Source organism: Ranitomeya variabilis, chromosome 4 (assembly GCF_051348905.1).
Source record: "Ranitomeya variabilis isolate aRanVar5 chromosome 4, aRanVar5.hap1, whole genome shotgun sequence".
Classification (NCBI taxonomy): Eukaryota; Metazoa; Chordata; class Amphibia; order Anura; family Dendrobatidae; genus Ranitomeya; species Ranitomeya variabilis.
Genome location: NC_135235.1, coordinates 576,121,951 through 576,266,129, shown reverse-complemented (window position 1 = coordinate 576,266,129; position 144,179 = coordinate 576,121,951). Strand labels below are relative to the sequence as shown.

The 144,179-nt window shown below is 44.1% G+C and overlaps 3 protein-coding genes across 4 annotated transcripts; 1 reads left to right on the top strand and 2 right to left on the bottom strand.

Annotated features, from left to right (window-relative positions):
- Positions 1-30,330: 30,330 nt before the first annotated feature.
- On the top strand, positions 30,331-36,093 carry TCFL5 (transcription factor like 5). The gene is made up of 6 exons (XM_077252900.1): positions 30,331-31,661; positions 32,128-32,299; positions 32,372-32,549; positions 32,904-33,123; positions 33,438-33,579; positions 34,363-36,093. The coding sequence occupies exons 1-6, from the start codon at positions 31,012-31,014 to the stop codon at positions 34,492-34,494; spliced, it is 1,494 nt and encodes a 497-aa protein (XP_077109015.1). The 5' UTR covers positions 30,331-31,011; the 3' UTR covers positions 34,495-36,093.
- Positions 35,761-104,080, bottom strand: COL9A3 (collagen type IX alpha 3 chain). 2 transcript variants are annotated; one of them, XR_013213470.1, is made up of 33 exons: positions 103,520-103,703; positions 100,074-100,142; positions 68,712-68,747; positions 66,618-66,689; positions 66,063-66,116; positions 62,415-62,450; positions 61,589-61,612; positions 61,412-61,465; positions 59,392-59,445; positions 58,313-58,354; positions 53,775-53,831; positions 48,995-49,048; positions 48,166-48,219; positions 48,008-48,061; positions 47,820-47,873; positions 47,506-47,559; positions 45,552-45,605; positions 45,293-45,346; positions 44,904-44,957; positions 44,450-44,494; positions 44,301-44,354; positions 43,985-44,038; positions 42,991-43,044; positions 42,663-42,734; positions 42,344-42,379; positions 41,330-41,374; positions 41,040-41,072; positions 40,105-40,251; positions 38,863-38,917; positions 37,710-37,892; positions 37,483-37,560; positions 36,723-36,992; positions 35,761-35,882 (listed from the first exon to the last, which is right to left on the bottom strand). XR_013213470.1 is itself a non-coding variant. In XM_077252899.1 (33 exons), exons 2-33 carry the CDS (start codon positions 103,580-103,582, stop codon positions 36,811-36,813), a joined length of 2,031 nt encoding a protein of 676 aa, XP_077109014.1. In that variant the 5' UTR covers positions 103,583-103,827; positions 103,929-104,080; the 3' UTR covers positions 36,276-36,810. The 2 variants fall into 2 exon arrangements, 1 of the variants encoding a protein (XP_077109014.1); XM_077252899.1 differs by lacking the exon at positions 35,761-35,882 and adding an exon at positions 103,929-104,080 and having other exon boundaries at positions 36,276-36,992; positions 103,520-103,827.
- Positions 104,081-112,673: 8,593 nt separating this feature from the next.
- LOC143765826 (uncharacterized) lies at positions 112,674-123,731 on the bottom strand. The gene is made up of 7 exons (XM_077252898.1): positions 123,430-123,731; positions 121,808-121,912; positions 121,434-121,500; positions 119,890-119,968; positions 117,300-117,366; positions 117,059-117,207; positions 112,674-116,119 (listed from the first exon to the last, which is right to left on the bottom strand). The coding sequence occupies exons 1-7, from the start codon at positions 123,550-123,552 to the stop codon at positions 115,021-115,023; spliced, it is 1,689 nt and encodes a 562-aa protein (XP_077109013.1). The 5' UTR covers positions 123,553-123,731; the 3' UTR covers positions 112,674-115,020.
- Positions 123,732-144,179: the final 20,448 nt, after the last annotated feature.

The window sequence follows — 144,179 nt, the reverse complement described above, 5'->3', positions numbered from 1 at the left end:
GGACAACGGATTGCGACGGATGTCCACACGTCGCATCCGTCGTGCGACGGATGCGTCGTGTTTTAGAGGTCCGTCGTGACAAAAAAATGTTCAATGTAACTTTTTTTGTCCGTCGAATCTGCCATTTCCGACCACGCATGCGCGGCCAGAACTCCGCCCCCTCCTCCCCGCTCATCACAATGTAAAACTGCATCCGCTGCCCACGTTGTGCTAAATTTAGCACAACGTCCGTCAGTACGTCGGGCCGACGGTTTGCGACGGCCCCGTACCGACGGATGTGTGAAAGTAGCCTTAGGAATAGACATAGTCCTTTAAAGCCTGATCCCTTGGTTCTCATGGGAGATACGCCACTGCTTGAGGTGTCTACTGGCTGGTTTAAAAACGCTCGTTTCCTGATTATCTTGCTGTGTAAGGCCTGTCCCACACGTCCAGATAATTCCGGTACCGGAGTTATCCGTGTCCGTGTGTCTGTGAGCTCACGTGGCACATCAGTGTGGCACACGTGCAGCAGCCGTGTGCCGACTGGGTACCACACGGACCGTGCAGGAGACAGCGCTAGAGATAAGCGCTGTCCCCTGCTCCTGGTGCTGAAGCCGGAATTCATTCCTTCTTCCCAGCAGCGTTCGCTGGGGAGAATGAATGAAAAATCATAATTTTTTTTTTTTGTGTTTTAAATAAAGATCCTTGTCACCACCCCCCTGCCACCACCTGTGCGCCCGCCCGCTGGAATTAAAATACTCACCCGGCTCCCTCGATGCTTCCTCTCAGCGCCGCAGCTTCTTCCTATGGGAGGTGGAGCTGCATCTTCATCACTGTAATAAGCGGCACCACGTGACCGCTCATACAGGAAGAAGCTGGGGTGGTGACAAGGGTCTTTATTTAAAACACAAAAAAAAAAAAAAAAAACAATGATTTTTCATTCATTCTCTCCAGCGAACGCGGCTGGAGAGAAGAAATGAATGGCGGCTTCAGCACCACGCTGGGGGGACAGCGCTTACTGTAGCGCTGTCTCCTGCACGGCACACTGACTGCACACGGACAGCATCCGTGTGCGGTACGTGTTTTACACGGACCCATTGACTTTAATGGGTCCGTGTGATCCGTGCGCTCCCACGAACACTGACATATCTCCATGTTTTGCACACGGACACAAGGTCCGCAAAAAATCAATGACATGTGCAGAGACACATTGATTTTAATGTGTCTACGTGTGTCAGTGTCTCCGGTACGTGAGAAAACTGACACCTCACGTACCGGAGCCACTAACGTGTGAAACTGGCCTAAACAGGCTGAGGATCACCCGATGAACAAGCAAAATGATCCTTCATTGGGTGAAATTTTGTGTTTTTGTTTTTTGCAGCAGAAAAGACAATTCTTGTTGCTGAACTTCCCTATGTAAATAGGACTCACACTGACAAGAACTATGGTAGCCTATGCGCACTGCGCGGTCTAGTATAGATTGCTCAGTATCGTTTAATTTGATCTATTTGTGTAAACAGGCAGTAAAGCTACTACCAACCAATAAATGTTTACCTATTATCGGTTGTTCAAGAAATCCCATCCCCACTATGCGTCCGGAGATGCCCGTTGCTCACCTGTGGAGACAGACGTGCGGCACGTCTTTTCAGACTGCAGCATGTCTATTTATGTTTCGGAGACGCAAGCCTCTGCAAGATAAATTTCACCTGTACAATGTATTGTACGCAGTTAATCTGCGCTGTTCAATGAAAGAACACGTGGATTCACTTGCGGCAGTGATTCAAAGCATTGCCAATTACTGAAAGCTTGTCTGCACATATCCTTAAAAACCTCCACTGTATTTATAGCTGATATGCACAATAAAACTGCTCACTCAAAAAAAATTTCCTCCTACAACTTCATTGACAGAAAAAATAAAAAGTTATGGCTCTCAGAAGAGGGTGACTGGAGCCACTTTTTTTTTTTTTTTTTAAAGTGAACCTGTCAGTAGGTTTGGCCGAGATGCGGCCACCGCATTTCAGGTCTGATATACAGCATTCTATAATGCTATATACCTGACCCCAACCCGACCTGAAAGATAAAACGAGCTTGTGCTATATTCTGGTACGAGGGGTGCCACTGGTCTTGGTCTGGCACCTCCCTTCTTCTTACGATCACCGTCCTCCTTCTTGCTTCGTGTGGATGATGCATCCCTACGTCATCCGCACAGTCTCCCTGGCATCACGCTTTTGTCCAGGCGTACTTCTCTGCCCTGATTATGGCAAGTAAAGTACTGCAGTGCACATGGGCTGGGACCCTTTGACATTTCCCAGCGCCTGCGCGCTGCAGTACTAGAAGTATGCTTGTGCAGCAGCGATGCCAGAGAGATTGTGTGGATGAGGTTTTTTTTTTCCAAAACCATAATTCTATGCAGTATGTAAAATAGGGCGCCGATCAATGAGGAATCAGTGACCTGTCATATGCAGATGAATACATAATCAGAGCACCACAATGCCCCCCACAGGCCACCCCGGAGCACGAGAACAAGGCCAGACTGGCCATCTGTCAATTCTGGCAAATGCCAGAAGGGCCTGTCTGGTTGTGGGCTGCCTTCACTGCTACATTGTTAACAGAATCAGTGTTCTCAAGACACCCACACTGTTAAGATTTGTGATGGAGCACAAAGTCGCTGACTCCGTCACTTACCCCAGCAGGCCATGGGTATTATTAGAAATGTTGGTCTTGTAGTAAATCTTCCTTTCCTCCATCCAGGGTAATGTTAGTGATATATCCCATCTGGTTCTTGTGGATGGGAACAACATGGCCTGTGTGATCTCAAATGCCATGGCTGAATTTCATCCCCAGTCCGTACCTGCACGAGAATCTCATTAACCGAAAACTACAGATACAGATGAAACAACAACCACAAGATGGATGTCATCACCCAGGTTACATAGTTTTTAAGGTTGAAGGAAGACTTTAAGTCCATCCCATAGCCTAACCTAACATGCCCTAACTTCATTGTTATCAGTATAACGTCGCCGACCTGACACTGTAGGTTACTGTGCACAATCCTGCTGACAGGTTCCTTTTAAATACATTATATGGTGAAATGAAGTGTTGATCAAAACTACAACTTATCCTGGCAAACAACACACCCTCATAATGCTATGTCAATGGAAATATATACACTGCTCAATCAAAAAAAGGGAACACTTACACAACAGAATATAACTCCAAGTAAATCAAACTTCTGTGAAATCAACTGTCCATTTAGGAAGCAACACTGACAATCAATTTCACATGCTGTTGTTTAAATGGAATAGACAGATGGAAATTATTGGCAATTATCAAGACACACAATAAAGGAGTGGTTCTGCAGGTGGGGACCACAGACCACATCTCAGTACCAATGCTTTCTGGCTGATGGTTTGATCACTTTTGAATGTTGGTTGTGCTTTCACACTCGTGGTAGCATGAGACGGACTCTACAACCCACACAAGTGGCTCAGGTAGTGCAGCTCATCCAGGATGGCACATCAATGCGAGCTGTGGCAAGAAGGTTTGCAGTGTCTGTCAGCGTAGTGTCCAGAGGCTGGAGGCGCTACCAGGAGACAGGCCAGTACACCAGGAGACATGGAGAGGGCCGTAGGAGGGCAACAACCCAGCAGCATGACCGTTACCTCAGCCTGTGTGCAAGGAGAAACAAAAGGAGCACCATCAGAGGCCTGCAAAATGACCTCCAGCAGGCCACAAATGTGCATGGGTCTACATAAACAGTTGGAAACCGACTCCATGAGCATGGTCTGAGTGCCCAATGTCCACAGATGGGGGTTGTGCTCACAGCCCAACACCGTGCAGGACGCTTGGCATTTGCCACAGATCACCAGGATTGGCAAATTCGCCACTGGCACCCTGTGCTCTTCACAGATGAAAGCAGGTTCACACTGAGTACATGTGACAGACGTGACAGAGTCTGGAGATGCCGTGGAGCGTGATCTGCCTGCAACATCCTTCAGCATGACTGGTTTGGCAGTGGGTCAGTAATGGTGCGGGGTGGCATTTCCTTGGAGGGCCGCACAGCCCTCCATGTGCTCGCCAGAGGTAGCCTGACTGCCATTAAGTACCGAGATGAGATCCTCAGACCCCTTGTGAGACCATATGCTGGTACGGTTGGCCCTGGGTTCCTCCTAATGCAGGACAATGCCAGACCTCATGTGGCTGGAGTGTGTCAGCAGTTACTGTAAGATGAAGACATTGAAGCTATGGACTGGCCTGCCAGTTCCCCAGACCTGAATCAGATTGAACACATCTGGGAAATCATGTCTCACACATCCACTAACGTCACGTTGCACCACAGACTGTCCAGGAGTTGGCGGATGCTTTAGTCCAAGTCTGAAAGATCTCCCAGGAGACCTTCCGCCGCCTCATCAGGAGCATTCCCAGGGAAGTCATTCTGTCACGTGGAGGCCACACACACTACTGAGCATCATTTCCTTGTCTTCAGGCATTTCCACTGAAGTTGGATCAGCCTGTAACTTCATTTTCCACTTTGATTTTGAGCATAATTCCAACTCCAGACCTCCGTGGGATATTAGTTGTGATTTACGTTGATCATTTTTAGTTTTATTGTTCTCAACACATTCCACTATGTAATGAATAAAGATTTACAACCGGAATATTTCATTCAGTGATATCTAAGATGTGGGATTTTAGTGTTCCCTTTATTTTTATGAGCAGTGTATATTAAAAAAAATCTGCATTTTGGAAAGCGAAGACACAAAAGAGCATAGTAAAACCAAAAACACTCAGTTTCAGTTTTGTGCAGATAGCCCACTCCTTGTGGGCTATCTGCACAAAAGCTGTTCCACTCAGCGTGTCCACATGGACATTTCCTCTCTGAAACCTGTTCACACAGGTAATATTCAGATGATCAGGTTTTTTAAATACATCAGATAGGGATTGCATACATCAGTTAGGACTGCTCTATATGGGTATACCTTGAGGTTTGGTGGAGCAGTTTCGTATACATTTTTTGCAAAAACTTTTCAACCAAATACCCTGTTTTTTACATCTTTTTACTAACACTTGCAGATTATGGTGATTTTTTTTGAAACTGAGTGTTTTTGGTTTTACTATGCTCTTTTGTGTCTTCAACTTTCTTGGTGGTGTGTGAACATGTTCCTACAGACTTGTTCACTGCGCAAGTAGCCCATGTGTTCCTGCTTCCATTTTGGAAAGCGAGCAGCAAAAAAAATGCATAAAAAAACGAATGAGTGTTCAGCCGACAAATATTGAGAGAGAAATCAAAACCTATTGAGAAAGCACAATATTTGTCAGGTTTAGGCTATGTTCACATGCAGCGGGGTTTTTCTTCTGCAGCCAAAAATGTTTTGGCAGTAAAAATGTTCCATTCAAAACACAGGTTTTGTGGCATTTCTGCCACTCTTCTTTGGAATGCAGATTGTGTGCTTTGTGTACAGTACATGTTTAATAAATTTAGTTTTATTCAACAATTCCAAAGCAAAAAATGCAGAAAACATGTTTGTTGCAGAGTTTTTTCTTAGGGCTTGTTCAGACTAGTGCACAACATTGGTCCGATTCATGGACCAGTCTAATGCATGGCACTAAATGGCAGCTCCTGCACGCAAACAATATTCGGATGAGCACTCGGAGTCAGTCTACATTTTGCATACGTCACTGGCTAGAGTTTCGCACGGTTGTCTTAACCCAGCCTTAGGGCTGTCCCACACGTCCAGATAATTCCGGTACCGGAATAAATCGGTACCGGAGTTATCCGTGTCCGTGTGCCTGTGAACTCACGTAGGCCATACGTGCGGCACACGTGTGCCGCCCGTATGGCGAGTGGGTACCACACGGAGCGTGTGGTACCCACGCGTGTGGTACCCTGCATCGTGCTGAAGCCGCGATTCATATGTTCCCTGCAGCAGCGTTTGCTGCAGAGAAAATATGAATAATAGTGTTTAAAATAAAGATCTATGTGTCCCCCGCCCTCCCACCCCCTGTGCGCCCCCCCTCCCACCCCCTGTGCGCCCCCCCACCCCCTGTGCGCCCCCCCGCTGTTCAGAATATACTCACCAGCTCCCACGTTGGCTGTCGCGGCTTCCTGGTCTGGCCCCATCTTCTCCTGTATGCGGTCACGTGGGGCCGATCATTTACAGTCATGAATAGGCGGCTCCACCTCCCATAGGGGCAGAGCTGACTATTCATGATTGTAAATGAGCGGCCCCACGTGACCGCATACAGTAGAAGGCGCGGGGCAGAGAGGAAGGAGTGACAGCCAACGTGGGAGCGGGTGAGTATTTTCTGAACAGCAGAGGGGCACACAGGGGGTGGGGGGGCGCACAGGGGGTGGGAGGGCGGGGGACACATAGATCTTTATTTTAAACACTATTATTCATATTTTCTCTGCAGCAAACGCTGCTGCAGGGAACATATGAATCGCGGCTTCAGCACCAGTGGGGGGGACAGCGCTTACTGTAGCGCTGTCCCCTGCACGGCACACGGACTGCAAACGGAGACCGTCCGTTTGTGGTCCGTGTTTTACACGGACCCATTGACTTTAATGGGTCCGTGTAATACGTGCGCTCCCACGAACACTGACATGTCTCCGTGTTTGGCACACGGAGACACGGTCCGCAAAAAATCAATGACATGTGCAGAGACACATTGATTTTTATGGGTCTACGTGTGTCAGTGTCTCCGGTACGTGAGAAAACTGACACCTCACGTACCGGAGCCACTAACGTGTGAAACCGGCCTAAACAGGCTGAGGATCACCCGATGAACAAGCAAAATGATCCTTCATTGGGTGAAATTTTGTGTTTTTGTTTTTTTGCAGCAGAAAAGACAATTCTTGTTGCTGAACTTCCCTATGTAAATAGGACTCACACTGACAAGAACTATGGTAGCCTATGCGCACTGCGCGGTCTAGTATAGATTGCTCAGTATGCATCGTTTAATTTGATCTGTTTGTGTAAACAGGCAGTAAAGCTACTACCAACCAATAAATGTTTACCTATTATCGGTTGTTCAAGAAATCCCATCCCCACTATGCGTCCGGAGATGCCCGTTGCTCACCTGTGGAGACAGACGTGCGGCACGTCTTTTCAGACTGCAGCATGTCTATTTATGTTTCGGAGACGCAAGCCTCTGCAAGATAAATTTCACCTGTACAATGTATTGTACGCAGTTAATCTGCGCTGTTCAATGAAAGAACACGTGGATTCACTTGCGGCAGTGATTCAAAGCATTGCCAATTACTGAAAGCTTGTCTGCACATATCCTTAAAAACCTCCACTGTATTTATAGCTGATATGCACAATAAAACTGCTCACTCAAAAAAAATTTCCTCCTACAACTTCATTGACAGAAAAAATAAAAAGTTATGGCTCTCAGAAGAGGGTGACTGGAGCCACTTTTTTTTTTTTTTCTTTTTTAAGTGAACCTGTCAGTAGGTTTGGCCGAGATGCGGCCACCGCATTTCAGGTCTGATATACAGCATTCTATAATGCTATATACCTGACCCCAACCCGACCTGAAAGATAAAACGAGCTTGTGTTATATTCTGGTACGAGGGGTGCCACTGGTCTTGGTCTGGCACCTCCCTTCTTCTTACGATCACCGTCCTCCTTCTTGCTTCGTGTGGATGATGCATCCCTACGTCATCCGCACAGTCTCCCTGGCATCACGCTTTTGTCCAGGCGTACTTCTCTGCCCTGATTATGGCAAGTAAAGTACTGCAGTGCACATGGGCTGGGACCCTTTGACATTTCCCAGCGCCTGCGCGCTGCAGTACTAGAAGTATGCTTGTGCAGCAGCGATGCCAGAGAGATTGTGTGGATGAGGTTTTTTTTTTCCAAAACCATAATTCTATGCAGTATGTAAAATAGGGCGCCGATCAATGAGGAATCAGTGACCTGTCATATGCAGATGAATACATAATCAGAGCACCACAATGCCCCCCACAGGCCACCCCGGAGCACGAGAACAAGGCCGGACTGGCCATCTGTCAATTCTGGCAAATGCCAGAAGGGCCTGTCTGGTTGTGGGCTGCCTTCACTGCTACATTGTTAACAGAATCAGTGTTCTCAAGACACCCACACTGTTAAGATTTGTGATGGAGCACAAAGTCGCTGACTCCGTCACTTACCCCAGCAGGCCATGGGTATTATTAGAAATGTTGGTCTTGTAGTAAATCTTCCTTTCCTCCATCCAGGGTAATGTTAGTGATATATCCCATCTGGTTCTTGTGGATGGGAACAACATGGCCTGTGTGATCTCAAATGCCATGGCTGAATTTCATCCCCAGTCCGTACCTGCACGAGAATCTCATTAACCGAAAACTACAGATACAGATGAAACAACAACCACAAGATGGATGTCATCACCCAGGTTACATAGTTTTTAAGGTTGAAGGAAGACTTTAAGTCCATCCCATAGCCTAACCTAACATGCCCTAACTTCATTGTTATCAGTATAACGTCGCCGACCTGACACTGTAGGTTACTGTGCACAATCCTGCTGACAGGTTCCTTTTAAATACATTATATGGTGAAATGAAGTGTTGATCAAAACTACAACTTATCCTGGCAAACAACACACCCTCATAATGCTATGTCAATGGAAATATATACACTGCTCAATCAAAAAAAGGGAACACTTACACAACAGAATATAACTCCAAGTAAATCAAACTTCTGTGAAATCAACTGTCCATTTAGGAAGCAACACTGACAATCAATTTCACATGCTGTTGTTTAAATGGAATAGACAGATGGAAATCATTGGCAATTATCAAGACACACAATAAAGGAGTGGTTCTGCAGGTGGGGACCACAGACCACATCTCAGTACCAATGCTTTCTGGCTGATGGTTTGATCACTTTTGAATGTTGGTTGTGCTTTCACACTCGTGGTAGCATGAGACGGACTCTACAACCCACACAAGTGGCTCAGGTAGTGCAGCTCATCCAGGATGGCACATCAATGCGAGCTGTGGCAAGAAGGTTTGCAGTGTCTGTCAGCGTAGTGTCCAGAGGCTGGAGGCGCTACCAGGAGACAGGCCAGTACACCAGGAGACATGGAGAGGGCCGTAGGAGGACAACAACCCAGCAGCATGACCGTTACCTCAGCCTGTGTGCAAGGAGAAACAAAAGGAGCACCATCAGAGGCCTGCAAAATGACCTCCAGCAGGCCACAAATGTGCATGTGTCTACATAAACAGTTGGAAACCGACTCCATGAGCATGGTCTGAGTGCCCAATGTCCACAGATGGGGGTTGTGCTCACAGCCCAACACCGTGCAGGATGCTTGGCATTTGCCACAGATCACCAGGATTGGCAAATTCGCCACTGGCACCCTGTGCTCTTCACAGATGAAAGCAGGTTCACACTGAGTACATGTGACAGACGTGACAGAGTCTGGAGATGCCGTGGAGCGTGATCTGCCTGCAACATCCTTCAGCATGACTGGTTTGGCAGTGGGTCAGTAATGGTGCGGGGTGGCATTTCCTTGGAGGGCCGCACAGCCCTCCATGTGCTCGCCAGAGGTAGCCTGACTGCCATTAAGTACCGAGATGAGATCCTCAGACCCCTTGTGAGACCATATGCTGGTACGGTTGGCCCTGGGTTCCTCCTAATGCAGGACAATGCCAGACCTCATGTGGCTGGAGTGTGTCAGCAGTTACTGTAAGATGAAGACATTGAAGCTATGGACTGGCCTGCCAGTTCCCCAGACCTGAATCAGATTGAACACATCTGGGAAATCATGTCTCACACATCCACTAACGTCACGTTGCACCACAGACTGTCCAGGAGTTGGCGGATGCTTTAGTCCAAGTCTGAAAGATCTCCCAGGAGACCTTCCGCCGCCTCATCAGGAGCATTCCCAGGGAAGTCATTCTGTCACGTGGAGGCCACACACACTACTGAGCATAATTTCCTTGTCTTCAGGCATTTCCACTGAAGTTGGATCAGCCTGTAACTTCATTTTCCACTTTGATTTTGAGCATAATTCCAACTCCAGACCTCCGTGGGATATTAGTTGTGATTTACGTTGATCATTTTTAGTTTTATTGTTCTCAACACATTCCACTATGTAATGAATAAAGATTTACAACTGGAATATTTCATTCAGTGATATCTAAGATGTGGGATTTTAGTGTTCCCTTTATTTTTATGAGCAGTGTATATTAAAAAAAATCTGCATTTTGGAAAGCGAAGACACAAAAGAGCATAGTAAAACCAAAAACACTCAGTTTCAGATTTGTGCAGATAGCCCACTCCTTGTGGGCTATCTGCACAAAAGCTGTTCCACTCAGCGTGTCCACATGGACATTTCCTCTCTGAAACCTGTTCACACAGGTAATATTCAGATGATCAGGTTTTTTAAATACATCAGATAGGGATTGCATACATCAGTTAGGACTGCTCTATATGGGTATACCTTGAGGTTTGGTGGAGCAGTTTCGTATACATTTTTTGCAAAAACTTTTCAACCAAATACCCTGTTTTTTACATCTTTTTACTAACACTTGCAGATTATGGTGATTTTTTTTGAAACTGAGTGTTTTTGGTTTTACTATGCTCTTTTGTGTCTTCAACTTTCTTGGTGGTGTGTGAACATGTTCCTACAGACTTGTTCACTGCGCAAGTAGCCCATGTGTTCCTGCTTCCATTTTGGAAAGCGAGCAGCAAAAAAAATGCATAAAAAAACGAATGAGTGTTCAGCCGACAAATATTGAGAGAGAAATCAAAACCTATTGAGAAAGCACAATATTTGTCAGGTTTAGGCTATGTTCACATGCAGCGGGGTTTTTCTTCTGCAGCCAAAAATGTTTTGGCAGTAAAAACGTTCCATTCAAAACACAGGTTTTGTGGCATTTCTGCCACTCTTCTTTGGAATGCAGATTGTGTGCTTTGTGTACAGTACATGTTTAATAAATTTAGTTTTATTCAACAATTCCAAAGCAAAAAATGCAGAAAACATGTTTGTTGCAGAGTTTTTTCTTAGGGCTTGTTCAGACTAGTGCACAACATTGGTCCGATTCATGGACCAGTCTAATGCATGGCACTAAATGGCAGCTCCTGCACGCAAACAATATTCGGATGAGCACTCGGAGTCAGTCTACATTTTGCATACGTCACTGGCTAGAGTTTCGCACGGTTGTCTTAACCCAGCCTTAGGGCTGTCCCACACGTCCAGATAATTCCGGTACCGGAATAAATCGGTACCGGAGTTATCCGTGTCCGTGTGCCTGTGAACTCACGTAGGCCATACGTGCGGCACACGTGTGCCGCCCGTATGGCGAGTGGGTACCACACGGAGCGTGTGGTACCCACGCGTGTGGTACCCTGCATCGTGCTGAAGCCGCGATTCATATGTTCCCTGCAGCAGCGTTTGCTGCAGAGAAAATATGAATAATAGTGTTTAAAATAAAGATCTATGTGTCCCCCGCCCTCCCACCCCCTGTGTGCCCCCCCTCCCACCCCCTGTGCGCCCCCCCCCTCCCACCCCCTGTGCGCCCCCCCACCCCCTGTGCGCCCCCCCACTGTTCAGAATATACTCACCAGCTCCCACGTTGGCTGTCGCGGCTTCCTGGTCTGGCCCCATCTTCTCCTGTATGCGGTCACGTGGGGCCGATCATTTACAGTCATGAATAGGCGGCTCCACCTCCCATAGGGGCGGAGCCGACTATTCATGATTGTAAATGAGCGGCCCCACGTGACCGCATACAGTAGAAGGCGCGGGGCAGAGAGGAAGGAGTGACAGCCAACGTGGGAGCGGGTGAGTATTTTCTGAACAGCGGAGGGGCGCACAGGGGGTGGGGGGGCGCACAGGGGGTGGGAGGGCGGGGGACACATAGATCTTTATTTTAAACACTATTATTCATATTTTCTCTGCAGCAAACGCTGCTGCAGGGAACATATGAATCGCGGCTTCAGCACCAGTGGGGGGGACAGCGCTTACTGTAGCGCTGTCCCCTGCACGGCACACGGACTGCAAACGGAGACCGTCCGTTTGTGGTCCGTGTTTTACACGGACCCATTGACTTTAATGGGTCCATGTAATACGTGTGCTCCCACGAACACTGACATGTCTCCGTGTTTGGCACACGGAGACACGGTCCGCAAAAAATCAATGACATCTGCACAGATGCATTGATTTTTATGGGTCTACGTGTGTCAGTGGCTCCGGTACGTGAGGAAACTGTCACCTCACGTACCGGAGCAAATGACGTGTGAAACCGGCCTTAGGGTGGGACTACACGGAGACTTTGGGCTCATCACCTGTCGTGTGGCCTAACTTTGCTAGGTATACAAGTGACTGGAGTAGCATTGCAATCGTCAGGGTAATGCGACAAGCCAGTCACAAAAAATATGAGGCGGTTGGATTCCTTACGACTTGCAATGTGACCCCTTTCACTTGTATTGTGCTGTGGTGTAGCAGTGACAGCCAGCAAACGCTGGCTGCGCGACAGGTATCCTAAGGCCATGTTCACGCATTCAGTATTTAGTCCAGTATCTGTAAGCCAAATCCAGGAGTGGGTGATAAATGCAGAAGTGGTGATGTGTTTCTATTAGGCTATGTGCACACGTTGCAGACTTGACTGGGGAATTTTCTGTGCAGATTCTGCATTTTTTGGCAGAAAACGCAGGTCAGAATCTGCGCCTTTTTTTGGTATGTGCACACATTGCAGATTTTTGTGCAGATTTCTTCCTTTTTTTACCCCTGCGGATTTCTATTATAGAATGGGTGCAGAAATGCAGCAGATCTGCAAAAAGTCTTGATATGGTCCTTTTTTGAATCTGCTGCGTTTTCTGTGCAGATTTTTCTGCACCATTAGCACAGCATTTTTTTCTTTTTGCCATTGATTTACATTGTACTGTAAATCACTTGTGGATCTGCAGCGTTTCTGCGCAAAAAAAAAAAAGCTGCAAATCCGCAGGAAATCTGCAACGTGTGCACATACCCTTACACTTTTCCTCTGATTGTTCGGGTATGTGCACATGTTGCAGGTTTGCCTGTGGAATTTTCTGTGCAGATTCTGCATCTCTTGGCAGAAAATGCAGGTAAAAATCTGCGCGGATTTGATGCGGATTTTCATGTGGATTTGTATGCGTTTTTGAAAGCTAAACAAGAATCTATTATTTAACAAAAAAAATGTGTGATGTCATTTCTTGTCCAACCTCTTCATTTACATACCCCATTGAAGAATAAGGGTATGTTTCCACGTTCAGGATTGCATCAGGATTTGACGCAGGTAAAATCTGCACCAAATCTGCACCTGAGGTCACTGGCAGGTCACCTGTGTTTTTCATGCGTTTTTCATGCGGATTTGTGTGTGTTTTTGTAAGCACAATAAATATATACAAAAAAAATGGTGATGTCATTTCTTGGCCAACCTCTTCATTTACATACTTCATTGAAGAATAATGTTTACACACACAGACAGATTGATGATAGATAGATAGATAGATAGATAGATAGATAGATAGATAGATAGATAGATAGATAGATAGATAGATAGATAGATAGATAGATAGATACAGTTGTGGCCAAAAGTATTGACACCCCTGCAATTCTGTCAGATAATACTCAGTTTCTTCCTGAAAATGATTGCAAACACAAATTCTTTGGTATTATTATCTTCATTTAATTTGTCTTAAATGAAAAAACACAAAAAGAATTGTCCTAAAGCCAAATTGGATATAATTCCACACCAAATATAAAAAAGGGGGTGGACAAAAGTATTGGCACTGTTCGAAAAATCATGTGATGCTTCTCTAATTTGTGTAATTAACAGCACCTGTAACTTACCTGTGGCACCTAACAGGTGTTGGCAATAACTAAATCACACTTGCAGCCAGTTGACATGGATTAAAGTTGACTCAACCTCTGTCCTGTGTCCTTGTGTGTACCACATTGAGCATGGAGAAAAGAAAGAAGACCAAAGAACTGTTTGATGACTTGAGAAACCAAATTGTGAGGAAGCATGAGCAATCTCAAGGCTACAAGTCCATCTCCAAAGACCTGAATGTTCCTGTGTCTACCGTGCGCAGTGTCATCAAGAAGTTTAAAGCCCATGGCACTGTGGCTAACCTCCCTAGATGTGGACGGAAAAGAAATATTTACAAGAGATTTCAACGCAAGATTGTGCGGATGTTGGATAAAGAACCTCAACTAACATCCAAACAAGTTCAAGCTGCCCTGCAGTCCGAGGGTACAACAGTGTCAACCCGTACTATCCGTCGGCGTCTGAATGAAAAGGGACTGTATGGTAGGAGACCCAGGAAGACCCCACTTCTTACCCCGAGACATAAAAAAGCCAGGCTGGAGTTTGCCAAAACTTACCTGAAAAAGCCTAAAACGTTTTGGAAGAATGTTCTCTGGTCAGATGAGACAAAAGTAGAGCTTTTTGGGCAAAGGCATCAACATAGAGTTTACAGGAGTTTTTTCTCCTGTAAACATTCAAAGAAAAGAACACGGTCCCTACAGTCAAACATGGCGGAGGTTCCCTGATGTTTTGGGGTTGCTTTGCTGCCTCTGGCACTGGACTGCTTGACCGTGTGCATGGCATTATGAAGTCTGAAGACTACCAACAAATTTTGCAGCATAATGTAGGGCCCAGTGTGAGAAAGCTGGGTCTCCCTCAGAGGTCATGGGTCTTCCAGCAGGACAATGACCCAAAACACACTTCAAAAAGCACTAGAAAATGGTTTGAGAGAAAGCACTGGAGACTTCTAAGGTGGCCAGCAATGAGTCCAGACCTGAATCCCATAGAACTCCTGTGGAGAGATCTAAAAATGGCAGTTTGGAGAAGGCACCCTTCAAATATCAGGGACCTGGAGCAGTTTGCCAAAGAAGGATGGTCTAAAATTCCAGCAGAGCATTGTAAGAAACTCATTGATGGTTACCGGAAGCGGTTGGTCGCAGTTATTTTGGCTAAAGGTTGTGCAACCAAGTATTAGGCTGAGGGTGCCAATACTTTTGTCTGGCCCATTTTTGGAGTTTTGTGTGAAATGCTCAATGTTTTGCTTTTTTCTTCATTTTCTTTTGTGTTTTTTCATTTAAGACAAATTAAATGAAGATAATAATACCCAAGAATTTGTGTTTGCAATCATTTTCAGGAAGAAACTGAGTATTATCTGACAGAATTGCATGGGTGTCACTGTCAATACTTTTGGCCACAACTGTAGATAAGGGATAGATAGATAGATAGATAATAGATAGATCTATTGTATCTATCATATCTATCTATCGTATCTATCTATAGCATCTATCATCTATCTATAAATATATCTATCTATAGTTATATCTATAGATAGCTAGATAGATATATCGATAGATAGATTATACCAAGCCCGATGTTTAGTATATCTATGTATCTATAGATATATCTATCCATAAATATATCTATAGATAGATTATCCATATATATAATCGTCTAAGGGTCTGTTTGTCTGTAACGTAAATCCTGCATCGCTGATTGGTCGCAGGTGACTGGCGCGACCAATCAGCGACAGGTGCAGTCCGGCCGCAAATTGGCGCGGGATTTAAACCACGCTTCTTAAATAAACTACATACATATTCTAGAATACTCGATGCGTTAGAATCGGGCCAACATCTAGTAGATATGAAATAGCAAGGCTGATGTTTATTAATCAACGTTTAATTTAAAAAAAACGGAAAAAGGTTACGCAGACAGCTGCAGGCTGATATTCATAGCCTAGAGAGGGGCAATGGATATTGCCCCCCCCCCCCCCCGGCTACAAATACCAGCCCGCAGCTGCCCCTGAAATGGCGCATGTTAGATGCGCCAATTCCGGAACTTAGCCCCTCTCTTCCCACTCCCCTGTAGCGGCGGGATATGGGGTAATAAGGGGTTAATGTCACCTTGCTATTGTAAGGTGACATTATGCCCGGTTAAAAATGGAGAGGCGTCAATAAGACGCCTATCCATTATTAATCCTAGAGTAGTGAAAGGGATAAAAATAAAAATACACAGCCAGAAAAAGTATTTTAATATTCTTAATTTCACCATACTTACCATACTCGATCACCTGCAAAAAATTAAAAATAATAAACCAACCGTACTACCTTTCCGCCATAGTCCAATTAATAACGAGTGTCCCACGACAATCTCCCCTATAGAACAGTGACATCCGGTGATGTCACTGCTCTATAGGCCCTCTAGTGACACACTGACAGGAGACAATGGCTCCTGCTGGGCATCACTGAAGAGGTTACCTGAGTTCAGGGTCTCACTTTTATGGCAAAGCTGCGTGGGAATTTTCCCACACAGCAGTGCCACAAGTGAGAGTAGGGACTATTTCTCACAGAGGCCGAGTAATACATTGCTGAAGTACACCTTCCTTCATTGTATTCCTGGAGCCCCTGGAGAGCGGTCGCATCAGCTGATGTGGCTGCTCTCCACGGGAGATCGTCGTGGGACACTTGTTTTAATTGGATTTCTGTGGATCAGGGAGTATATTGTTTGTTTATTATTTTAATATTTTTTACAGGTGACAATGGCTTCGGAGATCAAGGTGACAAGGTGATGGTATGTACTCTATGTTATATGCACTGTATGTCTATATGTATGTTGTATGCAGTGTATGTGTGTTGTATGCTGTATGTTGTATGTCGCATGTTGTATGTCGCATGGTACATGTTGTGTGTCGCATGGTACATGTTGTATGGTGCATGTTGTATGTCGCATGGTATATGTTGTATGTCGTATGTGCATGTTGTATGTTGTATGTCGCATGGTACATGTCGTATGTCGCATGGTGCATGTTGTATGTCGCATGTTGTATGTCGCATGGTACATGTCGTATGTCGCATGGTGCATGTTGTATGTCGCATGTTGTATGTCGCATGGTACATGTCGTATGTCGCATGGTGCATGTTGTATGTCGCATGTTGTATTTCGCATGGTGCATGTCGTATGTTGCATGTTCAATGTTGTATGTTGTATGTGCACACAGTCTAGACGAGTCCAGCTCTGGTGCATGTCGCATGTTGTTGCATGTTGTATGTCGTCGCATGTTGCCGCATGTTGTATGGTGTTTGTTGTGTGTTACGTGGTGTATGTGCACACAGTGTAGACGAGTCCAGCTCTGCTACATCTGGATGCTAGACATCCAGATGTAGCAGAGCCTGTAGATGATCGCCAGAGATAACTCTCCAGCGATCACCTACACTGCAGCGTTCTCACAATAAGCTGATCAGCTGTTTGTGAGAACGAGACTAGTGACCGGAGATAACCCCCGGTCATGTGCACGGTAGTTCTCGCGATTAGTGCAGAACTGCAGTGGACGAGGGACTTCCGGCGGCGGGACAGGTGAGCCGGCATGGACATATGTAGTAAGCTGCGTTTATGCAGTTACTATGCATGTGACTAATCATTAGATGCGGTAAAACCGCATCTAATGATAGTCTATGGTAAATTTACGGTGCGGCGATGGAGCGTCATCACATTGTAAACAGACATGCTGCATTCTGAAAAGATGCGCCGCATGTCCGTTTACGCGGGTCTGCCGCCTGCGTGTTTTACCTCATAGTGGAGACAGGATTTCATGAAAACCCCTCCACTATGCTGTAACATCTGGACGCTGCGGCTCTACGCTGCGTCAAACACACAGCGTTTCCTGAATGTGGAAACATACCCTACTGTTTACACACACTGAAAGATAGATAATAGACAGGTAGATAGATCTATAGATAGACAGACAGATAGATAGGTATGGGATAGATAGATAGATAGATAGATAGATAGATAGATAGATAGATAGATAGATGATAGATATAGATAATACACTGCTCAAAAAAATAAAGGGAACACTAAATCCCACATCCTAGATATCACTGAATGAAATATTTCAGTCGCAAATCTTTATTCATTACATAGTGGAATGTGTTGAGAACAATAAAACATAAAAATGATCAATGTAAATCAAAATGAATATCCCACGGAGGTCTGGATTTGGAATGATACTCAAAATCACAGTGGAAAATCAAATTATAGGCTGATCCAACTTCAGTGGAAATGCCTCAAGACAAGGAAATTATGCTCAGTAGTGTGTGTGGCCTCCACCTGCCGGTATGACCTCCCTACAACGCCTGGGCATGCTCCTGGTGAGACGGTGGATGGTCTCCTGAGGGATCTCCTCCCAGACCTGGACTAAAGCATCCGTCAACTCCTGGACAGTCTGTGGTACAACGTAACGTTGGTGGATGTTGTGAGACATGATGTCCTAGATGTGTTCAATCGGATTCAGGTCTGGGGAATGGGCGGTCCAGTCCATAGCTTCAGTGCCTTCATCTTGCAGGAACTGCTGACACACTCCAGCCAGATGAGGTCTGGCATTGTCCTGCATTAGGAGGAACCCAGGGCCAACCGAACCAGCATTTGATCTCACAAGGGGTCTGAGGATCTCATCTCGGTACCTAATGGCAGTCAGGCTACCTCTGGCGAGCATATGGAGGGCTGTGCACCCCTCCAAAGAAATGCCACCCCACACCATTACTGACCCACTGCTAAACCGGTCATGCTGAAGGATGTTGCAGGAAGCAGATCGCTCTCGATGGCCTCTCCAAACTCTGTCACATGTGCTCAGTGTCAGGGCCGTTTCTTCAACAGGGCGGGCAGGGCGGCCACACGGGGCGCCGTGGGGCCGGGGGGCGCAGGAGAGGCCTCGGGCCCCGGTGGTCCCCTGCCCGCTGCTGCTGCTGTTTAAGGGCTGTCAGGGGCGCGGATGCCGCGCTCAGTGCTGAGCGCGGGCGCGCCCTGCCCGAACTCAGCTGCAAATCTGACAGCTGAGCGGTCAGATCATCGCCTCGCGTCGCCGCGCCCCCCCCCCCGCACCGCACATAATGGTTGCGGCCACCTCGGCGCCGCCACTCACCCATACCTCCCAACCGTCCCGATTTCAGCGGGACAGTCCCGCTTTGGCACCGGGGTCCCGCTGTCCCGCTTCGGGCATTTAAAATCCCGAATTTGCGGCCGCCGGTGAAGCCCCGCCCACTTCCGGGACGTAGAGAGAGCCTGTTTTTTTTTTTTTTTATATAAAAGCTGCCTCCTGACCGCCCGCGCAACACCCCCCCCCCTCCCGCCCCCTGTGCGGCGCTGCCACGCTGAAGGAGAGAGCCTGCAGCAATCAAGAAGAAAGGTCAGCGATTCACTACCTCTGGCTGTGTGTGCACGGAGCTCCGGCTTCTGCTCTTAGCTGCTATCCCGGCAGAGAAGGAGAGACGGGGGAGGTGCCGGGATAGTGCAGAGCTGTGAGCAGGAGACTGAAGACTTCAGCAGAGAGCTGCACATGGACATCAGCCGCCCCTGCATCACAGAGGAGATTGTGTGTGTGTGATGTGTGTGATGGCTGCGTGTGTGTGTGTGTGATGGCTGGGTGTGTGTGTGTGATGGCTGTGTGTGTGTGATGGCTGCGTGTGTGTGTGTGTGATGGCTGCGTGTGTGTGATGGCTGCGTGTGTGTGTGTGATGGCTGTGTGTGTGTGATGGCTGCGTGTGTGTGTGTGTGATGGCTGCGTGTGTGTGTGTGTGATGGCTGCGTGTGTGTGTGTGATGGCTGCGTGTGTGTGTGATGGCTGCGTGTGTGTGTGTGATGGCTGCGTGTGTGTGTGTGATGGCTGCGTGTGTGTGTGATGGCTGCATGTGTGATGGCTGCGCGTGTGTGTGTGTGTGTGATGGCTGCGTGTGTGTGTGTGATGGCTGTGTGTGTGATGGCTGCGTGTGTGTGTGATGGCTGCGTGTGTGTGTGTGATGGCTGCGTGTGTGTGATGGCTGCGTGTGTGTGATGGCTGCGTGTGTGTGATGGCTGCGTGTGTGTGATGGCTGCGTGTGTGTGTGATGGCTGTGTGTGTGTGATGGCTGCGTGTGTGTGATGGCTGTGTGTGTGTGATGGCTGTGTGTGTGTGATGGCTGTGTGTGTGTGATGGCTGTGTGTGTGTGATGGCTGTGTGTGTGTGATGGCTGCGTGTGTGTGATGGCTGCGTGTGTGTGTGTGTGATGGCTGCGTGTGTGTGTGATGGCTGCGTGTGTGATGCATTTGTGTCAAAGCTGCATGTGTTTGTGAGCTGCGTGCGTGTGAGCTGCGTGCCTGTGTGTGAGCTGCGTGCCTGTATGTCATTATACAGTATGGAGCATCATGTGTGGTCATTATACAATATGGAGCATCATGTGCGGTCATTATACAGTATGGAGCATCATGTGCGGTCATTATACAGTATGGAGCATTATGTGTGGCCATTATACAGTATGGAGCATCATGTGCGGTCATTATACAGTATGGAGCATCATGTGCGGTCATTATACAATATGGAGCATCATGTGCGCTCATTGTACAGTATGGAGCATCATGTGCGGTCATTATACAGTATGGAGCATCATGTGCGGTCATTATACAGTATGGAGCATCATGTGTGGCCATTATACAGTATGGAGCATCATGTGCGGCCATTATACAGTATGGAGCATCATGTGTGGCCATTATACAGTATGGAGCATCATGTGCGGCCATTATACAGTATGGAGCATCATGTGCGGTCATTATACAGTCTGGAGCATCATGTGCGGTCATTATACAGTCTGGAGCATCATGTGCGGTCATTATACAGTCTGGAGCATCATGTGCGGTCATTATACAGTCTGGAGCATCATGTGCGGTCATTATACAGTCTGGAGCATCATGTGCGGTCATTATACAGTCTGGAGCATCATGTGCGGTCATTATACAGTATGGAGCATCATTTGCGGTCATACAGTATGGAGCATCATGTGCGGTCATTATACAGTATGGAGCATCATGTGCGGTCATTATACAGTATGGAGCATCATGTGGGGTCATTATACAGTATGGAGCATCATGTGCGGTCATTATACAGTCTGGAGCATCATGTGCGGTCATTATACAGTATGGAGCATCATTTGCGGTCATACAGTATGGAGCATCATGTGTGTTCATTATACAGTATGGAGCATCATGTGCGGCCATTATACAGTATGGAGCATCATGTGGGGTCATTATACAGTATGGAGCATCATGTGCGGTCATTATACAGTATGGAGCATCATGTGCGGTCATACAGTATGGAGCATCATGTGTGTTCATTATACAGTATGGAGCATCATGTGTGGCCATTATACAGTATGGAGCGTCATGTGTGTTCATTATACAGTATGGAGCATCATGTGTGGCCATTATACAGTATGGGGCACTGTGTGGCCATATTTTTTTGTTTATAATTATTGTATATGAAACAGTGTGATCGGCAGTGCTAAATGGGTGTGGTTGGGATGTGGATATGGGTGTGACTAATTATGAATGGGTGTGGTCAGAGGCGTGGCCTAAAATTTGCCGCGGCGCGCAAAGCGCGCCGCAAACTTTGTCCCTCTTTCCCATCTTCAAAAGTTGGGAGGTATGACTCACCTCCGCTCCGCGCTGGATGAACAGCGAGAATGAACAGCCAGGATGAGGCAGCTCGGCCACTCCCACACTGATAGCAGGGGCGCCGCGCTCTCGGCTGAGCACGGGCGCTCCCTGAGACAGTGATCAAAGAGCTAAGCACACACACTATCACTGTCAGACTAGGCTGCCTGGCTGTTGCCAATTTCAATGCTGGACAGGACAGGCTGCAGTCTAGTCTGACAGTGGTAGCAGTATAGCAAAAATGCCCACCCCCTGCCTATGGATTAGTCCTTCCCTTCCCAGCAGCCCCATTTAGCAGTCTGAGCGCGCTCAGACTCAGAGGGCAGAGGGCACTGACACACTGAACAGGTGAGGGGGTCTGAGGGATGGGATGGGTTGGGCTAGCCTTTTTTTTTGGATGGGGACCCCCACACCTGCCCCCCCCCCAACCACCCTTGGGGCATGCTGATTTGGCATGCCCCACAGCATGAAACCCGGGAGGGGGCCCAGCTGACTTACCTCATCTTTGGCAGTCTGGTGGCATCCTCACCCAGGCGAGAAGTGTTGGAAAGAGTTATGGCAGTAACTGTATACCTGGCAACCAATAATTTAGCTTTTCGAGGATCGTCAAATACATTGTTTACACCAAATAATGGACATTTCCTTGGGCTTATAGAGCTTCTTGGAAAATTTGAACCAGTAATGAGAGATCATTTAAAACGAATTACTTCCCAGGAAATCCATACACATTACTGTGGAAATTTAATTCAAAATGAAATTATCTGCTTGATGGCCTCTCAGGTGAAGAAATGTATTCTAGAAAAAGCCAAAAGATCTAAGTATTTTTCAATAATGTTGGACTGCACACAAGATGCAGGTCACACTGAACAGTTGTCATACACCTTAAGATTTGTTGATATAGATGATGATCACGTAGCAATAAAGGAACATTTTATTGGCTATCGTCCTGCTACTGATACATCTGGGGAAAGTCTCGCCAATCTCCTTTTAGAAGAGATTAGTAAATGTGACCTGGAATTAGAAAATGAACTGGCAGAAAAGCTGAATTATTCGGAAGCTATTAATGCTTTTGCAGCGGCTAAATCTAGAAGAGTCAGTTTCTCATAAATCTGCAACCTACAATTTTTAGGATCTGTTTCCAAAATAATTAATAGATATTATTTACCTACAACTTTGTTCTCACCGTTAATAATTAGCATACTTGTCCCTTTTCCCCAAGTTCTATATAAGTTAAAGGCAAATTATAATTTATTAAAAAAAGGGAAGATACAAGCCTGCTCTCTATTTATTACTCAAGCCCACAAAAATAATGTTTATTATTTTCGGTGCCGGGGGGGGGGGGGGGGGGGGGGAGAAATTTCCTACTCTCGCCCTGTGTCATTTTTGGGCTAGAAACTGCCCTGCTCAGTGTGAACCTGCTTTCATCTGTGAAGTGGCGAATTTGCCAATCCTGGTGTTCTGTGGCAAATGCCAATCGTCCTGCACGGTGTTGGGCTGTGAGCACAACCCCCATCTGTGGATGTCGGCACTCAGACCATCCTCGTGGAGTCGGTTTCCAACCGTTTGTGCAGACACATGCACATTTGTGGCCTGCTGGAGGTCATTTTGCAGTGCTCATGCAGTGCTCCTCCTATTCCTCCTTGCACAAAGGCTGAGGTCACGGTCATGCTGCTGGGTTGTTTCCTGTTATGATCCTGGTGGTAGGATCTCAAACTGACCTGACAAATATACCCTGAGTATATAGGACAAGTTCTGGGGATGTGGAAGCTATACTGACCGCAATCCTGATCCTATCCAAACACACTAAAGGCAGCTGTGGAACGTTACCTGAAAACCTAGACGTCTCGTCACAGCCTGAGAAACTGACTACCCCTAGAGAGAAAGCAAAGACCTCACTTGCCTCAGAGAAATGTACCCCAAAGTTTTAGATAGAACCCCACAAATAATAACGGTGAGTCAAGGGGAAAACACAAACGTAGAGATGAAACAGATTTAGCAAATGAGGCCCGCTAATACTAGATAGGCAGAAAATAGATAGGTGTCTGTGCGGTCAGTACAAAAACTATCAAAAGTAAACCACGCAGAAGAATACAAGAACCCCCACACCGACTCACGATGTGAGGGGCGCACTCTGCACCCCAGAACTAACCAGCAAGCAAAAAAATCACATAAAAGCAAGCTGGGCTGAACTCATTATATAATGAGAAACGTTTTCAAGGAAATAATGAGAAACTGAACAAGCAAACTTAGCTTCTCATAGCAGGAGACTGGTCACAAGGAATATTCAGGAGAGCACAGGATCAGGACTGACTACACCGACAGCAGGCGACAAATAAAGGTCCAGGTGAGTTAAATAGGCCCAGCCTAGCAGGAGATGAAACAGCTGAGCCCAGCCAAGACCAGCCATATCGCTAAAGGCCACCAGAGGGAGCCCAAGAACAAACTCACACAGTACCACTCATGACCACAGGAGGGAGCCCGAGAACGGAATTCACAACAGTACCCCCCCCTTGAGGAGGGGTCACCGAACCCTCAACAGAGCTCCCAGGCCGATCAGGACGAGCCAAATGAAAGGCACGAACCAAATCGGATTTCCAAAATCTTATAAGGACCGATGAATCGAGGCTTGAACTTAGGAGAGGAAACCTTCATCGGGACATAACGAGAAGACAACCATACCAAATCCCCCACACGAAGTCGGGGACCCACACAGCGACGGCGGTTAGCAAAGCGCTGAGCCTTCTCTTGGGACAAAGTCAAATTATCCACCACATGGTTCCAAATCTGCGGCAACCTATCCACCACAGAATCCACCCCAGGACAGTCAGAAGACTCAACCTGACCCGAGGAGAAACGAGGATGAAAACCAGAATTGCAAAAGAAAGGTGAAACCAAAGTAGCAGAACTAGCCCGATTATTGAGGGCGAACTCAGCCAATGGCAAAAAGGTCACCCAATCATCCTGGTCAGCAGAAACAAAACATCTCAAATAAGTTTCCAAGGTCTGATTAGTTCGTTCGGTTTGACCATTCGTCTGAGGATGGAAGGCTGACGAAAAAGACAATTCAATGCCCATCTTAGCACAAAAGGATCGCCAAAATCTGGACACAAACTGGGATCCTCTGTCGGACACAATGTTCTCCGGAATACCATGTAAACGAACCACATTCTGAAAAAACAATGGCACCAAATCGGAGGAGGAAGGCAACTTAGGCAAGGGTACCAAATGGACCATTTTGGAAAAACGATCACAAACCACCCAGATGACAGACATCTTCTGAGAGACAGGAAGATCCGAAATAAAATCCATGGAAATATGCGTCCAAGGCCTCTTCGGGACAGGCAAAGGGAGAAGCAATCCACTGGCACGAGAACACGAAGGCTTGGCCCGAGCACAAATCCCACAGGACTGCACAAAGGAACGCACATCCCGCGACAAGGAAGGCCACCAAAAGGATCTCGCCACCAAATCCCTGGTACCAAAAATCCCAGGATGACCCGCCAACACCGAAGAATGAACCTCGGAAATAACTCTACTGGTCCATCTGTCTGGGAAAAACAGTTTCTCCGGTGGACAACGGTCAGGTCTATTGGCCTGAAACTCCTGCAACACCCGTCGCAGATCAGGAGAGATAGCAGACAAAATCACCCCCTCTTTGAGAACACCAGTCGGTTCAGAAACTTCCGGGGAGTCAGGTACAAAACTCCTAGAAAGGGCATCAGCCTTCACGTTTTTCAAACCCGGAAGATATGAAACCACGAAATTGAAACGAGAGAAAAACAGTGACCATCGAGCCTGTCTCGGATTCAACCATTTGGCAGACTCGAGATAAGTCAAATTCTTGTGATCCGTCAAGACCACCACACGATGCTTGGCTCCCTCAAGCCAATGTCGCCACTCCTCAAATGCCCACTTCATTGCCAACAACTCTCGATTACCAACATCATAATTCCTCTCGGCAGGCGAAAACTTTCTTGAAAAGAAAGCACATGGTCTCATCACAGAGCCATCAGAGCTTCTCTGCGACAAAACAGCCCCTGCTCCAATCTCTGAAGCATCAACCTCGACCTGAAAGGGAAGAGAGACATCGGGTTGGCGCAAGACAGGAGCCGAAGAAAACCGACGTTTCAACTCCTGAAAGGCCTCCACGGCCGCAGGAGACCAATTCGTCACATCAGAACCCTTCTTGGTCAAATCCGTCAAAGGCTTCACCACACTAGAAAAATTAGTGATGAAACGACGGTAAAAATTAGCAAAACCCAAGAACTTCTGAAGACTCTTCACAGATGTAGGTTGAGTCCAGTCATGAATAGCGTGAACCTTGACTGGATCCATCTCGATAGTAGAAGGAGAAAAAATAAAGCCCAAAAAGGAAACCTTCTGGACTCCGAAGAGACATTTAGAGCCTATCACAAACAAGGCATTGGCACGCAGGACCTGAAATACCATCCTGACCTGCTTCACATGAGACTCCCAATCATCAGAAAAGACCAAAATATCATCCAGGTACACAATCATAAATCTATCCTGGTACTCTCGGAAGATATCGTGCATGAAGGACTGAAACACAGAGGGGACATTAGAAAGCCCAAAAGGCATCACCAAGTACTCAAAATGGCCTTCGGGCGTATTAAATGCTGTGTTCCATTCATCGCCCTGCTTTATGCGCACAAGATTATACGCTCCACGAAGATCTATCTTGGTGAACCAACTGGCCCCCCTAATCCGGGCAAACAGATCGGACAACAGTGGCAAGGGATACTGAAATTTGACCGTGATGTTATTTAGAAGGCGATAATCTATGCAGGGTCTCAGAGAACCATCCTTCTTGGCCACAAAAAAGAACCCCGCACCCAAAGGGGACGAGGACGGGCGAATATGTCCCTTCTCCAAGGACTCCTTTATATAACTCCGCATAGCGGTATGTTCTGGTACAGACAAATTAAAAAGTCGTCCCTTAGGGAACTTACTACCAGGAATCAGATTTATGGCACAATCACAATCCCTATGAGGAGGTAGGGCACTGGATTTGGGCTCATCAAATACATCCTGGTAGTCCGACAAAAATTCAGGGACTTCAGAAGGAGTAGAAGAAGCAATTGACACCAAAGGAGCATCGCCATGAATCCCCTGGCACCCCCAACTTGACACAGACATTGCTTTCCAATCCAGGACTGGATTATGAGCCTGCAGCCATGGCAGACCCAACACGACAACATCATGCAAATTATGTAGCACCAGAAAGCGAATTACCTCCTGATGTACAGGAGCCATGCACATGGTCAATTGAGTCCAGTACTGAGGTTTATTCTTGGCCAATGGTGTAGCATCAATTCCCTTTAGCGGAATAGGGAATTGTAAGGGCTCCAAGATAAAACCACAGCGCCTGGCAAATGACAAATCCATCAAATTCAGGGCAGCACCTGAATCCACACTAGAAGACAGACTCTGAATGTCCATATTCGTAGCTGCATACAGAACCACCCAGAGATTAAGGGGAGGAGAGAGGTAAAACACAGTGCAGAGGAAAAAAAAAAAAAAAAAGACCTTAAGATTTATCTTCTTCCTCTTTAGCTGCATTAACACTTTCGGGCCTGCTGTACTGTTATGATCCTGGTGGTAGGATCTCAAACTGACCTGACAAATATACCCTGAGTATATAGGACAAGTTCTGGGGATGTGGAAGCTATACTGACCGCAATCCTGATCCTATCCAAACACACTAAAGGCAGCTGTGGAACGTTACCTGAAAACCTAGATGTCTCGTCACAGCCTGAGAAACTGACTACCCTTAGAGAGAAAGCAAAGACCTCACTTGCCTCAGAGAAATGTACCCCAAAGTTTTAGATAGCCCCCCACAAATAATAACAGTGAGCCAAGGGGAAAACACAAACGTAGAGATGAAACAGATTTAGCAAATGAGGCCCGCTAATACTAGATAGGCAGAAAATAGATAGGTGTCTGTGCGGTCAGTACAAAAACTATCGAAAGTAAACCACGCAGAGAATACAAGAACCCCCACACCGACTCACGATGTGAGAGGCGAACTCTGCACCCCAGAACTAACCAGCAAGCAAAAAATCACATAAAAGCAAGCTGGGCTGAACTCATTATATAATGAGAAACGTTTTCAAGGAAATAATGAGAAACTGAACAAGCAAACTTAGCTTCTCATAGCAGGAGACTGGTCACAAGGAATATTCAGGAGAGCACAGGATCAGGACTGAATACACCGACAGCAGGCGACAAATAAAGGTCCAGGTGAGTTAAATAGGCCCAGCCTAGCAGGAGATGAAACAGCTGAGCCCAGCCAAGACCAGCCATATAACTAAAGGCCACCAGAGGGAGCCCAAGAACAAACTCACACAGTACCACTCATGACCACAGGAGGGAGCCCGAGAACGGAATTCACAACAGTTTCCCTCCTACAGCCCCCCTCCACATCTCCTGGTGTACTGGCCTGTCTCCTGGTAGTGCCTCCAGTATCTGGACACTACGCTGACAGACACAGAAAACCTTCTTTCCACAGCTTACATTGATGTGCCATCCTGGATGGGCTACACTGAGCCACTTGTGTGGATTGTAGAGTCCGTCTCATGCTACCACGAGTGTGAAAGCACAACCAACATTCAAAAGTGACCAAAACATCAGCCAGAAAGCATTGGTACTGAGATGTGGTCTGTGGTCCCCACCTGCAGAACCACTCCTTTATTGAGTGTGTCTTGATAATTGCCAATGATTTCCATCTGTTGTCTATTCCATTTGGTACTTACCCACACGCAAGCTTTGATCCTCTCATGATGTCCTTCTCTATTTCCCTCTTATCTCTTCTTCCCACAACGGCATGCAAGACTTCTTCTGCGCTTCCCCCATACTCTGGAACTCTCTACCCCAACACATCAGACTCTCGTCTACCATGGAAACCTTAAAAAAAAAACCTGAAGACTCACCTCTTCCGACAAGTCTACAGCCTGCAGTGATCCTCAATATACTGAACCACCTCACAACCAGTTCTACCCTCTCCTAGTGTATCCTCATCCATCCCCTGTAGACTGTGAGCCCTCGCGGGCAGGGTCCTCTCTCCTTCTGTACTTGTGTGTGCCTTGTTTTGCTCATGTCTATTGTACTTGTCTATATTTGCCCCTTTCACGTGTAAGGCGCCATGGAACAAATGTTGCTGTAAAAATGTATAATAATAATAAATGATAATAAAACACCACACAGTTTTGCCATCTTTATTTTTCTGCCAATCCATGCGGCGCCCTCGATCTCCTGGAAAAAAAGAAAAAATAATAAACCAACACAAATACTCCCTGTCCAACATAGTCCATTTAATAAGAGTGTCCCACGACGATCTCCCCTATAGAGCTGCACCACATCAGGAGATGTGACAGCTCTATAGGCCTCCAGTGACACACTGACAGGAGACAATGGCTCCTGCAGTGTTATCACTGAGGGTTCAATGGCCTCTCACTTTAAAGGCACTGCTGCGTGAGAATTTTGCCATGCAGCGGTACCGCAAGTGATAGTATGAACTGTACTGTACTCACAGCGGCAGAGGGATACAGTGCAGAAGGATACCTTCCGTCATTGTATCCTGGAGCCCCTGGAGAGCAGTCGCATCTGCCAATGTGACAGCTCTCCATGGGAGATCGTCATGGGACACTTGTTATTAAATGGATTACATCGGATCAGGGAGTATATGGTGGTTTATTATTTTTACAGGTGATCGAGGGTTTCAGGGTTAGCTGTATGGTATGTACTGTATGTCTATATGTATGTACTGTATATGTGTTGTTTTTTTTTTACACTTGAACACAGTAGCCAGATGATGGGCCTACCGTACTACTGTCCCATCATCCGGCTACCTGTCACTGTAGCAGGCATAGCCGAATGGGACTAACAGTCCCATCACACGATGCCTGCCTACACACAGCCCCGCACACAAACACCCGCACAGTCTCACACATCTTATCTGCACACACACAGTCTCCGGCCACACTCTTCCCCCTCCTGATCTGTAGCGTTTCTCGCAGGCACATCCGCAGATCTTTTTTAAACCTGCGGTTTTGCTGCGGATTGGCCTGACACGCTGGAAGTCAATGGGTGCAGAAACGCTGCAGATCCGCAAAAAGAATTGACATGCTGTGGAAAAAAAAAGCTGCAATTCTGCGCGTTTTTTTCCGCAGCATGTGCACACCAAATCTCAATTTCACATTGACTAACATTGCTTGTGCACTACACTGCGGATTTGATGCAATTCCGCACATCCAAAAACGCAGCGGATCCGCATCACCGTCCGCAAAGTGTGCACATAGCCTCCCTCTCCTGGATTTGTCTAATACTGAGGTAAACTACTGACCAAATACTGAACGTGTGACCATGGCCTAAAGGGTTTTCAGAATAGAACAACCACACGGCTGCTTCCTTCCTACAACAGCGCTGCACACGCCTACAGGCTGGCTGTGGTATTGCAGCTTGGCACTCCAGTGAAAATTGCTCAGGTGCAGTACCTGACACGACCTATGTACAGGGGTGGTGCCGTTTTTAAAATAACATTAAGGGAAAAGAACACCTCAGGAGGAAATTTCCAACTAGGGAACTTCATCGCTGTCTTTTGTCTTTAACTAGTCTAGAATCTGGTTTTTATTGAAAACAAAACTTGATCGAGCCCCCTGCAGCCTCGGAGAAGAAACTGCAGCCTCTTCTATCCACCACGTCAGAGAGAGAGAAAGGTATGAGACGGTCCTAGTCATGGAGACAGTAAGCCGCACATACACACATCAGTGGAGCCTAGTCTACCAACAAGATGGCGCCCTTCTTCTCGTGGAGCGACGTGCGTAAATGAGTCACGTCGGCTGACGCCAATACGTCAGGTGAGTCTGTGGGCGGACGTCGGCTTCCCCCTCCCCGCTCCTGCTCCGTTATTGTGTGCGCCTCACGCACGCCCGGGAGCGGTGAAGTGCGAGATACCGGCTTCATCTCCCGCTACTTGCACACCGAGTGCCAGAGTATTTCAGACGGGCGGGCCGACTGCGGTCAGCTGTGGGCGGTGTTTGCGCAGGGTTTCCGCCTTTTATGCGATGACGTCACTGGCGGCGGTTAAGAGCAGTTGCTCCTGTCCTGCCCCCGCGGATTCCTCCTGCGCCTGCTTGTGGTTGGCAGCGGCTCCGCACCTCTTCTAATGCTCTGATGTAATGTGGTAGTGATACCCAGCCTTGAGCCCTTGTGGTTTTGGACTTGCCATAGCGTCTTCTCAGGTTTTTATATGGTTGGTTTCTACTATTATTTACTAATAGGGCGTTATAGAGTTAAGTGGCATTGTCTGTTCTTCCTCCTCTGCATGTATTAGTTGCTTGTGAGTTTTTCTATTTGGTTGCTGTCTTGAAGACGATTTATACTTTGTCACTTTTTTGTCACAGTTTCCTGTTCCTATAGCTATCTCCCTTTATGCTGTTGGAGACATTATTTATTTTAACTCTTAATTTTCCCTTTCTAGTTATTGATTTGGGTGTTTACTGATTTCAGGTCAATAATAGTTTGGTGTTTTACGGCTTTTTTTTTGCCTCTCTGATGTTATTATGTTTGGGCCGACACAAGCACATACTGCAACTTCTACCTGCCCCGTCGCATCTTCCGGCTCTTTCTCCAGTGTTGGTGAGGACGTGGTTAATGTACAAGCCCCAAATATTGCTGACAGTGATTTAGACATCGTTGAATTGTCTGAAACTGAATATACCCAACTGCATCAGCTCCTCTGTTCACATGTAGAGTCTGAGAGCAATGAGGGGGATGTAGGGACAAGGTTGAGCACCCCTTTCGTTCCATCCAGTAATATGTCCAATGCTTCTCAATATCCATCCACTAGCGGCTCTGATGGACAAAGTGGCCTCCCGGTGGTATATCAGCCCACTGATAATAATAAAGTGCATACTAACCCAGCCTTAGTACACGTAGACTTTCGGGAACTGAGGATGATGATGCTTAGTGATGACATGACTGAAAAACACCCCAATAACGCTAGTGATGACTCCTTGGGGGCGGTTCCAAAGCGAGTAAAGCTAATTAGTGACATTATTGAGCTTAATAAGGAAAATGAGAATTTAGGATTCTTGTCGGAAGCCAGAATGAAGTCAACAGTTCGTGTTCGTTTAGAGGACATATTTAACCGTTTACCGACAGATGTAGCCAGGCGCACGGAGGCGCCGGAATCCAGTGTAAACGCAAACAAGTGTGTATTTTAGTATATATATTTTATTTACCTTTTTGTGACTCATTGTTATTTTTTGTGGCTTACTTTTGCTCATTTTTGGGTTGGATCTAACTGGCTTCTTTGGGAAACATTCCCTAATGTCATACTAGTCACCAGAAAGCTGAGACTTGATATGCTGTGTAGTACTTATGTGTAGAACAAGCTTAGTTAGGCCTCAATGAACTACTTTGCCACAAAGAGACCACTATATTGTTAGAAAATAAAATTCACAGGGGTCCAACTGAACATCTGCTTCTTTAATGTGTAGGTACAAACACGCCAGATGGATCGGTACACGGAGACCTCATTCCATTATAGGTCTCTTGGGACTTCTGGGGATTGTGTAGCACATAGAGTAGATGCCTTGACAAACTACAGATTTTACTTCCATGACAGCTAAGACGGCAACTACACTACCCTGTGCCTCTCCATTTTTACATTGCAGTTTGGTGACCTTTTTTCGCAACCCTTCACCGGTCATAGGAACCCAACAGCCGGGCACATGGACCCCTCTAGTGAAAAATAAAGCCGCCTTGTCGACACTTAAGTTGGTAAATCCAAATCTCAACTTACAGGACACAACTCCTTTAAGAAACGCTGATCCCCACCTTACACAGGTGATTCTCAGTCCCCTTCAGGAAGTGCCAGGGGAAGCACGAGCTTCGCACTGACTACATTTTCTTTTCCAGCCGAGTTCCTCTCTAAACTGGGGGGCATCCTGTCCCCTACTGGAAGCTGCAAAGAACCAGGAGATCTCCCTGTGCCAAGACTTTTCCTTCTGTTACCAGCAGGACATTGAATCAGCAAAGCAAAACTTGAAATCTGAAAATAATCTGTTTCCCAAGAAGGTCTTAATTAAAGTGGAAGGTGAGATTTCTGAGCAGTCTACCACCAATACTGGGTGCAACGAGAAAAGCCTTTGTGTGGCTTCCCAAGTTGCACATGATAGCAGAGTTGGGTGGCCATGACCAGCAGGCTTCATCTGAGGTCTGGATGTGGAACGTGAACCCCGTTCAGATCGGCCCTCATTATTGTGCTGGGTTTTGCCATCTAGGACAGATGGGGCACAGTCTGTGTCTTGTATGCGCTTAGTTAAAAGCATATAACTCCATAATTGCAGCCAAAAACTAATATTTCAGTATTTGCCCAGAGTTACCTTTTCACGTTGTGATAATTTTGGCAATAACTGACCCTTTATTTGACTCTGGGCTTCTCTTACAGATACGTTGTGTAAGCAATCAATAAAGAAGAGAAGCCGTAGCCGCATGCAACAATTGGGCAACGATATGGAGCGGAGAGTCCTGAGTGACATTAAAAACACTTCCCAAGGGACGCCCTGGATAGCTACCCAGGGAAATACTGCAGAGAAGGTGTCTGATAGCAAGCTGATTGGCTTGTTCCAACGCAAAGAAAGACACAATCGTATGGAGAGAGACCGCAGGTGAAGCTGTGGGATTTATTGTATCACATAACTCTAATGCTCTTTTAATATATGTCTTAATAAAAAAGGCTCCTCCCCAAACATCTTCCCACTGAAAAGGCCAGCTCTGCAAGAGTCCCTCTTTACTGGGCATGTGCAGATGTGGGGACTACAATCTGATTATGCCTCCAGATTGGGAGGCTTTAATTTGAAGTATAAACATAAAAAAGACAACTTATTCTGCACAGTTTAGCAGTACAGAGATGGTCACCACGTCCAGAACCTGAGGAACCCAAATGCTTCTGTGCCTCATAATCTTCTTTCTGTTTCCACAGGCGCAGAATAAGGGTATGCTGCGATCAGTTGAACAGTTTAGTTCCATTTTGCACAGTGGAGACGGATAAGGCGACCACACTGCAGTGGACCACGACCTTCTTAAAATATATTCAGGAGAAACACGGAGACACTTTGAAAAAGGTTAGACATCACCGGCAGCTCCAGTTCTTGCCATGGGGAGGTGTGGTAACTCAGCTATGCAGGGGCAGACATAGACCGAAGAGGGCTCCTGTGCAAGAACAATATATGGGCCTTCTGTAATCCAACAATGTGACTGGCAGAAGCGGCTTGCTGCTTTGGAGGTTGAAGTGGCCTCCTTACCACTTGGGCCCTTGTGTGGCTTCACAGATTGCACCAATGACATGTCCACCTCTGCAGCTGTTCATTATGAAGATGACTACTTGTTGTGTTCGCCCTGACGTTGGCCATACACATTAGTCGGAGTAACGATTTGTCAGCAGATGACTATCTCTCCCAACGCGACCATACATGGGATCTGGACCAAACGCCCCTGCCAGTCTTTTCTCTACGTGGTTTATTTCCCTGTCAAATGAAAGGACGAGCCATTTAAATTCCAACAGCCAGATCCTTCTCTTCCACCACAGATAATGTTAGGGGACTTTTGGGAAACCGTTATACACATTAGATGGGTGTGATATGACAATTTTTCTCTAATGTGAATAGGAAGTTTACAGCTAGTACTAAAATATGGTCATAATATAACTTTATTCCCAGCCATTGTACTTGCCCTATCGTTATCCGACAGTCACATGGTTTCCCCTGTGGGGTTTTCTGAAGATGTTACCACAATTTGAATAGTTTGAATAGTTTGGCAGAAAAAAACAAAGTTTTGCAGAATTTCTTGCTGTTTTAATATATTACTATCTGCGTATGATGGTTATGGTTCTTTATTCTGAATTTCAGGAGTTTGAAGCTGTTTTCTGTGGGGGAACAGGCATACGATTGAAAGTTTCCAGATCAGAAGGAGCGAAAAGTGGCATAGCCCAGGAAGAGGCCGGGAGCAGCTCCTTCCAAAATATCAGTAATAGGGTGTAGGTTGTGTGACCGGAGCTCAGCACTGAAGGACATCTTTTGTATAGGACTACCTGGACTTCACAGGAGAACAAAGGGCATTTTACAAAAGACTGATGTATGTCAGTTTGTGATATATTACACAAATTATTTCCACCAAAATTTACAAGAACATAACCTGCTTTCTCTATAGAAAAATGCAAGACACAGCTGAGTCTGTAATAGTCACAAAACAACCACTGGTACTTGCAAGTGGAGCCAAATCCCAACAGTGTGTGCATTGCACATTTTTTTACTGTCACAAGACCAACAGGGGACACATGGCCCAGAGCAAAGGAGCTGCACCAGTCTGGGATGTACATTTTTTTATGTTATGTAGCTCTCTGGGGCCATTTATGATTGGTTGTCCATTGGTGGGCAACCCCTTTAAGTCTAAGATAGCATAGTTCTGTAAAATTCTTGCACTTTACTTATGGGAAAGTCCGAGGCAGTCAGGCTTTACCATACTTTAAATCAGTTGTTGTGACAGAAGGTTTACAGTCTACTGCAAAACCATTACTCCCAGCATATATTGATAGTCACATGCATGCTAGAAGTTGTAAATTAACAAGAGCCTCTGGTTGCAGATCTACTTTGCAGCCTTTAGTTAAGTCATATGGGGCTGTATTTATCAGAAGATAGGCATTGTCTCACTAGTCTAATGAGTCACAATGTGAAGGGGTTTCTTGAGATTGCACAATATGATATAGCAGGACAGTCACAGACGTTTCTTTATTTGTGTTCTGACATCCTGCTTAATTGTCCAGTTTCTTTACAGATGGGCATATAATCGTTCTATAGTAGAGTCAGTCAATATATATGTTAGCTCAAATGGGCAAACCCAATATATTTGTGGGTACCAGTCTCATCAAGATGGTGTACTGTTCCCTTCGAGTAGTTTGACATCTGTCTTTAATGAGCTGGTCTCAAAAGGCAGTATACAAGCACAACCAACCATTGTAATAGCACATTAAAGCTAGTCTCACAAGATATTGGCCAATAAACATAGTTGTTCCTCATAGCAACCATATTCCTAAGCAAAAAATACATAGTTGTTTTATTTGACAGAAATGTGATAGAGGTTTAAAGGGATTTCAATCTGTGCTACTCTGGGTTCACTAGATATGGAACTGCTATGGGTACGTTACATATACCATCTTTAGAAACGGATTCATATTGAGGTAAAATGTCATTATAATCCTTTGGTATAGTGTTCTCAAACCTTTGGTACTCCCGATCAGAAGCACCAGATTGGAAACCTCTGCTCTAGGACATTGGGATAAATGGGGTGAGTTCCAGAAACATTGCTGGGTTGGCTCACAGTCTGTTGAACAGAGGGAAAATAGGAACTGCCATGGGCACCATACCCTCCCCTATAATAGAAAAATAAGTAAAGTTTTAAAAGTTATGCCAAAAGTATTGTTAAAGTAGTTCACATTGTAAAGGCATTGACAAGTAGTGATATTAGTAGTAGCAATAGTGAAGAAATTTTTATATATACTAAACCATCTCTGTTGTGGTGATGGACAATATCTACTTTTTAAAAGGTTGTTAATAAATTGAAAATGTTTTGACCAGTTCTTTTCCGGGTGGTGAAAGTGGCTTTATTCAGTCATTACATCAGATGAAGCAATAGGCTTTATTGTACATACAAGTCACCAAAATAAATACTAATTGTCTTTGATTTGCTGATATTCACAAAGTTTGCAGCCATTTATTTTGTCCAATATGTTAGGGCAGTGCTCTAAAATAGGACATCAAATGCACATGATATAAAAAATGGACTCTTTATTTTTACAACACATCATACAGTACTTGTCTAGGTCTTGGAGATGGGTTGTTAACAACATGTCTCAGTCACACTGCTGGTGGTGGAGTAGGGTTTTCAAGATGTAAAAATGGAACCATTTGGCCTCCTGTGGAATTTTCTATGTACATTTACTTCTAGCAACGCTAGACTGCAAGAGGAAGAAGTTTCCTTGGTCTCAGTTTGTTGGTTGGGCAGCTTGAAATATGACATAAAGGGTGAGCAGCGTGCCAAGGAAACATGGTCAAAAGACAAGGAAAGGGCTAGGGTGGGTCCAAAGGGGTAAGAAAGGGTAATAGTGAGCTTTAAAATAAAAAATCATTGTCTAGAATACTTTAATTCAGATATTCTCCAGTTTTGGTGGAGCTGGTACACAACTCCATTCTTGGTTTTTATGAAGGTTTACCTTCTTGAAGGTCTTCTAGAGGAAGGTCTTCCATACAGTAGAGTGCTGTATTAAATAGACAGTTCCTTCTCTATGTTCATTGTGTCGTTTATGACTTTTTGAAGCCAGATTTTCCTGCAGAGACTGCCCCTTGGCAAGCAGACGTGTCACATATTCCAGGAGTTCCTTGGGCACCTATAGCACCGTTCCTTCCAGGCTCACCAGGGTAACCAGGCTCACCGTGGGAACCATCCCGTCCATCTCTGCTTGTTCCTGGTACGCCTTGTGCACCTGAAAATATAGTAAAGATCCAATTACAAATCACATTATTATGCAAAAAAATAAAGATGAGCCACGATTCTACAAGACCGCTGTTATTCACGCCAGTCTTGATGAGGATGCGTGCTGGAGTCAGATGCTCCTGATTCATAAATGAATAAAAACTGTCAGACAAGTGGCATGCATCTCCATGTGGGTCTCAACACAAATCTTACTCCAGTCAGAATGGAGTAATATTTGCTGTGTAAGGAACACTGCTGCTCGTCATATTTTGACGAGTGAGGGTTGCCACATCCCGTCCTTCCACCAGTTTTGTTCACTTTGTTGCAGTGGAATGAAAATGGCGTGTGAAAGCCATGTGTTGCAAAATTGTTAGCGCAGCCTTGCATTGCACCAAAATTTTGCGACACATCAAAGCTTTATAAAACCAAATTTTGGTGTAAAATCTTTGATGAATCAAGCCCATTAATTTACAAATTGCGCATTGTGGTAATGATTATACCTGGTTCTCCTTGATCACCGTGTGGTCCATCAATGCCTCGTCCAACTTGTCCTTTGTCTCCTTTCTCACCTGAATTGCCTAGGAAATGAGAAGATATCGGTCAGCAAGTGTTACACTTCTAGAACACCTTCACTTCTTAGGAAAAACTACCCAATGTCCGAATTTTCTAAAGACTTTGAAAACTAAATACCTTCACGGTCTTCTTGTAGACAGAATTCTGTTCTTACCTCTTCGACCTGGTGCTCCCAAATCTCCTGTTGGCCCTCGGTATCCTTGAGGTCCACGAATACCTTGATGTCCTCCAAGGCCAGGAGCACCCTGAGGTCCAGGTGCTCCAGCAGGGCCTGGGCGACCAACCAATCCTGGAGCTAAAGGTCTTCTTAGATTTGCTGCTAGCTGTGCAATTTGATCTGCAAGAACATGGAGCAAAGAAAGATAGAACACATCAATTTTAGATGGAGACACATATGTAGCTTGTGTCCTTCACTTTTTATCTATATTGGGTTATGAGTCCAAGGTGCTCAACAAGAAACCAATAAATTAATCTTAACTCTTAGCATCCCATTTTATCCATATATGCTTACACCGCTGAGTTCTAGAATAGTTTATCCATATAGAGGGGCTTGTGCCAAGAAAAGATTGTTCATATCAAGATACTTCCCATGGTAACTATTCAAATTTCAGCCATCCTTTCCCTTCAGCCAGGTTAGAAAATTAAAGCTCATGGATAGATTACATCGTCTGGAGTCGCTGGTGGCGGGTGATGGTGATGCTGCATATGACCAGGGACGCACCTGGTTCCTCTGGCAATCCTTCAAGGAGAGCACGGGGTTCCTGGCTTGGCTGCGTACATACTTATAATTCTCAATACGTGGGCGTGTACATTGCTGAGTCTTCCTTTACCCCTCTTCCTCCTTACTCCGCTTCTCCCCCTTCCCCCCCCCCCTTTTTTCTTCTCTCTTTTTCTCTTTCTTTCCTTTTCTCCTATCTCTACAATTGCTTTTCTTACAGGTTCTGTATTCTGTATATAAGGTCCATGTCCCGAGGTGATTCTCAAGATGAGAAGCATGTACCCTTTATGTGCCAGAGTCCTTGTTCAACTACACTTGTGCTGTGTTCTCAGAGGCGTAATGTATAGCTCTGGACATTGTAATGATTCTTTTTATTGTTTTTCCTGTTTAAAATTTCAATAAATATATGAAATACTGGAAAAAAAAAAAAAGAAAATTTAAGCTCCACACTAGTTTCATAAGGAGCTGCACAAAAGGCAAAACATAAACTCGGCATGAGCTTCTACATTCCAATTCAGCTTGACAACCTCCAGCTTGGCATTGAATGACTGCTCCTGGTGACACCAGTATACACAGCAGAGGCACTCACCGTTGATCATTCCACCGCATAACTCTCGGATATGCTGCTCACTTGCCAGCTTGCCCTAAAACATGAAAAACATTACTATAAACCATCAATGAAACACCTACATGAGTATAAGGCGCTATATATGGGGGCCAAAATGCACCAATAAATTCATGAATGCCTATATGGAAATGTGCAAGGCTCAAAACCAATAAAAAATATAGTCTTTACTGGATAACATAATTAAAAACATAAAAATAGACATATAAAATTCAGACATATAAAATAATAAAGATAGGTAAATGATAATGCCAAGACACTCTTGTGTGAATACTACAAATCAGTACGGAGTTATATAATGTACAACCACAGTATTGAGGATGGATACTCAAAAGGTATAAGCCAAAATAGCCACTGTGTTATAAGATAAGGCCTTTTAGACACATACAGGTAAACAGGGAGAGAGTGATAGCACATGAAAGCTCACATAATGATAATAATGCACAGTGGCATGCAGCACATTTTATCAAAGAAAATGCAACTGATGCGCGTTTCGCATCAAGCTTCATCAGGGGGTGTACAGATCTGTAGTATTCACACAAGGGAGTTTTGTCATTATCGCTTCGTATTTTATGTATGACTTTTGTATGTGAATTTTTTATTCAATAACAAATATATTTTTAATTGATTTTTCTATTGATTTTGAGTATAGGTATTCTTATAAATCATTAATGGTAAAACAGATGGATGGACACAGTTCTATTTGTTTCTTTCGTACCTTTGAGTAGACCATTGTCATGCATGGACTTAAAAGGTATGAATACTGCAACCCGTCTCAGTTAAAAATGTCCTACCTTTTTGTGTATTCAGCTGTTATGCAGAGCTATGTGTCTCCATGGTTACAGACTACAAGCAGAGAGCCTTATGCAAAAAAAATCTGCACCTCATGTCATTAACTTTTTAAATGAAAAGAAACTTATAATCTTTGCAGGAAGTGGATAAAAATGGAAAAATAAAAGCCTGTCCTGTGTAAATGGTGCCTAAACTGTATTTACTGTGCCTAAAAATGTGAATGTACATTAATGCTTTGGTCAAAGATCTTGTGGACATCAGTTGCAGGGATTGGGAGGCAGCGTTGGCTGACATCATCTGCTATGAGAACACATTACATAGACTGGTCAGGAATGGCAGGATGGCCTTGGTTGAGCTGCCATGTCAAGCATATTGATGGTCAACCAGCAGGGGTGTCTGTAGCAAGTTACTTACAGGGACGCCAGATTTTCCTGTGATGCCAGGGACTCCTTGTTCTCCTTGGAAACCCATTGGACCTGGTGGGCCAGGTACTCCTAGTACCCCAGATGTGCCGTTGGGTCCTGAAATACCTTTAGGACCAGTTTCACCTCTCACTCCTGGCTAATAGAAAGACAAAGAGCAACACAAAAGTGAGAAGCAGATAAACGGCACACAGTGGCAAAGATGTCACCACCTACAACCTTACACTAAGGACTGCTTCACCAGGTTTATTAAGACATAAACCCTAAGTAGCTTCTCCAATTTACTACCCCTTAGGTTCCCTGGTCTTCAGTAACCGTAGGCCCTGAGCAATGCTGACACGACTGTATGGGCACCACTGTATGGTTCTGTGTCTACCGGTTGGTCTTCAATACTCATGGACATATATGACAAGAAGGGGGCTGGTACTATTGAATGTAGTTTGCACAATTCTCTGCGTACTACTATATGGTTGCCACTACTGTAATTGATGATACTATTTTTGTCTGCTGTAACTGCATGGGACGGGCCACTAAAAATAGCGTATCTGCCACATATGATCCTTAGCATTTGCAGCATGCTTCATTGCAGAACTATAGGTCATTTTTCAGGTGGTGTCCTAATTTAAAGGGGTTGTCCAAGTTTGGCACAAATCTACAGTCACTCACATACTTGCAGTCATATGACCACTTGGTCTCGTCGCCGGCACCAGAGAATCCTCCCAATATCTGAGGATTCTCAGTGTCACATAGAGTGAATGCAGAGTCTGCGAAAAACCTGGACACCCCTTTTAAGGAAGCTGCTCTGGACTGGTAAAGTCTATGTAAATCCTTCAGTTTTAGGAACTTCCTTTTCTCAGTTGTACCCTAGAAAATGGATCTTTCTCAAGACAAGGGAAATGAATTAAAACTTTCATAAAATTCTCTTACCTCTCCCTTCTGTCCGACTGGGCCAAATGGTCCCTACAAGACACATAGAGAAGAAAGAAAATAACAGTGTCTGTGATTTCTGCTACCATCAATATGGACATGCCCCACATTATACGGGGCCAATTTTGGTTTCACCAGCCACAACTAATTCAGGTGCTAAAAAATTCCGAGGCAAGCGTGTCTTTGTGCCTCGCGCCTCCATGATCTCTTTAGCACTCTGTGTACTCTGCTTATGGTTATGTGAGGATATGGTCCGTGGCGGGGCTTACCCTGGGCCATCCATTACTTACCATCTCTCCTTTTTCTCCTGGAAGTCCGTCAGATCCAGCAATGCCCTAAACAAAAGTAACAAATATTAGACCTGAACTGGAAATATTACTAGGGATTTATAGATGTCATTATCATGGGGCACTCTTATGGAGGTCATTGAAATGCTGTTATTGTGGTACTGTTACAGGGCCCTGTAAGCCTGGTGCTGTAGTAGAATACTTTGATAATTTTATGGGGGATACAGACAAACAAAGAATCTAAGAGTTCTGACTGGCGCTCTTATGGAACACTCAGACTATCATTGTTACATAGCCACCTGATGTGGTTATGGGGGCGCTATTATATGGTCTGTTTGGTTACTACTACTTTGGGGAAATCCAATGAAGTTGAGGAAGCTCTGTAAGGCCGGTTTTTGAAGAGCGTATTACAGGTGCACTTGTCCATGGATGATGACGGGTCTAACCCAAACTCACAGCTTCATAGGGATCTAATAAGCTGAGTTTGGGCCATTACACTCCTGGTCAGGCTGGACTTGTGTCCATATTAAGGGCTTGCACATGCGCCTGTAAAAGACTCGTCTGAACCTGGTCTTATGTGGTTAGTCTGGTTGGCACTCTTACTATCATGGAGCACTCTGTGTTGGCACTGTTATGTATAATTCTAACTTAAGTCTCCCATTAGATCAGATTTAACCTTCCGACAACAGCTTTCTGGTCTCATAAACACTCGACTGAGCCCTGATTTGTATGTACGAGTCAGGAGAGATACCCCTTTGCCCCAAATGTCAGAGAGCTATGGCCAGATTTACAATTACAGGGCATTCTGATGCTGCTATGGAGTGACTGTTAATTGGGCACTATGGTTAATGAGGATGTGATCCATGTTCCGGGTTAGGTTTGATTATACAGTGGTCAGCTTGTGCTGATTGTATAATGTCCTGGAAAGCTGGCCTCTCAGTATGTCAGCTTCATTGGTTATCCTTATCACCCAACTCAAGGGTTGTTTGTAATAATGTAGCCTCTCGCCATGCTCACCTGGTTGCCTTTGGGGCCAGCAGCTCCGACAGGACCCTGGAGGTGAAACATTAAGGTTAAGCTGTGATTTCCATCAAACATTCCTGCACAGTGTGCGGTCACTGCCTGCTGTATTCATCACTGATTAATTCAGGGTTTTAATGAGGGATTAAAGTTTGGGCATCTTACATGAGGAGTCTGTGGGTGTCAGGGCCATTAATTCTGGTTTGTTAGATAAGGGAACAGTGCAGAGCTCAGCTCTCGTCACATCTAACTGGTAGATTAATTTATCTCATATCTATCTATCTATCATAAAATTCCTTTTATACAAGACTCTTACTCGTTCTCCAAATCCACCACGGATCCCAGTAGGTCCAGGTAATCCAGGATCACCAATGTTGCCTTTTGGACCCTATATGAGATAATAAAAGCAAGTAAGAAAACAAAATAATTATGATGACCATTATAAAGAATCTATACAAATGTCTTAAATTAAAGTTAATGATCTGCTACATATCATTCAGTGATCCACAAGTGGATCTTGAACAACAATGCATTGCCATTGGGTGTTGATGGACAGCTCCTCCCTCTTATCATATTGGCGTCTTATGAGTCTTCATAGTAAGTCGATATTGTGAGATTTTAACATCAAGCAATGAATCACTGACCTGAAAACCACGAACTCCAGGAGCTCCAATAGGTCCTGACAGACCAACACCACCCTGTGGAGAGAAATACATTCCACTTTAAGCAGTGGTGATGGTCTGGTTCAATCCCACCACAGCTGACACGGAACATAAAGGATTTTTACCGTTAGGTAATTTGCATATATGAGAAGTAGCTTTTTAGAGGCTACATTGGGCTTGGGGCAATATAGCTATAATTTATCCTAACCCCTTCCTTATGGTCAGTTTCATCCAAAGATGAAACCTCAAAACTTAACGGTAGCAAAAAAGTGCAGAAAAAATAGCCTAAGAGTCATGCCTCCCTTGTGTCCTATGTTGAATAGAAAGGGCATACCAGCTTTGAGGTTTCGTGTCCCACCATAGAAAAAAATGGTGATGGGATGACAGAAAACAAAATGGAAAGAAACATACTGCACTTTGAGTATTGTGAATGTCCCTTCCCATTTCTGAAGGCATGACGAATATCTACAGGAGCTTCAACGAAATTATGACCAAGTAACTCATCTAGTCTAGAGAGGTCATTAAGCTCAGACTAAGAAAAAAAAAAGAAAACTCATAGACTACACATTTGCTAGGCTGGTTTACTAAGTTCTACTGTTCATCAGAATGACAAACGACTGCAGTTAAGTAGTTGGCCTGAAGACTCTGAAGCTGTTGCCCCTGGTGGTTCCAATTCATATAACTGTAGAAGTCTTGTAACACTCGGGATGAAGCAGAGCAACCTACTTTCCACCCTAGTGAACACTAACCAATTGGTTTTCGGTCTCTCCTCAAGTAATGTCACCATCCATCTCAGTCCAACCCTATCAATCATAATGCCTATGTCACCCAACCTTTCCTACATGTGTGGCCATATCACATCTAGTTCTGGATGTTCTCTGAGCTCCATTCTAAGGTGTACACATCTGCTCTCATACATGACAATGCAGCAAAAGGATTATGGTAAAGACCATCAAGAATCACCATGTCCACTTACAGCTCCTCCTCTGGGGCCTTCCACTCCCCTCTCTCCTGGAGGTCCAGCTTCACCCTGGAACATAATATAAACCTCATGACTTAGCTTGGAACAATACACAAGATGTTCTGACAACCTAACAGAATGACACTTCAGCAGTATTACTTGGATCCTCCTTGATTCCCAAGGGCCTATTGTTTTGTTCATGGGGTTACAAAACAAGGCGCCTCTGGTGAAATTATGAAAATGATGGGGGATATCCTAGGTTTTGTCTGTGTCTAATTTGTTCGCTAGTAGTTTGGACAGATACATTGCCACTGGGTTGGTGGATACATACGGGAATACCTGGCTCTCCAGAGGGGCCCGCCTCTCCTAATTCTCCATGGCTGCCCTGAAAGAGAACAATTGGTCAAGAACCTAATGCAAGAAATATCCAAACTAGACAAACACTATACATGACCATAGCTCATTTGGATAGTCACTTACCAATTGACCCTTCTCTCCCTTAGTTCCAGCTTTGCCAGGAAGCCCCTATTGATACAGAAACATAGAAATTAAGGGTTAGGTAGCAAGTCTATGAGTAATGATACTCTTCTTAATTGAGCCATCGTAGTTGTGTTTAAGATTTTTCAATAAACTATGGTCCTTGTCATCACCATAATGCATCCACTTCTGTCTTTAGATATAGTGGACTTTTGGGTGGTTTCCAGTACTGGGACTGTTCTCCTAAATATTGGAATTCTGTACTTAGATTTTTACTACATATATTAAACATTTTATTAATTTCTCTAAACAAGGTCCAATTAATCTTACTGGATCCTGAAGGTACACAATCATTTTCACCCAATGTCAGGCCCCAATAGTAGCCATTTCTCAATACGTGGAGCATTTCAGTTATTCTAATACCCTACAAAGAACCAGAGGAACCTAAAATACTTACTGGGAGTCCATTTGGTCCCTTCTCCCCAGGAACCCCTGGTCTTCCACGATCACCCTAAAGATACAAGAGGCAAGAACTAAAATGGTGATATATCAGAACTGGTGAGATCGTATAGAGTTTCTTGATAATTTGAAAGCAAGAAGTTATTGGTAATGATCGAGGTGATGACTATATGAGATCCTTCTCGGTACAACATTATGCTCACAACTACTTGCTCTTCAACAAAGCATATATAGGGGTAGCTCCCTGTACCAGCATCTTCTATCTAAAAATCAAAATCTTCCAGACTCTCTTCCCCAATGGATTTTATTGATTGACTAATCCTAATACCATGGAAATGAGATCTCCTTCCATGTGACTTAATCAATTTCTTCCCTGGCAGTACAAACCTTCTCACCATCCAGGCCAGATGTCCCGTCACGGCCATCCTTCCCTGGCATTCCCTACAAAAAGACAAATGGCCTAAATTAATAGTCCTTGAAAGGAAATTCACATTTGAAGGTCATGCTATGTGTATAGTATATCCCAACAGTGCAGTGCAATGCAAGTCACCCATATCTGTAATCGAACTACTATGCTGATGGCTTTGGCGCCTTGGATATTATACCCAAAGCAGCCATAGCATAAAGGTTCCCTTCCATCACTTACCGGCTCTCCTATGGGTCCTGAACCGCCTGGCATGCCCTTGGGACCAGCTTTGCCCTAAAAAAAAATTTCAAAATCAATAATGAGTTTCATGTATGGCAGAGAGATAGCACATTTACACTTGATCCACATGACCCTGCAAATATACGCAGATATGGAGTTTGGCCTTTCCTGAAATACATGGATGTATAATTTGGTGTCCCCCCAGAAATATGCGGCAAAGAAAGTGAGGCGGATCATGGATACAAACCCTACTTTTGGTATAACTTTTGCTCTACTGAAAATGCCGTTAATTAGCTTGGTCTAGAATGATATACAGGTTTGTGGGAAAAGATTTAATGTAACTTAGATTTTATCACTACTCTTTCTATATTTAGGAGTCCAGTGGGTGGTCCTACTCAGTTACTGACACCCACGGCACAGGATCACCCACTGAATTCCTAAATATAGAAAGAGCATGGCTTTAAAAGGGTATTGCCACAATCTGTAATTTTTCAGAAAGGCCAGTATCCTTAAAACTATTGCTATTAAATATGTAGCCTGGCAAAAAAAGTGGATATGCAGCTTCCTTGTTAAAAAAAAGGACACAGCATTCAGCTGGACAAGCTACACAAGGAGCTGCATATGTGCAGGGGGGAGGATAAGGACAATACATGGCAGTAAAGGGGGTCAGATGTGCGCATGTTTGACCTCGACAACCAAAACAACTAGAAGACAGTACCACTGGCAACAAATGATAGAGTCTGGGTAAAGGATAATTGAGGGTGGGTAGTGTAGAAATATTACACCTCAAGGTAGCTGTTATGTGCTCGTTCGGCTGAATGATATTTCTCTCATACACAGGAACGCTGGGCTCGGCCTAATCCTCATTTGTTTTCAAAGAGAAGGGTGGAGACAGCTGCTGCCCTACACCTCCTGAATAACAAAAGGGCCGATAGTTAAAATGCAAACTGCCTGACCCTTGTCTTCCTCAACATCATCTGTCGGGGAAGAGTCGGTAGACCTCCATTTAACTGCCAGCCGATCTTGCCGATACTGTGGGGTTTGGCTGTCTTTAGTTTAATGTTTTTGAGGCCTTTAGAAAACTAGCTGTATTTGTAAAAATGGATGTATCTACATTTGCAACAGTCTAAGCAGTGGCGTAACTAGAGTCTGAGGGGCCCCGATGCAAAATTTAGAACTACACCCCCCCAACCACATATTGTTCAGATGCATGGACCCTTGTAGAGTTCTAAATCTTATAAAGTCACATATGTTTCCCCCCCCTCCTTCACTATGTAGTATGTCCCCCATCCTGGATAATATGTTCTCCTTCTTGGTATAAATGTCCCCCATCCTGGTATATATGTCCCCCATCCTGGTGTATATGTCCCCTATCAGGGGCACCTTTCTGGTATTTTTTCTTCCCATTCTGCCTCTGCATATAAAAAAGTAAATAGAAACATTCTACTCACCTTCCTCCACTTCCTTGACCTGTGGCATCCTCTTCTGTAGCATCGGGCATTGGCTTTCCTGATTTGGCGACACATGACGTCACTGCCATGTGACGCCAATGCCTGACACACGGATATCAGCTGCTGACCGCTCTTTGGCCAGCTACGTGTATTGCAGCGCAGGGAGACAGAGGGTCCCTGCGCTGCAACACACTTTAGCTGAATCTGGGTCCTTGGACGCACATCCAGCTGAAGTAGACGCTGGGGTCAGCAGGCCTCCCTCCAGGTCAGTGATGATGGCACCCCGTACCACTGCGATCGTTATGCCCCTGAATCTGAGCCAACATTGTGATTTTGGAAATACCAATTTTGATTATCTAAATAAGTGATATGCACTGAATCTTTTCCCACAAACCGATATACCAATCTGCTCAGCCTCTCCTGCTCTATAACATGCTGCCTGATGATTCGACACTAAATTAATAAACTGCATTTAAGGGGGTATATAGAAGTAAATCACTTACAGAGTCACCTTTAGGTCCGATATATCCCTGACCTCCTCTCACGCCTTGATCCCCCTGAAATGACAGAATACATAATGAATTATTCAATGTTTTTGAGAAACTTTGAGGCTTAGAAATGTTAGGGTAACACTGCCAATCTAGAGGGAAGGGTTAATGACTTATGTAATTTACTGACACAAGTAATCGCATATAATTCTAGGTAATTGCTCTATGTGCATTTTCCTTAAAGTAATGCTGCTTTGTATATTGCTACAGAACAGATCATTGGAATAAGAGGCCAGAGGATGGGGAACATGCCTCAGGTTCATACGTACAGCTTTCCCAGGTGGTCCTGGGGTACCAGGGGGTCCTCTAAATCCAGTGGGTCCCTTTAGACAAAAAAAAACAATAATGGATTAATTATAAGAAATGAATTATCATCAACTACAATTCCCAACAAGTGTTTAGACCATGGGTGGATGGTGTAATTGTATAAAAGATATATAGTATATTGCAATCTTACCCTGTCTCCTGCTGCTCCTTGAGGGCCAACTAGACCCCTTGCCCCTCTTGGGCCCTGCAAAGACAAAACACCTCAGTGTTTTCCATAGGGCAGGTGCTTCGACATTGGCTGGAAGTATAGGTTGCATGCATCTCAGCTTGCCATGAAGTGGTACTAACCTGTAAGCCCACACTTCCAGGGATTCCCGCCGACCCAGGAGGACCCGCTTCACCCTATGGTGAAGAACACAGTCACATGCTTTGAAAAAATTTCAAAAATTCAATTAAAGCTGCAAATTAGTTGTAATCTGAACTCAAAGAAAGACTGAAGTAATAAACAAAACTTTTCCAGTAATTACTAGTCGACTTAATGATCTGCACTTAGTTTATTTTGCTGCTTTCTCCACATGTGCTTACCAAATGACAAAGCATCTAAATTAGGTGGGAAGCAGCTAAGGAGAAAAGATTTTGTGGAATTATGATTCAACTTGGAGCAACAATGCCTCCGATTAACTTGTCTCACTGTATCATTCATAGTGGCATAGCTAGTCCAGGAGCCTGACTGAGGGTGTGATGAGGAACCCACAGGGTCTCTAGGAGAATCATCTCATAAATTAGTGGAAAACAAATGTTGGAAGATGACACAATATCACCACATAAGTGAAGTATTACTTAGGCTGTGACACATCTATATGGGTTTTTGGGATAGTTACAAGCATCCAAGACCTTGATGGTCCATAGTAAAACTTTTTCACTAGTAAGAAAGACATCCAAGTACAACCACTGTTGCTAGAAGTGACTAATAATCCCTGGCGAAATCTGAATCTCTCCATGAATTGTGCGATGAGATTTCTGCTTTAGACATTGAGCAATGTGGTTTTCTTAATGTGACTGTTACCAAGGGCTAACAAGAAACTATAGGGCAATGCATAAAGTTGGGTCTCACTCAACAATGTCTATGCCAACATGACCATGCGTCATTCTAGAGTCCTGGGCATCCCAGCATTACCTTCTGACCGTCCTTTCCAAGTTCACCTAGTTCTCCTTTGTGTCCTGTGTGTCCCTGTAAAGAACAATTGGATGGTTAATACATGGACGTCACATTAATCCATCTAAACTATATCTCTAACAGATCAGTATGGGTTCCAACATGGTGGAATCCACTAGATTTAACTAATTAAAGATCTGAACCATTACGCATTCAGTGGATCCAGAGAGCCATGTAGAATCTGTTAGATGACACTGGATTTTCAGAACATGACTTCCTGCAGCACAAGTGTGACATAAACATACTGAAGCATTTTCGGACACACATAGAAATCAATAAGAGGCCATCCTTTATGTTTGATGGGGTTTGGCTCTGGCTTGTATTTGGGAGTCTAGTGTGGTGGACCTCCTATAAGATTGTCCTACAATGGGATGTCTATAGCATATTGACCCTTTAATGCTCAACAAAGGAAAGGTAACTTATCAGGATGAAATTCAGGAGATTGGTCCACACTACAATGCTGAAGACTTTATAGGGAGTATTTAGTTTTATAACCCAAGAAATCTGCTTTTATGTAAGTGCCCCGTTTCTGGACAAGGTTATCGGCTGGATCCCAAGATACTAAAAACGGTATTGTCTATCAAAGAGGTGTGGCCTAGCAGGGGAAAGATGAAGAGGTGGCGCCGGCTGAAATCCAATAAGGCAGAGAGATGTGACAGGAGATGTGGTGGTGCAGTTTGCCCACAAGCCTCCTTCCTCTAGTACTCAGCTCGAAAGCTCAGTGTCTGATAAACAGGTGACGAGAGGAACCCCTGGTGAAGAGTCCCGCTTTATCGCATTATCCATGGAGGAGGAGGAGACTGAATCCCTTAAGCTAGGGGTAACCCCTCAAAGGCATAACAGTTCTTCTGCAGCTCCTAAAGGGTAAAGCTGTGTCCTTGAAGAGATCTCCCAGGAGGACTCCCCTTCCCTGTAAGATGTCCTCAATGCAGTTAATAAATGTAACTTTATTCTTAATACACTGATGGGACAAGTAGGCCATATACAGAAATCTTTTTATATAATACGTCATGACGTACAGAAAGGGGCAAAATGCAGCACAGCAGTGGAAAGGAGAGTTAGTGAGTTAGAGGAAGCACATCTGCCAGTCCGCAGAGACATACTAAGTCACGCAGGCAGTCGCAGCTCTGATTGCTAAGGCTGATGCCCTCAAAAACCATCAGAGACGCAATATCCGACTGGTAGATCAAGAAAAGGCTGAGGGGAACGACCAAGATAATTTTGTTTAAATGGTTGCTGGATTCCTTTGGCAAAGATACTCTCACTCCTTTGCTTTCTGTGGAGAGAGCTCACAGGGTCCCCACAAGACTGGGCCCAGAGGACAGATCCCCCGAGGCCTATTTTAATCAAAATCCTGCACTACAAGGACCTAGACATCACATTGAGGAAAGCAAGAGAGTTGCAGGACATCAAGTTGGGGGGACAGAAAATCTCCTTCCCAGACTTCTCAGTGGTGGTCCAGCGCAAAACATCCCAGTTTCTGGACATAAAGAGGAGGATGAGGACACTGGGCCTGCAATACTCAAGGATCTCCCTGGTCAAGCTCAGGGTGGTCACACTAAGATGACTGGACAGTCATGACCAACAAATTTAGCAGGAGGATGGAAGGGTCGATGATGCTGAAAGTCCTTTTTCTCACTACATGCTATTAACTCCCAACAGGTTCTCTCGGTTGCAGGACTGAGGCCTCATTTTATGCTAATAAGCGACATTAGTATTATCATGGCTGGAATTTACGGTCCAAACCTCTGTGTTCTTTCTACTTTCATTTCACCATTAGTGTGGTGGGTCAGCTACCAAGACACTAACAGAATGGTATATTGTTTATCATGCTTCTTCCTTTGCCGATGCATGCACCTAATGGTTAAAGGTTTGGTTAAGTACCATCCATTACTAGTAAGGGCAGGTTTACAACATAAATGGGAGGGCTTTTACTGGTTCACAGTTGGAGGTAAGGGTGGTGGTGTTTGGAATGCTTCTGATACTTTTAAGAGCCAGAAGAAGGACTAACTCACAAGGATCATCTTGTTACATGAGCGTTCTTAAAGATGAGTATTATGATTGATTTTATTTCTTGACATATTCGTGGGTTGAGCAACAATTCAAAAATATTCACAATCATTAAATACATAAAAAGATTCAACCCTGCAATAATAGGATTACAGGATACCCATCTAACAAACGACACTATTAATCAGATAAAAAAGTCCTGGATGGAGTATACCTTACATTCCCTTCATTCTAATTACTTATGGGGGCTTAGGGTACCTTCACACTGGTCGATTCTGCTACGATTACGACGCATTTGCGTCATATTCGACATCGCAGTACGAGCTCGTAGCCAGCGGTCACACTCTACGATGTTAACGCTTTTTCTGACGTAGTTGCGATGTGAACGTCACGCGTCGCAATCGTACGCTACCCTTCACACCGCCATAGTCCTACGACTCCGAGCGTGACGTATTACCAGCATGGGCGTGCTAAAACGTCACGCCCAATCAGGAGACAGGTATGCGGAAGCCCAACCCACGTAGTCGCATTACGAGCTCGTATGACCGCCGTCACATACTACGATTTCGACCGCCATAGCGGGACATTTACGACGAAAGAAAGTTCTGCTCTTTCTTTCACATCGTACGATGCTGGGCTGCGTCGCAAATCGTAACGCCATGTCACACTTTGCAACCTCGGAACGAGGACGGATAAACGTCACAAATCGAACGCTCGTTCAGACTTTGATTGCACAGTGTGAAGGGGCCCTTAGTCTAATTGTACATAAAGGTATTCCATTTACGCATATTGACTCTGAAGGTAGATTTGTTGGGGTTAGATGTAAAATCCCAAACTTTCTACTGTACAAGATCCCGACAGCTAGAATAAGAGCAAATGGTGTGTAGGAGATATTGGAGCCTGTCCTTCACTACAACTGGCAATAGGAAAAATTCTCTACCACACAAAAAAGTCTATTGCTAAACATTGGCTGTCCAATACTCCACCCAAAATAGAGTAAGTGGTCCGCTGCCTAAATACTACTATTTTAATGGAGAAAAAATATATATTAAGAGGGGGGGGGGGGGGCATAGAGAAATTCAGGAAGCAGTGAGGAGACAGGATTACCGATAAATGCATCCTGGATGCTAATACAGTTAAAAGTAATGATGAAAGTAGGAGCATCAGCTGACACTCCCTCCTCCATCGTTCTCAGCATCTGACGTCTCAGCGCAGAGAGCACAATGATGCCACCACATGGCACCTGCTGCCCTGCAACATGCGGCACTTTAGAACGCTGCAGAGACCGCAGCGAGTACATTGCGGTTGTCCTAATACTGTATGAAGGGCTATGGGTAGTGCAAGATACTACATGGAGGACTATGTAGGTGTATTATACTATATGGAGGACTAAGGGGAGTCTATTATACTGAATGGTGGACTATGGGATGCATCATACTGTATGAAGGACTATGGGGTGCATTATGCTGTATGGAGGAATATGGGGTGCATTATGCTATATGGAGGACTATGGGGTGCATTATACTATATTAAGGACTATGGGGAGTACATTATACTATATGGAGGATTCTTGGGTGCATTCTACTATATGGAGGACTATGAGGTGCATTATACTATATGGAAAACTATGGGAAATGCATTATACTATATGGAGGACTATGGGGTGCTTTATACTATATGGAAAACTATGGGGAGTTCATTATACTATATGGAGGATTTTGGGGTGCATTGTACTATATGGAGGACTATTGGGTGCATTATACTGTATGGAGGACTATGGGGTGCAGTATACTATATGGAGGATTATAGAGGCACATTAAAATATGTGGAGGACTATGTGGCAGCTATTATATTTAGAGGGCTATGTGAAAGTCGTTATACTTTATGGAGGGCTATGTGGGTGCCATTATACTGCATGCAAGCAGTTATACATTGTGAAGGTTTGTGCGTGTTCCATTATACTATGTGGAGGTCTGTATGGGGGCCATTATATTGTTTGAAGGGCTAGTGGGGGCCATTATACAGTATGGTGAGGAGTGGAGCCATTATACTCTATGTAGGCCCATTACACCACATGGTGGGCTGTGTGGGGGTCACAATTGGGGGATCATACTTTGTTGGGGTCACTATACTTTGCCAGGGAAGTTGAGTACAGTAGGGTTGTCATACTGTGCATGTGGAGTATACTGTGGAGGAATTCACTGTGGGGGTATCATGCAGTGTTTGGGCTGGCACTTTTGTTAGCATCATACTTTATGGGTGCAATGCAAAGGGAATCTAGGGCTTCAGTGTGAAAATTACTTTGTAATGACTGCATAGTTGTGACATATGCTCTTCTGTGACCCTTCCGAATATTTTTTTTGATGGGGGGCCCAATTAGAACTTCTGCTATGGGGTCCCATGATTTCTATGTATATTCCTGTTCTCGGATAACGCTTGTACTGCCGGAGAAACAACATATTTGCTTTTGAACAATGAAAAATTGGTCTTTATATGTATGTACTTATATCAGTTTGCATTGCAAACAAGGGTGGGGGACTGTTGGAATCAGAATAAGCAAGTTGGGGTAGAGGGTTGTCATTTATACCCAAGATGTGAAGTGAATGTTTTTTCATATGCTATATGCTATTATGCATTTTCCTTTGTATTGTTTGCAAACATCAATGTACTCATCTGATCTGGTACTTTATATTTGATTTTCTTAGGGGTTCCAATCAATTCTGAAAATTACCTTAAATCCTGGCATTCCCGGGGGACCAGGTGGTCCTGGAGGACAAACAGCTGGACACTGTGAAGAAACATACCTTATTAATTGCACAGGTCACCTCCAACTTTTGACCTTGGTTTTAATCAATATGCATATTATTATTATTGTTATTATTATAATAATAATAGATCGCTGAAGGTTAAAAAAAAATTCCACAACTCCAGTCAACCTCTGTGTATATAAAACGACCCGAATGAATCATGATGCATTGCAGCAAGACAAGGAGAATACTCATGTTTCAATTCATCGGTGGGTACATGAAGTGACAACCATCCTAAGGGCTTATTTTTGTCTTCGGTCCTAATTGTTAAACTAGTCATTAATAGGATTTATTTATTTATAAGGTCTAGTCATTGGATCATGCTTGAGAGGATCTAGTCATTAATATGGTCTAGTCATTGATGGTATCTAGCCAAAAGGTCTAGGCAATGATAAGATTTAGCCATAGATCTAGTCAATGGATCCAGTCTTTGACAAGATTAAATAATTGGACCTAGTCATTGATATGATAAAGTTCTTCACATGATCTCACCATGGTATCTAACCAATGATAAGATCTAGTGACTGATAGAGTCTAGTCATTGGATTCAGTTATTGGCAGTATCAAGTCATGACTGAGATCTAGTCATTAGTGAAATGGATCTGGTCATTCATAGGGTCTGGTCATTGCTTCTAGTTATTGATGAGATGCAGTCATTGACAGAATCTAGTAATTAATTTAATCCAATTATAGACAAGATCGACTAATTGGACCTAGTCAATAATAGGTTGTAATTATTGAATCTAGCCATTGAAAAGATCAGTGTAATAGATCTAGTCACTGAAGAATGTAGTTATTGATTGAATCAAGACATTTATAAAATTAAGTAATTGGATCAGGTCACTAACGGCTAAAGTTAATGGTTTGTCATTGACAAGATCAAGTTACTGGATCTAGTTACTGACAGGATCTGTCTATAGGATCTAATAATTTTCATAGTCTAGTAAAGGATCTGGTCATTGAAAGATTCAAGTTACTGATCAAATCCAGTAAATTACATGAGTAAAGTTACTTGATAAGTTGTTGGATCTAATATATTAACAGTATCTGGCTATGGGATCTAGCTATCATATAATGAAGTAATGGATCTATGGTAATCAATCAAGAGAATTTGTCATAAAAATGACCTAAAAATTAAATCAGGTTTTTATGTTAAATATACAATTGTGTGAAAAGTGTTTGCCCACTTCCTGATTTCCTATTTTTTTTACATGTTTGTCACATTTAAATGTTTCAGATCAAAAAAACAACTTTAAATATTAGACAAAGATAACACAAAACTGCAAAATGCAGTTTATAAATGAAGGTCTTTATAATTAAGAAAAAAAAATCCAAACCTACAGGGCCCTCTGCAGAAAAGTGATTGCGCCCACCCATAAAACATAACTCATCTGTGGCGTATCACATATTTGGGAAACTGAGTTCAAATTCCCTAGCCACACGCAGGCCTGATTGCTGTCACACCTGTTCTCAGTCAAGAAATCACTTAAACAGGACCTGCCTTACAAAGTGAAGTAGACCAAAAGTTCCTCAAAAACTAGACATCATGCCACGATCCAAAGAAATTCTGGAACAAGTCAGAAGCAAAGTAATTGAGATAATTCTGGAAAATGTTAAAAAGCCATTTCTAAATGTTTGGGACTCCAACTAACTACAGTGAGAGCTATTATCCACAAATGGCAAAAACAGGGAACAGTGGTGAACCTTCCCAGGAGTAGGTGTGGCGCCCCAGGGTCCTGGTTGTCACAGTGGTATTGCTTTCCTCCAGGGGAGAGTGATGCTACGTTTGGAGGCAAGAAAGGATAACTGCATCCAGGTATCACAAACATGCAACACATTCACACTCCAGGCCGCCAGGGGGAGCTTCTGCTCCTATTTATTAGGTCACTCCCCACATATATAACTGGTGGTCTGTAGGGAAAGTTAGTTAGTTCCAGACATCAGTCTGAGGAGGACAGAGGGTCCACGGAGCTGTGCATGCCATGCCCTCAGAGCTGCAGGTCCCAGAAAGAGACATTTTGAAGGCAGAACAGTATTGCAGCGAGCGTGAAGGAAGGCAAAGCAAAGGAGAGGATACCAGAAGGGGACCAGCCCCGAACATGCTGCCTCCTTCTGAGGCGCAGAATCCCGGTAGCCGGAACACCGAGGGAAAAAGAACCTCTACGCCTTACTTCAGAGACTGGCAGGACAGCTAATTGCAAGTTTCCTGTCCGCACCTACACCCAGGAGGCACGATGACACCCAATAGAGCCGGGTTATCTTAGAGACCCTATAAACAGGCTCAAGTTACCAGTCATACGGGCTTTGTCCTATCCTATATGGGGGACAGAGAGTGCGAAACATCACATCTGTGAGAACCTTATGTGAAGCCATAGGCAGTAAGGGACTACACCACTGCAGCGCAAGGGAAGGCTACTGATTTCCACCTGGACAAGGGAACTCTGGACTTGCCTCCAAACCGGCCGGACTCTGCCTACCCTGTGGTCTGGTGCTCTGGACTGTGGATGCTGAAGTCTTCAGTAAAAGGTAAAGAGACTGCAACCATGTGTCCTTGTTCTTCTCTGCGCCTCTCACCATACCACATCTACACACCGGGTAGCCATGGGGATATACTTCATCTGTGGGAAGGTATACCATCTAGCTGCCATAACATCACCCCAGAGGACCCCTTAAAGCAGCGTCAGTCACCCTGACCGAATACCACAGGTGGCGCCACGAACATAAACTTTATCCCTTCAAAGACCTTTGCCTCTTATACAGACGTCCCAGGGCCACGGACTGGGTCAGCCATCGTGACATCCCCCCTGTGAACCGCAGGACCTGGTACCGAGTACTCCCTTGCTCTGATGGGGCGCTCCATAGGCAGATGATCAAAATTACCCCAAAAGTGCAGCAACAACTCATCCAAGAGGTCACAAAAGACCCCACAAAAACATCCAAAGAACTGGAGACCTCACTTGCCTCAGTTAAAATCAGTGTTCATGACTCCACCAAAAGAAAGAGACTAAGCAAAAATGGCCTGCATAGCAGAGTTCCAAGACGAAAACCACTGCTGAACAATTAGAACATAAAGACTCGTCTCAGTTTTGCCAGAAAACATCTTGATGATCCACAAGACTTTTGGGAGAATACTCTGTGGACTGACGAGCCCAAAGTTGAACTTTTTGGAAGGCGTATGCTCCATTACATCTGGTATAGAAGTAACACAGCGTTTCAGAAATGGAACATCCTACCAACAGTAAAATATGAATGGCTTAAGAAAAAACAAAAATAAGACTTTGGAGTCGCCTAGTCAAACTCCTGACCTTAATCCGATTGAGATGCTGTGGCCTGACCATAAAAAGGTGGTTCATGCTTGGAAACCCTCCAATGTGGCTGAATTACAACAATTCTGCAAAGATGAGTGGACCAAAATTCCTCCAGAGCGTTGTAAAAGACTCATTGCCACTTATCACAAACATTTGATTGCAGTAATTGCTGCTAATGGTGGCCCAACCAGTTATTAGATTTAGGGGGCAATCACTTTTTCATACAGGACCCTGTAGGTTTGGATTTCTTTTCCCCTTAATAATAAAGATCTTCATTTAAAAACTGCATTTTTGTTTACTTGTTTTATGTGTGTCTAATATTTAAATTTGTTTGGTGATCTGAAACATTTAAGTGTGACAAACATGCAAACGTATAGGAAATCAGGAAGGGGCAAACACTTTTTCACACAACTGTATTTAAAAAAATATAATACGATACTTTTTTCCATATCCATACCTTTAAAAATCTTGCAATTTTCACATTGGTCAGTGGGGATAATTAGACTCATCCCTGTTGTATCAGGAAACTCACATGTATATTCACCACAATGAACAGACTCACACTCTATCTTATCTATTACAGCATCTAATGAGCATGTGCAAAAGTCATTGTGAAAGGAGGGGGAGATAGGGGAGCTGTGACATCACCTGTTGTGATTGGCAGATCCTGTATTAATAGCTGTATGGAGGTGTCACCTGTCATTGTAATCCTGCCTCTGATGATAATGAGTCTGCTGAAATACTTCCTGAAAGAACAGGAAGTTTGAGAGTAAAATAGTCCCAGTGGCCTATGTGAAAATTGCAAAATTTCTAATTTTGTATTATAATAAAGATTGTGATATAAAAAAATGCATGTAACACAAAAACCTGATTAAATTAACAAGTCATTTTCTGATAACACATTGATTTTCATAGAAGATGATGTCTATAAATTGCTATTGCCAATACACCGTTAAATAAAACTAATAAGAATTTCGTTCCTTTGTCGTAACTGTAAAATTTTAGATTTGCCAAATAATTTTTGACCATTGCATGGAAAATATGTTTGTAGTATGTGAATTGCCCCACATTTTTTTATTAATATTTCTGGCTTCTTAAAAGAAAAAAGCTAAATGGAAAAAAAATAAATAACCCAAGTTTCAGGCACTACTTACCTGTAAGTCTCCATTGCGATCAGGAACAACTCCAGGAAGACCCTACAGTAAGAGAGAGCAATGTATGATGAATGGATGAAGTGTCATCACCCACAAGTAATGGGAGTTATGTAATGTTACATGTTAAGGTGCACAAACACCTTAGACAGAGGTAAGATTTTGGGATCTGCTCACACCAATGTGTGCGAGTGTTTCAACTCTTTTCTGATTGACACTGTCAGGAGACAGAAGAGTTGGGCCTGCTGAGTTTCAACATGCCTAATCCTTTGTTTCTGCAGGAGATAAGCAGCTGCCAGATAAGTCTGAGAGCTCATCCCGCTCACATGACTGAAAACATAAAGAATTATGTATATGAAAGCAATAATACTAGAACAAATACGGTACATTAGTTATATAGACCATCAAAAATAGAGGCCTTCTGCCTTATATAGGCCAAATGTATTATGGACCCTCCATAAATACTAAATACTATTTAAACACCAGAAACACAGAGCAACAGTCTTTTCAAAGAATTATAACAAAATGTATTCAGGAAAATACGTATAGAGACAGGTATATAAACACGTACATTACATATAGAGACAAGGTAATATAAAGGGCTCAGTGGGAACAGGAAGATTTGCTCATCCAAGAACAAAGTATAGTAGATATGGGAAATGGACCATTGAGAGTTATTCAATTAGTGCAAAAATGGCATCATAAAGTGCCAGGGCTTCAGCATTTCAAATCATCCGGATACAAGACATGGTATTACTGGTGAAAGGGTAATTAATCATAGTCAGTCAAGAAATTAAGCTAGGAAGAAAAATCCCAAACAGCATACCAATGCATGTATGGAGAGTAAAATCTATTACTTACTCCACCTTCTTACCCATAATGTCCTACTAGGATGATGAGTCCGTCAGCAGCCCCAATGCGTGTTTCGCATGGGCTTCCTCGGGGGGCTATGTATATGGTAGTCTGGAGGAAGTCCTGTTGCTAATTTTGCCATCAGCTATTGTATGTATTATGGCAGACATGGAACCTATGTCTAGAAAGTTCTATCAATTCATCATAAGTGAAATATTAGCATGACTTACTGGAGGGCCTGGTGGTCCAGGTGGCCCTGGAAGTCCAGGTGCGCCAGCGGGACCCTGTAAAATACAGGCAAAACTCAACCAAGACAAAAAAAAGACTCTTAACATCCAAGAATATCGAAAAGTATTTCTATCCTACTACTAGCATGGTGCCAGGGATATACCAAAATTGTGATTTCTCTCTGTTTAGCAAGGTCCCTGTGAAATTCATTGTGTTTTCTGGATCCAATTTGAGAAGAGGGAAACTCCAATTCTGGTTATGTTTCAGTGTCGTTTTGTTACACATACTGGTTCTTATCAACTACACAGAAAGATGGGCTGAGCGGAAAAAGGTCTGAGATCTTAAAGGGCTTGTCTCAAGTTTGGAAGTTAATTCCTATCCATGGGGTAGGGAATAACTTCCTGATTTCTGGGGATTCGACCACTGGGACCCCCACTGATCTCAAGAATCAGAGCTCTGGAGAGCCAGGTGTAAATGGAGCAGTGCTTGGATATGCAAACTGCTGCTCCAGAATCCGGCTGAGCACAGTGCTAGGCCATCATCAGAGGTCTGATTAAGGATTCACGGAGATGCAATGCATATGATTGGCTACAACTCCATTTACACAGGGCTTTTTAAAGTCCCAGTTCTCAGTATTGATGGAGGGCCCAGTAGTGGGACCCCCAACGATCGGGAAGTTGGGGTAACTTACAAACTCAAGAATACCTTTTTACCTATATCCAATGGCTATACAATTACTATATTAATAATAATAATAATAATTTTTATTTATATAGCGCCAACATATTCCGCAGCGCTTTACAAGTTATAGAGGGGACTTGTACAGACAATAGACATTACAGCATAACAGAAATCACAGTTCAAAACAGATACCAGGAGGAATGAGGGCCCTGCTCGCAAGCTTACAAACTATGAGGAAAAGGGGAGACACGAGAGGTGGATTAATGATAGAAAACCATCACCAAGGTGCTATTGTTAGGGTGGGAGAACATTTAGGAGAGGACTTGAAGAGTTTACGCCCTCATAATACAATTTTTGTATGTTTTTGCAGACAGTGTTTTACAATGATATGATGGGTGCTTTCTGCATTATGTGTTGGTTATTTTATTAAAATGACATATTGTGAATATGTCACCTTGCATTTACAATGTTTGGGTCAACATTGGCAGCTAAAGTATTATAAGTAGTATAAAGACAATGAATAGCAGAACTTTTTCGCCAACTGTGCTATTTTGAGCACTGAATGGCACTATTCTTTAAGCACTGTATAGCATTTGTTTAGTGAGAAACGTTGAAAAGTGTTGATCATTATGAAGTTGAGTAGAATATTGAGACTATTCCTCTGGAAAAATAGAAGTATCGGACCTTTCATGGACCTTTGCTTCAAATATGATTCTTACAAGCTGGGTTGAATTGGGGTATGTTGGTCCCACTAAAGAAAATTATTCAGAAGGCCCTGCATGGTCTTCTACTAAAGTCTCAGAGGTCCATTGAGGCTGGGCCTTGTTATAACATCAGAACCTGGACCATCCAATTCTAACCATAATACTGAGCTACTTTTTTTTAATGGCCTTTAGCTCGATCTCGAGCCACGGCGACTTGATGGATAAACGATTTGTAGGAAGTTCAGTCTTATGCAAGCCTAGATAGGTCCACCAGGGTCTTCTCCGCCGATATCTTAATAGAAGCCTGTCCTTCTCCAGTGATTGCTCTCTTTATATCTTTATATGATATGTCCAAAGTAGGCAAGTCATAGCTTGTTGGTCCTTGCTTAGAGCGACATGTCTGGTTTGATTTGTTCCAAAATTGACTTACCGTATCTGTTCTTCTTGCCATCTATGATATTGATAGCATCCTTCTCCAGCACCACATTTCAAAGGCGCTGATTCTTTTTATGTCTGAGCCACTAACCATGAGATATTTTTCAAAACACAACCTACTAGATCATCCTGACAATTGGGCAATATTCTTCTTTGAATAGTAATGTTTTAAAGTTCCCATAAATATGGCTGAAGTACTTACCGCAGGACCTTGGGGTCCTTTGCCGCCTGGTAAACCACTTGGTCCAGCAAGACCCTGGTAGAGCAGCAAAAACACCAATTAGAAAAAGAAAGTCAAGAAAAGAACAGAAAATCTCAGGGAGATGACCAAAGAAATATCCTAGACAGACAGACCAAGAGGATTATGTATCACACTTACGGGAGGTCCAGGTGGTCCTCGTCCCTACAAAGAAAAAAACAAAATCATTGAAAAAAAAAACCTAGCCATGAGAAGTACTTCGATTGTGTCGAAGTTGGCCATAGACAAGGGCATAGGTAAATAGAGACAACTATTAGGGTCATGAGAATGGGGTCCAGCTAAGGCTTACATGTAGATAAGTGAGTCAGAGGGTCATGATGGAGGGTAAGGATGGTAAGGGGCTATGGCATAAAGAAGCACCAGCAGACGGCCTCATTTCAAATTTGGGCTTTGTTATAGAACCCCTCTGCTTTATATAAGCCACTGGCCAGCAATCATTCTTGATTTCTCCATGGGAAAAATGACTTTTGGACACCTATTTGTTCTCATGAAACCATCAGAGGATTGGAGTTAAAAATCCAACATTACTAAGAATGTACTGGTTTGGTGGCTCACACATGTCAGTGTAAACCTTTAGGCTTCACTGACTCTGGTTGATCATCGAGCAGATATTCATTATTTACCAAAGATGGGACCAGATCCCACTGAAGAACGGATATACAGTATATATCTCAAACTTTTCCGTTGGGAATATTTCCCTTTTCTGCTGGAATCCACTCCATGTTGGGTAACGATGAATGGGATAATAGTCACCCCAATGTCAATATAAAGCCTAAGAAATCTCAAGATTAATTAAAAATTAAGAAGGGCTGAGTCAATGAGATCCAAACTGTCCTACATCACTAGCTATGAAAAGTAAAATCCTATTCATATATATGCACAATATCAACTAGATCGGTAGACATGTAATTAACATTAAGGGTCTCGGATGTGTGTTGATACTTACTGCAGAACCATCAGGTCCCGGTGGTCCAACGTCTCCCTAAAACAAGACACAATAGAAAAAGCCAATAGATCTTGAATGTTGTCCATAGGGGACTCCATACTTATCTTGTCTATTGATGATCATCCATGTAAACTGACAATAACAAATCAAATGGCCATCCCAACAGGAGCCAACATGGCCTAAACAGGCCTTCCTTGTATGCCTGCACGTTGTTTCATACTACGTCTACTACACCAGGGTGTCCGTCTCCAGTAGGCGTACACACCCGAAAATGATGCATGGCAGAGTTTACGTTCTCTCTGACATCACCATCATTGTCTATGGCTCCATCGGTGCATACGTCCGAATACCATTTTGTGGGGTCTTTCGGACAGAAATCCGATGGGACCTACAAATGGGTGTCAAAACGCAGCGTGAAAGCATCCTAAGAGATGAAAATAGGTTGTTAATGATGAAGATAATCTTGATGCAGATTATGATAAATGATGATAGAGGAATTTGTATGATAAAAGATGGAAAGGGTTAAAGGGTTTGATGATGATTATGATGGATAAGAATGGAATGTAGATGATTAATATAATGGGATGAGGATTCTGATAGATGAAAATGGGATGCTGATGATGATGATAGTCACGATGTTGATTATGATGGATGATGATAGTGGGATGTGGATGATGATAGATCCAAGAGGGTTAATGATTATGATTGTGGAATGAGAATTATTATAGATATATTGGAATAAGGATGATAGTCCTGATGTTGATTATGATCGATGATAGTTTAGTTTGTTGTGAATGATGATCAATGGAAATGAGATGATAATGATTATGACACTCCTAATGTTGATTATGATAGCTGATAATAGAGGGATGTGGATGATAATACATGCAGATTGGCTGATAATGATCTTGTTGATCATAATATATGCTTTTGGGATTTGGATGATAGATGGAAATAGGATAATATTGATGATGATGATACTCCTGATTTAGATTATGATAACAGATGATTATGGATGATAATAATAAATGTAAATAGATTGGTGATTATGTGGATGATGCTGAAGATGATCCTTATGTTCATTGTGATCGATGTTATAGGGATGTGAATGATGATTCATGAAAATGGATTAATGATGATGCTTATGACACTCCTTATGTTGATTATGATGGATGAGGATAGCTGGAAGTTGGATGATGATGATAATGATATAGATGATTGTGAAGATAGTTATTGTAACAGATGATAGTGGGATGTGGCTGTCAAAAAATGGAAATAGGATGATGATGATGATACTGCTGTTGCTTATTATGATGTTTGATGGAAGTAGGATGTGGATGATGATATATCCAAGAGGGTTACTGATTATGATTGTGAGATGAGGATAATTCTAGATATAGTGGGATAATTGTGATAGTCCTGATGTGGATTGTGATGGATGATGTTTGTTAAAGTTTGTTGTGGATGATGATAATGATGATGACACTCCTGATTTTAATTATTATAGATGGTGATACTGGGATGTGCATGATGAAATATGGAATGAGTTAATGAAGCCGACATTCCTGATGTTGATTATGATGGATGTTTGTAGTGGGATATGTATGATGATACATCAAAGTGGGCTTATGAGGATGCTAATGGGATGGATATTATGATATCTGGAAATAGGATGATGATGATGATAATCCTGATTATAATGGATAATAGCAGGATTTGGATGATGATAGATGGAAATGGGCAGCTACTGATGCTTGTGACGATGATTAAGATAGATGATGAAAGTGGGATGTATGTGAATATATATACAAATAGGAAACAATGCGGATAGCGGTCTGAGAATGATGATGGGTGGGAATGAGATGATAATGATAATAGTGCTGTGTTGATATGATGGATGGAGAGATATGGATGATGGTATATTAAAAAACGTGACTGTTCTTGATGATGATTCCTGTAATGTCGATCATTGGTGATGGTAGTTGGATGTAGATTGAAATAGATGGAAGAGGGAATGAGGTAAGGAGATGAGGACAGAGAGGAAGAAGATTTATGGAAATATGATAGAGGGTAAGGAAAGTGGATAATATTCAGGTAATACCGTATATACTCGAGTATAAGCCTAGATTTACAGCCCATTTTTTTGGGCTGAAAGTGCCCCTCTCGGCTTATACTCGATTCATGGACGCGGGGGGGTTGGCGGGTGAGGGGGAGCGACGACGGTCACATACTCACCTGCTCCTGGTGCTCCTGGTGTGGTCCCTGCATGTCTCATGGTCTCCGGCGCAGGCACCTTCTTCCTCTGTTCAGCGGTCACGTGGTACCGCTCATTAAAGTAATGAATATGGACTCCACTCCCATAGGGGTGGAGCAGCATATTCATTACTGTAATGAGCGGTACCAGTGACCGCTGAACAGTGGAAGAAGCTGCCGGCTCCCGGAGACCATCTGTCCGAGAGAAGCTGCCAGGGACCGCGCCTGGAGCAGGTGAGTATTTCATATTCACCTTTCCGCGTTCCACCGACGCTCCGTCTTCCGCGTCCTCTGCAGTGACTGTCCAGGTCAGAGGGCGCGATGACGTAATAGTGTGCGCGCCGCCCTCTGCCTGAACAGTCAGTGCGGAGAGACGGGACGCTGAGGAGCAGCGGGCAGCGACGAGAGGTGAGTATGTCATTTTTTTTATTGCAGCAGCATTATATGTGGCACATTGTTATATGGAGCATTTTACGGGGCCATAATGAACTGTATGGAGCATTATATTGGTATCTATTTTTATTTTTTAAATTTACCAGTTGCATTTCCTCCCTTAGGCTTATACTAAGTTTTCCCAGTTTTTTGTGGCAAAATTAGGGGTCTCGGCTTATACTCAGGTCGGCTTATACTCGAGTATATACGGTAAATGATAACATGACAAATGCGTATTTTGAGTTAAACAAAAAGTGAAGGTCATGGATGGATAGAGGGTGATGGAAAAATGGAGCGTATGATGGAAATAGAAGACAATGGTATAGATAGGGAGGAGAGCAAGATGATTGAAGTACATGGAGGTTGATGACTCTGATGTTAATGACAGAAGAAGATAATGTATGATGACAGAGTAATGCAGATCCCAGGGGAGGAGTATGATAGTAAAAGATGATAAAACGGATGACGATGACAAAAGCTTCGGAACTGAGAGAAGAGAACTGATGATCAGAGAAGGAAAGATAAGGACGTGGGTGATGGTAGAGGAATGTGGAAGATAAAGGTGGTGACTTTACAGGGAAAAACAGGAACTAGAATGAGGATATTGGTGGATGATAAAAGGAAAAGTTAGGATGACCAAAGGGTGTCATGATAAAATAAAAAAATGAATGATTAAAGAAAGTTAAAGGATTACATAGGATTGTTAAGCATGTTTGCCTTCTTGCAGACACAGTGCCACACCTGTCCACAGATTGTGTCTGATATGGCAGCTCAATTCGGTTGAAGTGAGTGAGCTGCAATACCACACATAACCTGTTGACAGATGTGGCACTGTTTTCCTTTTTCTGTAATTTAGCTGCGTTCTTCTTCTTTATCAGATTTCACTCTTGAACAACTCTTAACATTTTTAGGCAAATGATCCAAATCTCATTTTGTGAGGAACCCTTTGCAAAGGTCACCTACCCGTTCTCCTGGTGGTCCATCAGGGCCAGCTTTCCCATCAGGTCCAGTTAGTCCCTGAAAATAAAAAGAAAATGGTGACATAGAGATCATTGAGTAGCTATAGGGGAACAAAGGGAGCAGCTGTACCCGGTTCCAGGTATCGGAGAGGGACCCAAGACCCCTCTGAATTTGCACTGGGGGTCTGTAGACCTCATGCACTATATTGGCCATATGATCCAATTAATTTCCGGACCATGACGTAAATGCGGCTTCTACGCATGGGACTGTTGGTTCATACTTGTGTTAAGCCATATTGGCACAAGAGGAGCCCAGTGTGTATATATTAATGGGCAGTGTTACATAAGGGCAATACACACTGGGTAATCCCGTGCTGCAATGTGTGATCCCACAGCATTACCCCTAGGTAGCGGGCATAGGTACTGTATGTAGGGGGCATACGTACCGTATGTAGGGGGCATACATACTGTATGTATGGGGATGCCAATCTGCAAACCCTGGCATAAAGAAATATGTATGCTTCAATATTCTATAGATATACAGGAGGGAATTACTTACATCAATACCTGGCAATCCAGACAGGCCGGGTTTTCCAGGTCCTCCTGGTTTTCCAGCGGCTCCTTTTGGACCCTTTTGAAGTAAGAAGACAAAGATACAGTGGGGCAAAAAAGTATTTAGTCATTCAGCAATAGTGCAAGTTCCACCACTTAAAAAGATGAGAGGCGTCTGTAATTTACATCATAGGTAGACCTCAACTATGGGAGACAAACTGAGAAATAAAAATCCAGAAAATCACATTGTCTGTTTTTTTTTATAATTTTATTTGCATATTATGGTGGAAAATAAGTATTTGGTCAGAAACAAACAATCAAGATTTCTGGCTCTCACAGACCTTTAACTTCTTCTTTAAGAGTCTCCTCTTTCCTCCACTCATTACCTGTAGTAATGGCACCTGTTTAAACTTGTTATCAGTATAAAAAAACACCTGTGCACACCCTCAAACAGTCTGACTCCAAACTCCACTATGGTGAAGACCAAAGAGCTGTCAAAGGACACCAGAAACAAAATTGTAGCCCTGCACCAGGCTGGGAAGACTGAATCTGCAATAGCCAACCAGCTTGGAGTGAAGAAATCAACAGTGGGAGCAATAATTAGAAAATGGAAGACATTCAAGACCACTGATAATCTCCCTCGATCTGGGGCTCCACGCAAAATCCCACCCCGTGGGGTCAGAATGATCCCAAGAACGGTGAGCAAAAATCCCAGAACCACGCGGGGGGGACCTAGTGAATGAACTGCAGAGAGCTGGGACCAATGTAACAAGGCCTACCATAAGTAACACACTACGCCACCATGGACTCAGATCCTGCAGTGCCAGACGTGTCCCACTGCTTAAGCCAGTACATGTCCGGGCCCGTCTGAAGTTTGCTAGAGAGCATTTGGATGATCCAGAGGAGTTTTGGGAGAATGTCCTATGGTCTGATGAAACCAAACTGGAACTGTTTGGTAGAAACACAACTTGTCGTGTTTGGAGGAAAAAGAATACTGAGTTGCATCCATCAAACACCATACCTACTGTAAAGCATGGTGGTGGAAACATCATGCTTTGGGGCTGTTTCTCTGCAAAGGGGCCAGGACGACTGATCCGGGTACATGAAAGAATGAATGGGGCCATGTATCGTGAGATTTTGAGTGCAAACCTCCTTCCATCAGCAAGGGCATTGAAGATGAAACGTGGCTGGGTCTTTCAACATGACAATGATCCAAAGCACACCACCAGGGCAACGAAGGAGTGGCTTCGTAAGAAGCATTTCAAGGTCCTGGAGTGGCCTAGCCAGTCTCCAGATCTCAACCCTATAGAAAACCTTTGGAGGGAGTTGAAAGTCCGTGTTACCAAGCGAAAAGCCAAAAACATCACTGCTCTAGAGGAGATCTGCATGGAGGAATGGGCCAACATACCAACAACAGTGTGTGGCAACCTTGTGAAGACTTACAGAAAACGTTTGACCTCTGTCATTGCCAACAAAGGATATATTACAAAGTATTGAGATGAAATTTTGTTTCTGACCAAATACTTATTTTCTACCATAATATGCAAATAAAATGATAAAAAAACAGACAATGTGATTTTCTGGATTTTTTTTTCTCAGTTTGTCTCCCATAGTTGAGGTCTAGCTATGATGTAAATTACAGACGCCTCTCATCTTTTTAAGTGGTGGAACTTGCTCTATTGCTGAATGACTAAATACTTTTTTGCCCCACTGTATATTAGTCCAAATTTCATCTAAAACCTCTAAACTGTCACGGTTGCAACAATGTCCATTGTTCTATTTGGCTTTGTGTCTCATTGACCTGAATAGGTCAATGGCTTATAAGCTATGCTGGGAGTTGTAGTCATATGACATGTTAGTGTCGGCTGCTTTTCAACTCTGTTTTATTAATATAGACTGTAATCAGTGACTCCATTAGTTGCATAGTTTATTGGAGTCTGAAATTCACTTCCTGCCTCTTCAGAGTTACTTCTATACCTTCTACATGCTTTACACTGCAGCTCTGCTTCTTCTGGGTAAAAGGGACAAACCCATCAGAAACTAGGAAGTCATACAACAATTATTACCCTTACAATTTTATTGGTTTAGTATTTGCACTTACTGGGGGTCCAGGTAAACCAGGGGGTCCAATTTCACCCTGCGAGGTAAGAATGAAAAGTGATTAATAAAAAAAAAAAAATGTCTAAATAACTAATCCCCAATGATTGTAAGTCATATAAGGCCATAAAGGGAGTATCCCACTCAAGACACACCTCGACTAGGGGGCCACACTGGAGGACTTATTGCAGGTCTACTACTTAGTACACTCACTCATTCATTTCAGTGGGTGCTATGTAATACCATATATCTTCTTCTCTAGCTCTTTATTCACATACCGGGTTGTCCAAAGGAAACAGCAGCTTTAAACGAAATTATTTATGCATTTTGCAATGTCACTGCTAACATAGAAAAGCAAAATACAGGAGATAATACAAAATTAAAGGGATCCGTTTGTATGTAAATAAATCTTAGACGGAATCTGTCAGTAGGCTCACCCCTCCTAAGCTGTCTATAGGACATGAAGGTCATAAGAAGCTGAATAATGATATCTGAAATCTGATATTTATTCCAGAGAAATCCATGTTTTCTTTATATGTAAATGAGCTGTTCAGATCTATGGGCCGGACATAGATCTCCCTGAGAATCTGCCTCCAGAGCTTATTTTTAAGAAAAGGCAGCATTACCAGTGTGAGATATGTAACACAGGACAGTAGAAATTAACTTTGGCTGCAGCTCTAACAGCTCCGCTCTATTTCAATCCTGTCTGCCTGTGAGATGGAAGCTGGAAGCTGAGAGGAACCTGCAGATGTGTCAGGTATAATCACATACAGCTCTGCAGTGAGATCAGGAGAGCGGCCATTACACAGCACACTGGTAACATCCCCTCTGGAGGCAGATTTTCATACAGATCAGTGTCTGGCTCAAAGATCTTAACAGCTCATTTAAATATAAGAAAAACAAGGATTTCTGTAGAATAAGACATCAGATTAAATATATTAAGGTATCATATTATTCAGCTTCCTATGATCTACATGTCCATATAGGCAGCTTAGCAGCTGACAGATTCCCTTTAATTGGGGTATCCAAGATTTTTTTGTAAATTGTCTAGAAAACAGAGAATGGATTAAAATACCCAAAGAACGTATCCTCACCTGCTAACTTGCCCGTTGCTCCAATTTCACGAAAGCATCCTGCAGTGATAACCCTCACATGACTGCTACAGCCAATCAGAGGCTTCAGAGGTCACAAGACAACTAAACTACCTGACCACTGATAGGCTGCAGCATTAATGTGAGGGTCGTCAGAACATCATTACTACGGGAGTAGAAGTTATTTTGTTATTTTACCATATCCCCAGCTTTCTGGGCATTTTGTAAAAAATATCTTGGGTAACACCTTCAATCATTATTTAAAGGCGACATCCAGTGAAAACAAGTTATCAGCTATCCACAAGTTAGGTGACAGCTTGGTGATGGTGCCTGGACCTGCACCTATTGGCAGGATGGGGAATTTTCATCCATCACAGGGAACTTGTATGCTCATCATAAAATGGAATAGCAGGTGACGGATTTCCGCTATTTATTTTTTATGGGGCTGCCAGAGCGCAGCACTTGACAGCTCCATAGGGAAAGAATGGAGCACAAGTCGACCATACGCACCCCACCTATCAATAAGTTATAACATATCCTATGGATAGGAGTTTTCACTGGACAACCCCTGTACTAAAAGGTTCTGTAACTTTCTAATATGCGTCATGCTTCAGGTTCCTATTATATTCAAGACCTCTATTTGTGGTCAGTGAATTGGAACATGAACATTTTCATTCAAAACTGAAAACCCAGTGTGATTATGTCCAGGAAACACATGTGCAATGTGGTAAGACCTGCCAAAATCTCAATTATGATGACGAGCTTTACATCATGACCCTCAAAAAGATGCACTGTGCAAGCTGTCAGGATTCACAAGTTTGCAGTCACATAGAATGAACAACCCAAGCCTGGACAACCCCTTTAATGTAGGTGAAAGGATGAAGTGACTTTCTGGTCACAATGCGACCCCGATCACCTGCATTATGCTGCGATGTTGCAGCAGCACAGAGCGATCTTTGGCCGTGCGACCTGTGCCGTGGCCATAGTCGCCATCCAGACCCAACCTGGACATCTTTGGTTTGAGTTCTTTGCCTGTGTGGATTGGATAGGTTGTTACCGACATCTGGGGAGAATTTCAAGTCAATTGCACCTTTATACATATATTTACATAGAAAATGGTGGTCAATACTTATTTCACCTGCTGTATCTGAAAGATTAGGTTCCCATCAACAGAATACCGTGGCTGATGGGCACAAATAAGTTGGCCAATTTGCACACTAAGTACATTAATTTCATAGGCAATACAGCAGTACTGTAGGTTATGATTCCTATATTCAATGTTTGCATATATCTTGGCATGTGTAGCATATAGCTGCATTCTCTGGTATGTGTATATTGCAGCCACTATTGCACCTGTTCACATTACCTTCAGTCTATAAGGAGATGCTGGGCAGCCATGGCTCCCAACCGTCCCAGATGTAGTGGGACAGCCTCCAATTCGGGAAGCTGTCCCAGGAAATCGGCATAGCCTTCTTCCAACTGTGTCTGCATACTGTATTTAGGAGATACAGTAGGATGTAATGGTAGTGTGGAAGTATTAGCTGCCAGCAGCATCGCTCACTAGAGCCACCTGAGGCTCAGCACAGGAGGCGCAGTACATTGCCCCTGCTACATCGGGACACAAACATAGCACATAGTGAAGAGCTGCTCCGCAAATTATACCGTGTGGGGGTGTTTGCAGGGGCATCATACTGTGTGAGTGTGGAGGGCTGTAGGGGTCCCTATTCTGTGTGAGTGGGGATCATACAGTGTTGGGATTTAGGAACATCATTTGTTTGGGCAGAGGGGTCACTACGTGTCATCATACTTTGCTGGGGGACTGTGTGGAGAAACTGTGCGTGGATCATTATTAGGGGATACGAAGGGCATCATACTGTGAGTGGCGCATCAGTCTCGGTAGTGGAGGACTGTGGGGAAAACGTGTGTAAGGAGGCACTATGCTGTGTAGGCAGACACTGCTGCCATTACACACACAATACGATGCCCCTGCAATGTTGGGGCACTAATGTGGAGGATCGTTTAGACATCATACTGTGTAGCGGGATTTTGTGTGGGTATTAAAACACTAAAAGGATTCACTGGAGGCACTGTTTCTATAGGACTGGGTGGCGTTAGGCATGTGGCTTTTCTATCCTGGAAGGAAGAAATGAAGGGAGAGAAGGAAGGTAGAGATGGAGGGAAGGAATGGAGGGAGGGAGGGAAGAAAGGGAGGGGAGGAAGGGATGGGAGGAAGGAGGGAAAGAAGGAAGATTATGGGTAGAACGGAGGATCAATGGTTAGCACCATTGCTTTTTGCTTTGCAGCACTATTTTCTTTGCAGGTCAAGGGAGAGAGCAGAGTTGTCGCTGCGCATTTATATCCGGGACTCTGACCCCTCATGATTGCACTGCCCTGAATCTCTAGTTATCTTTTAAAAAAAGACAAAAAAAATGAATACATTTTATTATCTGTGCACAGCGAGACAGGAGATGAGGTGTTTGGTTACACTGACCGCAATTCATGCCTGAGAGATTCTGCTGCTTCCTGGTCACATAGGATAAGCAACTGCCCAAGAGAAGAGGCAGAGGTGAGAGTAAAGAGGCCGAATGAGGTGAAAATTACACAGAAAGGGTATGTTCACACAGGGCGTTTTTGCTGCTTTTTTTCTGCAGCAAAATCTGATTCCTGGGCAGGAAAGAAGCTGAGGCAAAAACGCAGGTTTTAGTGCGTTTTTGTTGCGGTTTTGGTGCGTTTTTTTCATGCATTTTTGGAGCTAATAAAGTTGAGTGCCCCCAGAGGAAAATAAAAACTACTTCCTGTAGAACCATACCTCCCTTGAAAAGCCGGCAATTCAAGTGCAGCTACAGTAAAATCACACTGACAGGTTAGAATAGAATAGATAGAATACATGTATACACATAGAATACATATATATATATATATATATATATATATATATATACACACGTCAGTAACACACACACACACACACACACACACACACACACACACACACACACACACACATATTTATACATATGTATTTGTATTGCAAAGAGAGATAGAACAAAATCTGGTAATTCAGCACCCGCGGTAGTGTAAAATCACAGCTGACAAAAAGAGATGGATTACATACAGTAAATACATATAGAATAGGTAGATATATAGATGTCAGTGACAAATACAATTAGTACAGTGTGGGCGCAGCTTATTTTTCGGGAAAAAATGGCAATTTTCCAAACCAGCAGAGGGACAGCCAGCGACTGTGGGCAGATGTTTATAGCCTGGGAAGAGGTTAATACCCATGGAGCTTCCCAGGCTTTTAATATCAGCTCACAGCTGTATACTTAGCCCTTACTGGCTATTAAAATAGGGGAACCCCCCAAAAAATGATGTGGGGTCCCCCTATAATTAATAACCAGCAAAGGCCATGCAGACAACTGCGGGCTGATATTAATAGCCTAGGAAGGGGCCATGGATACTGCCCCCCCTGCTAAAAACATCAGCTCTGAGCTGCCCCAGAAAAGGCGCATTTTGAAGATGTGCCAATTCTGGCACTTAGCCTCCCTCTTCCCACTTGCCCTGTAGCGGTGGCAAGTGGGGTGATAGGGGGGTTGATGTCAAGTCAAGCCCTGGGGTTAGTAATAGAGAGGCGTCAATAAGACACCTATCCATTACTAATACTATATTTGCATGGTAAATAAACACACAGCCAGAATAAAGTCCTTTAATTGAAAGAAACACACAGACTAATTTGTTATTCCTAATTAAACCATATTTACAACCACACCTAATTCCTGAGAAGCCCTCGATCTCCTGCAATAAAAGTAAAATAAAAAGCAACAATATACCATACCTGTCCGTCGTTGTGTCCCACGCAGTAATCCATATCTGGGGAATATACAGTTTTCAACCTGGAGGGTGCTAAGATGCGATGCATTGTGGACTCGATTCATCATTGTTGTTTCTTCACCTTTCTGGAGTAATTTCCACTGTTGTTAATAGCCTTTTAATTTTTTTACCTTAAGAGTATGTGCACACATTGCGGATTCTATTGCGGATTTTTTTGTGTGGATTCTGCGTTTTACCTGCGGATTCCCCGCGGATTTACTGCGAATTTTGTGCAGTTTTTGTTTAGATTTCGCCTGCGTTTTTACACCTGCGGATTCCTATTATGGAATAGGTGTAAATTGCTGCGGAATCCGCACAAAGAATTGACATGCTGTGGAAAATAAACCGCTGCGATTCTGCGTGGAATTTTCCGTAGCATGTGCACTGCGGATTTGGTTTTCCATAGGTTTACATGGTACTGTACAACGCATGGAAAACTGCTGCGAATCCGCAGGGCCAAATACGCTGCGAATCCGCGGCCAAATCCGCTGCGAATCCGCAGCCAAATCCGCAACGCGTGCACATACCCTTATTCATTCATTCTGTGCCATTTTTTTTTAAGTTTTCTTTCTACGTTAAGTCTTTGTTTAATCTTCCTTGTTACCTTTGCTATGAAATGCTACTTTTACCAAATGTCACACTTTTTATGTACATCTAACTTCAATCCCTGCCTAGAGTGAGATTTTTCAGGCCGTTTTGACTTTGGACTACTTTTAGAAAAACATGCACTTTTTTTAAGCATTTGTGACTTTAGGCTCTAAAAAGTTGAGAAAACTGGTTAAAGACGAAAATAAAGAGCATTGCTGATTTTGCCCTAAATTCATAAACCAAAATCACGATTTTGAAGTATTTGGTGCAAAAATGTCAGCACGTACATGACAATACATGCATGTGGTTCATCTATACATAGCAGCAGTAATCTGAGAAAACAGTAAGTTTAAGGACTGTCAACAGATTGTAGCACTGGCTGGCAGAATAGTGAGGGCAGCTCTGGAGGATAATACAGGAGATAACTCAGGATCAGTACAGGATAAGTAATGTAATGTACACAGTGACTGCATCAGCAGAATAGTGAGTGCAGCTCTGGGGTATAATACAGGATGTAACTCAGGATCAGTACAGGATAAGTAATGTAATGTATGTACACAGTGACTCCACCAGCAGAATAGTGAGTGCAGCTCTGGGGTATAATACAGGATGTAACTCAGGATCAGTACAGGATAAGTAATGTAATGTATGTACACAGTGACTCCACCAGCAGAATAGTGAGTGCAGCTCTGGAGGATAATACAGGAGATAAATCAGGATCAGTACAGGATAAGTAATGTCATGTATGTACATAGTGACTCCAGAAGCAGAATAGTGAGTGCAGCTCTGGGGTATAATACAGGTTGTAACTCAGGATGAGTACAGGATAAGTAATGTAATGTGTGTACACAGTGACTCCACCAGCAGAATAGTGAGTGCAGCTCTGGAGTATAATATAGGATGTAACTCAGGATCAGTACAGGATAAGTAAAGTAATGTATGTACACAGTGACTGCATCAGCAGAATAGTGAGGGCAGCTCTGGAGTATAATACAGGATGTAACTCAGGATCAGTACAGGATAACTAATGTAATGTATGTACACAGTGACTCCACCAGCAGAATAGTGAGTGCAGCTCTGGGGTATAATACAGGATGTAACTCAGGATCAGTACAGGATAAGTAATGTAATGTATGTACACAGTGACTCCACCAGCAGAATAGTGAGTGCAGCTCTGGGGTATAATACAGGATGTAACTCAGGATCAGTACAGGATAAGTAATGTATGTACACACTGACTGCACCAGCATAATAGTGAGTGCAGCTCTGGGGTATAATACAGGATGTAACTCAGGATCAGTACAGGATAAGTAATGTAATGTATGTACACAGTGACTCCACCAGCAGAATAGTGAGTGCAGCTCTGGGGTATAATACAGGATGTAACTCAGGATCAGTACAGGATAAGTAATGTAATGTATGTACACAGTGACTCCACCAGCAGAATAGTGAGTGCAGCTCTGGAGTATAATACAGGATGTAACTCAGGATCAGTACAGGATAAGTAATGTAATGTATGTACACGGTGACTCCACCAGCAGAATAGTGAGTGCAGCTCTGGAGTATAATGCAGGATGTAACTCAGGATCAGTACAGGATAAGTAATGTAATGTATGTACACAGTGACTGCACCAGCAGAATAGGGAGTGCAGCTCTGGAGTATAATACAGGATGTAACTCAGGATCAGTGCAGGCTAAGTAATGTAATGTATGTACACAATGACTCCACCAGCAGAATAGTGAGTGCAGCTCTGGAGCATAATACAGGATGTAACTCAGGATCAGTACAGGATAAGTAATGTAATGTATGTACACACTGACTGCACCAGCATAATAGTGAGTGCAGCTCTGGGGTATAATACAGGATGTAACTCAGGATCAGTACAGGATAAGTAATGTAATGTATGTACACAGTGACTGCACCAGCAGAATAGTGAGTGCAGCTCTGGAGTATAATACAGGAAGTAACTCAGGATCAGTACAGGATAAGTAATGTAATGTATGTACACAGTGACTGCACCAGCAGAATAGTGAGTGCAGCTCTGGAGTATAATACAGGAAGTAACTCAGGATCAGTACAGGATAAGTAATGTAATGTATGTACACAGTTGCTCCACCAGCAGATTTGTGAGTGCAGCTCTGGGCTATAATACAGGATGTAACTCAGGATCAGTACAGGATAAGTAATGTAATGTATGTACACAGTGACTCCACCAGCAGAATAGTGAGTGCAGCTCTGGGGTATAATACAGGATGTAACTCAGGATCAGTACAGGATAAGTAATGTAATGTGTGTACACGGTGACTCCACCAGCAGAATAGTGAGGGCAGCTCTGGAGTATAATGCAGGATGTAACTCAGGATCAGTACAGGATAAGTAATGTAATGTATGTACACAGTGACTGCACCAGCAGAATAGGGAGTGCAGCTCTGGAGTATAATACAGGATGTAACTCAGGATCAGTGCAGGCTAAGTAATGTAATGTATGTACACAATGACTCCACGAGCAGAATAGTGAGTGCAGCTCTGGAGCATAATACAGGATGTAACTCAGGATCAGTACAGGATAAGTAATGTAATGTATATACACACTGACTGCACCAGCATAATAGTGAGTGCAGCTCTGGGGTATAATACAGGATGTAACTCAGGATCAGTACAGGATAAGTAATGTAATGTATGTACACAGTGACTCCACCAGCAGAATAGTGAGTGCAGCTCTGGAGGATAATACAGGAGATAAATCAGGATCAGTACAGGATAAGTAATGTCATGTATGTACATAGTGACTCCAGAAGCAGAATAGCGAGTGCAGCTCTGGGGTATAATACAGGTTGTAACTCAGGATGAGTACAGGATAAGTAATGCAATGTATGTACACAGTGACTCCACCAGCAGAATAGTGAGTGCAGCTCTGGAGTATAATACAGGATGTAACTCAGGATCAGTACAGGATAAATAATGTAATGTATATACACAGTGACTCCACCAGCAGGATAGTGAGTGTAGCTCTGGAGCATAATATAAAATGTAACTCAGGATCAGTACAGGATAAGTAATGTAATGTATGTACACAGTGACTCCATCAGCAGAATAGTGAGTGCAGCTCTGGGGTATAATGCAGGATATAACTCAGGATCAGTACAGGATAAGCAATGTAATGTATGTACACAGTGACTCCACCAGTAGAATAGTGAGTGCAGCTCTGAAGTATAATACAAGATGTAACTCCGGAAGCAACTCTGGATCAGTACAGGATAAGCAATGTAATGTATGTACACAGTGACTCCACCAGCAGAATAGTGAGTGCAGCTCTGGAGTATAATACAGGATGTAACTCAGGATCACTACAGGATAAGTAATGTAATGTATGTACACAGTGACTCCACCAGCAGAATAGTGAATGCAGCTCTGGAGTATAATACAGGATGTACAGTGGGGCAAAAAAGTATTTAGTCATTCAGCAATAGAGCAAGTTCCACCACTTAAAAAGATGAGAGGCGTCTGTAATTTACATCATAGCTAGACCTCAACTATGGGAGACAAACTGAGAAAAAAAAATCCAGAAAATCACATTGTCTGTTTTTTTATCATTTTATTTGCATATTATGGTGGAAAATAAGTATTTGGTCAGAAACAAAATTTCATCTCAATACTTTGTAATATATCCTTTGTTGGCAATGACAGAGGTCAAACGTTTTCTGTAAGTCTTCACAAGGTTGCCACACACTGTTGTTGGTATGTTGGCCCATTCCTCCATGCAGATCTCCTCTAGAGCAGTGATGTTTTTGGCTTTTCGCTTGGTAACACGGACTTTCAACTCCCTCCAAAGGTTTTCTATAGGGTTGAGATCTGGAGACTGGCTAGGCCACTCCAGGACCTTGACATGCTTCTTACGAAGCCACTCCTTCGTTGCCCTGGCGGTGTGCTTTGGATCATTGTCATGTTGAAAGACCCAGCCACGTTTCATCTTCAATGCCCTTGCTGATGGAAGGAGGTTTGCACTCAAAATCTCACGATACATGGCCCCATTCATTCTTTCATGTACCCGGATCAGTCGTCCTGGCCCCTTTGCAGAGAAACAGCCCCAAAGCATGATGTTTCCACCACCATGCTTTACAGTAGGTATGGTGTTTGATGGATGCAACTCAGTATTCTTTTTCCTCCAAACACGACAAGTTGTGTTTCTACCAAACAGTTCCAGTTTGGTTTCATCAGACCATAGGACATTCTCCCAAAACTCCTCTGGATCATCCAAATACTCTCTAGCAAACTTCAGACGGGCCCGGACATGTACTGGCTTAAGCAGTGGGACACGTCTGGCACTGCAGGATCTGAGTCCATGGTGGCGTAGTGTGTTACTTATGGTAGGCCTTGTTACATTGGTCCCAGCTCTCTGCAGTTCATTCACTAGGTCCCCCCGTGTGGTTCTGGGATTTTTGCTCACCATTCTTGTGATCATTCTGACCCCACGGGGTGGGATTTTGCGTGGAGCCCCAGATCGAGGGAGATTATCAGTGGTCTTGAATGTCTTCCATTTTCTAATTATTGCTCCCACTGTTGATTTCTTCACTCCAAGCTGGTTGGCTATTGCAGATTTAGTCTTCCCAGCCTGGTGCAGGGCTACAATTTTGTTTCTGGTGTCCTTTGACAGCTCTTTGGTCTTCACCATAGTGGAGTTTGGAGTCAGACTGTTTGAGGGTGTGCACAGGTGTTTTTTTATACTGATAACAAGTTTAAACAGGTGCCATTACTACAGGTAATGAGTGGAGGAAAGAGGAGACTCTTAAAAGAAGAAGTTAAAGGTCTGTGAGAGCCAGAAATCTTGATTGTTTGTTTCTGACCAAATACTTATTTTCCACCATAATATGCAAATAAAATGATAAAAAAACAGACAATGTGATTTTCTGGATTTTTATTTCTCAGTTTGTCTCCCATAGTTGAGGTCTACCTATGATGTAAATTACAGACGCCTCTCATCTTTTTAAGTGGTGGAACTTGCACTATTGCTGAATGACTAAATACTTTTTTGCCCCACTGTAACTCAGGATCAGTACAGGATAAGCAATATAATGTACAGTGGGGAGAAAAGTATTTATTCAGCGACCAATTATGCAAGTTCTCCCACTTAAAAAGATGAGAGAGCCTTGTAATTGATATCATGAGATCTTGCGTGGAGCCCCAGATCGAGGGAGATTATCAGTGGTTTTGTATGTCTTCCATTTTCTTATTATTGCTCCCACAGTTGATTTCATCACACCAAGCTGCTTGCCTATTGCAGATTCAGTCTTCCCAGCCTTGTGCAGGGCTACGATTTTGTTTCTGTGTCCTTCAACAGCTCTTTGGTCTTCACCATAGTGGAGTTTGGAGTGTGACTGTTTGAGGTTTTGGGCAGGTGTCTTTTATACTGATAGCAAGTTCAAACAGGTTGTGAGGATAATGTATAAGATAACTTTTAGTTTATCTTACCAGCCCATGCTGTGAGCTGAAACCCCCCTTCCCTCTGTGTTTCTGAGATGTGTATGTGTAGAAGAGGTTTTATTGCTCTGGCTGTAAATTCCAGACTCTGGGCAACTTACTCGTCCCCCTCCCATCTGTACCAGCTAGAACTGGTATAGAAGTTCTCCAAAATCCATGAGGGTCTTTGTTCTAATATGATAAGATTCTGGGCCACCGACTTGGGGTAGGAAAATAATAAATACATATTGCTAACGTCCATCGGCGGGTCTGTCAGCCTCTGTAAGCATGTGCCTCTAGTTCCAACAGGGACAGAGTACAGATTTATCCGGAACCGGGTGTCCCAACGAACCCGAATTTAGTACCAATAGAAAGCCACTGGTAAAAGAAGATGGATGAGGGGTGTGCTAACATGTTCTGGAGCGGAGATATAAGCCTTATACAAATTTGTGTCAAATTTGGTAAGGCTGAGGAGAGAGGAGGGTCTGGGTAAACCAGCCCTGTTGGTGATGTCACAAGCTGCGGTTTATAAGTTTCTGTCAGGCCCCCAGCAGTTAGTCTTACCTGAGGAGCCCTGACTGCTAGCCCTGATGAACTGGGACATATGGGAACTCCACCCACTAGCCTGGTTGCCTGCAATGTCCTGAACACATGTAAGTGTTAATTTCTCATTTAACCCCTGTTATTTTTATAATTACCTTGTACATAGTTTCAATTGTCTCATATTGTAACATCTTTATATGCCTTTTTTATAAACACTGCCTTCTTTCGGAGTAAAATATTCAAATTACTAGTTTTTGTTCTTCCTGCTCTAAACGTACCCTAAGTCTTCGGAAGGGAATTACGCTACTGTTTTGGGTTAGCTTCGGACCCGTTTAATCGAAGCTGGTGGCAGCATATCTCGTTCTGTGCCTTTGGGAGTCGTTGTAGCGACGGCGGCGTTGATAATTATTGTTCCTGCTTGAGTGGGAGTAGTTATATCGCCTCACTGCAGCGTGCCCAATAGCCAGTACATAGCAGGCAGCCTTTCTGGTGACTAATTACCCTAGGTGCAGTACCTAATCTGACCTGAGGGTAAGGGAGCGCCAGAGAGCTGCAAGTTCAAGCGGAACTGTAAAGCGGGATATACATAAATCCCTGCAGTTCGTGGTATATTAAAGAGCAGTGGGATAACTAAAATAAGCCCCTGCTGTAAACTAAGAGGACAATAGCCTTGTGTGTGTTTTCAGCACAGTGTAGCAGTGGAGGGATAACTAAGATAAGCCCCCCTGCACATGTGATAGCCGTCTGTTGGCCTAAAGTCACCCCGATCCGTGACGTAGGGGTGACGGTCACGGTCTGAATCCGTGACACAGGTGCCATTACTATAGGTAATGAGTGGAGGACAGAGGAGCCTCTTAAAGAAGAAGTTACATGTCTATGAGAGCCAGAAATCTTGCATGTTTTTAAGTGACCAAATACTATGTCCACCATAATTTGCAAAACAAATCTTGTCAAATCAGACAATGTGATTTTCTGGATTTGTTTTCTCATTTTGACTCTCATAGTTGTGGTCTAGCTATGATGTCAATTACAGGCCTCTCTCATCTTTTTAAGTTGGAAAACTTTCACAATTGGTGGCTGAATAAATACTTTTTCTCCCCACTGTATGTACACAGTGACTCCACCAGCAGAATAGTGAGTGCAGCTCTGGGGTATAATACAGGATGTAACTCAGGATCAGTACAGGATAAGTAATGTAATGTGTGTACACGGTGACTCCACCAGCAGAATAGTGAGGGCAGCTCTGGAGTATAATGCAGGATGTAACTCAGGATCAGTACAGGATAAGTAATGTAATGTATGTACACAGTGACTGCACCAGCAGAATAGGGAGTGCAGCTCTGGAGTATAATACAGGATGTAACTCAGGATCAGTGCAGGCTAAGTAATGTAATGTATGTACACAATGACTCCACGAGCAGAATAGTGAGTGCAGCTCTGGAGCATAATACAGGATGTAACTCAGGATCAGTACAGGATAAGTAATGTAATGTATATACACACTGACTGCACCAGCATAATAGTGAGTGCAGCTCTGGGGTATAATACAGGATGTAACTCAGGATCAGTACAGGATAAGTAATGTAATGTATGTACACAGTGACTCCACCAGCAGAATAGTGAGTGCAGCTCTGGAGGATAATACAGGAGATAAATCAGGATCAGTACAGGATAAGTAATGTCATGTATGTACATAGTGACTCCAGAAGCAGAATAGCGAGTGCAGCTCTGGGGTATAATACAGGTTGTAACTCAGGATGAGTACAGGATAAGTAATGCAATGTATGTACACAGTGACTCCACCAGCAGAATAGTGAGTGCAGCTCTGGAGTATAATACAGGATGTAACTCAGGATCAGTACAGGATAAATAATGTAATGTATATACACAGTGACTCCACCAGCAGGATAGTGAGTGTAGCTCTGGAGCATAATATAAAATGTAACTCAGGATCAGTACAGGATAAGTAATGTAATGTATGTACACAGTGACTCCATCAGCAGAATAGTGAGTGCAGCTCTGGGGTATAATGCAGGATATAACTCAGGATCAGTACAGGATAAGCAATGTAATGTATGTACACAGTGACTCCACCAGTAGAATAGTGAGTGCAGCTCTGAAGTATAATACAAGATGTAACTCCGGAAGCAACTCTGGATCAGTACAGGATAAGCAATGTAATGTATGTACACAGTGACTCCACCAGCAGAATAGTGAGTGCAGCTCTGGAGTATAATACAGGATGTAACTCAGGATCACTACAGGATAAGTAATGTAATGTATGTACACAGTGACTCCACCAGCAGAATAGTGAATGCAGCTCTGGAGTATAATACAGGATGTACAGTGGGGCAAAAAAGTATTTAGTCATTCAGCAATAGAGCAAGTTCCACCACTTAAAAAGATGAGAGGCGTCTGTAATTTACATCATAGCTAGACCTCAACTATGGGAGACAAACTGAGAAAAAAAAATCCAGAAAATCACATTGTCTGTTTTTTTATCATTTTATTTGCATATTATGGTGGAAAATAAGTATTTGGTCAGAAACAAAATTTCATCTCAATACTTTGTAATATATCCTTTGTTGGCAATGACAGAGGTCAAACGTTTTCTGTAAGTCTTCACAAGGTTGCCACACACTGTTGTTGGTATGTTGGCCCATTCCTCCATGCAGATCTCCTCTAGAGCAGTGATGTTTTTGGCTTTTCGCTTGGTAACACGGACTTTCAACTCCCTCCAAAGGTTTTCTATAGGGTTGAGATCTGGAGACTGGCTAGGCCACTCCAGGACCTTGACATGCTTCTTACGAAGCCACTCCTTCGTTGCCCTGGCGGTGTGCTTTGGATCATTGTCATGTTGAAAGACCCAGCCACGTTTCATCTTCAATGCCCTTGCTGATGGAAGGAGGTTTGCACTCAAAATCTCACGATACATGGCCCCATTCATTCTTTCATGTACCCGGATCAGTCGTCCTGGCCCCTTTGCAGAGAAACAGCCCCAAAGCATGATGTTTCCACCACCATGCTTTACAGTAGGTATGGTGTTTGATGGATGCAACTCAGTATTCTTTTTCCTCCAAACACGACAAGTTGTGTTTCTACCAAACAGTTCCAGTTTGGTTTCATCAGACCATAGGACATTCTCCCAAAACTCCTCTGGATCATCCAAATACTCTCTAGCAAACTTCAGACGGGCCCGGACATGTACTGGCTTAAGCAGTGGGACACGTCTGGCACTGCAGGATCTGAGTCCATGGTGGCGTAGTGTGTTACTTATGGTAGGCCTTGTTACATTGGTCCCAGCTCTCTGCAGTTCATTCACTAGGTCCCCCCGTGTGGTTCTGGGATTTTTGCTCACCATTCTTGTGATCATTCTGACCCCACGGGGTGGGATTTTGCGTGGAGCCCCAGATCGAGGGAGATTATCAGTGGTCTTGAATGTCTTCCATTTTCTAATTATTGCTCCCACTGTTGATTTCTTCACTCCAAGCTGGTTGGCTATTGCAGATTTAGTCTTCCCAGCCTGGTGCAGGGCTACAATTTTGTTTCTGGTGTCCTTTGACAGCTCTTTGGTCTTCACCATAGTGGAGTTTGGAGTCAGACTGTTTGAGGGTGTGCACAGGTGTTTTTTTATACTGATAACAAGTTTAAACAGGTGCCATTACTACAGGTAATGAGTGGAGGAAAGAGGAGACTCTTAAAAGAAGAAGTTAAAGGTCTGTGAGAGCCAGAAATCTTGATTGTTTGTTTCTGACCAAATACTTATTTTCCACCATAATATGCAAATAAAATGATAAAAAAACAGACAATGTGATTTTCTGGATTTTTATTTCTCAGTTTGTCTCCCATAGTTGAGGTCTACCTATGATGTAAATTACAGACGCCTCTCATCTTTTTAAGTGGTGGAACTTGCACTATTGCTGAATGACTAAATACTTTTTTGCCCCACTGTAACTCAGGATCAGTACAGGATAAGCAATATAATGTACAGTGGGGAGAAAAGTATTTATTCAGCGACCAATTATGCAAGTTCTCCCACTTAAAAAGATGAGAGAGCCTTGTAATTGATATCATGAGATCTTGCGTGGAGCCCCAGATCGAGGGAGATTATCAGTGGTTTTGTATGTCTTCCATTTTCTTATTATTGCTCCCACAGTTGATTTCATCACACCAAGCTGCTTGCCTATTGCAGATTCAGTCTTCCCAGCCTTGTGCAGGGCTACGATTTTGTTTCTGTGTCCTTCAACAGCTCTTTGGTCTTCACCATAGTGGAGTTTGGAGTGTGACTGTTTGAGGTTTTGGGCAGGTGTCTTTTATACTGATAGCAAGTTCAAACAGGTTGTGAGGATAATGTATAAGATAACTTTTAGTTTATCTTACCAGCCCATGCTGTGAGCTGAAACCCCCCTTCCCTCTGTGTTTCTGAGATGTGTATGTGTAGAAGAGGTTTTATTGCTCTGGCTGTAAATTCCAGACTCTGGGCAACTTACTCGTCCCCCTCCCATCTGTACCAGCTAGAACTGGTATAGAAGTTCTCCAAAATCCATGAGGGTCTTTGTTCTAATATGATAAGATTCTGGGCCACCGACTTGGGGTAGGAAAATAATAAATACATATTGCTAACGTCCATCGGCGGGTCTGTCAGCCTCTGTAAGCATGTGCCTCTAGTTCCAACAGGGACAGAGTACAGATTTATCCGGAACCGGGTGTCCCAACGAACCCGAATTTAGTACCAATAGAAAGCCACTGGTAAAAGAAGATGGATGAGGGGTGTGCTAACATGTTCTGGAGCGGAGATATAAGCCTTATACAAATTTGTGTCAAATTTGGTAAGGCTGAGGAGAGAGGAGGGTCTGGGTAAACCAGCCCTGTTGGTGATGTCACAAGCTGCGGTTTATAAGTTTCTGTCAGGCCCCCAGCAGTTAGTCTTACCTGAGGAGCCCTGACTGCTAGCCCTGATGAACTGGGACATATGGGAACTCCACCCACTAGCCTGGTTGCCTGCAATGTCCTGAACACATGTAAGTGTTAATTTCTCATTTAACCCCTGTTATTTTTATAATTACCTTGTACATAGTTTCAATTGTCTCATATTGTAACATCTTTATATGCCTTTTTTATAAACACTGCCTTCTTTCGGAGTAAAATATTCAAATTACTAGTTTTTGTTCTTCCTGCTCTAAACGTACCCTAAGTCTTCGGAAGGGAATTACGCTACTGTTTTGGGTTAGCTTCGGACCCGTTTAATCGAAGCTGGTGGCAGCATATCTCGTTCTGTGCCTTTGGGAGTCGTTGTAGCGACGGCGGCGTTGATAATTATTGTTCCTGCTTGAGTGGGAGTAGTTATATCGCCTCACTGCAGCGTGCCCAATAGCCAGTACATAGCAGGCAGCCTTTCTGGTGACTAATTACCCTAGGTGCAGTACCTAATCTGACCTGAGGGTAAGGGAGCGCCAGAGAGCTGCAAGTTCAAGCGGAACTGTAAAGCGGGATATACATAAATCCCTGCAGTTCGTGGTATATTAAAGAGCAGTGGGATAACTAAAATAAGCCCCTGCTGTAAACTAAGAGGACAATAGCCTTGTGTGTGTTTTCAGCACAGTGTAGCAGTGGAGGGATAACTAAGATAAGCCCCCCTGCACATGTGATAGCCGTCTGTTGGCCTAAAGTCACCCCGATCCGTGACGTAGGGGTGACGGTCACGGTCTGAATCCGTGACACAGGTGCCATTACTATAGGTAATGAGTGGAGGACAGAGGAGCCTCTTAAAGAAGAAGTTACATGTCTATGAGAGCCAGAAATCTTGCATGTTTTTAAGTGACCAAATACTATGTCCACCATAATTTGCAAAACAAATCTTGTCAAATCAGACAATGTGATTTTCTGGATTTGTTTTCTCATTTTGACTCTCATAGTTGTGGTCTAGCTATGATGTCAATTACAGGCCTCTCTCATCTTTTTAAGTTGGAAAACTTTCACAATTGGTGGCTGAATAAATACTTTTTCTCCCCACTGTATGTACACAGTGACTCCACCAGCAGAATAGTGAGTGCAGCTCTGGAGTATAATACAGGATGTAACTCAGGATCAGTACAGGATAAGTAATGTAATGTATGTACACAGTGTCTGCACCAGCAGAATAGTGAGTGCAGCTCTGGGGTATAATTCAGGATGTAACTCAGGATCAGTAATGTAATGTATGTACTCAGTGACTCCACCAGCAGAACAGTGAGTGCAGCTCTGGAGTATAATACAGGATGTAACTCAGGATCAGTACAGGATAAGTAATGTAATGTATGTACTCAGTGACTCCACCAGCAGAATAGTGAGTGCATCTCTGGGGTATAATGCAGGATATAACTCAGGATCAGTACAGGATAAGCAATGTAATGTATGTACAGAGTGACTCCACCAGTAGAATAGTGAGTGCAGCTCTGGAGTATAATACAGCATGTAACTCAGGATCAGTGCAGGATAAGTAATGTAATGTATATACACAGTGACTCCACCAGCAAATAGTGAGTGCAGCTCTGGAGTATAATATGGGATGTAACTCAGGATCAGTACAAGATAAGTAATGTAATGTATATACACACTGACTCCACCAGCAGAATAGTGAGTGCAGCTCTGGAGTATAATACAGGATGTAACTCAGGATCAGTACAGGATAAGTAATGTAATGTATATACACACTGACTCCACCAGCAGAATAGTGAGTGCAGCTCTGGAGTATAATACAGGATGTAACTCAGGATAAAAGCAAAAGATTGGTCAACGCAATACATAAAGTATACATGCACATGTTGATTTCTAACTGTATTTCAAAATGAGACATTTAGCAGACAATTGATTAAATGTTTGAGCCACCCCGCCACGTCGCGGCATTCTCATAATGGTAGTTATGTGCAGCTCTGGAGTATAATACAGGATGTAACTCAGGATCAGTGCAGGATAAGTAATGTAATGTACAGTGCCTTGCGAAAGTATCCGGCTCCCTTGAACTTTTTAACCTTTTCCCACATATCATGTTTCAAACATAAAGATACCAAATGTAAATTTTTGGTGAAGAATCAACAACAAGTGGAACACAATTGTGAAGTTGAACGAAATTTATTGGTTATTTTAAATTTTTGTGGAAATTCAAAAACTGAAAAGTGGGGCGTGCAATATTATTCGGCCCCTTTAACTTAATACTTTGTTGCACCACCTTTTGCTGCGATTACAGATGCAAGTCGCTTGGAGTATGTCTCTATCAGTTTTGTATATCGAGAGACTGAAATTCTTGCCCATTCTTCCTTGGCAAACAGCTCGAGCTCAGTGAGGTTTGATGGAGATCGTTTGTGAACAGCAGTTTTCAGCTCTTTCCACAGATTCTCGATTGGATTGAGGTCTGGTATTTGACTTGGCCATTCTAACACCTGGATACATTTATTTATGAACCATTCCATTGTAGATTTTGCTTTATGTTTGGGATCATTGTCTTGTTGGAAGACAAATCTCCATCCCAGTCTCAGGTCTTTTGCAGACTCCAACAGGTTTTCTTCAAGAATGATCCTGTATTTGGCTCCATCCATCTTCCAATCAATTTTATCCATCTTCCCTGTCCCTGCGGAAGAAAACTAGGCCCAAACCATGATGCTGCCACCACCATGTTTGACAGTGGGGATGGTGTGTTCAGGGTGATGAGCTGTGTTGCCTTCACGCCAAACATATCTTTGGCATTGTTGCCAAAACGTTCGATTTTGGTTTCATCTGACCAGAGCACCTTCTTCCACATGTTTGGTGTGTCTCCCAGGTGGCTTGTTGCAAACTTTAAACTACACTTTTTATGGATATCTTTGAGAAATGGCTTTCTTCTTCCCACTCTTCCATAATGGCCAGATTTGTGCAGTGTACGACTGATTGTTGTCCTATGGACAGACTGTCCCACCTCAGCTGTAGATCTTTGCAGTTCATCCAGAGTGACCATGGGCCTCTTGGGTGCATCTCTGATCAGTCTTCTCCTTGTTTGAGATGAAAGTTTAGAGGGACAGCCGGGTCTTGGTAGGTTTGCAGTGGTATGATACTCCTTCCATTTCAATATGATCGCTTGCACAGTGCTCCTTGGGATGTTTAAAGTTTTGGAAATCATTTTGTATCAAAATCCGGCTTTAAACTTCTCCACAACAGTATCACGGACCTGCCTGTTGTGTTCCTTGGTCTTCATGATGCTCTCTGTGCTTCAAACAGAACCCTGAGACTATCACAGAGCAGGTGCATTTATACGGAGACTTGGTTACACACAGGGGGATTATATGTATCATCATTAGGCATTTAGGACAACATTGGATCATTCAGAGATCCACAATGAACTTCTGGAGTGAGTTTGCTGCACTGAAAGTAAAGGGGCCGAATAATATTGCGCGCCCCACTTTTCAGCTTTTGAATTTCCGCAAAAATTTAAAATAACCAATACATTTCGTTCAACTTCACAATTGTGTTCCACTTATTGATTCTTCACCAAAAATGTACATTTGGTATCTTTATTTTTGAAGCATGATATGAGGGGAAAAGGTTGAAAAGTTCCAGGGGGCCGAATACTTTCGCAAGGCACTGTATGTACACAGTGACTGCACCAGGAGAATAGTGAGTGCAGCATACAGTCCTTACCACTGATCCACCATACAGTGCTAACCACTGAGCCACCGTGCAGCTTATGCAATTTGTTTGTGACAATAATAATGATTTTAGAACTAAACACTTTTGGATTTTTGGCAACTACGAAATTGCCATGTACATACATAATGTTATGCACCCCCATGAATGTAAGTTATGCATACTAGTGTGAACTTGGTTGTGCAATAATTGTTCTCAATATGTCACCGTGGAGCCCAGCCTTAGAAGAGACATAAATAATGTATCCAACAAGTGCAGGGCCGTATTTGTCACTAGGCACTTGAGGGCACATGCCTAGGGCGGGACAATGCGGGGGGCGGCACCTGAGCAAGGTTGTTTTTTTTTTTTTTTAAATTTAAGTCGTGGGTCACCTCCAGACCGACCGCCACCCCCCCGGCCGCCCGCCTCCTGCCTCCCACCCACCCTCCTTGAAGACGTCATACTCACCCTGCTCCAGCGATGCCTGGTCTCACTGTCTGCAGCTCGTCCTGAGTGAGCGGTCACGTGGTACCGCTCATTAAGGTCATGAATATGCGCATATTCATGACCTTAATGAGCGGTATCACATGACCGCTCATGCAGGAAGAAGATGCTGCGCCGGGAGTCGGGACAAAGCCAGAGGGATGTCGGCGCGGCCGCGCGGTGTGGGAAAGAAAGGTGAGTATGAGGGACGAGGGACATGGGACGGGGGGATGAAGGAGGACGGTAAGCGGCGCCATGCTAGATGGGAGCGGGAGCAGGGGGGGTGTGAGATGAGCCATGCATACAGGGGGGAATATGAGCCATGCATACAGGGGGGGGGGAATATGAGCCATGCATACAGGGGGGGGGATATGAGCCATGCATGCAGGAGGGGGGAATATAAGCCTTGCATACAGGGGGGGAATATGAGCCATTCATACAGGAGGGGGGGATATGAGCCATGCATACATGAAGGGGGAATATGAGCCATGCATACAGGAAGGGGGGAATTTGAGCCATGCATACAGGGGGGAATATGAGCCATGCATACAGGGGGGGGATATGAGCCATGCATAGAGGAGGAGGAATATGAGCCATGCATACCGGGGGGGGGGGAATATGAGCCATGCATACAGGAGGGGGAATATGAGCCATGCATACAGGAGGGGGGGAAGATGAGCCATGCATACAGGAGGGGGGGGGGAGATGAGCCATGCATACAGGAGGGGGGAATATGAGCCATGCATACAGGAGGGGGGAATATGAGCCATGCATACAGGAAGGGGGGAATATGAGCCATGCATACAGGAAGGGGGGAATATGAGCCATGCATACAGGAAGGGGGGAATATGAGCCATGCATACAGGAAGGGGGGAATATGAGCCATGCATACAGGGGGGGGATATGAGCCATGCATACAGGAGGGGGAATATGAGCCATGCATACAGGGGGGATGTGAGCCATGCATACAGGAGGGGGAATATGAGCCATGCATACAGGGGGGGAATATGAGCCATGCATACAGGAGGGGGAATATGAGCCATGCATACAGGGGGGGATATGAGCCATGCATACAGGAGGGGGAATATAAGCCATGCATACAGGGGGGGAATATGAGCCATGCATACAGGAGGGGGAATATGAGCCATGCATACAGGGGGGGATATGAGCCATGCATACAGGAGGGGGAATATAAGCCATGCATACAGGAGGGGGAATATGAGCCATGCATACAGGGGGGGATATGAGCCATGCATACAGGAGGGGGGAATATGAGCCATGCATACAGGAGGGGGGAATATGAGCCATGCATACGGGGGGGGGGGGGAATATGAGCCATACATACAGGAGGGGGAATATGAGCCATGCATACAGGGGGGGATATGAGCCATGCATACAGGAGGGGGAATATAAGCCATGCATACAGGGGGGGAATATGAGCCATGCATACAGGAGGGGGAATATGAGCCATGCATACAGGGGGGATATGAGCCATGCATACAGGAGGGGGAATATAAGCCATGCATACAGGGGGGAATATGAGCCATGCATACAGGGGGGGGGGAATATGAGCCATGCATACAGGAGGGGGGAATATGAGCCATGCATACAGGAGGGGGGAATATGAGCCATTCATACAGGGGGGGGAATATGAGCCATACATACAGGAGGGGGGGAAATATGAGCCATGCATACAGGAGGGGGGAATATGAGCAATGCATATAGGAGGGGGGGAATATGAGCCATGCATGCAGGAGGGGGAATATGAGCCATGCATACAGGCGGGGGAATATGAGCCATGCCTACAGGAGGTTGAATATGAGCCATGCATACAGGGGGGGGGGGAATATGAGCCATGCATACAGGGGGGGATATGAGCCATGCATACAGGAGGGGGGAATATGAGCCATGCATACAGGGGGGGAATATGAGCCATGCATACAGGGGGGGAATATGAGCCATGCATACAGGAGGGGGGAATATGAGCCATGCATACAGGGGGGGGAATATGAGCCATGCATACAGGGGGGGAATATGAGCCATGCATACAGGGGGGGAATATGAGCCATGCATACAGGAGGGGGAATATGAGCCATGCATACAGGGGGGGAATATGAGCCATGCATACAGGAGGGGGGGAATATGAGCCATGCATACAGGGGGGGAATATGAGCCATGCATACAGGGGGGGGGAATATGAGCCATGCATACAGGGGGGGGATATGAGCCATGCATGCAGGAGGGGGGAATATAAGCCTTGCATACAGGGGGGGAATATGAGCCATGCATACAGGAGGGGGGAATATGAGCCATGCATACATGAAGGGGGAATATGAGCCATGCATACAGGAAGGGGGGAATTTGAGCCATGCATACAGGGGGGAATATGAGCCATGCATACAGGGGGGGGATATGAGCCATGCATACAGGAGGAGGAATATGAGCCATGCATACCGGGAGGGGGGGGAATATGAGCCATGCATACAGGAGGGGGAATATGAGCCATGCATACAGGAGGGGGGGAAGATGAGCCATGCATACAGGAGGGGGGGGGGGAGATGAGCCATGCATACAGGAGGGGGGAATATGAGCCATGCATACAGGAGGGGGGAATATGAGCCATGCATACAGGAAGGGGGGAATATGAGCCATGCATACAGGAAGGGGGGAATATGAGCCATGCATACAGGAAGGGGGGAATATGAGCCATGCATACAGGAAGGGGGGAATATGAGCCATGCATACAGGGGGGGGATATGAGCCATGCATACAGGAGGGGGAATATGAGCCATGCATACAGGGGGGATGTGAGCCATGCATACAGGAGGGGGAATATGAGCCATGCATACAGGGGGGGAATATGAGCCATGCATACAGGAGGGGGAATATGAGCCATGCATACAGGGGGGGATATGAGCCATGCATACAGGAGGGGGAATATAAGCCATGCATACAGGGGGGGAATATGAGCCATGCATACAGGAGGGGGAATATGAGCCATGCATACAGGGGGGGATATGAGCCATGCATACAGGAGGGGGAATATAAGCCATGCATACAGGAGGGGGAATATGAGCCATGCATACAGGGGGGGATATGAGCCATGCATACAGGAGGGGGGAATATGAGCCATGCATACAGGAGGGGGGAATATGAGCCATGCATACGGGGGGGGGGGAATATGAGCCATACATACAGGAGGGGGAATATGAGCCATGCATACAGGGGGGGATATGAGCCATGCATACAGGAGGGGGAATATAAGCCATGCATACAGGGGGGGAATATGAGCCATGCATACAGGAGGGGGAATATGAGCCATGCATACAGGGGGGATATGAGCCATGCATACAGGAGGGGGAATATAAGCCATGCATACAGGGGGGAATATGAGCCATGCATACAGGGGGGGGGGAATATGAGCCATGCATACAGGAGGGGGGAATATGAGCCATGCATACAGGAGGGGGGAATATGAGCCATTCATACAGGGGGGGGGAATATGAGCCATACATACAGGAGGGGGAATATGAGCCATGCATACAGGAGGGGGGGAAATATGAGCCATGCATACAGGAGGGGGGAATATGAGCAATGCATATAGGAGGGGGGGAATATGAGCCATGCATGCAGGAGGGGGAATATGAGCCATGCATACAGGCGGGGGAATATGAGCCATGCCTACAGGAGGTTGAATATGAGCCATGCATACAGGGGGGGGGGGAATATGAGCCATGCATACAGGGGGGGATATGAGCCATGCATACAGGAGGGGGGAATATGAGCCATGCATACGGGGGGGAATATGAGCCATGCATACAGGGGGGGGGAATATGAGCCATGCATACAGGGGGGGGAATATGAGCCATGCATACAGGGGGGGAATATGAGCCATGCATACAGGGGGGGAATATGAGCCATGCATACAGGAGGGGGAATATGAGCCATGCATACAGGGGGGGAATATGAGCCATGCATACAGGAGGGGGGGAATATGAGCCATGCATACAGGGGGGGAATATGAGCCATGCATACAGGGGGGGATATGAGCCATGCATACAGGAGGGGGGGAATATGAGCCATGCATACAGGAGGGGGAATATGAGCCATGCATACAGGAGGGGGAATATGAGCCATGCATACAGGAGGGGGAATATGAGCCATGCATACAGGAGGGGGAATATGAGCCATGCATACAGGAGGGGGAATATGAGCCATGCATACAGAAGGGGGGAATATGAGCCATGCATACAGGAGGGGGGGAATATGAGCCATGCATACAGGAGGGGGGGAATATGAGCCATGCATACAGGAGGGGGGGAATATGAGCCATGCATACAGGGGGGGAATATGAGCCATGCATACAGGAGGGGGAATATGAGCCATGCATACAGGAGGGGGAATATGAGCCATGCATACAGGAGGGGGGAATATGAGCCATGCATTCAGGGGGGGAATATGAGCCATGCATACAGAAGGGGGAATATGAGCCATGCATACAGGAGGGGGGGGATATGAGCCATGCATACAGGAGGGGGGATAGGAGCCATGCATATGGGATGGGAGGGAGATGAGCCATGCATACAGGAGGGGGGTCATTATACAGTACTAGCTGTACTACCCGGCTTCGCCCGGGTTAATGACTGCTGTTAGCAAAATAGAATGTGTTAACAAAAATTTATTCTGCACACAAAAACCACAAAACAAATAGATAGAAATGTAATTATTAAAAGGCAAAAACTAAGCAAATAGAAGCATTTCACAACATATATTAGCTTTGTTATACTGAGAATGTCTTTGTTGCCTATATTAACCAATCAGAGCTCAGGTTAATTAACTGTAGCAAAATAGAAGCTGAGCTGTGATTGGTTGCTATTGGCAGCCTGATAAATCCCCAGCCAACAGGAAGCCCTCCCCCCTGGCAGTATATATTAGCTCACACATACACATAATAGACAGGTCATGTGACTGACAGCTGCCGTATTTCCTATATGGTACATTTGTTGCTCTTGTAGTTTGCTTATTAATCAGATTTTTATTTTTGAAGGACAATACCAGACTTGTGTGTGTTTTAGGGCGAGTTTTATGTGTCAAGTTGTGTGTGTTGAGTTGCGTGTGGCGACATGCATGTAGCGACTTTTGTGAGATGAGTTTTGTGTGGCAACATGCGTGTAGCAACATTTTGTGTGTTGAGTTGCATGTGACAGGTTAGTGTAGCAAGTTGTGTGCAGCAAGATTTGTGCATGGCGAGTTTTGCGCGTGGCGAGTTTTATGTGTGGTGCATTTTGAGTATGTGCAAGTTTTGTGTGAGGCAACTTTTGCATGTGGTGCAACTTTTGTACATGTGGCAATTTTTCTGTGTGTGCAAGTTTTGCATGAGGTGAGTTTTCCATGAGGTGAGTTTTGCACGTGTGGCGAGTTTTGCGTGAGCCTAGTTTTGCATATGGCGAGTTTTGCATGTAGCGAGTTTTGAGTGGTGACTTTTGTGTTTCGACTTTTATGTGGCGAGGTTGGTGTGTGTGTGTGGTGAAATGTGTGCTGAGGGTGGTATATGTGTTCAAGCACGTGGTAGTGTGTGGCGCATTTTGTGTTTGTGTTCATATCCCCGTGTGTGGTGAGTATCCCATGTCGGGGCCCCACCTTAGCAACTGTACGGTATATACTCTTTGTCGCCATCGCTCTCATTCTTTAAGTCCTCATTGTTCACATCTGGCAGCTGTCAATTTTCCTCCAACACTTTTCCCTTCACTTTTTCCCCATTATGTAGATAGGAGCAAAATTGTTTGGTGAATTGGAACGCGCGGGGTTAAAATTTCACCTCACAACATAGCCTATGACGCTCTCGGGGTCCAGACGTGTGACTGTGCAAAATTTTGTGGCTGTAGCTGCGACGGTACAGATGCCAATCCCGGACATACACACATACATACATACACACATTCAGCTTTATATATTAGATATACCTGTATGTAATCTCCTGTATATAGTATATACCTGTGTGTCATCTCACCTATATATAGTATATATCTGTGTGTCATCTCCTGTATATAGTATATACCTGTATGTCATCTCCTCCTATACATAGCATATACCTGTGTCATCTCCTCCTGTATATACTATATACCTGTAGGTAATCTGCTCCTGTATATAGTATATACCTGTGTGTCATCTCCTCCTGTATATACTATATACCTGTATGTCATCTCCTCCTGTATGTAGTATGTACCTGTATGTCATCTCCTCCTCTATATAGTATATACCTGTGTGTCATCTCTCCTGTATATAGTATATATCTGTGTGTCATCTCCTCCTGTATATAGTATATACCTGTGTGTCATCTCCCCTGTAAATAGTATATACCTGTGTGTCATCTCCTGTATATAGTATATAGCTGTATGCCATCTCCTCCTGTATTAGCCCTCGTTCACACGTTATTTGGTCAGTATTTTTACCTCAGTATTTGTAAGCTAAAATGGCAGCCTGATAAATCCCCAGCCAACAGTAAGCCCACCCCCTGGCAGTATATATTAGCTCACACATACACATAATAGACTGGTCATGTGACTGACAGCTGCCGGATTCCTATATGGTACATTTGTTGCTCTTGTAGTTTGTCTGCTTATTAATCAGATTTTTATTTTTGAAGGATACCAGACTTGTGTGTGTTTTAGGGCGAGTTTCGTGTGTCAAGTTGTGTGTGTTGAGTTGCGTGTGGCGACATGCATGTAGGGACTTTTGTGAGATGAGTTTTGTGTGGCGACATGCGTGTAGCAACTTTTTGTGTGTCGAGTTGCATGTGACAGGTTAGTGTAGCAAGTTGTGTGCAGCAAGTTTTGCGCATGGCGAGTTTTGCGCGTGGCGAGTTTTATGTGTGGTGCCTTTTGAGTATGTGCAAGTTTTGTGTGAGGCAACTTTTGCATGTGTTGCAACTTTTGTGCATGTGGCAATTTTTCTGCGTGTGGCAATTTTTCTGCGTGTGCAAGTTTTGCGTGTGGCGAGTTTTGCACGTGTGGCGAGTTTTGCATGTGGAGAGTTTTGCGCGTGGCGAGTTTTGAGCGGCGACTTTTGTGTTTCTACTTTTATGTGGCGAGGTTGGTGTATGTGTGGTGAAATGTGCACTGAGGGTGGTATATGTGTTCGAGCACGTGGTAGTGTGTGGCGCATTTTGTGTGTGTGTTCATATCCCCGTGGTGGTGTGATTATCCCATGTTGGGGCCCCACCTTAGCAACTGTACAGTATATACTCTTTGGTGCCATCGCTGTCATTCTTTAAGTCCCCCTTGTTCACATCTGGCAGCTGTTAATTTGCCTCCAACACTTTTCCTTTCATTTTTTCCCCATTATGTAGATAGGGGCAAAATTGTTTGGTGACTTGGAAAGCGCGGGGTTAAAATTTCACCTCACAATATAGCTTTGACGCTCTCAGGGTCCAGACGTGTGACTGTGCAAAATTTTGTGCCTGTAGCTGCGACGCCTCCAACACTTTTCCTTTCACTTTTTCCCCATTATGTAGATAGGGGCAAAATTGTTTGGTGAATTGGAAAGCGCGGGGTTAAAATTTCACCTCACAACATAGCCTATGACGCTCTCGGGGTCCAGACGTGTGACTGTGCAAAATTTTGTGGCTGTAGCTGCTACGGTTCAGATGCCAATCCCGGACATACATACATACATACATACATACACACACACACACATTCAGCTTTATATATTAGATTGAGCATCATGTGGGATCATTATACAGTATGGAGAGCTGTGTGTGGCCATTATACAGTATTGAGCATCATGTGTGGCCATTATACAGTATTGAGCATCATGTGTGGCCATTATACAGTACTGAGCATCATGTGGGATCATTATACAGTATGGAGAACTGTGTGGTCATTATACAATATGGAGCATCATGTGTGGCCATTAAACAGTATTGAGCATCGTGGGATCATTATACAGTATGGAGAACTGTGTGTGGCCATTATACAGTATTGAGCATCATGTGTGGCCGTTATACATTATGGAGCATCATGTGTGGCCGTTATACAGTATGGAGCACTCTGGCCATATTTTTTTTGTTTATAATTATTGTATATGAAACAGCGTGATCAGCAGTGCTAAATGGCTGTGGTTGGGACGTGGATATGGGTGTGACTAGTTGTGAAATGGGTGTGGTCAGAGGCATGGCCTAAAATTAGCCGCGGCACACGTAGTGCGCCGCAAATTTTATACCTCCTTCCCTTCATCAAAGGTTGGGAGGTATGGTACCGCATTTGCCAGATCACGGCAAGTGCCGCAAATCCCATAGGGAATGAATGAGGCCGAACGCAGTGTTGCCGTAAGTGATCTGTTACGCGGCAGATGCAGAAAAACTGCCGGATCTGCTGCAAAAGGCGACTTTCACATCAGCGATTCTTGCCAAAGTCACTGCCGATAGTGTCATACTCACCAAAGTGGGAGGCAGCACTAAAAGTGCCTAGGGCAGCAGAAACTCTAAATACGGCCCTGAACAAGTGGCAGCATAGCACAGTGGTGATGTGTACTATCAAGGATAAATCAGCTTTTTGTGTTCAATGTATTTTCTAAAAAAAATGTGGGGCTATTTTTTTTTCCTCTTGTTACAATTGCTATGAAAAATAAAAATGTAGACATCTTGCAGTTTTCACAGTGGGGACATTTTACACTAACGTTGTGTTGTTTCAGGAGCTAACACATGTACATTAGCCGCAAAGAACAGACTCTGACCCTATATTTTATATTGAAGCATCTAATGAGCGGGTGCAAAGTTCATTGTGAAGGGAGGAGTAGCAAGATCACCTGTGACATCGCCTATTGTGATTGGAGTTTCCTGTGTTATCAACTGTGTATAGACATGTCACCTGTTGTTGTAATCCTATCTGTGCTGATAAAGAGCCTGATGAAAACTCTCCTGAATGGACAAGATGTATGAGCCTAAAATGGCCACAGTGGCCAGCGTGAAAATGAAAATTGGAAGATTACTAATTTTGTATTTTTATTACAGATTGTAATGTGAAAAAAAATGACCAAACATTAAAAAATACATATTAAGCAAAAGCTTGATTTAAACATTAAGCCATTCTCTGACAGTACATTCCCTTTGAGGAGAATGTGAGTGTGCGGCTTCTTGAGGTACAAGGGAACACACTGTTTTTTGTAATTATTTTAGGTCGCATGATGCTACGCCAATTCCTCAAGGGTATGTAGCAGGGATTGTTTTTTGTAGGGAGGTAAGTGGTTACCCTGGTTCTTGGGCATCATGAGGGTGAGCCGCCTCTGAGGGGCATGTGGCTGCCACATTTAATAGCGTGGCCTATTTCTAAGTGACATTTAGCTGCAAAATTAAATGAAATATAGATTCCTCACATGGTTGTCAAGATCTAGTCATGTCACATCTAATGAACTTCCAGAGGGAGTGGGATAAGTGAATGGCGGAATCATACAGTGTGTGGTGGGCATTATCAGGGTATCATGCTGTGTGTGGTGGGCATTATCAGGGTATCATTCTGCGTGTAGTGGACATAATGGTGGTATCATGCTGCATGTGGTGGGCATTATGGGGGTATCTTTCTGTGTGTGGTGGGCATTATGGGGCATCATGCTGTGTGTGGTGGGCATTATGGGGCATCATGCTGTGTGTGCTGGGCATTATGGGGGCAGCATGCTGTGTGTGGTGGGAATTATGGGGGCAGCATGGTGGGCATTATGGGGGATCATGCTGTGTGTGGTGGGCACTGTAGGGGCCATGAAAGGGGAATTGTCCTGTATAAGAACACTAATGGGCTTCACTAATACTTCTGTGTGGGCAGATACGGACTGGGACTGAAATTCAGCGCTGGCATTTGAAATCACACCTGCCCATGCCATCCCCATCCCCGAGCACCAGATGGGATATATTGCTAATATTACCCTGGATGGAGGAAACCAAGACTTACTACAAGACCAATATTTCTAATGCTACCCGTGGCCTGCTGGGGTAAGTGATGGAGTCATCAACTTTCTGTGCTCCGTCACAACTCTTAACAGTATGGGTATCTTGAGAACACCGATTCTGGTAACAACGTAGCAGACAAGGCGACCCATCACCAGACAGGCTCTTCTGACATTTGCCAGAATTGCCAGATGGCCAGTCCGGCTCTGTGTGTGGGGTGGGCACATGTAAAGGACTGCATGAGGTTAGAGAAATAGCTTAAAGTAAAAATTGCTGCAGAGCCATTCGCCGTGTCCCCCTCACTTTCAAAGTTGGGAGGCATGTTGGAAACTGTACATGGAGAGATCTGTATAACATTATGTAATTGCCAGTTAAGCAATTGCACGGTATATTCTCTACTCCAGCTTTCCGTCTCCTCATCTGTAAGGAATACCGTACTGTCTCAGGTGTTGGTGGAGCAGGATCTCCAGCAGTATCGCAGAGGGCAGTGAGTAGAGAGGTGGTATTAGGACACTAGAGGCTCTGTGTAGCCTGGACCCTCCTAGCAGGAGGCAGGGAAGAGAGGGGGCACACAGAGCATCCTTTATACTCCCTGTATAAACACTCCTTCTCTCCAGCACACAGGAATTCCATTAACCACTCATCTGCCACAGCATCCGACCTTACAATGAAAAGCCATTTATATACCGCCTCTCCTGCGGCCAAGACAGGGTTAATCCCCCATTGCTTCTGTGCTTTCCAATCAGCCCCGGTACTCACATCTATTCCATCCTTGCCCGGTGTTCCAGGGGGTCCCTGTGGACCAGGAGGTCCTGGTAGTCCAGCTCTCTGTGAAAAGGATAGACAAACAGTCAGTGGAGTATATAGAAGGGGTAGGGTGGACAGGTCTGCCGGGGTCAAATATATGGGGTGGGTAAAGGGATATCAATGTGCACATAAGGATAGAGTGCAAGCTCTGGGGTGACAAAAATGCAAGTGGTAAATAGGAATAATCACAATGCTCTGTGGATACAATATGGCCGCACGTATCACATGATGATATCCACAGAGATGTAAGAGCGACTGATATCCTGGATAGGTGGTGCGACATTCCTCATATATATGAGCATCACCCAGTCATTAACCCTCTCCTAGAGGTCAGTGTCACACAGAACCAAGTATACAGTCAGCACTAGGTACAGCCGCCACTGAGTATACAGTAGGCACTGTGCGTACAGCATATATACCATATGCTACATATATGTATATATACACATTTACGGGGTTGTCCCTTATTTTCATGACTTCTGCCCTTCATCCTAGCAGCTGGATATTAGCTTCTGGGCCAAATCCTGACTGATGACCGCCCGTTCTTGTCTAATCAGTGCTTGGAGTTTACCACCATTTCTGTGGTCTTGTTTGTCCTCTCAGTTTTTGAGGACCGATCACAGGTTCTCAATGGGATTGAGATCTGGGGATTTTCCTGGTTAGGGACCAAAAACATCAATGTTTTCTTCACCAAGTCATTTAATTATCACTTTTGCTTGCGACATGTGGAAAAAGCATTGTTCATCACCAAATTGCTCCTGGATGGCTGGGAGAAGTTGCTCTTGGAGGATGTGTAGACGCCATATTTTTTTTTTATCATGGCGTCTTCTTTTCTCTGATAAAGCCCCTTAAAACACTTTGGGACATCTGGAAGAATGATTGTCCAGAGAAAGAAGGTTGAGCGCTACCATGAGTCCAACAGTAAAGCATCCTGAGACCTTTCAGGTGTGGGGGCTTCTCATCCATGGAGGTGGCTCACTCACAATTTGTCCCAAGAACATGGCCATGAATAAAGAATGAAATCTAACATCCTCCAAGATCAACTTCTCCCAATATCCAGGAGCAATTTGGGGATGAACAAAGCTTTTTCCAGCAGGATGGAGACTATGTCACAAGACAAATGTGATAATTAAGTGGCTCAGTGAACAAAACAACATTTTGGATCCATGGCCAGGAACCTCCCCAGATCTTAATCCCATTCGGAACCTCAATCCTGAAAAACCAAGAGGACAAACAAAATCCAGAGTTTGTGATAAGCTTCAAGCATTGATGAGACAAGAATGGACGGTCATCAGTCTGGATTTGGCCCAGAAGCAGATATCCAGCTGCCAGGGTGAAGGGCAGAAGACAACACTGTTAATATTGAGTCTTTCCATAAACTTGATGTATTTGTGTCTAAAAGTTTAAAAAGTTATGAAGAACTGATAATTGGACTTCAGTGACCAGAGGAACAACTGACTAAAAGATCTAAAGACACTGAAGCAACAAACTTTGTGAAAACCAAGACGTCTCAGAACGTTTGGCCACGACTGTCTGCCATCCATTGGAAGCCACTATACATTTTTGGGCCCTATGTGACCAGTGGGCCCCAGACTGCCATACTGCATTGTATGTTAGTTATATCTGTAGGTCATTGTCCACTCCATGAACTTTCCGACTGGTGGTTATTGGGCCAGAAGTAGGGCCCCATAAATTAGCAGCCCTATGAATAGGACAATAGGGCACTTGAAGATCCTGGAAAAGTCTAGTACCAACCACTATAAGGATATATTGGGTAATCAATTTTATGTTTGTGATATCATTGAAGCCAAAATAACTAAGACGTACGACTAATAACAAATATGTAACTAATAGACCTAATTGACTAACATATGGGGCTAATATAGCTGACTATTATACTGAAATAACATAACAAACTAATGAAAAAAATAATAAAAGACACTAATATAATATATAATCTACCCATATAATGAATATTATAAACGACTAACATAAGGCTAATTTAACTAACTGATAATCGACTAATAGACTAATAAAGGTAAACTAATAAAACAGACTAAAAGCTGAAAAACATAAAAAAACTATTATAATCTATTAATATAACCAACTATTATAATGGAATAACATAACAAATGAAAGCAAACAGATAAAAGACACCAATATAATCTACTAATATAATAGACCGAGATAATCAAAATCCTTGTCCTTGGAGCTTGCACTCTACTGCAGGTCTGGATGTAGCATACTAATAACCTAGCCTAGTGTGTCTTGTGGATTCCAGGCGATGTCGCAGGGGATATAGAAATTCCAGAATATACTAATAAGAGTGTGCGGAGCACAAATGGTGCAGTGTCTGCGCAGACAGGAAAGCACAGGGCACCATGTGTACGACCTGTTTACACAGCAGACGGGCGACGACTATTGAGGAGCAGCCTGGAGGCAGGGACATAAGAGGGGCTTTGTTATCAGTACAGGGGTTATTCTTCCAGTTGTGACATTCTTGGAACTGACATGAGCTGTAGATCAAAAGCAGCGATGTAGCAGGGCTGAGTTTGTCATTTAACATCATCTGTAATTATGCACAGAACTGAAAGCATTCAATAAACTCTTGACGGTCAAACATTGCAGCTCCCAAAAATATAAACGACAAACTCAGCTCTGCTACATCGGTATCAATTGCTCCAGTGTCCTTGTGTTTCATCAAAAAGTTCCATGTTGTACATACATTGGACATACCAAAATATAGCAGAGCTGAATTTGCCAATTCGGGGTCTGCACTATATGCTCATACCAGTACAGAAGTAGCAGAGCTGAGTTTGCCAAATTTGGTACAATATGTCATGATATTGCAATGTATTTGGCATCAGTAAATGATCAGTTGCCCTTTACTACATCTGGAATGGAAAGGAAAATGCAGCAGATTTATCAGTGTACCCTGTGCCCAGACAACATTCGCTGAATAAAGGCATTTTTTGCAAAGTCAGCTCCGCTACAGATATATATATATATATATATATATATATATATATATATATATATATATATATACACACACGTGTGTGTGTGTGTGTAATACCCAAGTTTTCTCATGCAGCTTTCCAATTAGATCATTGGTCTGTAGTGAAACTACAACACCCAGCATGTCCTGGCGCCCACAGGTCGTGGTTCCCTAACTGCCCAAGGTTGCAGACCATTGCTGTAGATGACAATGGACAGGCACTGGTGCTGAATTCACATGTTCCTGGCAGATTTAACAGGAGGCTGTGGCATCCTTGAATGCTGACAGTGCCAAGGAAGGTGATGGCACCATACAATCCATTGGTTCTCCAAGATCCTAGAATACAACAACTGCAGATGGAGCAGACTTTGTAGGGCTCCAGAGAATAGAGTCATCTTACCTGCCCTTGTGATGCCACTAGGTGGAATATTAAAAGGAACCCAATAGCAGGGAACCTGGCCATGGTCACCAGAGAACCTTCGCCCCACCGCTGGCACTACACAGTCCTAATGTTTCCCCCTCTTCGCTGGTTTGGAGCCCCTGCGTGAGGGGTGTCTGGCTCCAGATAAAGTTCTGTCTGCAGGTCCCAGAGATGTGCAGAGGCAGGGGGCTTCAGAGTGCTGGAGGTGGAGAGACTGTGGGCAAAGGGAGGAGGCAAACCTGAAACCCACCTATGAATGGGTCATTGATGATTGGCAGCTCCATTGCCTGGAATAACCGGAGAAATGGAGAGAGGTGGGAACCTGGGAGGATGCAGCGCCCACCTCCCCACATGGGACCCTCAGCTGAGCACCTCCGGCCCCTCTTACCTACTGACTTTTATGTCCACATCGTCCATAAGCTCCACCCAAAACCTAAAACAGAAACATTGCTATAAAGAGGAATATGCAAGTCACATTTAAAGCAGAATTGGATTGGAACTAAATCACCCCCAAATGGGGGAAGCAGCTGTCACTATTGCACCTTGTGCCCTGGATGTGACGCTCCACAGCCGGCAACTGCGTCATCATGCATCAAATCCTCCACATCCGCTGCACAAACTGCTCTGCTGCCATGATAGATCGTTACAGTGTGTCAGTGCAGTTATCAGTCTAGAGTTACAGCATTATACAGACAGGATACAATTGGAACAAACCTGGGCATCTCCTGTATATAATGATAATAATATTTATTTTTTATATAGTGCTAACATATTCCGCAGCGCTTTACAGTTTGCACACATTATCATCACTGTCCCATCGGGGCTCACAATCTAAATTCCCTATCAGTATGTCTTTGGAATGAGGGAGGAAAGCGGAGAACCCGGAGGAAACCCACGCAAACATGGGGAGAACATACAAACTGTTGTCCAAGGTGGGATTAGAGCCCAGGACTCCAGCGCTGCAAGGCCACTGAGCCACCGTGCTGCCCTACAACTGGTATAACCTGGGCATCTCCTGTATATAATGAAACATGTACAGCTGGTATAACCTGGGCATCCTCTGTATATAATGATATATGTACAACCGGTATAACCTAGGCATCCTATGTATATAATTATATATGTACAGCTGATATATCATTATATACAGAGGATACCCAGGTTATATGTACAACTGGTATAACCTGGGCATCCTCTGTATCCTCTCCACTTCAGAATAGTCCAATGTTTTCCTTTTAGCCATTCTTGGGTGTTTTAGCTATGTGTTTTGGGTCATTATCCTGTTGCAAGACCCATGACCTGCGACTGAGACCAAGCTTTCTGTCACTGGGCAGCACATTTCTCTCTAGAATCCCTTGATAGTCTTGAGATTTCATTGTACCCTCCACATATCCTAGACACCCTGTGCCAGATGCAGCAAAGCAGCCCCAGAACATAACAGAGCCTCCTCCATGTTTCACAGTAGGGACAGTGTTCTTTTCTTGATGTGCTTCATTTTTCCATCTGTGAACATATAGCTCATGTGCCTTGCCAAAAAGTTCCATTTTTGTCCCATCTGTTCATAGGACATTCTGCCAGAAGCATTGTGGCTTGTCAGCATGTAGTTTGGCAAATTCCAGTCTGGCTTTTTTTATGATTTTTTTTTTCAATAATGGTGTCCTCCTTGGTCGTCTCCCATGAAGTCCACTTTGGCACATACGACAGATGGTGCGATCTGACACTGATGTTCCTTGAGCTTGAAATTCACCTATAATCTGTTTAGAAGTTTTCCTGGACTCTTTTGTTACCATACGTATTATCCGTCTCTTTGATTTGTCATGAATTTTCCTCCTGCGGCCACGTTCAGGGAGGTTGGCTACAGTCCCATAGATCTTACATTTCTGAATAATATGTGCACCTATAGTCACAGGAACTAGCTGCTTGGAGATGGTCTTATAACTTTTTCCTTCAACATGTTTGTCTATAATTTTCTTTCTAATCTCCTGAGACAACTCTTTCCTTCGCTTCCTCTGGTCCATGGTGAGTGTGATACACACCATGTCACCAAACAGCACAGTGAGTATCTGTAGCCCTATATACAGGCCCACTCACTGATTCCAAGATTGTAGACACCTGTGATGCTAGTGGACACGCTGTGATTTAACATGTCCCTTTTGTCACATTATTTTCAGGGGTACCATCATTTCTGTGCAGGCCTATTTCACGAGCTAAATTCTTATAAAAATTGTGTGGAAGCATGGTTGAAAAGCAATGTCTGACTTTCATTTGTTCATTTTTATAGATCTTTTATTTATTATTACTTTTGTCAGATTCAGGTTATTTCTGTGACCACTGTGGGGTTTTTCTGTCATTAATTAAACAATTTTGACCACGTGTGTGTATAGTGATATGGATAGATAGAATAAATTCACCTGCATGTGGCACAGTAGCAGATAAGTCACCTATACAGTTGTGCTCAAAAGTTTACATGCCCGGGCAGAATTTTTGCTTTCTTGGCCTTGTTTCAGAGAATATGAATAACACCAAAACTTTTTCTCCACTCATGGTTAGTGGTTGCGTGAAGCCATTTATTGTCAAACTACTGTGTTTACCCTTTTGAAATCATAATGGCAATCCAAAACATCCAAATGACCCTGATAAAAAGTTCACATACCCTGGTGATTTTGGCATAACATGCACAGATGATGAGAAATGGGTTTGAATGGCTACTTAGGGTATGTTTCCACGGTACGTAAACGCTGCTTGTTTGACGCTGCAGCGTCAAACAAGCAGCGTCCAGATGTTCCTGCATAGTGGAGGGGATTTTATGAAATCCCGTCTCCACTATGCGTGGAAACCCGCACGCGGCGGCCCTGCGACTCCGGACATGCTGCGCGTCTTTTCAGAACGCAGCATGTCCGTACACCTTGCGGGGACGCAGCGTCCCCGCAAGGCATATCACAGGGCCCTATGGCGAGGGGTGCGATGATCCCGGATGTGTACTGTACACATCCGGCACCATCGTGTCCCAGAAAGGGGGCGGGGCTTAGCGCTGAGCGGCTTCGCCGCTGCGGCGATCCCGCCGGCAAGCCGTACCGTGGAGCCATACCCTAAAGGTAACATCCTCATCTGTGACCTGTTAGCTTTATATGCACACACACTGATTACAAGCAGAGTGAGTTTCTGTGATCCCGACAGAATCTTGCATCCTTCATCCAGCCACTGACGTTTCTGGATTGTGAGTCATGGGGAAAGCAAAAGAATTCTCAACGGATCTACGGGAAAAGGTAGTTTAACTGTATAAAACAGGAAAGGGATACAAGAAGATATCAAAGGAATTGATAATGCAAGTCAACAGCGTTCAAACTGTGTTTAACAAATGGAAAAGCAGGAGATCTGTAAAAACAAAAATGTCGTCCAAAACTGACAGGAAAATTGTTCGGGATGCAAAGAAAAACCCGCAAATAACATCAGCTGATATAAAGGACTCTCTGAAAACTAACGGTGTGGCTGTTTCAAAATGCACAATCAGGAGGCCCTTGAAGAAAAATGGGCTGCATGGTCGAGTCGTCAGAAGAAAGCCATTACTGTGCAAATGTCACAAAGTGTCTCGCCCACAATACACAAAACAGCGCAGAGACAAGCCTCAAAACTTCTGGAACAAGGTAATTTGGAGTGACGAGACCAAAACTGAACTTTTTGGCCACAAACCATAAATGTTACATTTGGAGAGAGGTCAACAAGGCCTATGATGAAAAGAACACCATTCCTACTGTAAAGCACGCAGGTGGATCGCTGATGTTTTCAGGATGTGTGAGCGACAAAGGCACAGGAAACTTGGTCAAAGTTGAAGGAAAGGTGAATGCAGCACATTATCAGCAAATACTGGAGGCAAAATTTGCACTCATCAGCCCGGAAGCTGCGCATGGGACGTACTTGGACGTTCCAACATGACAATGATCCAAAACTCAAGGTCAAGTTGACCTGTCATTGGCTACAGCAGAACAAAGTGAAGGTTCTGGAGTGGCCATCTCAGTCTCCTGACTTCAATATCATTGATCTCTGGGGAGATCACAAGCGCACAGTTCATGCTAGAAAGCCCAGGAATTTACAGGAATGTGAGGCTTTTTGTCAAGAAGAGTAAGCAGCTTTACCATCTGAGAAAATTTAAAACCTCATCCACAACTACCACAAAAGACTTCAAGCTATCACTGATGAGGGGGCAATACACAAAATTAAGAAATGGGGTATGTGAACTTTTGATAGGGGTCATTTAGATGTTTTGGGTTGTCATTATGATTTAACCCCTTAACTCCCAGAGCTTTTTTCGGTTATGCATTTTTCGCTCCCCTCCTTCCCAGAGCCATAACTTTTTCACTTTTCCGTCAATATGGCCATGTGAGGGCTTATTTGTTGTGAGATGAGTTGTACTTTTAAATGACACCATTGGTTTTACCATGTCGTGTACTACAAAACGGAAAAAAAAATTGCAAGTGCGGTGAAATTGCAAAAAAATTGCAATCCCACACTTGTTTTTTGTTTGGCTTTTTTGCTAGGTTTACAATGCTAAAACTGACCTGCCATTATGATTCTCCAGGACATTACGAGTTCATAGACACCAAACATGTCTCGGTTCTTTTTTATTTAAGTGGTGAAAAAAAAGTCCAAGCTTTGCTAAAAAATAAAATTGCACAACTTTCCGATACCCGTAGCATCTCCATTTTTCGTGATCTGAGGTTGAGTCAGGGCTTATTTTTTGCGTGCTGAGCTGACGTTTTTAATTATATCATTTTAATGCAATGTCACAGCGACCAAAAATAGAGGTGAGACCTCTGGTTGTCATGCCGACGCACCGATGACCCCCGATCATGTGACAGCGTCAACAGTGCGCACATTTCCGGCCAGATGCACTTCTTAAATGCCGCTGTCAAGAGTTTGACAGTGGCATTTAACCAGTTAATAGGCGCAGGTGGATCGCGATTCCACCTGCGCCTATTGCAGGCACACGTCAGCTGTTCAAAACAGCTGACATGTCCCGGGCATTGAGGTAGGTTTACTGCCAGAGCCAACATCAAAGCAGGGGATACTGCCATCAACGTAGTAGTACCTCCAATGGCAGTAAGGGGTTAAAAAGAGAAAACACAGTAGTTTGACAATAAATGGCTTCCCCCAACCACTAACCATGAGTGGAGAAAAAGTTTTGGTGTTATTCATATTCTCTGAAAAAAGGCCAAGAAAGCAAAAAGTCTGCGGGGGAATGTAAACTTTTGAGCACAACTGTAAACTTGCAATCCTTATCATTTAGTAATATTTCTCCGTGCCAGCCTCTAAGCCAATAGAACTTGAGGAATCTATATGTTTTTTGTGTCCTACATTAATGAAGAGTAACAACCATGGTTACCAGTCGTCACTGAACTTATGGGGATCATCTTCCACGGTTTTCCTAAATAGTTTGATTTTTATGTAAAATTTTGTTTGTATTAATTTCATAAATCAGGAGCTCAGGATGAGTAGAGGTTAGGGTGCTGCACTGCGGAGTATTGTGGGGGTCCAGCTAATGAAGTGAAGTTAAAGAATACCATAAATAACCCCTGCGGTTTTCAGTATTTTAAGCTTTGTGCTGGAGTGACACAGTGTGTGGAATGTGACAGCTCCCTGCTAATGAAGAGATGGCTCCAGAGAGCCAGTGAAGGGGTTAATTACTAATGACATTTCAAGATATCAAACATCATTTAGAAAATATGGTCACGCATGAGAGACCCCAGTCCGCGCCACCTGAAATGCAACAGCTCTGCTTGCTGTCAGGGACAGAATATTCTTGTTCATCCTTCTGAGGGATGGTTACAAGTGCATCCATTAATCCGATCCTCTGTGAGATGATTGCAGCAGAAGACGAGATCTGTCTCCATCTTGAGGGTTTATTAGGTCATCAGGCTGGAGTACAACCTTAACCAGACCTCAGTGGTGAGACCTCCGGCACCATTGACTGACCTGAAGAAGAGCTGCAGGGGTTCAGCGCTCTTCATTTCTATGGAAGGGAGATGAGATTCAAGGGACGTTATAACCATGGACCTCCAGCACCGATGCCACCATCAGCCATGACTGTAGGGTACAATTACCTATTACATACCCAACTAAGGTATTCACGTATATGGCAGCCATGTGCCATCCTGTGCCCCCATGACACCATGCTGCTGCCATCATTTCCTCCTTTCACTCTCCCCTGAAACATTCCCAGAGGGAAAGAAGACATGCAAACCCCAAATCTGTATTTTAATTTATTTTTTTTAATCTCAATTTGCAAACAATAGCTAAACATAATCCATGGATATCATACAAATTTATGGAAAGTTCTGGCAAATGTCAAGTTTGTTAAAAAAAAAAGAAAAAGATCACTTACCTCCTCCCTAACCTACGCAACTTACGTGTGTATCAGGCATACCAAGTACGACTATCAACGAGATTACTGAGCTAGTGTATCAGACTGTAGCATCGGCTGTTCTCCTGCACACGGTCATCAAATGAAGTATAAAATACTTAATGAGAGTGCCCTCCTCCCCCATTGAACTTTTTTTTAATCCAAATATGTCCAAAATTCCGAGCTGATACATTTCACAACATAGCTTTACAGCAGTCCAATTCTTATTCAATAAGTTGTATCATATAATTCTGTCTACCTGCAGCCACCACTAGGGGGAGCACAATGTATACATTAAAGTCCGCAATAACCCAGTATAGGCTGAGCTCCCTCTAGTGGCGGTACAAGCATTTAGAATGTTATGCTTTACCTCTAGGTTAATACAATGCAGGTGGAGCTCTGACCACTATGTACTTTTAATCAAACCACAAGACAATTTTGGACATAGAAACTAAACTATGATAAAAAGTTGAGAGTCGCTTCAAATTAAACAATGAGGAGATGTCTGTCCACAGAGATCGCTCACATTTCCCTTCTCATTTACTTTACTGGGCAGCGTTTAAGATAAAAGACCAGGGCAACAGTCAGTTCACATGTGTATAGAGAGAATTTCACCATTTTTTTTTTATTTTATTAATAGAAGTGAGATAATGAAGTAATGATGATGTATATTGTTACAGGTTTTTTCCCCATAACTTTAATATCGGTGACCTATTTTTAGGATAGATCATTTACATTAGAATAATGGGGTCCGAGTCCCAGCACCATTAGGCAGCTTTCAGTCACAATCCCTCGAATGTTGAAAAAAAACGGATCAGTCACAGATTGTAAAAAAACTGATGCGACGGATCTGTTTTTTCGACAGATCCGACAAGCTGATCAAGCTAATTGTACCCTTTAAAAAATAAATAAATAAAAAAATCAGAGCATGCTCAATTAAAAAATAAACGGAATCAGTCACCGGATTCCATCATTTGACGGATCCGCCGCCATAAGCTTCCATTCTAGCAAACGATGGACGGTGACTGATCGGTCACTGTCCGTTTTTTCGCCGGACACAAAAAACGTTACTATGTGTTTTCTCCGGCTGCCGGAAAAACAATTTGACAGATCTGGCGAAAAACGGATGAAACGTGAGGCCATCCGTCGACAATACAAGTCTATGAGAAAAAGACGGATCCGGCGGCCGCTTTTGCTGGATCCCTTTTTTCAAAATTCGCTGGATTGTGACCGATGGCAAAAAACTGATGTGTGAAAGGGGCCTTAGCCGATTGAATGGGTCTTGGTGTACTAAGTAATAATACAGCAGTCTACATAGGCAGAAAAAGCACTTCAATGGCTTCAAAGAGCTTTATGTACGATTGACAGGTCTGGATTTATAGGGCCAGAGAAGAGCAAAAAAAGATGGAAAACAAATATGTCGGAAGATGCAGTTAAAGAGGTATTCCCATCTCCAAGACCCTAACCCAATATGTAGTAGGTGTAATATTAGTTAATGCCTGCAGTTAGAAATGTTGTATAGTTCTTCTGATTTGCTACGTCCCTTTCCTCATGTGCAGGTATTGCAGGACCTTAGGTAGCCATGGTTATGACTGCTAGCAACTGTCACTATGGATACCTGAGGTCCTGCAATGCCTGCACATGAAGAAAGAGACATAGTGAATCAGAAGAACTATACTACACTTCTAACTGGAAGTATTTGCTAATATTGTTATTATTACACCCACTACATATTGGGATAGGATTTTGGAGATGGTAATATCTCTAATGTTTGGTGCACCAAGCGCCTGTACTTGGTGAACAGTCTTTCTGTGAGGATAGACTGCATTTAAAGCTTTTCTTCAGGTAAGGGTTTTTAACTGTATGGCGATCAGAACACTTGGCCCGCCTGACAGGTCTCCGGATCTGGGCGAATGGCCTCATACTTGTCTATGCTCGACAGCGGCCTATGGCAGCTCAATAACACTCACAGAAAGCAGTTCAGTTCTCAATAGGAGTGAAAATTAAATGTGGACATTTGAGAAAGCTGAAACCAGATTTATGTAAATTATTTACCATTATTGAAATTTGTGGCTCAAATTCATGCAGTTATAAAAGTCAGAGAAGGAACAATAAAGTAATAATGGTAATTTAATTTGTTGGCGATTCCATCATTTTTTCTGCTACTTGATCTAGAAAAATCTAAAAAAAAAAAACCCTGAGTAATCATATTCTAAAGCTCAGTTCACATGTCCAGTAATCATCTGTTTTCAACATATCCAGCCTCCCTGATAGTATTGCATGATGTATTAAGTGTTTGCCTGTATTTCTCTGCATTGATGACAACAAAATTAGGCAATGTTGAGGACCATAGACGCAGTGGTCAGCCATGTAACACCATCAGGGAGGCATCTGATTGGCTAATTTATTCTGCAACAAGACAACAACCCCAAACATACAGCCAGTATAATTAAGAACTATCTTCTGGAAGTGATAATACGGCCACCACAGAGCCCTGATCTCACATCGTCCAGTCTGTCTGGGATTACATGAAGCCTGAAGGGTTTGTACCAGCGACATCCACAGAAGATCTGTGGTTAGTTCTCCAAGATGTTTGGAACAACCTCTCTGCTGAGTTCTTTCAAAGGCTGTATGCAAGTGACAAGTGTACCGAGAAGAATCAATGCTGTTCTGAAGACAAAATGGATGGTCGCACCAAATATTGATTTGATTTAGGATTTCTTTTTTGTTCATTCACTTTGCATTTTGTAAGTTGATTAAAATAAACTATTCACATTTGTAGTTGTGAAAGCATTCTTATTTTGCAGCATTTTTTTTAATCATTTTACACACCTACCTAAAAGTTTTGCACGGTTCTGTATATCAAAAGACATTTGCTTAAGAACTTTAACAAATACCACCACAAATTCTTCAGCTCATTTTTTTCTGGTTTTGGCAAAGCTGAGTGACAGCTAACATAACCTCTATTATGGTTTACGCCTAGGTCTGCTTTAACCCCTTTCTGACCTCGGACGGGATAGTAGGTCCGAGGTCAGAACCCCTGCTTTGATGCGGGCTCCGGCGGTGAGCCTGCATCAAAGCTGGGACATGTCAGCTGTTTTGAACAGCTGACATGTGACCGCAATAGCGGCGAGTGAAATCGCGATTCACCCGCCGCTATTAACTAGTTAAATGCCGCTGTCAAACGCTGACAGCAGCATTTAACCTGCTCTTCCGGCCGGCCGGAAATGAGCGCATTGCTGACCCCCGTCACATGATCGGGGGTCAGCGATGCATCAGAATGGTAACCATAGAGGTCCTTTAGACCTCTATGGTTACTCATGCCGGCCTGCTGTGAGCGCCCCCCTGTGGTCGGCGCTCATAGCACACCTGCATTTCTGCTGCATAGCAGCGATCTGATGATCGCTGCTATGTAGCAGAGGCGATCGCGTTGTGCCAGCTTCCAGCCTCCCATGGAGGCTACTGAAGCATGGCAAAAGTAAAAAAAAGTGAAAAAAAAGTGAAAAAAAATAAAAAAAAATATAAAAGTTTAAATCACCCCCCTTTCGCCCCATTCAAAATAAATCAATAAAAAAAAAAATCAAACCTACACATATTTGGTATCACCGCGTTCAGAATCGCCCGATCTATCAATAAAAAAAAAAGGATTAACCTGATCGCTAAACGGCGTAGCGAGAAAAAAAAAATTGAAACGCCAGAATTACGTTTTTTTTTGGTTGCCGCGACATTGCATTAAAATGCAATAACGGGCGATCAAAAGAACGTATCTGCACCAAAATGGTATAATTAAAAATGTCAGCTCGGCACACAAAAAATAAGCCCTCAACCGACCCCAGATCATGAAAAATGGAGACGCTACGAGTATCGGAAAATGGCGCAATTTTTGTTGTTTTTTTTAGCAACGTTTGGAATTTTTTTTTCACCACTTAGATAAAAAAGAACCTAGACATGTTAGGTGTCTATGAACGCGTAATGACCTGGAGAATCATAATAGCAGGTCAGTTTTAGCATTTAGTGAACCTAGCAAAAAAGCCAAACAAAAAACAAGTGTGGGATTGCACTTTTTTTGCAATTTCACCGCACTTGGAATTTTTTTCCCGTTTGCTAGTACACGACATGGTAAAACCAATGATGTCGCTCAAAAGTGCAACTTGTCCCGCAAAAAACAAGCCCTCACATGGCCATATTGACGGAAAAATAAAAAAGTTATGGCTCTGGGAAGGAGGGGAGCGAAAAACGAACACGGAAAAACTGAAAATCCCAAGATCATGAAGGGGTTTAAGAATAAGTGACATCTCTCAATCTTGCCATACCGATCATCAACCAGCTTTTCCAGACACGAAAATATTTGAACAATTAAACAAGTCTGAGACTTTCATTTATTTCGTTTTTTTTAAAAAGATGAGAGAAAAAAAAAATATGGCCACTGTCAAAGCTGCAAAATGCTCTAGTTCCCACTATCCACATTGGCAAAACGAAAAGGCTTCTCATAGAAACAAAAACAACAAAAAAAAACGATCGGCTGTCACAATACTATAGATGTACTGTATATCTAGTTAGAAAGAATTCCTGGAATCTTTTGCCAATAAGTTATACATTTCATTGTTCAGTAAGTCACTGAAAAAGACTGAAAAATTACCTACTAGCACCGATATAGAGAAGAAAAAAAAACAATTCCACATTGTTTCTGTCAAAAAAAAAAAAAAGCAAAGAGCGACAGGGTCAAAAAAATTGATCTCTCCTCAGTCAAGAAACAAGGATTATATTGTAAAGGAAAGAGAAAAACCCACACATGCCGTCCTGCCAGGCTGTGCAATTAAGGCTGCCGAGAAGACAGGCAGCAGCCAGACTTTCCTAGCACTTCCATCACGTAACAGGACAGTACTATGGATTACATCACAGCTGATCCTGAAGATCTTCCACGACCCTAGATAATTTATGGTCTACGCAAGGGTTGGTAATGTCGGCAGTCCCGCCTGGCAGAGACTTACCCGCCCCTGTGCCACCTCCCAGCCCTGTACTGTACTCATCCTATTCTAGAACCTATCGAAGATGCCGCTCACTACTCGTCTGTGTGGAGATCCTAGGAATGTTCTCTTAAATTACAGTTAACGCCTGACATTGCTGGAATATTACCCATCTCTCTGGGATTAATGTCGTCATGGTCGATATTCTTTTCAAACCCGTTAGCATAATCATTGGCTTGTCTTTCATCCAGTTTGAGCTTCTTAACGTCTTCTTCTACCCCGACTACTTGAGCTCCTTCAGCTTGGCACGGACAGATGTTGTGACTGGACTGGGCTGTGTCTGCAGCAGCAAAGCTGTCGAGTGGAGAGTTCATGGGGTTACAGTCTGGCATCTTTCTTTTCCGGTTATGTTCTCCTTGGTTAAGTTTATTGTCAGTGTTTTGGAGACAATTAGAAAGTCCATTGACCTCCACTCCACCTACTTGGTCATGCTCGGACTTCTTGACCTCTTCTTCCTGTACTTTCTCGGTTATGTTCTCCTTACTTGCATCTTCTTTAGCATCCTCACAGTCAATGTTCTCTTCTTTCTTTAATTGATTCTTCTCTATGTGGTCTTCTACTAGACCCATGAAGGAATTGGGATCCTTGATAAGTTGATGGCTTTGATCAGGACTGGCCTCTTTGTTTTGGTTCGAATCACTGTCTGGCAAGCCACCCGTGTCTTTCATAGGTATCAACTCACTGAGGTTTGTTTTTATCTTGGAGTCATAATGATTTACCGTAACCTCGTCACCTCTAGATCTACCAGACTCATGAACCTTGATAAGCTTTTGGCCCATATTCTGGTTCTTGTAAGTCTTTGAATCTTGATTCTTTTCCAAATCACCGTGAATTCCATCCGAGCACACATTCACATCATTCTCATCTGGGATGCGATAATGCCTGAGCTTATCCACGGGGCCCCAGATAAACCTGTCTTGCTGATTGTTTTGTTTGTATTTTTCCCAGGCGAAGTGTACCAGTTTCCTACGCTGCTGCTTGTCCTTCACCGCGAACATGAAATACTCTAACACGCTCCTTTTCACATTGGGTAGCTGGTTGTTACACAAAGTTTCCTCCAGGAAAAACTTGACCAGAGGGGCCTGGAAGCGTTCATAGCCCATCTCCCCCAAACACTTCAGGATCCGGGTGATCCGCAGGTTGTTGTGGCTGTGACTGTTAGGAAGATGGAGACCGAGATTAGTAGGTGCTGATTCATCAATTACCCATTCAGAGAACATTTTTTTACATTAATCTGCCTGCGTTTCACAGCCTAAGGCTGTAGTTCATACCTATGCAGTTATTTGGAGTTTGAGGGTACCAGGGAGAAGGTTTCCGATTATAGTGTCATGAGAGAGGAAAGCTGGGAATCAACCAATATGGCCACCAAAATTTCCAGATATTTGAATGGCGTTTCTGTTTGCTTATAAAGCAATACTTCCCTACTGACATATTCTGCTTAGTGGGGCTGTTTTTTAACTTTGACTTTCCATATGCCCTGATAGCCAAAGACTATGTTAAAGAGGTTGTCCAGTACTTTTATACTGATGGCCAATCTTTAGGATAGGTCATTAATATCAGATCTGTGAGGGTGTGACATCAGGAACCCCCATCGATTAGTGGTTCCCAGTGCTGGCGGCACCTGGTCGTAATCAGGTGTGGAGCAAAATAGTACAGCTTTCAAATGGATAGTGGCTGCAGCAGTGAATTGCAGATCCTCCCCTATTCATTAAAACATGGGCATATGTGTAGTACCCCGCTATGGCTACTATACAGTTGATGATGCAGTGTTGTTCTGCTCCACAACTGATCACATTCTGGAGCTGCTGGCACTGTTACCAAAGTTTACATTGATGGACAAGCCTTAGGATAGGTCATCAATATCATCGGTGGGGGTGCGACACCCCCCACAGATCTGATATTGTCGACCTATCCTAAGGCTTGGCCGTCAATATAAAAAGTAGTGGACAGCCTTTTTAACCCCGACCGCTGTTCTCTAATCCCACCCCATGAAAAACTACTGTTGTGCAATGCAAGGGGTAAAAGGTACAAGTGCACATGCGCAATGGCAATCAGTCAATTTTAATGCTACTGTCACAAATAAAGGCGACTTACCAATTCAAATTCTTAAATCTCTCTTCATATTTTCCTGCCCGACGCAATTCTCCCGTCTGCTCGTTGCAGAGTGTGATACCGTAAAACTGAAGCATAAGTTTGTACGCTTTCAGGAACCTTGTCTTCACCTCGTTATCCTCCTTCATTATCTAAAGCAGGCAGAGAAATGACAAAGGCAGGTCACTTAACAGAGCGGTTATCAGTAGACCTTTCCATAAGTGATCTGTCACGCTCCCGCTACCTTAATCTCACTCTGGCTCAGGGGTTTGGCGTACGAGTTCATCCCGTATTCTCGTAATGGAAACAACCTGGAAAAGAAGATTTAATCAAATCATGTCAGATCACTGCCCGATATGTCACATCTCTATTAGGCCATGTGCACACGTTCAGTATTTTTCGCGTTTTTTTCGCTATAAAAACGTGATAAAAACGCGAAAAAAACGCTTACATATGCCTCCTATTATTTTAAGTGTATTCCGCATTTTTTGTGCAAATGTAGCCTTTTTTTCCGCGAAAAAATCGCATCGCGGAAAAAAAAGCAACATGTTCATTAAAATGCGGAATTGCAGGGGATTCCGCACACCTAGGAGTCCATTGATCTGCTTACTTCCCGCACGGGGCTGTGCACACCATGCGGGAAGTAAGCAGATTATGTGCGGTTGGTACCCAGGGTGGAGGAGAGGAGACTCTCCTCCACGCACTGGGCACCATATAAGTGGTCAAAAAATAAGAATTAAAATAAAAAACAGTCCTATACTCACCCTCGATGTCTTCCCGCCTCCACTGCATGCTGCCGTTCGGTTCCTGTAGCTGGTGTGCGGCGAAAGACCTGCCGATGACGTCACTGTCCTGTGATTGGTCGTGAGCGGTCATGTGACCGCTCACGTGACCGTGACGTCACGGAAGGTCCTGTGCGCACAGACCAGCTATAGGAAGAGGAGCCGGACGCCGGTGAGGAGATGTCTGGGTGAGTATAAGCATTTTTTTTTTTTTTTTATTATTTTTAAACATTCTATCTTTTACTATAGATGCGGCATAAGCTGCATCTATAGTAAAAAGTTGGTCACACTTGTCAAACGCTATGTTTGACAAGTGTGACCAACCTGTCAGTCAGTTTTCCAAGCGATGCTACAGATCGCTTGGAAAACTTTAGCATTCTGCAAGCTAATTACGCTTGCAGAATGCTAAAAAAACGCAAAAAAAAATGCGGATTTCTTGCAGAAAATTTCCGGTTTTCTTCAGGAAATTTCTGCAAGAAATCCTGAACGTGTGCACATACCCTTAGTGATGAGCAAATATACTCGTTACTCAAGATTTCTCGAGCACGCTCGGGTGTCCTCCGAGTATTTTTTAGTGCTCGGAAATTTAGTTTTTATTGCCGCAGCTGAATGATTTACAACTGTTAGCCAGCATAAGTACATATGGGGGTTGCCTGGTTGCTAGGGAATCCTCACATGTACTTATGCTGGCTAACAGTTGTAAATCATTCAGCTGCGGCGCTAAAAACTAAATCTCCGAGCACTAAAAAATACTCGGAGGACCCCCAAGCATGCTCGAGAAATCTCGAGTAACGAGTATATTCGCTCATCACTAATCTCCATGTCTAAGAGCTTATGCGAGGTAATAGTTTAGTCTAAAGGGAAACTCTAGCAAAAGATTTTTATTAACCCCTTCACAACAGGGCTAATTTTTTGTTTTTGCGTTTCTGATTTTTCCTCCGTGTTTATCGATACCATTTTGGAAAAGATGTGATATTCTTATCACCTGTTACAGCATTTTTTGGGAATCGCAGAGGCAAAAAAAAAAGAAAAAAAAAGAAAAAAAAAAGGTTTTTGGCATTCTTGAATATTTTTCCTTTATGGTGTTTAACAACTGAGTTGTTATTATATTTTAATAGATCAGAGCTTTATGAACATTGGGGTACCACATTTATTTTTCTAATATCTTTATTTTTAAAAAGGGGTGTGATTTGAACATTTTTTTTTAAAACTTTTTTTTTTTCCACTTTTCATTGTTCTGGATAGTCCCCTTAGGGGACTTGAAGCTGCAATCATCTAGTATGTAGCAGAAATCACGGATTCCATTTATGCCTGGCCACAGGCAGGGTTTCAAAGGACTTCTTTAACGACAAACAGGGAGGTCTTCAATAGACTCCCAACTTTCAGATCAGCTCATCGGTGACCCGTGATCATGTAACTAGTGCGCCAAGGGGCGCATGAAATGACGCGACCCCGTGCCAGAGAGAGTTAGATGCCACTGTCAGAGATTGACAACAACACTTAACAATTGCTAGAGGCAAGCGACTGTTAGAGGCAAGTCCTGCTTCCGATGTGAGTTGTACATGATGCCGTGAATAAGTTAAAGTGTAGATTTGAAGGTCATTAAGATCAGGAAACAAGAGGCTCTTGTCGGGGTTAACAATTTGATAGGCATGGGTCACCACGCCCCTGCCCACTTTGCTGAAGCTGGGCAAAAATGGAGTGAAAACGGCAAGTCGAAAAATATGGCATAAAAGCTTTGATGAGTCGGGCCTTAGTGTATATTTCCACAGTGTAATTCATACTGGGAAAATCCAAAGTGTACTTGCTCCGGACAGCAGATCTACAGCTTGACCTGTTGTGGGTCCTCACTTGGACTGACTTCACTCAATCCATGCACCTCTACCTGGCAGGATATTCAGACACAGTCTGACCAAAGAAAATGCAGCCGTATGAACAGTAATGTTTTTTCTAGCAATGACAACGGGGCTCAAGTTCTAAATTTTTTTCCTTTGGTAGTTTTTCGAAAAGGTGTGTTTTCTGCAGCACAGGAAGAGGGTCTGCTGCACTCACCACTGGATGTAGGAATGGTTCCGCTCCAGTGTGTTGTTATCATCCTTCCAGTCTTTCAGCAACTCTTCAATGTACAATCCTGCAGGTGTAAGAACCATCTAGTCAGCAACAAATAACGCAACACATCCCTGCGTCTATCGTACATCAAGACCCATGATAAAAGTGACAACGTGCCCGCTCACCAAATCGACTATTGTGTTTTCCTCCCCTGCTTTCAAGAGCTATAAAACTTTTTTATTTTTTCCATCGACAGCTATACAAGTTTTGTTTTTTTTATTATTGTTTGATGAATTTTAGTTTTTAATGACAATTCATTTTACCATGTGATGTACAGAAAAACAGGGAAAAAAACTGCAACTCCATCTTTTCCATGGCGAGCTGATGTTTTTGTCAGTTCAATTATGGGGTAAGATTCTTTTGAAATTGCATTTTCTGAGATGAGGAAAATTATTTTTTTTTATCAGTACCAAGATGTTGGCAATGAGAGACTTCAGTAAACGCGTAGCGTCGTATGGGAGAGGAAGCAATGGGTGTCTAAATAGACAAACCACCTAGATTGCACTACTTAAATGAGACTGACAGTGGTATTTAACTGGTTTAACAGCAGCGAAGAGAGCTCACTCCATTTGCTGCTGGTAAAGGCAAAGGCAGGCTGCATAACAGCAGGCACATCATGCCATGTATGGTGCAGGCTCTGCTCCAGAGCCTTATACACCTGCAACATAATAAAGGATATACCAGTCTGCCCTAAGTCAGAAGGAATGAAAATGGTAATTTGTGTCACTCACTTCTGCATTTGTCGGTGAGTACAGTCAGCCATGCCACGTCTACAGATATCTGCCAACGAATGAAAGTAAATGTCAGGTACTGCACACCCGTCCTATTTATCAGAATAGGATAAATGCACGATACCTGCCGCTTGCAAACGTATGCCGACATATCCATAGACGTAACGTCACCAGCCCCACTCACTTACAGATGTGGAAGTGAGTAGAGCTGAATTGCCCTTTTAAATGTGCTCAAGTAACTAGTGCAGGAAAAGCGGCCTTCATTTTCTAGCAGACTACTAGGGTCCCAATCAATTCTAAGATCAGGGATGCCACCTCCTTCCCAAGACCCCTCACCCGTGAAGTGAATAGGAGTTATTAAAACAGCTGAGACTGCTGATTAGAGAAGAGTCAGACAACTGTATAACTCGGACGGGGATCACAACGCAATGCTTGGACTGGCTGGCGGCTCTCCCAACCAGAACATGACAGCTGCATAGAAGCAGTCAGAGCATTGTGATCCGCTTCCTAGTTATACAGATGTCTGACTCTTCCCTTAAGCCATTTCTATATACTCTATTAGCTTTAGGAGATTGCACCTTCAGGAACAGTGACCAGGCACACCTCATCTGCAGATCAAATGTCAATTTCAGGGAACATAGAGCAGATGTGTAATAAAAGTCGGTGGAAAACCCCTGAAAGTAGGACCAGCTACACATTCCTGATTTCTAACAAAGGTAAACAACATCACATTCCCCACGACCCTACTTGTCTTACCATTTGGTTCAAAACATCTCTTGTTCTGGTAGAACTCCAGGTTGTACATGGTGTCAGAATTTTCTCCCTGGAGGGAAGAGAGATTTGATGTAACTGCATACTTTACACTGCAGCTCTGTTTGTTCAGAGTGGCTACTGTTTATCAGCACAAGCTCCCCAACATATCATGCTGAATTAGAATTCCCATGACATACAGACAGTACTGGGCTTACATCATACCTCTGTATAGGCACACCACTGTTTTATTTTAACCCCTGAATAGCTGAATTTCCATGTGGTCCCAATGATCAGTAGGCCAGCCCCAGGCTTTGGGCTGAATTTGAAGAACAGAAGAGGGAGACTTCTATTTTATAGTGACAGAGTAAAAGAATTACCGTGCACGACTGATCGCTGGAGTGTTCTCCTCTGTATCCATGTCTGTAGCGCTGCATGTCTCTGGCCGCCTTGTTCCTCCACCGCTGAGAATAATTACACTTATACTATAAGGAAAAGGAAGAAAAATGATTGTTAACCATCGCAGCAATATAGTACGTGGACAAAACCTGAATAAGAATTAGATGCCTCCATGAAATATGAGCAGGTTATAAAGAACCAGCGTCTTCTCTAGGTACCTCCTGGACATTTCAGTCATGAAATAATACAAGATGGCCAAAACCTAATTTTAAAGTTTGTTTATAGGGCACAAGAATCTGGGCCGATCCACACGAACACTCTACACTGGCACTGTGGTGAGCCCATAATGTGACGAGTTCCCATGAGAATGGGATGAGCAGCAGTGCAGAAGGAAGAAAGAGGCAATACCACGCCTTCATTGTGTTGATGACATTGGAATGGGGGAAGGCAAGGTCTGATTTTAACTATTAAAGGGGTCGTCTCAAAGATAAAGTTTAAAAGTGCTTGTTAAAACAAGCAACTTTGCAGTTTACCACTTCTCATGTTGCAAGGATGGAGATTTATAGCCTTTTTGTTTACTACTTGATGCCTAGGTTAAAGGCCATTTCTTCAGTCTACCAGCAATGGCTGGTTTCCTTGTCAGGGAGCGCAGCTGTGGATCCATAATAATAATCTTTATTTTTATATAGCGCTAACATATTCCGCAGCGCTTTACAGTTTATACACATTATCATCGCTGTTCCCGATGGGGCTCACAATCTAAATTCCCTATCAGTATGTCTTTGGAGTGTGGGAGGAAACCGAAGGAAACCCATGCAAACACGGGGAGAACATACAAACTCCCTGCAGATGTTGTCCTTGGTGGAATCTGAACCCAGAACCCCAGTGCTGCTAGGCTGCAGTGCTAACCACTGAGCCACTGTGCTGATCCTAATCATCTTTAATCCGTATTAGTTCCTTAGATGTTGCAGAGGCAAAGCTGCATTGGAGATTGGGACCATACTGCTGTATGAACCTTCAATCATCAGAAAAGCATCGCCCTCTGGCAAGCAGGAGGCAAGGGAGCGCTGCACTCCTGAAGAAAGAAAACAACACTTTTTATTATGTATTTTTAAGATACATGTGACGGACTTGTGCATGAAACCACCCTGACCGGGGCTTTTATTAAGACCCACAGAAGGGCGCCATCTATAGGTCAGGGCCTGTCTGTCCATATCACATATGGGCCTAATCACGTCAGAGAGTATCCTTCCCTGCAGTCAAAGAGCCTCACCCATGCCGAACACCCCAAACATGTCAGTAGCAAACTCATCCTGCACCAGATCTAGCGCTGTAGACCACAGGGGGCAGATCCAGCTCCTACACACTAGAGGTGATCGCTCCAGCTGGGGTCCCCTTTGGGTGCTGCCTTAGCGCCCCTAGTTGGGGGTCTCCTAAAACCCACAGATAAGCGGCAGCAGGATCTCCAGCGCCACCTGCGGGGTCTCTGCCCACCTCCCCTGATTCCGGGCACATATCCCGGCCTGCTCCTTAGTCACAACGGCCTAAGGGTCTTCTTTGCAGCCCTACAGGACCCCCCATCATCAGACTCCATGCTCCGTACCCTGCCGGGTGTCCTCCGCTCCCGAGCTTTCTCCTGCTTCCTCCCGACCTCCTCCTCTCCATCCTCCTCCCAGGTAGAGTCATACTCGGACGTCCACCCGTCCTCACCACCGTCCCGGGACATGCTGCTGGTAGCGGGGCCGCGGAGCCAGGGCCCGGGCAGCACCAGGCAGGGGAGCACGGTGCCGGCTGACGTTCTGGAGGCCACAAGTCTGGAGCCTCCGCTACCTGACAGCTGGGAAGCGAAACTGAAACCCGGCGCCGGGTGATGACGTCACGCCATCGGCGGCTCAGACTACGCACGTCATACAGGTGGAGCGCAGGGGGTGATGGGAGTTGTAGTTTAACACCTAGATTCTGTCATTGACGCTGCTGCTGATGCTGGAAAGGAGAATCGATCGGAGAGAATCCATCCTGGTGGCTCCAGAGAGGCGTCACCCAGCCCTGCTGCAGTCATGGGACACAGAGGAAGGATCAGCCAATGAGTGGGTGAAGTGGGGCGAGTTCTTAGACATTTAACCCCTTCATGACCCAGCCTATTTTGGCCTTAATGACCTTGCCATTTTTTGCAATTCTGACCAGTGTCCCTTTATGAGGTAATAACTCAGGAACGCTTCAACGGATCCTAGCGATTCTGAGATTGTTTTTTCGTGACATATTGGGCTTCATGTTAGTGGTAAATTTAGGTCGATAATTTCTGAGTTTATTTGTGAAAAAAACGGAAATTTGGCAAAAAATTTGAAAATTTCGCAATTTTCACATTTTGAATTTTTATTCTGTTAAACCAGAGAGTTATGTGACACAAAATAGTTAATAAATAACGTTTCCCACATGTCTACTTTACATCAGCACAATTTTGGAAACAATTTTTTTTTTTGCTAGGAAGTTATAAGGGTTAAAATTTGACCAGTGATTTCTCATTTTTACAACAAAATTTACAAAACCATTTTTTTTAGGGACCACCTCACATTTGAAGTCATTTTGAGGGTTCTATATGGCTGAAAATACCCAAAAGTGACACCATTCTAAAAACTGCACCCCTCAAGGTGCTCAAAACCACATTCAAGAAGTTTATTAACCCTTCAGGTGTTTCACAGCAGCAGAAGCAACATGGAAGTAAAAAATGAACATTTAACTTTTTAGTCACAAAAATGATCTTTTAGCAACAATTTTTTTATTTTCCCAGCGGTAAAAGGAGAAACTGGACCACGGACGTTGTTGTCCAATTTGTCCTGAGTACGCTGATACCTCACATGTGGGGGTAAACCACTGTTTGGGCGCACGGCAGGGCTCGGAAGGGAAGGAGCGCCATTTGACTTTTTGAATGAAAAATTGGCTCCAATCTTTAGCGGACACCATGTCACGTTTGGAGAGCCCCCGTGTGCCTACACATTGGAGCTCCCCCACAAGTGACCCCATTTTGGAAACTAGACCCCCCAAGGAACTTATCTAGAAGCATAGTGAGCACTTTAAACCCCCAGGTGCTTCACAAATTGATCCGTAAAAATGAAAAAGTACTTTTTTTTCACAAAAAAATTATTTTAGCCTCAATTTTTTCATTTTCACATGGGCAACAGGATAAAATGGAGCCTAAATTTTGTTGGGCAATTTCTCCTGAGTATGCCGATACCTCATATGTGGGGGTAAACCACTGTTTGGGTGCACGGCAAGGCTCGGAAGGGGAGGCGTGCCATTTGACTTTTTGAATGGAAAATTAGCTCCAATCGTTAGCGGACACCATGTCGCGTTTGGAGAGCCCCTGTGTGCCTAAACATTGGAGCTCCCCTACAAGTGACCCCATTTTGGAAACTAGACCCCCCAAGGAACTTATCTAGATGCATAGTGAGCACTTATAACCCCCAGGTGCTTCACAGAAGTTTATAACGCAGAGCCGTGAAAATAAAAAAATAATTTTTCTTTCCTCAAAAATGATTTTTAGCCCAGAATTTTTTATTTTCCCAAGGGTAATAGGAGAAATTGGACCCCAAATGTTGTTGTCCAGTTTGTCCTGAGTACGATGATACCCCATATGTGGGGGTAAACCACTGTTTGGGCGCACGGCAGGGCTCGGAAGGGAAGGCACGCCATTTGGCTTTTTGAATGGAAAATTAGCTCCAATCATTAGCGGACACCATGTCGCGTTTGGAGAGCCCCTGTGTGCCTAAACATTGGAGCTCCCGCACAAGTGACCCCATTTTGGAAACTAGACCTCCCAAGGAACTAATCTAGATGTGTGGTGAGCACTTTGAACCCCCAAGTGCTTCACAGAAGTTTATAACGCAGAGCCGTGAAAATAAAAAATGTGTTTCCTTTCCTCAAAAATATTTTTTTAACCCAGAATTTTTTTATTTTTGCAAGGGTAACAGGAGAAATTGGACCCCAAAAGTTGTTGTCCAGTTTCTCCTGAGTACGCTGATACCCCATATGTGGGGGTAAACCACTGTTTTGGCACACGTCAGGGTTCGGAAGGGAAGTAGTGACGTTTTGAAATGCAGACTTTGATGGAATGCTCTGCGGGCATCAGGTTGCGTTTGCAGAGCCCCTGATGTGCCTAAACAGTAGGAACTCCCCACAAGTGACTCCATTTTGGAAACTAGACCCCCAAGGGAACTTATCTAGATGTGTGGTGAGCACTTTGAACCCCCAAGTGCTTCACAGAAGTTTATAACGCAGAGCCGTGAAAATAATAAATGTGTTTCCTTTCCTCAAAAATATTTTTTTAGCCCAGAATTTTTTATTTTTGCAAGAGTAACAGGAGAAATTGGACCCCAAAAGTTGTTGTCCAGTTTCTCCTGAGTACACTGATACCCCATATGTGGGGGTAAACCACTGTTTGGGCACATGCCGGGGCTCGGAAGGGAAGTAGTGACGTTTTGGAATGCAGACTTTGATGGAATGGTCTGCGGGCATCATGTTACGTTTGCAGAGCCCCTGATATGCCTAAACAGTAGAAACCCCCCACAAGTGACCCCATTTTGGAAACTAGACCCCCCAAGGAACTTATCTAGATGTGTGGTGAGCACGTTCAACCCCCAAGTGCTTCACAGAAGTTTACAACGCAGAGCCATGAAAATAAAAAATAATTTTTCTTTCCTCAAAAAAGATGTTTTAGCAAGCAATTTTTTATTTTCACAAGGGTAACAGGAGAATTTGGACCCCAATATTTGTTGCCCAGTTTGTTGTGAGTACGCTGATACCCCATATGTGGGGGTAAACCACTGTTTGGGCGCACGTCAGGGCTCGGAAGGGAAGTAGTGACATTTGAAATGCAGACTTTGATGGAATGGTCTGCGGGCGTCACATTGCATTTGCAGAGCCCCTGATGTGCCTAAACAGTAGAAACACCCCACAAGTGACCCCATTTTGGAAACTAGACCCCCGAAGGAACTTATCTAGATGTGTGGTGAGCACTTTCAACCCCCAAGTGCTTCACAGAAGTTTATAACGCAGAGCCGTGAAAATAAAAAATAATTGTTCTTTCCTCAAAAATTATGTTTTAGCAAGTAATTTTTTATTTTTGCAAGGGTAACAGGAGAAATTGGACCCCAACAGTTGTTGCCCAGTTTGTCCTGAGTACGCTGGTACCCCAAATGTGGGGGTAAACCACTGTTTGGGCGCACGTCGGGGCTTGGAAGGGCGGGAGCACCATTTGACTTTTTGAACGCAAGATTGGCTGGAATCAATGGTGGCGCCATGTTGCGTTTGGAGACCCCTGATGTGCCTAAACAGTGGAAACCCCTCAATTCTAACTTCAACACTAACCCCAACACACCCCTAATCCTAATCCCAACTGTAGCCATAACCCTAATCACAACCCTAACCCCAACACACCCCTAACCACAACCCTAACCGCAACACACCCGTAACCCTAATTCCAACCCTAATCCTAACCCTAATCCCAACCGTAACCCTAATCCCAACCCTAACCACAACTGTAACCCCAACACACCCCTAACCCTATCCGTAACCCTAACCACAAGCCTAATCTTAACCCTATTTCAAACCCTAGCCCTAATTCCAACCCTAACTCTAATTCCAACCCTAACCCTAAGGCTATGTGCCCACGTTGCGGATTCGTGTGAGATTTTTCCGCACGATTTTTGAAAAATCTGCAGGTAAAAGGCACTGCGTTTTACCTGCGGATTTACAGCAGATTTCCAGTGTTTTTTTGTGCGGATTTCACCTGCGGATTCCTATTGAGGAACAGGTGTAAAACGCTGCGGAATCCGCACAAAGAATTGACATGCTGCGGAAAATACAACGCAGCGTTTCTGCACGGAATTTTCCGCACCATGGGCACAGCGGATTTGGTTTTCCTTAGGTGTACATGGTACTGTAAACCTGATGGAAAACTGCTTCGAATTCGCAGCGGCCAATCCGCTGCGGATCCGCGGCCAATCCGCTGCGATCCGCTGCGGATCCGCGGCCGATCCGCTGCGGATCCGCGGCCGATCCGCTGCGGATCCGCTGCCGATCCGCTGCGGATCCGCGGCCGATCCGCTGCGGATCCGCTGCGGATCCGCGGCCGATCCGCTGCGGATCCGCGGCCGATCCGCGGCCCATCCGCTGCGGATCCGCTGCGGATCCTGTTGTGAAATTGGATTTTGGGCTCCCCCGGTGGCCACTGGTGGAATTGAACTTGTGTGCATCATCCCCTCTGTTCACCTGTTCCCATCAGGATGTGGGAGTCGCTATTTAACCTTGCTCCTCTGTCACTTCCATGCCGGTCAACATTGTAATCAGAAGCCTTTCTGTGCATGTTCCTGCTACCAGACAACTTCCAGCTAAGTCGGACTTTTGTCCTTGTTTGTTTTTTGCATTTTGTTCCAGTTCACAGCTGCAGTTTCGTTTCTGTGTCTGGAAAGCTCTTGTGATCTGAAATTGCCACTCTGATGTTATGAGTTAATACTAGAGTCTTAAAGTAATTTCAGGATGGTGTATTGATAGGGTTTTCAGCTGACCATGAAAGTACCCTTTCTGTCTTCCTGCTATCTAGTAAGCGGACCTCGATTTTGCTAAACCTATTTTCATACTACGTTTGTCATTTTCATCTTAAATCACCGCCAATATATGTGGGGGCCTCTGTCTGCCTTTCGGGGAAATTTCTCTAGAGGTGAGCCAGGACTATATTTTCCTCTGCCAGGATTAGTTAGTCCTCTGGCCGGTGCTGGGCGTCTAGGGATAAAACGCAGGCTACGCTACCCGGCTACTGTTAGTTGTGCGGCAGGTTTAGTTCATGGTCAGTTTAAGTTTCCATCCTTCCAAGAGCTAGTTCCTATGTATGCTGGGCTATGTTCTCTTGCCATTGAGAACCATAACAGTTTGACCGGCCCACAAAGGGTTAAATTAATTGGCAGAGAAAGGAGAGAAAAAAGAAGTCTGCTGAAAATTTTTTTTTTTTTTTTTTTTTTTTTCCTTCAGTTCTGAGTGTGCTTTCAATTGAATCACTTGCAAGTCTGCCTATATTGCAGCCTTCCTCTCTCTTTCTCCTTGTAATCCTGGAATGGCTCTGTGTTCACCTGTTTAAAATGGATATTCAGAGTTTAGCTGCAGGTTTGAATAATCTCACCACGAAAGTTCAAAATTTACAAGATTTTGTTGTTCATGTTCCTATATCTGAACCTAGAATTACTTTGCCTGAATTTTTCTCGAGGAATAGATCTTGCTTTCAAAATTTTAAAAATAATTGCAAGTTGTTTTTGTCCCTGAAATCTCGCTCTGCTGGAGATCCTGCTCAGCAGGTCAGGATTGTGATTTCCTTGCTCCGGGGCGACCCTCAGGATTGGGCTTTTGCATTGGCTCCAGGGGATCCTGCGTTGCTCAATGTGGATGCGTTTTTTCTGGCCTTGGGGTTGCTTTATGAGGAACCTCAGTTAGAGCTTCAGGTGGAAAAGGCCTTGATGTCCCTATCTCAGGGGCAAGACGAAGCTGAAATATACTGCCAGAAATTCCGTAAATGGGCTGTGCTTACTCAGTGGAATGAGTGCGCCCTGGCGGCGAATTTCAGAGAGGGTCTCTCTGATGCCATTAAGGATGTTATGGTGGGGTTCCCTGTGCCTGCGGGTCTGAATGAGTCCATGACAATGGCTATCCAGATCGATAGGCGTCTGCGGGAGCGCAAACCTGTGCACCATTTGGCGGTGTCTACTGAGAAGACGCCAGAGAATATGCAATGTGATAGAATTCTGTCCAGAAGTGAACGGCAGAATTTAAGACGAAAAAATGGGTTGTGCTTCTATTGCGGTGATTCAACTCATGTTATATCAGCATGCTCTAAGCGTACTAAGAAGCTTGATAAGTCTGTTTCAATTGGCACTTTACAGTCTAAGTTTATTCTATCTGTGACCCTGATTTGTTCTTTATCATCTATTACCGCGGATGCCTATGTCGACTCTGGCGCCGCTTTGAGTCTTATGGATTGGTCCTTTGCCAAACGCTGTGGGTATGATTTGGAGCCTCTTGAAACTCCTATACCCCTGAAGGGGATTGACTCCACCCCATTGGCTAGTAATAAACCACAATACTGGACACAAGTAACTATGTGGATTAATCCGGATCATCAGGAGATTATTCGATTTCTTGTGCTGTATAACCTACATGATGTGTTGGTGCTTGGATTGCCATGGCTGCAATCTCATAACCCAGTCCTTGACTGGAAAGCTATGTCTGTGTTAAGCTGGGGATGTAAGGGGACGCATGGGGACGTACCTGTGGTTTCCATTTCATCATCCATTCCCTCTGAGATTCCTGAATTCTTGACTGAATTTCGTGACGTTTTTGAAGAACCTAAGCTTGGTTCATTACCTCCGCACCGGGAGTGCGATTGTGCCATAGATTTGATTCCGGGTAGTAAATACCCTAAGGGTCGTTTATTTAATCTGTCTGTGCCTGAACATGCTGCTATGCGAGAATATATAAAGGAGTCCTTGGAAAAGGGACATATTCGTCCTTCGTCATCTCCCTTAGGAGCCGTTTTTTTCTTTGTGTCTAAGAAAGATGGCTCTTTGAGGCCGTGTATTGATTATCGGCTTTTGAATAAAATCACGGTTAAATATCAATATCCGTTGCCACTGCTGACTGATTTGTTTGCTCGCATAAAGGGGGCCAAGTGGTTCTCTAAGATAGATCTCCGTGGGGCGTATAATTTGGTGCGAATTAAGCAGGGGGATGAGTGGAAAACCGCATTTAATACGCCCGAGGGCCACTTTGAGTATTTGGTGATGCCTTTTGGCCTTTCAAATGCCCCTTCAGTCTTTCAGTCCTTTATGCATGACATTTTCCGTGATTATTTGGATAAATTTATGATCGTGTATCTGGATGATATTCTGATTTTTTCGGATGACTGGGACTCTCATGTCCAGCAGGTCAGGAGGGTTTTTCAGGTTTTGCGGTCTAATTCCTTGTGTGTGAAGGGTTCTAAGTGCGTTTTTGAGGTTCAAAAGATTTCCTTCTTGGGATACATTTTTTCCCCCTCTTCCATCGAGATGGATCCTGTCAAGGTTCGGGCTATTTGTGATTGGACGCAACCCTCTTCTCTTAAGAGTCTTCAGAAATTTTTGGGCTTTGCTAACTTTTATCGTCGATTTATTGCTGGTTTTTCTGATGTTGTTAAACCATTGACTGATTTGACTAAGAAGGGTGCTGATGTTGCTGATTGGTCCCCTGCTGCTGTGGAGGCCTTTCGGGAGCTTAAGCGCCGCTTTTCTTCCGCCCCTGTGTTGCGTCAGCCTGATGTTGCTCTTCCTTTTCAGGTTGAGGTCGACGCTTCTGAAATCGGAGCTGGGGCGGTTTTGTCGCAAAGAAGTTCCGACTGCTCCGTGATGAAACCTTGTGCTTTTTTTTCTCGTAAATTTTCGCCCGCCGAGCGGAATTATGATATTGGGAATCGGGAGCTTTTGGCCATGAAGTGGGCTTTTGAGGAGTGGCGTCATTGGCTTGAGGGGGCTAGACATCAGGTGGTGGTATTGACCGACCACAAGAATTTGATTTATCTTGAGTCCGCCAGACGCCTGAATCCTAGACAGGCGCGCTGGTCGTTGTTTTTCTCTCGGTTTAATTTTGTGGTGTCATACCTACCGGGTTCTAAGAATGTTAAGGCGGATGCCCTTTCTAGGAGTTTTGAGCCTGACTCCCCTGGTAATTCTGAACCTACAGGTATCCTTAAGGATGGAGTGATATTGTCTGCCGTTTCTCCAGACCTGCGGCGGGCCTTGCAGGATTTTCAGGTGGATAGACCTGATCGTTGCCCACCTGGTAGACTGTTTGTTCCTGATGATTGGACCAGTAAAGTCATTTCTGAGGTTCATTCTTCTGCGTTGGCAGGTCATCCTGGAATCTTTGGTACCAGGGATTTGGTGGCAAGGTCCTTCTGGTGGCCTTCCCTGTCACGAGATGTACGAGGCTTTGTGCAGTCTTGTGACGTTTGTGCTCGGGCCAAGCCTTGTTGTTCTCGGGCTAGTGGATTGTTGTTGCCCTTGCCTATCCCGAAGAGGCCTTGGACGCACATCTCGATGGATTTTATTTCGGATCTTCCTGTTTCTCAGAAGATGTCTGTCATCTGGGTGGTGTGTGACTGTTTCTCTAAGATGGTCCATTTGGTTCCCCTGCCTAAGTTGCCTTCTTCTTCCGAGTTGGTTCCTCTGTTTTTTCAAAATGTGGTTCGTTTGCATGGTATTCCGGAGAATATCGTTTCTGACAGAGGAACCCAATTCGTGTCTAGATTTTGGCGGGCATTCTGTGCTAGGATGGGCATAGATTTGTCTTTCTCATCTGCTTTCCATCCTCAGACTAATGGCCAGACCGAGCGGACGAATCAGACTTTGGAGACATATTTGAGGTGTTTTGTGTCTGCAGATCAGGATGATTGGGTTGCTTTTTTGCCTTTAGCGGAGTTTGCCCTCAATAATCGGGCCAGCTCTGCCACCTTGGTGTCTCCTTTTTTCTGTAATTCGGGGTTTCATCCTCGATTTTCCTCCGGTCAGGTGGAATCTTCGGATTGTCCTGGAGTGGATGCTGTGGTGGAGAGGTTGCATCAGATTTGGGGGCAGGTGGTGGACAATTTGAAGTTGTCCCAGGAGAAGACTCAGCTTTTTGCCAACCGCCGGCGTCGGGTTGGTCCTCGGCTTTGTGTCGGGGACTTGGTGTGGTTGTCTTCTCGTTTTGTCCCTATGAGGGTTTCTTCTCCTAAGTTTAAGCCTCGGCTCATCGGCCCGTACAAGATATTGGAGATTCTTAACCCTGTGTCCTTCCGTTTGGACCTCCCTGCATCTTTTTCTATTCATAATGTTTTTCATCGGTCATTGTTGCGCAGGTATGAGGTACCGGTTGTGCCTTCCGTTGAGCCTCCTGCTCCGGTGTTGGTTGAGGGCGAGTTGGAGTACGTTGTGGAAAAAATCTTGGACTCCCGTGTTTCCAGACGGAAACTCCAGTATCTGGTCAAATGGAAGGGATACGGTCAGGAGGATAATTCTTGGGTGACTGCCTCTGATGTTCATGCCTCCGATCTGGTCCGTGCCTTTCATAGGGCTCATCCTGATCGCCCTGGTGGTTCTGGTGAGGGTTCGGTGCCCCCTCCTTGAGGGGGGGGTACTGTTGTGAAATTGGATTTTGGGCTCCCCCGGTGGCCACTGGTGGAATTGAACTTGTGTGCATCATCCCCTCTGTTCACCTGTTCCCATCAGGATGTGGGAGTCGCTATTTAACCTTGCTCCTCTGTCACTTCCATGCCGGTCAACATTGTAATCAGAAGCCTTTCTGTGCATGTTCCTGCTACCAGACAACTTCCAGCTAAGTCGGACTTTTGTCCTTGTTTGTTTTTTGCATTTTGTTCCAGTTCACAGCTGCAGTTTCGTTTCTGTGTCTGGAAAGCTCTTGTGATCTGAAATTGCCACTCTGATGTTATGAGTTAATACTAGAGTCTTAAAGTAATTTCAGGATGGTGTATTGATAGGGTTTTCAGCTGACCATGAAAGTACCCTTTCTGTCTTCCTGCTATCTAGTAAGCGGACCTCGATTTTGCTAAACCTATTTTCATACTACGTTTGTCATTTTCATCTTAAATCACCGCCAATATATGTGGGGGCCTCTGTCTGCCTTTCGGGGAAATTTCTCTAGAGGTGAGCCAGGACTATATTTTCCTCTGCCAGGATTAGTTAGTCCTCCGGCCGGCGCTGGGCGTCTAGGGATAAAACGCAGGCTACGCTACCCGGCTACTGTTAGTTGTGCGGCAGGTTTAGTTCATGGTCAGTTTAAGTTTCCATCCTTCCAAGAGCTAGTTCCTATGTATGCTGGGCTATGTTCTCTTGCCATTGAGAACCATAACAGGATCCGCTGCGGATCCGCGGCCGATCCACTGCGGATCCGCGGCCGATCCGCTCTGTGTGCACATGCCATAACCCTACCCCTAACCCTACCCGTAACCCTAACCCTACCCCTAACCCTACCCCTAGTTCTAACCCTAGTTCTAACCCTAACCCTAGTGGAAAAAAAAAAAAAAAATTCTTTATTTTATTATTGTCCCTATGGGGGTGATAAAGGGGGGGGGGTTTATTTATTATTTTTTTTATTTTGATCGCTGTGGTAGAACCTACCACAGCGATCAAAATGTACTTGTAAGGAATCTGCCGACTGGCAGATTCGGCGGGCGCACTGAGCATGCGCCCGCCATTTTGGAAGATGGCGGCGCCCAGCGAGCAGACGTACGGACACCGGGAGGATCGGTAAGTATGAAGGGGTGGTGGGGGGGTGGATCGGAGCACAGGGGGGGGGGATCGGAGCACAGGGGGGGTGGATATGAGCAAGGAGGGAGCGGACAGGAGGACGGGGGAGCCGGCAGGCGGACGGAGGGGACCGGACCCCATAACGGAGGACTGGGGGGGCGATCGGTGGGTGGGGGGGGGGGTCACTTTAGTATTTCCAGCCATGGCCGATGATATTGCAGCATCGGCCATGGCTGGATTGTAATATTTCACCAGTTTTTTAGGTGAAATATTACAAATCGCTCTGATTGGCAGTTTCACTTTCAACAGTCAATCAGAGCGATCGTAGCCACGGGGGGGGTGAAGCCACCCCCCCTGGGCTGAAGTACCACTCCCCCTCTCCCTGCAGATCGGGTAAAATAGGAGTTAACCCCTTCACCCGATCTGCAGGGACGCGATCATTCCATGACGCCACATAGGCGTCATGGGTCGGATTGGCACGGGTTTTCATGACGCCTACATGGCGTCATGGGTCGGGAAGGGGTTAAAGGGGTGTTCCTAGGATATTCACTTGTAATTTATGCGCCTTCGTTTTTTATCCCTTTTCAAATCTTTGGAAAAAAAATGTAAAAAAAATTGTGAAATTTTTGTTGCCATTTTCCAGAACTTTTTTCACTTTTCCGTGCGTACATCTGTATGCAGGCTGCTCTTGTGCCCAGCTGTAGTGTTAATGGTGCAGTGCTGGGGGACATACATTGTTTTGATTGCTTTTTATTTTGGGGGGTCTTAAAGGGGTATTCCCATCTCCAAGACCCTATCCACATATGCAGTAGGTGTAATAATGATAATATTAGCAAATAATTCCAGTTAGAAATGTAAAAACAGAAGAATGCGGAGTGTGAAAGAGTTAAACATCGTTTGCAGACTGTTTTTCTACATGAGATTTATTCATTACGAATGACTATTTGAACCTTTCACCCTCCGCATTGTCCTGTTTTTATATTGCGTTGTTTTCTGCTTGTGGTTCATTGCGCCAATCTTTGGTGTGGGGTCTCACATGCACAATTCATCTGGGTTGCCCGTCTCCAATTAGAAGTGTCGGAGGAACTAGGAAGCGTGAGAGGCAAGTATGGGGGGGCCGGTGCCAGCGCTCGAACTGGCACTGGGCCCCCAATTCACAGGCATCAGCACGCATCAGGTGGTGACACCAGCCCTGCCTGCCTGCAAGGACACCCTCCACCCCCGGGCCAGCTGTCCGCCCCTGTCACCCACCCCCATTCATCATAACGTGATGGATAGTGATAAAAGAGAATTACTCGTATAACCTGTCATAATCTGCCCAGGTATACAATGTATTACTCCATCAGTAGAATTACCATTACGGAACCTTGGAAACATGGCCGACTCCTCCTGTCAGAGTCGTCTTATTGACTGTGTTAGGCCTGATTTAGACGGCCATAGTGTGGGCACATCAGAGCATCCATTTCACAGGCGCAAGTCTCTGGCCGACCGCAGGGCTTTTTGGCTCGGACTTATGAAACATAGGTTGGGTCTGTAGACCTATGATCAGGCTGCGACTTGAGAACGTGACACAGATGCTGATATGTGCCTTAGGCCGGCGTCACACCTAACATATGAAAATACGGTCCGTTTTTTACGGCCGAGATACGCAGAAATGTTCATGAACAGTGATCCATATGTCATCCGTATTCAATGCGAGGATGCGATTTTTTTTTTCCAAAAAGTATCCGTGTGTCATCTGTATGGCGAGATTTTCTCGCTGGCATGGAAAATGGACATATAATGGATTCATTAGCTCAAATATTTGTGAAAAAAAAAAATGTATATATATATGTAAAACAGTGATTTTCAACCTTTTTTGAGCCGCGGCACATTTTTTATACTTAAAAAATCCCGAGGCACACCACCAACCAAAATGGCACAAAATGGTGCGTCCAGGTTTGAGATGAAAGTCTGCAGTCATTCTATGTGACTGCAGGCTTCTGAATTCTCACAGCGCAAGCACTGCACACTTTCAGGATTCTCCCTTGCCGGTGGCCAGAGTGGACGGTCATGACAGCACAAGTATGTGATTTGGATACTTCTGGTCACATTCTAACTAGACGTGTCCGGCCTCAGTCAATTCATTTTCATTGAATGAGGCCACACATGTCTAGTCAGCACGTGACCGCATGTATGTAAATCACCAACATCAGAGAATTATGATAGCAGTGTGCACTGTGAGAATTCAGAAGTCTGCAGTCACATAGTATGACTGCAGACTCATCACAACCTTGGACATCCCCTTTAATGTTCCTAACAAATAAAAATGAGAATTAGTATCACAAAAAAAACACATTTACATCCAGGTACCTGATAGATGACGTTGTTTGTGGAGTCGCCTCTTTCTTTTCATCTTCACCTTGTCCAGATGCCATGATGACTCTTCTCATCCACCGGCAGAGCTCGTTTCTGCAGACTTCCATCTTCTCCTGTCTTCTGCAGCACATCCCGACACAACACCCTTAAAGATAGCAGTGTTATTATAATGCTCTGGAATAACAATATCTGCCCTAGGCTGAGCCTCTGAGTAAATAATTGCCCCTCACTTTATTCCCAGCACATAATATGACCCTCACTGTCCCTCTTATGGTACATGCCATCCACACTACCCTCTCTCTCTTTTCCATACTTCACACTGCCTTCTCATACGGTGTCCCTCATAGAGAGCCCAGTCTCTCTACTGTGCCCCTTCATTACACTCCTCCTACTTGGCATACTGTCTCCTCCTGGCTGTTACCCTCACACTACTCAGTATCTATTATGTGTCCACTCACACTTTCATCCCCCCATACTGTCTGCACACATTTCTAATAGCCTCCTCCTGTACATCCCCCCCCTGCTAACATACCCCTTTGCTCTCTCCATATTTCCTCCTCACACATTCCCCCCTCACACATTCCCCCGACTCCCCATACTGTCCTCACACATCCCATCACCGTTGCTCCCAGTACTGTCAGCACACATTTTTCCCCTCGCTACTGTGTCCACCCCCATCTCCCCACTCACCCCCACAGAATATATCCACTGCCCTTCCGATAGAATAAATCCATCCCCTTCCACAGAATAAATGCACCCTGCCCCACACATGCTAAATAAATTCCAGCCCCCCCCCCACGTACACACTGAATAAATCCCCCCACACACTGAATAAATCCCCCCCCCACACTGAATAAATCCCCCCACACACTGAATAAATCCCCCCACACACTTAATAAATCCCCCCACACACTTAATAAATCCCCCCACACACTCCCCATAAACCCACCCCACGCTGAATCTTCGGTGTCTTCAGCTCCACAGCACAGGAGCACTTACCACCAAGTCTCTTCTTTCTCCTGCGCGCCGGATAGTGACGTCAGCAGCGTGATCACATGACTTGATCACGCTGCTGGCGTCGCTCTGACCCGGCAGTCAGAGCCTCAATTGTACTCGCAGCTGGTAGATGTCTGCGAGTACAATTGATCTCCGGGAGCCGGCGCGCTGCAGCTTCTCTGTGCCGGCTGTCAGCTTGACAGTCGGCACAGAGAACAGCTGACTCCCGTTCCCCGCGGCACACCCGACCATGTGTCGCGGCACACTAGTGTGCCGCGGCACACTTGTTGAAAAACACTGATGTAAAAAACGGAAGGCGGCACCCCAAAAAGTAGTTTCAAAATAAGGTGGACTTTTGTTTTTTACTACTATATGTTGGCAAGTATGGATTGATTGCTGGGAGACTTTGCACCCATTTAACTTTTAGAGCTGTTCCATTATATATATTTCATACAGGGCTAGATAGCAGAAAAGGCTGCGCTGACTCCCAGCCTGACGCAGTGAACTGACAGCGTGGGAAAATGTTCAGAAACTTTCCCACGCTAATCAGTCCATGTACGGTAAGGTAAGATAATAAAACCTGTGTTTCTTTCTTTCGTTAAAATACTTTATTCTTAATGTTTGTGTGTGTTTTTTTAACCCTTTCATACTAGTGGCTTAATAATGGATAGGTGTCTTATTGACACCTCTCCATTATTAACTTGGCTTAATTTCACCTTACAATAGCAAGGTGACATTAACCCCTTATTACCCCATATGCCAATGCCACAGGGCAGTGGGAAGAGAGTGGCTAAGTGCCGGAATAGGCGCATCTTCCAGATGTGCCTTTTCCGGGGTGGCTGGGGGCAGATGTTTTTAGTCAGGGGGCAGATGTTTTTAGTCGGGGGGGGAGGGGGGGCAATAACCATGGCCCCTCTCCAGGCTATTAATATCTGCCCTCAGTCACTGGCTTTCCCTGTCTGGCGGAGAAAATTGCACAGGAGCTCACACCAGTTTTTTCCCTGAATTAACCCTTTAACACCTAGAGCTCCAAAATTTTACACACACACACACACACACACACACACACACACACACACACACACACACACACAATTAGGGAGGGATATATATGAAATATATGTGTGTCAGTGCCATATATATATATTTATATTTACTCAAAAAGTCATTAAGCGCACTATAACACTGTGGCTGAGGGTAAACAAGTATCACTCTCCCATCATAGTCACCAAAGAAAGGTAACTGAAAGACTACTCCCCAAAACAGTATACACAACAAAATGGAGTAAGCAAAATGTCCCACCAATCATTATAAAAATATAAATTTTTATTCAATATAAATGATGTTTACAAATACATCAATATACATATTCCAATATAGACTCAAATACACAGGAGGCCAAAGAAAAAAAAACTAGTGATAGACTAGAGAGTAAGAACAAAAAAATAGTGTTAAACCGCACCCTCTACCCCTAAGCCTTCCATAGGCTAATGTGCAGCGCACGTCAGTGCCAGGGGGTCAACCCAGCTAAATAGTCCAATCCAATTCCAATAAAGGAGACAGCGCCACCACGGTCAGTGAAAAGTAACTTACATCTTTAATCTGCCCTCTGCGGCGACGTTTCGGTATAACAACCTTTATCAAGCACAGTCAAGCACATGTTTCAACCACCATTAAATACTATAAGCACCACCCCCCATTACATAAACCACCAATGAGAGACAGGCACCCTAATATTAATACACTTAAAAACATACAAACATACAAAATACTATACCAAATACTAGAATAGCATGTCCTGCCACCTAGCAGAAATATACTAGGTCCGATCGCTAAAACGCTAGGAGACCAACCCTCTAAAATGCAACCAAAAATCCCCACAGAGTCACATAAACAAACTGTGATCATCCAATCACTATCGCGCATTTCCGGTAACTAAGAGACGGACACACCCTCCAAATGATGTCATAGACGACCGCAGTCCAATGCAAAGTCCGATGAACGAGGAAGTGGAGAGAATCACTGCGCAGGTCCCATTCAAAGATCCTCACTGCGCATGTCACAGAGCGTCCGAGCATGTTGCCAAGGTGATTGCCGTCCAGTTAGATTCTCAATCGTTCATCACATGACCGCAGCGGTGGATGGATTATAGTGCCGATCTAGTTCAGTATCCACAGACGTCCATACAGGTAATATTACATGCGGTTCCAACAGCAATGTTCATTGGACTTATCCGGACATCAGTATAAGTATCCCACAAAACTTTTCATGCGCTGACAATTGTGGATCCAATATCCTCCCTCCAAATCTTATGGTAATCTTGCATATGAATCTATCAAAACACCAAAACTCATAAGGGAATTAGAAATAGACATATACTATAACACATGTCTTAAAACATACCATTCTCAATAAAAGTGTGGAATGACCACAGAGAATCCACATCACATTATACCCAACAATTTACATGTCAATAAACGCCTCCGGTGTAGACAAATCCACCGCATACGGCCTCACTACAGGGCAACAGCGATTTAACAAAGGCATAAATCCCACATATATACATTCTACATCTATATTATGATAGAAAAGGGGAAAGGGGAATAAGGAAGAGGGGAATGATTAATCTGTACAAAAATAAACAAAATATTTTGGTATAAATATATCATATAACATACAAAACACAATATATATATATATATATATATATATATATATATACAGAGCAAATGTGTACAAAACATGGTTAAAAACAATATACCGAGAAGAACACTTGCAAGAATCAAAGCGAGCCACTAGAGACAGCAACCTTGATGATACTCCAAATTCATACCTCTAGGGTATAAAGTGTCCAATTCGAAGATCCATTTTAATTCTTTCTTTTTTAAAAGCGTTACACGATCACCGCCCCGTCTCATCACTGGTACATCGTCAATCACCCTATACCTTAGTTGATTGACCAAATGGCCATTATCATTAAAGTGTTTTGGTACAGGTAGATCCAAAAGTTTAGTCCTGATTGTACTCTTGTGCTTGCTGATTCTGGTTCTGACCTCCGTTGTGGTCTCCCCCACATAGAAGATACCACACGGACAGGTCAGAACATACACAACATAACTGCTCCTACACGTATACCGTTTCTTTATATCATATCTCTTACCCGTGTAGGGATGGCAAAATGAATTCCCTTTGAGTATGTTGCCACAGCAGGCACAACCTAAACATGGGAAATTACCCAGACTAGGTTGGCTCAATGTAGTTTGCAAATCTCTCTTTGTGCTTCCAATGTCAGAGGAAACCAGTACATCCCTCAAATTTTTGTTCCTCCTGTATGAAAACAATGGAGGTGTTTGAAATTCAGCAATCCCAGAGTGACCTTTGTTCAGCAGGGACCAATGTTTCCGTATAACGCCCGAGATTCTCGAGCTCATGTTATTATACGTACTTACAAAAGGAATCCTTTTGTTGGTCCTAATCCTTTCCTTCGGAACCAATAGGTCCTCACGTCTAGTCACCAAAGCCTGCTGTTTGTATTTCTCAAGGTCAGCCCTGGGATAGCCCCTAGCTAAGAATTTACAACACATCTCCTCCAATCTCTTATCCACAGAGGTTTCACAGGACACAATCCTCCTTACCCTCAATAGCTGGCTCCAAGGCAGGGATTCAACCATCCTACGTGGATGTTCGCTAGAGAAGTAAAGAAGATTGTTTCTGTCTGTCTCCTTAACATACAGATCAGTGTGTAAGCACCCCCCAGTCTTGTATACACATGTATCAAGAAATTGGATCCTCTCTTGGGAACACTCCATCGTAAACCCAAGGCCAGGGTGAACCTCGTTCAGGTGGGCAAGGAAAGATGTCAATTCATCCCTATCACCATCCCATACCAGGAAAATGTCGTCGATGTAGCGCCGCCAACCCCTGACATGGCACCAAAACCGTGAACCGTAAACGTGTTCATCCTCAAGGACGGCCATATAGATGTTGGCATATGTGGGGGCCACATTGGACCCCATGGCCGTCCCGCGGCGCTGCAGGAAGTAGTCATCACCGAAGAGAAAATAGTTCCTCTCCAGGATGAACTCCAACAGCGCCAGGATGAACCGCATACAGCTCTGGGCCATGTCGGAGCCGGCAAGCGCCACACCGACGGCATGTAATCCCCTGGCATGCTCGATGGACGTGTATAAAGAGGACACGTCAAAGGAAACCAGCCACGTTGAGTCAACCACATGTATACCCTCAAGGGACTTGATGAAGTCACTGGTGTCTCTTACATATGAGGGGGCAGATATAGCATGATCTCTTAAGAGTCGATCCAGAAAAATAGCCACTTTATTACTCAGAGACCCCCTGCCCGATACAATCGGTCGGCCAGGAGGTCTCTGTAGATCCTTGTGGATCTTGGGTAATGTGTAGAGTATGGGAACTACTGGATGCTCTACCTTCAAGTACTCTGCTAATTTAATGTCAACAATCCCCATATCCAAAGCTTCGTCAATAATTGTCTCTAACTCAGATTTAAATTCTTGGGTAGGATTCACATGCAACTTCTTATACACATTAACATCAGATAATTGTGATCTAATCTCACTAATGTATAATGAAGTATCCATCACCACCAAAGCCCCGCCCTTGTCGGCTGGCTTGATGGTGATGGATTTGTTCCTTCTCAATGCTCCAATTTCTTTACGCTCAGCAAATGATAAGTTAGTTTTACCAAACTTCACATCATTCTTCCTTAATTTGGCTATATCTGCCTTAACAAATTTGGTGAATGTCTCCACAATTGGGTCATGTTCCAAAGGAACAAAATTGCTCTTATTATACAACCCCAATTTGCTGAGCGAAAAGCCCTCCTGTAAAGTCTGGGGTACAGAACACTCCTTACCTGAAAAAAACAATGTTAATTTTAATCTTCTAAAGAAAGAGAACAAATCGTTATCAAGAGTAAACCAGTCAATATGACTGGTAGGACAGAATGATAGCCCCTTGGATAGGAGATTAATCTGAATATCTGAAAGAGAAAATGAGGATATATTTACCACCAAAGATGCAGGGCCACTCACTTCCTCCTCCCCTTGGATCTCGTTGTTAGGCCTTGATTCTCTTTTCTTGTGTTTTCTGCCACCCCTGTGGCCACTCCGCCTTCTTGGGGTACCAACCCCACCTCCTTGGCTAAAAAACCGACAGGGCCAGTTCTCAAAATGCCCCCATCATCAGTGGAATCTGACTCACCACCTGTGAAGCCGAATGTATTCTGTGGAGCTGGTTGTTTCTGAGGTCTTTTTCTCTTGGGGTGTTTTTAAGTGTATTAATATTAGGGTGCCTGTCTCTCATTGGTGGTTTATGTAATGGGGGGTGGTGCTTATAGTATTTAATGGTGGTTGAAACATGTGCTTGACTGTGCTTGATAAAGGTTGTTATACCGAAACGTCGCCGCAGAGGGCAGATTAAAGATGTAAGTTACTTTTCACTGACCGTGGTGGCGCTGTCTCCTTTATTGGAATTGGATTGGACTATTTAGCTGGGTTGACCCCCTGGCACTGACGTGCGCTGCACATTAGCCTATGGAAGGCTTAGGGGTAGAGGGTGCGGTTTAACACTATTTTTTTGTTCTTATACGTTTTGGGTCTTGTTTTACCTGCACCCCACCCTTGATAGATTATGGATACACTGGCTAGTACTAGTGGCAGTGAACTAGCATCTGCCTGCTTTTACTATACCGATGAAGACGCTGCTAGAATTATTTCTGATGCTGGAGCGGACAATTCATTTTTAAACCAGCCCTCCCCTGAGATGCTAAAAAACAGATGGGAGATTGAGAGAAAAAAGCTTATTTCATTGGAATTACACGCTGGGACATTGGTGGAATATTACAAGGCAAAGAGAATCCCGAGGGGATTAAGGCCTAGTCTGAGACCCACCCTATTGCCAAACAATACCCAGTTCTGTGCCAAATTTGAGGCCATTGGTAATAAATATGCATTTGACATCATGCTGCTCAATATAGAGTTTTTAAGAAAAGAAATTGAGTCTCTTAAAGCTAAGGTGGAAGAGACTAAGAACAAACTTACACCATTGGTTCCAGTTACAGAGTTTGGTCTAATTAACTCTAAGATCGATGAGAACCTCTTGAGATATCGGACCGGTTTGGAAGATACCAAAAGGTCCAAATGGTTCAGAGATCTTGAGGACTATAATAATGGAAGAGTATATGGCTGGCAATTTAGGAATTCCTTGCCTAATAAAATGAAGTCGGGTGTAGGGTGGCCTAGGAACCACCCCAAGAGAAAAAGACCTCAGAAACAACCAGCTCCACAGAATACATTCGGCTTCACAGGTGGTGAGTCAGATTCCACTGATGATGGGGGCATTTTGAGAACTGGCCCTGTCGGTTTTTTAGCCAAGGAGGTGGGGTTGGTACCCCAAGAAGGCGGAGTGGCCACAGGGGTGGCAGAAAACACAAGAAAAGAGAATCAAGGCCTAACAACGAGATCCAAGGGGAGGAGGAAGTGAGTGGCCCTGCATCTTTGGTGGTAAATATATCCTCATTTTCTCTTTCAGATATTCAGATTAATCTCCTATCCAAGGGGCTATCATTCTGTCCTACCAGTCATATTGACTGGTTTACTCTTGATAACGATTTGTTCTCTTTCTTTAGAAGATTAAAATTAAC

Bases quoted from the DNA above. Each gene is read 5' to 3' on its own strand.
- TCFL5 (XM_077252900.1), top strand. From the start codon at position 31,012: ATGTTTGGGCCGACACAAGCACATACTGCAACTTCTACCTGCCCCGTC. The intron at 32,300-32,371 runs GTGATTCTCAGT...TTTCTTTTCCAG, and splicing joins CTGATCCCCACCTTACACAG to CCGAGTTCCTCTCTAAACTG. The intron at 32,550-32,903 runs GTGAGATTTCTG...CTTCTCTTACAG, and splicing joins GGTCTTAATTAAAGTGGAAG to ATACGTTGTGTAAGCAATCA.
- COL9A3 (XM_077252899.1), bottom strand. From the start codon at position 103,582: ATGGCCAGGTTCCCTGCTATTGGGTTCCTTTTAATATTCCACCTAGTG. The intron at 68,748-100,073 runs GTGAGTACCGGG...CTTACCTCGCAG, and splicing joins CGGGCAAGGATGGAATAGAT to GGTGAAATTGGACCCCCTGG. The intron at 62,451-66,062 runs GTAGGTGACCTT...GTCTTGTTTTAG, and splicing joins ATGGACCACCAGGAGAACGG to GGAGACGTTGGACCACCGGG.
- LOC143765826 (XM_077252898.1), bottom strand. From the start codon at position 123,552: ATGTCCCGGGACGGTGGTGAGGACGGGTGGACGTCCGAGTATGACTCT. The intron at 119,969-121,433 runs GTAAGACAAGTA...TTACACCTGCAG, and splicing joins GAGATGTTTTGAACCAAATG to GATTGTACATTGAAGAGTTG. The intron at 117,208-117,299 runs GTAGCGGGAGCG...TGCCTGCTTTAG, and splicing joins TGAGCCAGAGTGAGATTAAG to ATAATGAAGGAGGATAACGA.